This window comes from Grus americana, chromosome 2, assembly GCF_028858705.1.
Source record: "Grus americana isolate bGruAme1 chromosome 2, bGruAme1.mat, whole genome shotgun sequence".
NCBI classification, from domain to species: domain Eukaryota; kingdom Metazoa; phylum Chordata; class Aves; order Gruiformes; family Gruidae; genus Grus; species Grus americana.
In genome coordinates, this window is record NC_072853.1 from 153,099,499 (window position 1) to 153,243,677 (window position 144,179).

A 144,179-nucleotide genomic window follows, 5' to 3' on the forward strand; every position below is an offset into this window, starting at 1 on the left:
ACTCACCCCAACCCGGGCGGGCGGCGGCGGGGCCGCCCGGTCCCCTTCGAGCGCGGCGCCCGGTGTGGGGGGCTCCGACTGCGGGGCGGCTGGCGGGCCGCCCTGGGAGGGGGAAGCGCTCGTCGCCTCAGGGCCTGGTCCGAGCTCCGCGGCGGGGGACAGCGGACCCTGTCCTGGGCGTCCTGCGGCGCCCCCCCCACCCCCCGCCAGCACCTGCCTGCCGGCCCCCCTCCCTCCCGGAACCAAGTTCGCATTCGCGCTAAATGAAGGAGAAACAGGCACCTCCCTGAAAACATGAAGAACTGAGGCTTTCAGAAACTTGGTCCAGAAGCTAAGTGCAGACACGTGAACTAGTTTAACCCTTGCTTGGATTTAAGTTACCGGTTTAAGTGAGCTCACTGCAGGCAAAGGTTAGAACTAATTTAAGCATGTCTCATTAGGTAAGCTCGTTTGCGTCTCAATGATTTGATGCAGTATTCTGCTATAAGCAAGCGATAGGAAATTTAAGAGTCTCACTTGTCTCAGTAATGTCTCCAAATGCCCCCAGGTCCGCGCAGCGCAGCGCAGCCATATAAATGTCAAAACCCGTTTCTCCCAGGCCATGGCAAGAGCTGTCTAGTTAAGGAACACTTCACGTGCTTTTGTATGTTACGTTCTTGCATTAGATCATAATGTAATTCTAGTTCTATATTTAAATCATAAATAAATCCTCCTCGATGTTTATTTTAATTTAAAAGAAAATTGTGGGGTTTCTCAATTTAAGTATCCCTCCACTTTTAAAGCAAAATATTGTAGTTTTGTGCTGTTAAGTAAGAATCAGTAACCAGAACTTGTTCTTTATCACATATTACTCCTGGGAAATAGAGCTTTCAGAAGTAGAACATAAATGTAAGCATTTGAAAAGCTTATTTTGCTTAGTAATATTAAAAATCTGATGTCTGTAATAGAAACAAAAGTGGTTTTTTTAACCCCATCACCTCTTTAATAATAATACCACCATCCTCAACCTTAAACAGGTCCTAGCCACTGGATGAAATATTGCTAGATGCAGTTGTTAACATCAGTTTCAAGCCAACTCTTTGCATGTCTGACTTCCCCATATGTCTCCCAAACTGTTTCACCTGCAAGTCATCCAGCTTCACAACCTCTCTGGGACAGGAAATTCTCTCTTTATTGCAAATGGGTAATGCAGTGGAAGACAGCTGCAAGGGAGAATGAGACTTTTTTTAAGGGAGGGTTGTTTTTTGGTGGATTGTTTTTGTTGTTTTTTTTTTTAAAGGATAGTGGCATGAACTAAGGAATATCATTGTATTAATTTTCATTGTATTTCAGTAGTTACATCAGAAACAAGTGTTAAAAACTGCATATTGCTTTTTATGCTAAATTTAAAGCTTAATGTACACACTAGCTAGAAATAGTAATCCTAAAATAAATTGCTCATAAAACGTCTACAAAGTTTTCCACAAATACTGAATAATTTAGTTTATCCAACTAGCAGACAGACAAGGTGATGACAAAAAAAAAAAAGTAGCAATATGCTATCATAGATTGGCTTTGACCTAAAACATTAAATGAAAATGAAATACCTGGCAGCTAAGCAAAAAATAAGGCCATTAAATATAACTCTTCACTCCCACTGATGAAAGAAAAACAATACATAATGAAAAGCAAAGTATAGAAAATATCCTGAATTATAAAGAAAGAATATTCAAGTTTAAACTTATCCTTAGGTGACCTTTGCATTTCTAACCTCACCAGAGGCTTGAGAAAAGCACAGAACAAGCAGAATGGACAATAACATTTGGATACAAACAGGACGGTATGCATTAAGAAATCTTGAGTTTTGGCCTGAAACTCTTGGACTCATCAGCTTTTAGTATTTTGCCAATAAAATAGATTACATTTAACTATTTTGTAGCAGAAGTTGGTTAGTCCTCAAAATTACCTAAATTTATTTGCTAGTAAGATGAAAAGTGTTATTTGAAAACAATGTGACATCAGCCCTAATTTCTGTTCTGTAAAGGTGATAACAGGAAAAAGTATAGAACAAAACAGAAACATCAGTCTGTTTATATCTTCCTTTCAGTTAAGAGATGCAGATATATTTTAAGTTTTGACATTTTGTAACATTTAGCAGAATGCACATTACATTTGTAGACATCAGAGCTGCACTATGACAGTAATGTAAAATTAGTATGTTTTGCATAATGACCAAAATACTCTTTGCTAGCTCTCAGTAAACAACAATCAGTAAATATAAATTCATTTGTTGTACCAAAGTACTATGTGTCCATTTTAAAACCTGAAATTTAGTGAACTGTAAGGTAACTGAAATATAACGAACATGGCATTTTGAACTGTTCTTTTTTTTGTACAAATGACTGAAATTAGTTCTTTAATGTTGGAGGCATTTCTTTAAGGCTCCATCTTTTATGATCTCAAAATACTTAAAAGAACTTTGTACATCAGCTGTGTAGGTGGTAAATATAACCATTTCAATATACATTTAAAAGTACTAAATTCAGGCTAAGCTTTAAGGGCAAAGATCCAACAACTTGATCCATACAGCTACAGAAAGGAGTCTCTTGTGAGATCATCTAACTCAGGTTTGTGAAGCCCAAAAACTTAACTTGCTATTTTAGTTTGCAAGTTCTACGCACTATTTGACAAGTTTTTACAAATGTTAGTATTTATTTAGTTTTGTGGCTTAAAACCTCTCTGAGTCAAAGACAGACTTTCAGTAGTTTCTTTAAGCATGAACTGTTGTCTTCTGAACATGGGTTTAATATTGTCTCCCATTCTAGCAACAATCATTGGTTCTAGTCACAAAATAGCTATGCAAAAAGGTCATATAGGTTAAACTGTGTGTCATTTTTGGTCCTTTCTGGAATCAAGCAGATACACTGAAATCCAGAGTCAAACTGGGATTAGAAACAAAGAACATTTGACTCCTTACGTACATTCATTTTCTCTAGCCATACTTTTCTTGTACCTACTTAAAACTGTAGCAGACTACAATTAAAAGTAGAACATGTTAAAGGTAAAACATGTTTCTCATTTACCAACCATTTAAAAATAGTTGTTGCATACAGAAGATAATACAGTATTTTCATAAACTGAGGAATATGCTGAGTACACTAAGCTTGCATATCCTTAAATATTTGCAGTTCATTTTTCTCACTCTGGGACTACTTTACACCTTGCTTTTACTGTTGTAGAGCTCACTAACTCATTATTTATTTATATAGCAATTTTGTTGTCCTGGTTTTTGCCTTTTATCTCCATAAATGCTGACTACTCTGACTTGATAAAAGTTATCACTGCTCTGTTTTTTCCCTTCACTTTCAATAATCAAGTATTAAGAAATGGCACATTATGAAGTTACCGTACTTGGGTTTCTTTCCAGAATGACTTACTCTTAGGGGTATTTGGAAAGATATAGGTGTCTCTTTTGCTCTATAGTAAGCTATTATGGATTCTGTATTTATATTCTTTTTTTACATTTGTTAGTGATGTTTCTGCTCAAATTTGCTTCTCAGCTCTTTTTTGTTTATGTTTTATAACATTACAGATAGCTATGTTCTTTTAAGTCATCTCAGTGAGCTACCTGAAGTTTTAATGAGATAAATGTAGGCAAATATGGCAGTAGAGCTTCTTCGTTATTTTATAAAATGCCACATTACAGTAGTAAGTAGATGCATACAGAAATTATCTTAACAGCATGAAGATTTCAACCATAAATGAACTGATGTAATTCACTATGAGATTTTCACCTTATTTGCTGGTGTCAACTGCCTGTTTTAAAAGAGATAATGAAGCTGTCAAATGTATTTAAAGGATTCACACACCATACTACAAAACTGGTCTAGAATGTCTTTGTGATAACTTCTGCCATTTTTTGGAAAGATAATTTAATGTTTCAGAGCTTTGGCATCTCAAAGAATGGTATGATACATTCACTTAGTTATTTTAGATGTTCATGGTTGAGATGCAATAGGTACAAAGTTTGAAGTTCTTTCTGAATCATGATTTGAAGCAGTGACCAAGTAAATCTCTTCCTCAATTCTTGTCTTAATGAAGGGAAAGTTCATATATATATATATATATGAATTTTTGTTTCTGTAGTGAACAGGTAGGTACATGTACAGCATGGCCAAGTCTTTTAGTTACCGTTTAGTTTTTCTAAGTGCTTCCAATTTACATTGCAGAATACCAAATAGAGATGAGAAGGGATAATACTGGCTGTTGAACGGTAACAGAAATAGGAGATTAAATGCAGTAAGCAAACAATCTTTTAGATTCCAAAGCTGCCTTTAAAAAAAATAAATTTGGAGATATAACAGACTGGTAAAAAGAGCAGCTCAGAAACGTTAAACACAAGCATGTGATTTTCTTCCACTATACAGCCAATGATTGCTGTTCTAATGAGCACTATGTTACTAGAAATTACCAGTAAAGCAGCATTACAAAAGTAGTTGTGTCCTTAACATTCAGAACAGAAACACAGAAGTTGGCTTTCTTGCAACAAAATCTGAAGTTTTAACACTTTGTTGCAAGTAGCAATACTTAAAACTAGATAAGGAATTACCATGCGATCAATGATTTTCACATTTTAAAATGACACACAGGAAATCACAAGGCAGCATTATTTTGCATTAGATAATGCTAACAACAAGAAGATAGCCCGAAACAAACAACAGTTCTGTAATTTCTCAGGCTCTCCGAATGAGACTGTCACTTTGTAATGTGTTGCTTTTGTTAACGATATTGGTTTAAGATTCTGCAGTCCTACTTTTTGCTCTACCATTCGTTCCTCCTCCTGTATAGCTGCACTGCTCCTTCCTTTGTATCAGCACAGTTGGCTATGAAGCTGCACTGAGTACCAAGTGGGAATCTGGTCAGATAAGTTAACAACTCGGCAAGAAAACCCCAACTACAGAAATCAGAAGAAAAGCCACTTGAAAAGATCTGCATTAGAAGTTATGTTCCCCCAGTAGCTACAGCTTACTGCCATTGCCCTTTTCCTTCACATGATCCAGTTTGTGAAGACTACAGAATACAGTAGTCTGGAATGATAAAACATATGCAAAAAGTATTTGAAAATTCTACAACTGTATATGCAATTTCATATGCACCCAGAACAGTAATATGGTCACATGCAATATTTGAAAACCTTTGCCTACAAGACCAGTGTCTGAACTAGTCTATAAATGAAGGATTTCTTATTTTCCTTTCAGACTGACTACATACCACTGCATACAGGTGGGGTTTTACAGTTTCAAGTACATACGTAACAGGCAACATTTTTCCACGAGTGAAAGACATTAGATGCCAATTTAATGGTGTAATCTTATTTGGGGAATGTGTTGTCAGCCACACATATTCAAAAGTCAAGTCCAGCATCCTCAGAGAAACTGTCTGAACCTGACAGGTGTTCTGCCACCAAGCTATATCCAAAGGAGGAGGAAAGGACGCTAGCCAGCAATTCTTTTACTGAGAAGAAACAAAGCTTAAGAGGAGCAGCAAAAGCTATTGCCACATTTCTACTTCTGCAACTACAGCTTAGCTCTTAAAGATGGTGGAGGCAGTTACCTCTGTAGGAGGAGCAGAAAGACTGCAAGAGGAACTAATGACTCCCAATTATTATTTTACAGACTAAGCATCTGTCCCAACATCACCTGTACAGATAGAGCCTGTTTTACTATTCTCTTGCCTAAAACGTATCTGAAAACACAAAAGGGTTTGTGGGACTTTTTTGTACTGTCAGAAAGGAATTATCTTCCTTTATATGGCTTCTTCAGGAGACTTAAGTTTTTATGCATGTAGGGAAAACACTTAATAGCAGAAGCAGTTATTCTGTTAGATATAGCAGCAGTAAAGAGACAAAATTTATGCTGAGACTTTTCTGTATTGAAAGATATCTTTTCCTGTTTAAGTTTTACTGGATACAGAATAGTTATCTTAAGAATTGTAACAGTTAAGAGATACACAATTTTGGAGTTTCTCCTTTACTCTTCCATTCCATAATATATATTCCCTCCAAAATACTATGCTAGACACACCTTGAATTCTTGCTTTAGTCATATTTTCCAGAAACTCAATCCTAAAAGATTATTTTGTGGAACAAGGACTACGATAGACAAAGTTTTAAACTGTAACCTTTTTGCAAAGTTAAAAAAAAAAAGAGGGAGACAAAAAAATCCAGAAATGTCTGACTTTATGCTCTAGGGTTTTTTAAAACTTTTATCAAAACATTTTGTATTCTGAAATATGAAACAATAATAATATTTAAATCACAATTTATTCTTCTTTCATGCTAATTACTCTAAAACATTATGGTAAATAAAATCCAGGCTGGGCAGACAGGCTAGCCACCTTTTACTTAGCCATGGACTTCTGCAAACATTGGTTTATAATACATGAATAATTTCTGAGTCAAGTGAAGTTAATCATATGATTACATATTTCCAGCAGAAGGACCAGCGGAAGGGCAAAAATCTCATTGTTTTCTTGCTGGAAATGAAAAGGATTAGGCTTGCAAAAAAACCAAACAAAAAAAAAGCAAACAAAAATCCAACCAACCAAACAAAACACCCCAAACCAAAATAAAAAAGCCCCACCTGCTCTTGCCAACACAACTGCTAATTCATAAATCAAAGAGCTAAGTATAGCTTGCTTTGATATTCTGCATAGGGTAAGGTGACAGGCTAAAAGTGTAGAACAGAAGTAGAGAAATCATGGTTGTACATAGGTGTGCTGGTAGGCACAGTGATGCACACTGTCCTGAATCCTTCAGCTGACCATTAAGACAAAAAAAACCCCAAACAACCCCACCACAAACACACACCCCACACCACCACGTAAACCTCAGGCTGCCACACGCTAACCTGGGATAAAGGAGTAGCATACTGGGGACAAGCTACATGCCTTTGCATCACTAGAACATTTACTACTATACTGTTAATTGCATGGCTCTATGTATGTGTGAATATATAGCAAATTCAATCCAGGTAAGCTCATATGCTCTAACTTTTTAAATTTTATTTTTGAAGTAATTTCCTGTATTACCTTACACTCCCAAGATAAGATTTCTGTCTTCCAAGTCAGTCTATGAAAATTGTTTCAAGCGCTTCAGAGCTTCTGTATAGTATGATCAAGTATTTGCAGAACTTCAGAATTCTATTGCTGATGTTAAATAATGTGAATTTCTAGTCTGATATCCTCTCTATAATATCAAATGCTTTAAATCGCAGTTTCTGAATCAGAATGAAAGTAGTATATCTGCTTGCTTCAGGCAATTCAGGAAAACATTGATTTATACCTAGATAGGAATAAACTAGGCTTCAGAAGTCTTTTAGTGCAGAAAAATACACTTTCATCTTGGAATGAAGAGGCATGCTTAGATTGGGAGTGGCAGGGGTCAAGCTTTTTTTTTTTTTAATGTTAGTGGGATCTACCTACTCAGCTCATGAATTCCAGACCAAATTAACAGGATTGTGTTAAGTACTTCATATGGGCTTCATACATACTTCATACATACTGTCTTTATTTGAGATAAATACATTTCCCCAATGAAAGGAAAAAAGCCACAAGTAACTCAGCTTTTGGATTTCAAGAGTCTGATGTTACAAGTTCCCAAGAATACAAAAAAATCTTTCAGATGTGGATTCCTTTACACTACACACTGTATGTTTTATTTAGAAGTATAAATCAAACTAAGAGTATTATAGAGATATTATTTGTCTTCTGGGATACAAATTAATCATTATCATATTTATAACCAACACTTATATACACACTTCAAAAAGCTCTAATTAATAACACTTTTTTAGTGAAGAGAGCTAATTAAGTTTGAATATATATATATCCAGCAGAGGAGGCTAGATCTGAATACAAAACTGATCTGAGTGGTTTGATTTTTTTTTTTTAAAATACTAACATCAGAGGCATAAAAATGGAAAACTCCCATAGGACTGACTTGAAGAAAATACATTTTCAGGGGTCTTTCAAGATTTAGAGAATGCACAAAACTTGTGAGTGTTGGGCAGATGAGAGATTTTCCCTCAGGGAAAATGTTTTGGTTCAGATGGAAACATGAAGTTGCCTGGAAAAGACAGACAGAGAAATCATATTAGGTTATTTTCTCTGTTTATCTAACATAGATGGGCTCAGAAGACCCAAGCTGTGATATCATTGGCATTTTCTTCTCCTCCCCCAGTGAAATCCCCACATCTGGTATAAAGGCATCCTGAGAAACACAACCAAGAGAAAAGTAGTTTTCTCAAATCATTTAGAGTATGAGCAGTTAAGGCTTTCACCCCCTCACCGATACAGACACTCCATTCTCATTCTCTTATTTAATAATGTGTTCATTTTACTGTTGTCTGGCACTCTGGTGATCTGTCCCAGAGAAGACAACAGACACGGGCCTGCGGACAAGCCAGGTACTGGCCACAAGTGCCAACTCTGCTGAACTTCATCTGATTTGTAAGCAACTCAAGAAGGGTGTTAGCACAAAAGGACAAGACCTAATTAAAAAAAAAATAATAAAATCAAGGCAGAACACAGTTCACAGGAAAGAAAACAGTTTCTCACATTAAAGTAGCTCGTCTGAAAGTCTGCTTGACTAGAGCTTCCAAGTGCCACAGATTCCTGCGATACCCAATTTTTAGCTTTGAAATTGATTCAGAGGACAAAGAAGTCAGAATGCTTTCTTATGGAATCTTCATTTGGTGTGTGATTATAAATGGATATGGGCCAACCAGAACATGTATGTGGAGTCATCAGATGTAAGGTTTTTCCCCTCTGTTATCCAGCATGGCTTCTCCTTAAAAGATACTGATTGTGGCACTTTTCTTGAATTGCGAATACACAATCACATTGTCTAAAGGCATCAACGTATTCTGTCTTGTATGGATACCTTTAAGACCATCAGAAATAATGTAGCTGCTGTGCATTGTAGCATTTGAAATTAAATTTTAAATTTTCTTAAGAAAAAAAACTCTGAACCAATTCATCCAGGTAACATGCCCTGTCTGTACCTGGCATTACAGATGAAAATCTGTCAGGTAAAAGGACTCTTTGAAGAAATTGTCCTTTTAGTCATCAGGTTATGGCAGCACCAAGATTCCTAGTAAACTGATAAAGGACCTAAGGGATGCCTATAATACTGAAAGGCCCAGATCCAAGTCACCTGTTTTTTTTAGCCTGTTTGAACAAACGAGGAAAACTCTCTCTTATTTGTGTCAATGAATATTCAAGATTCACACATCTGTGAGGCCAGGGAGGTCTTGCTTCCATTTAGCAAGTTTCTTAAAGCTCTGAAGGGGAGAGAAGATTAAGAGCTAACTTTTCATTACGTAAATCATGCACAAATCAGTACAAGCAAACACAGGGGCACAGGATTTATTTGATTAAGTGAGGACATTCACATCTGTGCTAGTCATGCTAGGCAGATGGAGATCTGATCAGGATAATTAGTGAAGTTTAAAATATGGTTCATATCGCAGCAGAAAACCAAGATGTGGAGGGGTTTTTGTTGGGGTCTTCTTGTTGTTTGTTTTTTGAAAGATGTAATTTACTTGACCTATTTCTTTTCAATGACTAGGATTACAGATTTAACACTACCCATCTAAAATCAGGTGAAGCAAGTTCTACATTAAGTGTTTACGATGCAGTGATTCCAATTTACTCAGAAGCATAGCTTACTGTTAATCCATTGAAGCATGAGTTCCTTACACTTACCGCCTTACAAGCTCGTTACCTAGATATCTAACCATCCACTTGTGAGCACAGGTCCCAGGGAAAAAACAGAATGGAACCTAACAAAAAGAGGACTGCTCTGGGAGAAACAAGTCCTTGGTACTGCTTGCTGTTTCTGGGGCTTCCTACGCTTTACATTTAAACATTGAGAAAAATCCATGAAGTAGCCCTGGGAGCAGGGATGAGATCCAGCCCACCTCTTTCTTTCTTCCTCTGGGAATCCCAGTGGTCAACACCTTGTAAAAATCTGACTACTCCTTTTCCCTTTCCCTAGCATTTTTTGCTCCAAAGTGGTTCAGAACAACAGAAGATGGAGAGTCAGCATCCCACCATTTGAAACCATTTCCTCAGGTTTGGATTCCCACAGACTGCAGAAGCCCTAGCTTTTAGAGCTCTTGTTATTTTTATTGGTGCTCAAACCAATAGACATTGGTGTCTGCAACTATTGTTTTCTATTATATGGTATTGTATGCCTCTGAGCGACTTCCCATTTACCAGCTGGGACCTCCCTAACAGCATCTCAACCCCCTGCACAATTACTGAAGACTAGCACTCATGTTATTTGGCAGTTCCCATCTCTCTGTTGTTTATACAGACACGTAAGCAAAAAGAATAATTTTTAGCAAATGTATTTTCTTTTTAAGCACTGCAATACCTACTTTAAGGGTCCAATTCTGACCACCAATTTTAGGCTCTAGCTACTATCAGTAGGGAATTTATATGAACAAAACATACTATTAAGGAAATTTGTAGTATTGGTGTTCTCTTGCTCTGGGGGCCAAAGGACAGTCCAGTGGTAACACAATATACTGCAAACATGACTTAGCTAAGATCTAAAGAAGCCTGTCGGAGATGAAGCCACCAGTAGGTGGTCATATGTGTCCAAGGCATACTTCATTGCTCAGAACAGCAAGCCAGAGAAATTGTTTCAAAGTACTCATATGTTGCCCTCCCCCCATATTTACTAAAGCATTTAAAATCTAGAATTGTCTCAAGGATTTTGACCTCTTCACTACAACATGAATTAACTTCTTGAGCTATTTGATAAAAGAGGAAAAATATGAAGAATGCTAAAATGTGGAAGGATATGCTAGCCATAGCGGTTTTATCTGGCATACAGGAGGTGGAACAGATTATTTCTTAACTCTGAAAAGCCATGCAAATACTACTCTGGAAGAGGTGTGGAAGAACCTAATATTCTAGACTATAAGAATCTGAAACAAGCAAGAAGATATATCATCTTTTGTTCACAGCTGGGAAACAGTGACCCCTGAAGCAAGTTTTTTAAAAATTAGTCATTGCTATAACTTGATGCCGACATGTATGATGGGAGTACTACAGATAAAAATCATGAAATAAAAACAGTGAGAAACAAGACTCTATGTCACAAGGTTTAGAACATAAAGACACCTTTTCCCTCCAGTCCTGAAACCTTGTTGAGTGTTGAATCAAGGAAAAAATGAATAGTTTAGAACCCTCAAAAGGGAAGAGCCAGGAGTCCCAGCCGCTGAGGTATGTTATCACCCATAGGAAAACAGAACACTGATATCAGAGTGAATGAAGCAGGAGTTATAGCTTTTATTTGAACAGAGTCCCAAACAACGTTCTTTAAGATCAGCAGCACACATCTGGGGAACTGTATTCACAGTATTATTGGCTAACTTTGGATCTGGTTAAATCTGCCTGGGATCTACACATCTGCACTTTTGTGACAATTTTAGACAGCCAGCCATCTTCACCCTGTGTCTCTTACTTGAGTATGTAAGAACAGCAGTATTGGTAGGAGGAAGATCATGAAGGCACACAGAACATTTTGGTCACTCAGGATGAGTTAAGATCTTGGAAAGGATTATTTGGTTTACAGTAGGATGCTTCAAATAGTTTTAAGCCAGGAAAGCCAAATATCTTTGAAAGGTGTATGTAGTCCATATAGAGTTTCTAGGCAAAATGGAAACTGTATTGGGAGAAAAAGATAATAATTTTGCCATCTTAGAAAGGGAGGGACATATAGGGGACAAAATGAAGAAACCCACAAAGAAAAAAAAAAGACAAAATAAGCTCTTATGTTTTAAGTCCTGGTATTCCACAGACAGGCATTTCAGAAGGAGCGGGGTTGAGAAAACACACAAGACAGAGCCACCACTCAGTAATAACTCTTCCAGGCATTTCTGCAGAAGATGCAGGAGATAAATTTGTTGCTATTTAGCTTTGAGAGGATGCTACATCTGAATCAATTCTTATTCTTTATTGGCAACATCTGCAGGGAACTATTTCATCTTCAACAATGTCTCAAAAAGGAAGTAGGAGAAGGAGGAAACCACCAGATTGCAAACCATCAGCACTTCACTCCTCTCACCTTACAACTTCTTGGTAGGGGTGAGAACAGACACTTTCATCAGATGCAGCAAAGTTGCAAAACCATAACCCATGTTAAAGAGTAACCCCAAGTGAATGGGAGAAAGAAGAGTAAGCACGGAGAAAGTTTCTCTTCAGCATTCGTGGTCTTGCTGACTTCACTGAGCAGCGAGATCACTGGCAATCAATTCCTTCGTGGCCTGCATGCACAGGCTGCAGTCACAAGAAATTACTTTCATAGCCCAGGATAACAAGAGGAGCAGAAGCATGAAATTACCTTCAGTAGTTTATCATTTGCTCAGTACTGTTGTCCATGGATGAGCAAACTGAACATTGGTCTACATGATGTAAAGAAGAAAGTGAAAGTCATATCAGCATTACTCAGATGTAAGTAACCCAGTGATTCTAACATTTATAATCACTGTAATAGATTCAACAACAGTTGGCTGTACTTCCATTGACATAACCCAAAAGGCCAACCTTGTGACCTGGTGACCAAGTCTCAGAGATGGAAGATGCTCAAAATCCACACTGTCTCAGAGATCCCGTATCATGACACTTGTCGTTAAGACCTAAGAGTTGTACCAGGACACTGAAGATGTCATGGTCATATTGCACTGTCATAGGCCAGCAGGACTCCATAAAAGCAGATCTTGTCTGACAGAGGAGAGATAATGAAAGCTGACTGCTCTCTCTTAGATATAGATATCTCTAACTGGAAAAAGGTTACAAGATATATTTACCTAAAATAGAAGTAAATTTTACCTTCCTTAAAAAAAAAAAAATTAGAGAGCTACTTGCAATCGTGTATCAGTTTCCATAAAACTACATAACTTAATGAGCAAACTTGCTTTAAAAACAAAATCTAAATGTATTTTTTAAGATTAAAATGCTCATGAGAAGTGTAGAGAATGTTTCAAACAGTCCAGTATTTGTCAAATTTGTTCTCTGAAAATAATGAAGACATTGAAATGCAAAATAGATGCAGAGATCTCAAAAAACTGTCAGCTTCATATAACTCCAAAATAATAGACACATTGATTCTTTAAAAATGTGTTAAATATATTCCTGAACCTGTTGAGTTTTCCAATATATGCTCTGATCATAGGCTTGACTGTCTTCCCACCCACCTTCTTAGAACATTAATCACCTCTGTTTTCTTAAACATCTAATATGGATATTAGCAGAAAGCCTTCTAAAACACATGCACAGTGATCTGTAGGTTGTAACAAAAGAAAACCAACACACATTAATATATATCTATTTATAAATACATGTAAAACGCAGGCTCCAGTTAGCAACAGGAAAGAAAAAACCCACCCACCTTAGGTGAATCTTCCTACAACCTGAAGGACTACGGTAGGTTTTCCCTTCTTTACAATCTCACCTTCATACACAATCCAAACTCAACAAGAAATCTGCATAGGCAAACACACGAGCAAGAGGGACCTTAGGGTTTAATAACCAGCGGCGAATATAACCTTTAACTTCCCAACAAGCAAACAATGGACTAGTTGCACAATAAATGTGTACCAAAGCCTTCCATATTGTATATAAAAATCATTTAAAAACCTTTCGTTTGCAGCCACTGTAAAATCGTTTTGGGGGTGGGGCCGCAAAAAATCTCATTACTGAAGAAAACCGGTCTCTAGGTACAGGATTGAAAAATAATAATAAAATAAAAATCTGCTTCATTACACAAACCAGGGAAAGGGTGAGGTCATGCCTGCTCCGGGCCATAGTTCATACAACGCTTCAGTTTTTCAGAGATACCATTTAATCGTCTTTTTAAGTAATCTGCGGTCACTTTTGATAGAGAGAAAAGGAAAAAGATACAATAGCTCACAGCGTGCCCCACCTTTCCCCCTCCCCCGGCCCCCTCCCCCGCTACAGCCAGGGACACGAATTGTTTCGGAGCTCCACAGCGCCACCAGCACAGAGCAACGCAAAACAAAAAAGGTCTCCCACCGTGTGAAAAAAAAAATGCGCCTAGAAAAATGCCAAAAATTACAAAATGTCTCCCAAATGTACCTTCTTGGAAGAAAAAGAACAAATAAACCACTTCCCCCCCCCCCGCCCCCCCAAAAAAAAAAACAGCCAACACACCAAACCCCCGCGACATCTAAATGAAGTGTGGTGAAATAAGAACCTTTATATAACTAATGCTTTAAGCTAATTGCCACAAGAGCGCTAATTTGCAAATAAAAAGGTCACTGTTTAGTAAGAGACATAACTTAACAGAAGCCCTCTTATGTCAATCTCCATCTTCACCACACCAAGGGCAGTTTCCCCCCGTAGTTTAGACCAAAGTAATCCATCAAGAGCCATCACAAATGGCATTGTAAACTCTTTTAGCCACGACCAGACCATATAGCAGCAACATAATATGCTTCTTCATATATTAGAGCTGCATTATATTTACAAAGACAGTCACATATTTGGCCCTGGATCCGTTTATTACTCGGTAAAGAAACCCCCCAAACAAAAAGCCAGAACCAAAAAAAACCCCCACCACCCAACCCCCAAAAAATAAACCCAAAAAACCCCACCAAAACCAAGTCCATCTGGAAAATATCTGAGTACTTATACTCTTAAATTGAACCTAAGTTGCTGTTAAGCTTCGTGTATATAAAATTTTAAAGAGGAAACCAAACTGACTTCAGTAATTGTCGATATTAAGGAGACATCGCTGGGTGGGATACACATGAGATCAAAGCTAAGAAAAATACAAGGCTACGTTTTGTTCAGCAACACAACGAAAACCCTTCACAGCACTAACACACACACACACAAAAAAGAAAAAACCCGCAGCAACGAATATTTTTGGTTAAAATCACAAACTTACCTTCGGAGAAGACAGTCCTTGCAAGACGGCTGTAACAATATGGACTGCATACTCGCTCTCCTACAACCAGCCACCTCCATGCTGCAAAGGACTCCCCGAACATCCTTAAAATATTTCGCAAATGCAAAAAGTGAGACTTTTTTTTTTTTTCCTTCCAGCCCCCCCTCCACACCCCCACCACGATCACCGGGTGAGGACGGAGGCGGTTTCCCCGAGGGTCTGCGGGCGATGCCGGCAGGCGGCCGGGAGCCGGGGAGGGGGAGCCCGGCGCTGCCGGGGTCACAACTTTGCCAGGGCCGGCGGCGGCTCGATGGGCTCCGCGGGCAGCGGCCCCGCTGCCCCCCCGCTCCCCCCGCTCCCTCTACCGCTACCGCCGCCTGGAAAAATGCAGTGTGCCATTTTACACCCGCCTTTGAAACACACAGGACCAAAGTCTAGCGCTGGTTTTCAGTGACACTGCAAAACTACGGCTCGCTTCACGCAACCCCCCCTCCATCCCTCCCTTCAATGAGAGCAGCCGCCTCTTGAGAATTAATAAAGCAAGACAGCTGGAGAAAATAATTCGGAGACTTTGGCGTTTTCCCTCCCTCCCCCCGCCCCAGCCCCCACTCCTCACCCTGAAGCAAGTTTCTGCCGATAAGCGCATCCCTTCGCCTTCCCCCCGGCATCGGGCGAGCCCGCAGGCTGCACCCCAGCCCTGCCGCACTTCTGCAACCTCGCAGCATCTAAAAAAGCCAGTCATGCCTGAAACAAAATCCCTGATTCCTGGAAAGTGGGGAGGCTTGAATCCCAACAAATACTCCATTTACTAACAAATATAAATACCTACCTTACGAAAGAACTAAATTAACACTAAATTCAACAGATACATCCGCTATGGCAGGAATAGTTTTTCCATAAATACTGTTTTAAAAACCCCTCCTCATACTGACTGACAGAATTCTACCATGCTGCCCACAAACAAAATGGCTGTGGCACCGAGTTTTTTGGTTCCTCCCACTGTGCCTCCCCCTGGCCTCCAGGAAGTGGTAGAAATCCAAAATAAAATCCGCACGAAAAGTACAATACATCATCTAAACTCCGTACGGCCCCACCAGACATCACGGGTAGTAAAGCAGATTTACCAACGTTGTATTTTCTCGAGGATTTTTATTGTTTTTTAAAAGGGCATCAATCACTGGGAATTTACATCACTCTGTAATTTGAACTTCCTGCTTTACATATTTATAAGGGATTTCACCTATCTTGGCAGGCTTTCAGATTAAGTGGGTTGGGAAATTTGATGCTGTGGCTCTAGTTTGTGAGCTGAGTCAGGTAGTCCCTGCTGTAAACGCGCTCTGAAAAGATGGGCACATTCTAACACTTCCAGCGTTCGGTGCGAGATAAAATTACCCCCCTAAGATAATACAGTCTCCTAAGTGAGCGTGTAGGCGCAGAGAGGACGCTGGAATGAGCATTCTCAGCGGTAACTGAAATTTAGGCCTCTCGCATGTAAACACACGGTTTGTAATATTTATGTTTTTGCATTTGTGGTTCACAGGAGTCCATCTGAATTATGGTTTCTGTGGAAATAATCTTGGATTTTCTCTTACTATGACCTTGTATAGTGTTGCAGCCCTTTAACTTTTTTTGACATTCACCTTCAAAAGAAAATAAATAGCGAAATATGGCATATTTAAATTAGAGTTGATCATTAAAATGTCAATATGTGGTCCTCTAGCTGAGCCACAAGGCAACAGCAGAGCTCCTCTCGCACGCTGCCTCATGGGCTCCGTAGGGCCTGATTCATTTCCCACGAGAGTCCTTTTACTGCCTTTAGTAGGAGTTACAATGGAGCTGGGCTGTCAGACCTGCTGAGCCTGATCCAGCGCTATATTAGAAGACTTGCATTAATATTCCCATCCACTGCTATTCTAAACCTTTTTCAGAGGCACTGAAAAAACAGTGAAATTGGTGATTTTTTTTCCTGAACCACCTCATATTTCTAGCTCTTAGATTTAAAAAAATCTGCTAAGAACTTAGAGTGAATTTTGACATTATTATAATTTGTTTGTATTATTGTGCTGTCTAGTGGCCTTAATCCTGGACTATGATGATGATATACCCTATAGAAATATAGGGCAAAAAGATAATTCCTGCCCTGAAGAGCTCAAAAGTATAAGACAAAAGACAGCAGATGGCTACAGACAGATGAGGGAAACAATGAGGCTGTATTGATCAGCTGGGAAGGCACAGTTTGCATCACACCATCAGCCTAACTCTTGTTTCTGTGTATACATCATAGTGAAGAGGACATAAGGTGGGATTTGATGAAGAAAATTAATTGGTTTTGTGGCTGTTGAAAGAAAACTTCTTCAACAGGAAGGACAGCATGGAAGAAAGCACAAAGGTGTTTGTTTGAAAAAGCAGCAGGTGAACTACAGAAGTCTAATCAAATTGGCATAATTTTTTTTGTAATGATAGAAAATATCTAGGTAAGGGGGGAAGTAGGCCGTGAGAGCATTGAAAATGCAGATACAAAGCTTATGTTTTATACCGGAGAGGCAATGAAAGGATCCAAAAGGCAGGGTGACATGGAAAAGTCATAAACCAGGCCTGCTAGTAGTTAACAAGCCCTAGGAAAAAAGATATACAGTAGTTCAAATTACATGGGCCTGAAGAGATGTAGCTGCTGAGATTAATTAATTTCTTAAAATACTCAACATGTTTTTTATAGGAATAAAAGTGTTGTTCCTAACCATTACTTTGAAGACTATGTGTTGGTTGTCTGAACTTCCCTCCTAACTTGTATTTAGTGAATTCATAAGCACTGCTCCTGGTGGTAGTGCTTAATATATGAATACCTACTTACTAAAGGGTCACCTCAAACTTGGTAATACAAGTAGATAAGCACACAGGAGGGTTGGGACCAAAATGACCACACACACTGGGAAGGTTCCTTCTTCTCTCACCTGTTTTTTGAGAAGACTTCATCTCCCTCAGTGTCCCAGAGAGTAATGTTCATCACTCCATGCCCTGACACAGCCCTCACCGGAATGGTGGAAGGGGCAGGAAGGGCCATGCAGCTCTTTTAAGTCATAGCTACATCCAGGAGAGCAAACCATGAGCTCATACACCCCTCGGTACAGTCTTTGTTACCTTATGTTGCTGTAGGTTTTTAAACTTTCTCTCTCTTTCTCTTTCTCTTTCTCTTCCTCTTCCTCTCTCTTTCTCCTTCCTTCCTTCCTTCCTTCCTTCTGTCTTTCTTTCCTTCTTTCCCTCTTTCTTTCTTCTCTCTCTTCTCTTTCTTTCTCTTTCTTTCTCTCTCTTTCTCTCTCTCTCTTTCTCTCTCTTTCTTTCTCTTTCTTTCTTTCTTTCTTTCTTTCTTTCTTTCTTTCTTTCTATCTTTCAGTAGTGGCATTGCAGTAGTAGCAGGTGCATATTTGCAAATTCTTTGTAATTCTTTTGCATGAAATACCTTCGATAAGATTGTATTTATTACAGCAAGAATGTGGCAAGCTCTGAAGTATGTTGGCTAGCCATGCTATAACATGGGGCTAAACACCACAAAGTCAATAACCTCAAATGAGCTAGGCCTTGGTGAATGTCTGCAGAAATATCATGGTGTGGCAAATGCCAAAGAATTTGACTGGATTCTTCTGTTACGGGCTAAACTAAACTATCCCAGATTTCCTTCTGATTTAAAGCTTAGTAGTTCTGCAGAAGAGCTGATGCATGGTAGCTGTTTAAGCCAGGATCATTTGCTCTCATGTTTGATCTTATCATCAGTTTTAACTGAAAATGGTGTACATCAAGGGCTAAATGTTGAGAATCGAGATAGTGACTGAAATGCACGTTGTGGCTTTTTTTATCTGAGTAAGTGTTCCAAGAAAAGCTGAACAATATGTTCTCCTGCTTTAAGAACAACCCTCACTTGACTTGATGTCAAATTTTCCCAAATTTCTTATTGTTCAGAGTAACTCCAAAGCGCACCACCATCCATTCTGCACTCTTTTTTTAAAGTTTTGTCTGGTGCTTGGTGTGAGTGTTCATTTCCAGATTTTACTCAAAACCAGGGAAATAGAATATCTGTATGGGAGCAAAGAAACAAACTAGCTGTATTTTAAGATTTAGACTAACACAAAAAAGCAGCTAAAAACTGATAGCATTCAATTAACATCTTCTTACTCAAATTCGTGAAAACACTTTTTACATTCTGCTTGCAGCATAATTGCTTTTATTATTCTTTTTCTTTCATTTTCATTAATCTTTATCTTGCCCATAAAGATTTAATTTTATTGCTATATTTTCCAAGTAGGTATCTGTCTCTACACTTGTAATAAACAAATTACACTGATCTTCTTTTGACAATCTTTTATTGACGTCTTTAGGAAGTGAATTATTAGTCCCGTTTAGTCAGTAAATCAGTAGGTAGATAGCAATAGCTGAAGAATATCAAAGGGCTTTTGCAACTGGTATGTAAATGATAATTTGTTTCCTTTTCATAAAAATGGCATCAAATGATTTTCAGTTGAAAGATCACCAAATGCATAAATATTTTGCATTTTTATTCAAGACACAATGTTCACATAATTGCTCTTGAAGCACTTAAAAAACCTGATTTGCTGTAATTTGGAAAATTCATAAATTGTAGCATAAGAATGGATCATTGATGCCTGACTGTATTATAAAGGAGGACATAGACTTCCCTAACTTAATTCTTGTTTGACCCAGGTCAGATATTTTTAAAAAGCATCCAGTCTTGACTGAAAATGTATAGTGATAAAAAAATCCACCACAATCTTCACTAAATTGTTACAGTGATTACTTGACTCACTTGAAATTTAACTTCAAATTACAGGCTTTGTAACTTATTAAACCTCTTCTTTCAATCTCTCTGTCTAACTTCTGGTTTTGTTTGAGTATGTAAGACTCAGAAAATGTTACTGTTTGTTATGGGTGTAATGTGATTGTCATGCTTCTACAGTTCATCAGCAATCTTCACGCTTCACAAGTCATGGACATCAGAAACAGGTGCAATATGCCAACAACAGTCACACTACTTGCCACATACTAAAGTAAGGTAACTCCTGATATTTTTTCTGTATACCCCCAAATTTCATTAATTCCATCCCATTAATTTCTGTGTCCTTTGCGGTAACCCCTTTTCGGTCATACCTTCTCCCTTCTTCTGTCAATAAGCCTTAACATTGCTCTCAGAATTTTGTTTCGCCTGTACACAGATACAGATACTGCTGTACTTGTGCTCACCTTAATAAACTGGTCCAAGTCGCCTTTTATCAATAACCCATTCACCACTATTTTCCTCTCATCTAAACCCTGCAGTACTGTGAGCATCAGTAAGGACTTCTTTTCTCATTAATCTTACTTCAAGCTGTGTTTTTCTTTGTTTCAGACACTGAAGTTCCACTGCTGAATTTCTTTCCTTGTGCTGGGATCTCATCTTCAAATACTTTATGATTAGACCAAGTAGATTTAAATTACAGTATTGTCACAGGTCGATATGTCATTCATCCTTTTCACATCAGAAGTCCTACCACTGACAGTTCAGATGGTTTTAGGATGATGTTCAACGGCAAAAGCTGTGGAAAAAGAGCAAAGTCAATACAGGTGGAAAAGTGATTTGTTACAAAAATGTATGGGAGTCTTCTGAAAATACAAACCAGAAATAAACCTCCAAAACATCTGTTGCAGTTGGTTGCCAAGGTATGCCACACATCTCTGAGGATAGCTTTCCCCCTCTGTTATTTCTGTTGTATCCTTTTATGATGGTCCGAAAGTATCTACTCAGATCCACTGTACAGACTGGTCAGCTCATAACCTACATCTTTCTATGCTTTAACAATCTTCATGAGTTTTGGAAAGTATCTTCTGTTGAATTGTTGTAGGAATTAAAATGTGCCGTCCTTTCAGAATTAAATCTATGTCCATATGATGGTAGTACACTTATTAAAAGAGTACTTTAGCCACACCATGTTGTCACAGATGTATTTTGTAAAATTCTGGCCTTTTAGTTGTCTGTATTTCATTGGTTGAAACTGGTGGGGAAATACTGGGGGTAATTTCAGAAAAAAGTCATTAAAAAAATCTGAAGAAAAAAAGCTTACTGTGAAACCTCTCTTTTAACTTTGGCAACTGCTTGATTGGGATTGTTTTGCATACTTTCCCTGTTATGTGCTGATGTTTGAAAGAGAATCATATCAGCTTTGGTCCAGGTCTTGGTATTTCAGGTGGAAGGTTATTTAGTGCTTTTGAATCCAAGCACTGGATCGTTATCATTGTATTAAAATTGATGCTGAATAAATATTCACTGAGATGAGTAAGCAGAAGTAACTGCTAAAGCATCTTTTTCACTTGCTTGCTTTCCTTTTTATGTCTGCAATGGTTCTTGTGTGAGCATTGTTCCCAGACTGGAAGATACAGCCGTTGCTACCGCTGTTGGATTGTTTACAGCATGTTGTGCCAAAACAACGGAACATGCAATTGATGCTTCTGCTTTATTAAATACGTTCTGTTGTTTTCTCAGATTTTCATCTTCTGACGGTTAAGGGGATCCCATATGGATTTTGTTAGATGAGCTACTATTGGAGACCATTTTCCCATATGATTTATTATACCAAGGAAATTTCAGCAGAAATGCCATGGATTCAGATAAGGTGAATAATGGCTGCAGTCCATCTGTGTTCCACTTGCCTGTTGACTGGTTTATGTGTTCAGCAGATTTTACCTGTTCTTTTCTGAATTCATGTTTGTCATTCAGAATAAAGGGCCACTGTTGAAAACATCTCAGAACTGCTCAGAGTCACTCATGGTGTTCACTTTTACTGCTGCTGCTAACAAAATGCACCATCTGTATGGCAAAGACAATGCTGTCACAATTCAGTTTTCTCTTTTGAAATGTTCTGATGCAGGTGACACACTGAATGGAAGCCAGTTTAGTCAGCAAAAGCTTGACGAGCATAGGAAAAATATGTTAAGGGAATTTAAGAAAAGCCTATAGTTGCATACAAGTTGGAGGATATGTATAAGGTCTGAGGTGACTGAACCAATGTCCTTTACAATTCCAAATTCAGCAAGACTATGAAGTGCAGTCATAACATTTCTTCTCCTTGTTTCTTATTAAGTTTAGCCTTTTTATGGATAATACTATTTCAATTTGCGTACCTTTCACTGAGTAACTAGAATCAGGCAGCATAAACTCTGGTCAGCAAGTTCAATGCGTTCATTGGTCAGCTCATCTGAAATTCCAGGATGCAAATAATAAGGCATTAATTATTTTAAGATATCAGAATGCAGTGTCTGATCTTTCCTACCATTATTAATTGCTGTTTGAAAATAAAGTAGTTCATATACATCCTCTTGGTTTATTACATCATCCATCATATTCTCAAATATGAAATTGCCTATTTGACATATCTGCTCTTCTGCATTATTATTACCAGCTGTAACATTTCAAACCACTCAGGCACAAATACAATACTTATAACCTATTTTTTACTTAAATTTTCTTAAATTCCTTCTTGTATCCCTAATTTTGCTGATCAAATATTCTTTGCTTTTTCACATCCTTGTTGATTTCCTAGAGATTCTGACTTATAGTATACATTTATTGGCAGTTTCCCTATTTTTGAGTTTAAACAATGTAGGTTTTATTAGCATTTTTATTAATGTTAGAAAAAGCTCTGAAGACTAAGCTGACCAAAGTTAATTAGCTTGTTGATTATAAATGTAATCAATCAGCAAGAGAAATTCTATATTAGTAGACATACCATGTTGCAGGGATGAAGCCTTTTCATGTAAAGTCTTGTATGTCTTATGTCACACTCGACCCAATTTTGCCCTCCCTACGTGTGCTGCAGAGACAATAATAACATTCGTTCCTGTGCTGCTCATGTAGGGTAAGAAATGTGCTACTTGTGCTGCTACTTCCACTTATATGGACCTAATGGTAGCAGTATCTCTTAGCAAGGGGCAAGAAGAGTCTTTCTCCTCTGTAAAAAAGATGCTCCATAGTTTCCACAAAGAAAAAATATCAGACCAAAAGGAAATATTCTACAGGCTAGATCTAGTACATGGATTGCCAGCTGGATCACAATGCCTTATTTGCACAGGAAATTTCCAAGAAGCGTTGCTAGAGCCCTTTTGGTCTTAGCAATGAGACAATATGCACAGCATCCAAGGCTACACAAAAATTTTCATGTAAATGTTTCTGAGTGGTTTGTAAATGGCAGACCTGCAAGGGATGAGCTACACTTGTAACATTGATCATAAAACTTTATAGAGATGTGCTTCATAGTCTGGTATAAGGCAGAAAAAAGCCTTCAGTTTTGCCTTACTCACGTAGACCAGCTTAAAATAGGCATGTTATCAGTCCACAAATGGAAGAAAGGGGAATTTAACTGTTTATGAATATATTCGTTATTTTCATAGCTGCTTATTTCATCTCAGGTTCCTCTTAATTTTTAAAACTAGTGTGGAATTTCTTTTGTGATAATAGAACTTTAGCTTTACCTTATAAATAACCATTAACATTTCTCCTGATGCAATTGTCCCTAAAATTATTTAGCTTACAATTGATTAACTTTTGAGAATCAAAATGTGTATTTTTAAGAATACATATTTTCTGAAAAAAGAGGCTAATTATTTGCAATTGAATGCTATCGAAACCTGGAAGACCTAGTAGTTTGGTTTGAAAAATTCCATATTAGTCTTAATCATTTATAGTTTAAAATTTATTTTCAGCTGTATTTGCTGCTTTATGACTAGAATTTTTAAGGGGAGCAAATGACAACATATTGACTGTCAGCAAAGGTGTCTATTCTAGTACATGTTCATCAGGAACTGAAGCTCCTTGTATCAAAAACATTCCTATTTTTGTCATTCATCCCTTAAACTACAATATTGAAATGTAAAATGTAAGTAGGTCCCCACTGCAACTAAATCTTTTACAGATTAAGCCCTGAGCATACACTGAAATATATACCATGAGAAGGTCATTCTACCCCAGCCAGCAGCTAAGAACCACACAGCTGCTCACTCACTCCTCCCCCCGCAAAGGGAATGGGGAGGAGAATGGAAAAAAAACTCATAAGTTGAGATAAAGACAGTTTAATAGGATAACAAAGGAAGAGAATAATAATAATAATAGTAATAATAATAACAACAATAATAATAAAAGTGATGCACAAATGCAATTGCTCACCACATGCAGAAAAAAACAAACCCAATGCCATCTGTTTCCAAGCAGAGATCCCACCTCCCGCCTCGCTTCCCTAGTTCTATCCGGAGCTTGACGTCCTACGGCAGAGAATATCCCTTTGGCCAGTCTGGATCAGCTGTCCTGGCTGTGCTCTCCCAGCTTCGTGTGCACCTGGCAGGGTGTGAGAACCTGAAAAGTCCTTGACTTCGTGTAGACACTACAACTACCCAGCAACAACTAAACCATCAGTGTGTTATCAACATTATTCTCATCCTACATCCAAACCACAGCACTATACTGGCTACTAGAAAGAAAATTAGCTCTAGCTCAGCCGAAAGCAGGACAGTCATGCAGCTGGCTACTTTTGCTTTGGGCAGGCAATTTTGTAAGAGTCTACCTGCAGTCTGTCTCTGCAGTGACTAAGGGCCAAGCAAGCCCCATTAACTAGGAACTGGGCAGTGATTTAACATCTTCCCCAATTTAGTGCTAGGCAATAGCTGTCCTTCACTGTTCAATGTACTTCTGGGCTACCATGTACTCCTAAGGTTTTATTTCTGCTCCTTGACAGGTCTGTCTATCCTGACCTGACCTGAGTCAGCAGTGTACCACCACAGCAAGAAAGGTAAATCAGATCCTGGGCTGCATCTGCAGGGACATTAGTGGCAGAGATAGAGACATAATTATCCAACTCCCCACTTGTCAGGCTGCACTTAGAGTACGCCATCCAGTTCTGGTTCCCACAATTCAAGAAGGATGCAGACAGACTGGAGAGGTTCCAAAGGACAGCCACAAAGATGATCAAAGAGCTGGAGATCCTGTCCTATGAGGAAAGAGGAGTTAGGTATTTTCTCCCTGGAGAATAGGAGGCTCAGGGGGACCTCATCACAGTATTCCTGTATTTAAAAGGTGGCTACAAAGAGGACGGAGGCTTTCTCTTCATAAGGAGCCACATGGAGAAGACAAGGAGCAATGGATACAAATTGCACCAGGAGAGGTTTCATCTTGATATAAAAAAGAAATTTTTTACAGTGAGAACCAATCACTGGAACAACCTCCTCAGGGACATGGTAGAGTTCACTGGAGGTTTCCGAGACATGATTGGACAGGGTGCTAGATAATCTCATCTAGGCTCCCTTTCCCACAAAAGGCTGGACCAGATGATCTTTCGAGGTCCCTACCAACTTGGGCTATTCTATGATTGTATGACATGTTCCACTGCTGTACTTTATACTAGGGACTCCTTTTCTTCCTGACTTTTGGTCTTGCCATAGACCACATTCTTATCTTGCTCTTCAGACTAGTTCCTCCAGTGGTTTTTAATTCTGGATTACCTTTACTGTGATCCTGCCTCCATTCCTGACTCTAGTCTGACAAAATTGCTTTAAGGTGGCCTGCCGCAGTGTGCTCGGTGCACATGCAGAGGACTGGTTACATCTCTTCAGTCCTCACTCAGGTGAGTTCCATATTTATTTATCTCAGGAATCTTCCAGAGCTTTTCCCATGTCAAAGGTACCTAGGGTCTTTGGTACTTATTCCTCCATTTGTTATCCATCAGATGATGCAGATGTCCCTTATCTCTCCAACAGTGCCTAACATCCTTCTGCGGCGGGTCAGATTGTCTTTGTGTTCTCAGTCCTTCTAAGGGCTGCTGTGTGCCCTGCATGTATGAAGCTCTGCCATTCTTTTCATCTTATGCATGACTCTTTATTTTACTTTTCCTGTCATGACCTTCATTCCTCTTTTTCTCCCCATTCCACAGGCACCGTGTGCCTCCTCTTCTTTCCCTGTAAGAGTTTTCTCTTTCTTACCATTTGCAACACTATGCCTGTACCTTTTCTTCTGTCAAAAAGATGTGTCTTGCAGCCTACTAGAATTTTAAAACTCTATTGGGCAGATCAGCAGGCCTAAAGTATAGGCTAATGTTATGTTCAGAGCTTCAAGTTATGGGAGGGACACCTGGAAGTGTTTAAGGCCAGGTTGGATGAGGCTTTGGGCAACCTGGTCTAGTGGAGGGTGTCCCTGCCCATGGCAGGGGGGTTGGAACTAGATGATCTTTGAGGTCCCTTCCAACCCAAACCATTCTAGGATTCTATGATCCTATGGAAATAGTACTGTGCTATTTCAGTGTAACTGAGGGATTCTTACTTGTTCTTGAGTACGGAGATTAAAGCTCTCAAACAGTAACTAATGATGTCCGCTAAATTAACAACATATTTTCGGGCCAGTCTTGGTTCTATCTCCTTCTTTGTGTTACGCAAGAATAGGAGGAAGAAAAGCAGATGTGTCTGCTGGCTAGAATTATCCTTTAAATAAAAGTAGTTGAGGCTCAGATATAGAACTATAGTTTTCCAGGCTCTGCATTTGATAGAGCATGCCCCTGGGTATTGCACTCGTGATCCCTAGATGGCACAACAGCATAATCGCAACCGTTATCAAACAGCTAGAGCAGCACTGAGTCTGCTTTAACTTACTCTGTCCGAATTGGGCTGTAACAGTCAAATTCCCCCTTTACCTTGAACCTTGCTCTGAGAGCAGCTCAGATAGAACTTCATGTTAATGTCTTTAGTCTGGAACTTCTATTATTTTACATGTTGTAGGTTTCCTCTGAGTTCATTGTTTAAGAGGCCAAGTCTTACAAGTCCTTTAAGTGCTGTTTTTTCCTAGCTGCACCAAAACTTGAAGGAAAATGAGTTTATCTGAGAGACAAATTTTTCCTTTGTGACTACAATTTTTAATGGAGATGAAAAATAAATACCAAAATAAGCCTTATAAAGCTTTTTGTGCAACTTAAATCGAAGAGGTGAGGAATAGCACTGGCAATCTAAGAAAGGCCCAAGGACAGCAGCTTCTAAAATATTAAGACAAAAATCAAAACAAAAGGTATTTTGCAGCAATAGCCTTTGTTGTTTATTTTGTTTTAAAAAATCTACATCTAAGTCTTGGTCATCTGACCACAGGAGATTAAAAAATAGCCCTGAAAATGGATTCCACACTATATGGATTATCTGTTCATTCTGCTACAGACTCTTTAAATCAATAACCCTGGGAAAAATAAGCTAAAAATTCTCCCCATGTCTGGAGGCATGCAGAAATGTACAAAATTTTCCATTTTTTTTCTGACTCAGACTGTAATGAAATCACATACCAGACCTTTTAATTCCACCATTGATTGGTGAAATACTCTCTTCTGAGCTAATTTCTATACTCTTTTGACATACATCATAATAACTGCAGATTTATTAAACATGCTAAGAGTGCTGCAGCCCATCTCCTGTGCAAATATCGCCTGGCGCAACGTGTATGAACCACACATCTTGATGATGGGTAACAGCTGTGAAACTTCCACTCTCCATCCCTTTTTCCACAGTGGTTACTTTAATGCCTGCACCAAAGTATTGACTGTTGAGTTATAACTGGACTGGAGTTTTTTCATGTTCTCCAATTCTAATGTGAGCCCTGATATCCACTCTCCTGTATTTAGCAGTACATAGTAGTGTTATTTCAAATGTGAATGACACAGAAAACTTTCATGTGAGAGCCCTGCAGCTGTGTGGAAGTGGACGATGGTACCCAGAAGCATACCATAGTTACCTGATTTGAAAACAAAATGTTAAATAACAGTGAAGTACCTTCTGTGTATTTGCCACATGGGATATCTAGGACTAACTAATGCCACAACACTTATGTACGGAGTGATAACTTCTGTGTGGTTAGGAGAAGCACTGTGAGAATCAGCAGTAAGGCTTTAGCATCTACTGTTAGCCAACAAGTTCCAGGAATTGATGCAAGTAGAGAGGCAGCAGCTTTTGTTTAGACATGAAGAAATAATGATGATGAAGCTGTGCACAAAAATATTAAGTAGTTTCACCATCATTTATATCTCTTCATACTTGTAAAGTATTAAAAAGTGAACTATGAACTAAGACAGTTCATATTGCTTGGAAGTACTTTCGAAGACTGGTAATACTTTTATGCAAAGTACTTCACAAGCACAATGAACTTGCAACTGAGTTGAACTCAATTATTTTACAAAAGATAGAGCTGAGCTCCTACGTGCAGAGATTCCACCTGCAGCCCGTGGAGGACCCCACACCGGAGCAGGCGGAGGCACCTGAAGGAGGCTGTGACCCCGTGGGAAGCCCACGCTGGAGCAAGTTCCTGGCAGGACCTGTGGTCCCATGGAGAGAGGAGCCCACGCCAGAGCAGGTTTGCTGGCAGGACTTGTGACCCTGTGGGGGACCCATGCTGGAGCAGTCTGTTCCTGAAGGTCTGCACCCCGTGGAAGAGACCATGCTGGAGCAGTTTGTGAAGGACTGTCTCCCACGAGAGGGACTCCATGCTGGAGCAGGGGAACGATGAGAGGAGTCCTCCCCCTGAGGATGAAGAAGCGGCAGAAACACCGTGCGATGAACTGACCGTAACCCCCATTCCCCGTCCCCCTTGTGCCGCTGAGGGGGGGAGGAGGTTGAAGCCGGGAGTGAAGTTGAGCCCGGGAAGATGGGAGGGGTGGGGGGAGGTGTTTTAAGATTTTGATTTTATTTCTCATTCCACTACTCTGTTTTGCTTAGTAATAAATTAGATGAATTTCCTCTCTAAGTTCAGTCTGTTTTGCTCATGACGATAATTAGTGAGTGATCTCTCCCTGCCCTTATCTCGACCCATAAGCTTTTTGTTATACCTTTTCTCCCCTGTCTAGTGAATGAGGGGAGTGATAGAGTGGCTCTGGTGGGCACCTGGCTCCCACCCAGGGTCAACCCACCACACATAGAATAATAAACTAGAATTTAAACACATGTTGGAGAATAAGGCACCTCCATAAATGGGTAGTTCTGGGTGATTGGGAAAAGGAGAGTTTTCATGGTACCAGTGAAATATTTTCTTTGGTGCGAAAACAGAGCAAACAGACAATTAGAAGAAACTGAAAAAAGCACGGGAACCTGGGCCACATGCAGATTGGTGAATGCTTTTGCTTGTTTATCTGGCATAGGCTTGCTGTGCTAATATCACTTAGTAATGTAAGAAAGTGAGAACAGCCAGAGAGTGAAATGAAATGTCAGGCTGCTGCTGCTAGTGACAGCAGATACCTAGGGAGGATTATAGGAAACAGGTCAAGTATGGAGTGATCCTTGCATTGGTATACACGCTGAGCTTCTGACAGGTGGTGAGTTAGGCATTTCTGAAGCTTGTTTGTGCATCTGGTTCACAATGCTCATTAGCTACCAAGGGACATACACTCCATTATTTTTAAAAAATTTTAAAGCCATTAACATTTTTAGTTTCTGTAATATCCAATGATTTCCAGTTTGACTTAATTTGTAAATGGCTGTTTTTCTAACATAGTGCCCCATTTCTTTCATTTTAGAAACAACAAATAATAATTTCCAACTCACATTCTCCAATCACTCCTAATTCTATACTTGTATTGTATCTGTTGGATAACAAGGATTCTGTTCTATTTTTGGGGAAACTACAAGCAAGTTCTTGACTTGAAGTGAAGCAGTTCAATGCCTCTTGTTATCTTTGACACCTTTCTCTGCACCTTTTCTACTTTTTTATTCTTTCTGAGGTAGGACTGCTAGAGGTAGATAAAGTAGTCAAGGTGCGGGCATACCATCCACGCATACAGCAGGACAATGATGTTTTCTTCTGAATTTTAGTTTTCTTTGCTTATTATCCTCTGCTTATTTTTATTTTCACATTCCAATAGTTTTTAATATTATTTACTTAGTACTAACTAAGAGTTAGTTCTCTTTGGAGAACTAACCACAATAACCTCAATTTTTTCAGGAGAGGGAGGAGGAATTGACAGCAACTTAGAATCCATTTTTATATAAAAGTAATTGCATTTTATTTTCCCAACGTGCATTATTTTATACTTTCAGAAGTGATGGTGGCTCCTCCCCAGGTATACGTATTTATCCATCTGTCCTTCAGTATTATATCTATAATAGTTTCTACCAGTTTTCCCAATATGGAGGTAAGTCTTAATGGTTTAGAGTTCCCAGGATCATCCTGGGAGCCCTTATGAAAGGATCATGTTTCTCACTTTTTATTTCCCTGGTAGTGAGATTTTAGAACTATCAGGTCTAGTATTGCCACATTTTGGAGCAGGGACTTGGAATTTGGCAGCAGAATGCCTCTGATACTAGTGATGTGAATTTGCTATTTTTATGACTGCCATCAAATTTTGGCCAAATAAGCCTCAGAAAAACAATTCCCATCTGTTTAGTAAATACTAATAGATTTCCCTTAACTATAAACTACCCAATTTTACTGGATTTGCTTCTACATGCAAATCTTGTATGGCTTATAATTTTTAGAAAGATTGTATCTATATGTACAGTTCTCCATTGCCACATAGCTCCTATATATAAATTAAACTCTTACTCTGCTGCATCTTGTAGGTAGTGCGATCATCGGATCCGTACAGCTGTTGCTATAGCTCTGCCTCCCTGCTGGCTAACAAAGAGGTAGCTTCGTCTGAGGACTCCATAGCTCAGCAAAACATCTAACATTTCTGTTATGGTACTGAGTTACTGTGGTGCTAAAACTAAGACTGTGAGTAATGTCTGAGATTTTCCTTGTTCATGCACTAATGTGTGGAGAGCTTGCAGATGCAGTCTGACTGGAATACAAGTCTACTGGGCAGCTGCATATTAAAGAAGACAAAGAGAACTTGATTAGGAGGAGAAAACAAAAGCAGAATTGATAAATTCCTCTGAGAGCCTGGAATTAATCCATAATTCTTGGAGTCAACGTGTGCATCTGCCATCATCGAATAGCTTTGAAAACAATGAAAAGGTATGTGACCTCTCATCTGATTTCTCTGTGTAGAAGAAAGCAACAAGTTACTGGGCTGCTGTCTGTACTGCCAATCTGAATGATCCAGTGTTGTATCTCCCCCCCCCTTTTTTTTTTTAATGTTTGAGAAGTTATATTCATATTACAGCAAAAGAAAAAAGCAACAAACAAGGCCCAATTTTAAAGGCGTGCCACAGTTGCAAGTAAATTACGCTGTCACCTCATCTGCCACACAAAGTGTCTTTGAAAATGCATGAATTAATGTTTGTAAAGTACTCGCAGTGGTGACCTGCATTGTAAAGAAAGAGGAAAAAGCCATAAGGAAATAATAATGCATTTTCAAAGCATGATTTGAAATTTGTGTAATATATATCAATAATTTGAAAAGAATTAAATTAGCTATACTACTGGTTTAGGGATTCCCATCTTGTAAAATGAAGATGTTTCAGGTACCCGATAACATATTAATTTTTCCATGAGACAGAGAGACAGCAATTAAAGTTATATGTGCAAACTTAGTTCTGGCATTTCCTAACATGCAACAATAAATATTTAAATACAGTTTATATGCAAGTTCAATACTTATAGTCTAGTCTAGTAATCTGCTCAGGATTACACTTCTCATTGTATTAATTATGAAATACGAATACATAGTTCATATGTTTTTACAAGCTGTTCAGCAACTACCTTTTTTAAAGTGAATCATCACATTCATCTATGTCTGGTTGCATGACTTGTGTCTTAGAAAAGATAGGATAGAATGAAGAGAGAATGGATAAAATAAACATACAGTTGCAGTGTTTGCATATTTTTGTATTTTAAAATCATTAGCTACTCTAATTTATTCTTATTTTACCCAATTTATTGTGTAAATATTACTCTTTTATTATGGGCTTTATGACAGGGGATGGGGTTTCTTATTCAGAGATGATTTCTGTCTCACTGGAGCTGCAAATTCTCAATGAAAATGACATGCACATGCCAGGAGTGCTATTTATATTTTCAGTTAATAAATTTATTGCACTATATTGTTGTGTCTTAAGCCTTGCCTTGAATTTATATTTGATCTACATAGGTTGGTTGTAATTGGAGAATTTTCTGTTAAACAAGTTTCATTGTGCACTTAGCACCCTCCCTCTCTCCCACATTTTAAAATCAAATTCTCTTTGGGGCTTCAGGTATTTATTAAGTCCGATGTATAGAAAAAAAACCCTTTTTCCCTCAGGGTGAGGAGCTTCCCCTTTCCCCTGCCTGAGAGGTCCACTTCTGCTTCTTGTTTGCATGCAATGTTTGAAAACTGATAGTATTGACATTAGAAGCAATATACAGTTGCGCTTTGAACATGGATTATTTTAATTAAAGCCTGAAGCTCCAGTAATAATAAGAACTTTAAATTACTTATTAACTGTTTGACATCCTACATTATTCCTTTCTTAATTGCGTGGCCCCAGCAAGGGTTGTCCTCCGGAAAGGACACGTCTTTTTCAGGTTCACTTGCCTGTACTGTGGTTACTGTAGGTATTTTTTCAGCGACCCTTTCCCTTTAGCGCTGACAGACGACGACCGCAGCGGGCCGAGGGGCAGGGCAGCCTGAGGAGCGATCCGGCCTCCCGCCCTGCCTCCCTCGCCCGGTTGGAACCGCCTGCGGGCTGTGAGGGGCGGCCGCGAGCTTCCCGCCCACAGCCGGGCGCAGCGGCGGGGGCACGGCCCTCTCCCCGCCCCCCCCTCGGCTCAGCCGCTGGCAGCGCCGCTCCGACACCCCAGTCAGGGCTGCCGCTCCGCTCGGAGTCTTGGGGTGCTGGCTGCGGCTGCTGGTAGTGCACCCCTCCGCCGCCTCCCTTCCTTTCCTCGCCTTCTTCTGGCGGTCCTGCACAGCCAGAATTGTTCTGCTGGCCTACCTGGAGGTATCTTCAGACCTGGAAGAGCTTTCTCAACAATAATCATTAACTATTATGCAGATAATATAATAATTAGACTCCCTCATACTCATGATGGAGGGCTTTGGGGCTCTTGGTGCTGTACAGACATTGGGACAATATGGTCCCTGCCACCGGCATATTACAAAAATAGATGTGGGATTCTTGAAGCAGGAGAACTGGGAAGGAAATTGCTAAAGGGCTGGTGGCTGCACCTGTGGCCCTCGTATCCATGCCCAGAACCTGTCCCCTAGCAGGTGTCACAAACAAAAAGCATTCTGCAGATCTGCACTTCTTGACTTTCTGGGTCTGGGTCAGATACTGCCTGAGAAGCCACTGAAATGCTCCAGAAACCTCCGAGATGCAGGTGCTGCTGTGAGAGGGAGCGGCACCTCTCTGGTCCTGACCTGTTCCTTGAAATGGGTAAGCCAGAGCAGTTAGGAGGCGTGTTGTTAATTACTCAAGGAATATAATTCCCTGAATAGGTAGGCGTTGGGTGTCATGTCTGGAACCTGCTTTGTGAAAGATCAGAAAATAGCTGCGTTTTATTTTGTCCACCCCTAAAAACAGCAAAAGAGGCCTTTTCAAGTGAGGAAGGCATCAACATTGCTTTTACTGATGTATAGTTGTATTACTAACACCTCTTAAAACAACCAGTTTTTGTGGTGTAACCCCAGCCAGCGACTAAGCCTCCCACAGCTGCTTGCTCACTCACCCTCAGCAAGATGGGGGAGAGAATCGGAAGAGTAAAAGAGAAAGCTTGTGGGTTGAGATAAAGACAGTTTAATAGTTAAAGCAAAAGCCACACACACAAGCAAAGCAAAACCAGGAATTCATTCACCACCTCCCATGGGCAGGCAGGTGTTCAGCCATCTCCAGGAAAGCAGGGCTCCATCATGCGTAACGGTGACTTGGGAAGACAAACGCCATCACTCTGAATATCCCCCCGCGCTTCTTTCCCCCCCAGCCTCTTATATGCATATATTCTATATGCCATATGGTATGGAATATCCCTCTGGTCAGTTGGGGTCAGCTGTCCCGGCTGTGTCCCCTCCCAACTCCTTGTGCACCCCCAGCCTGCTCGCTGGTGGGGTGGGGTGAGGTGAGAAGAAGACAAGGCCTTGGCTCTGTGTAAGCACTGCTCAGCAGTAATGAAAACACCTCAGTGTTATCAATGCTGTTGCCAGCACAAATCCAAACCACAGCTCAGTACTAGCTGCTATGAAGAAAATTAACTATCCCACAGCACGGAAGTGAAGGGGGATCATTTTTATAGTGGTGTAGTTGTCACAAAAAGGACAGTTAAATTAGATAAGATGAGGGAGTTCAGGCAGGATGCAAATAGTTAGATACTGATTTACTTAATTTGACCACTATCTTTACTTACTTAAAACTCAAATGTACTTATTGCTTGGATATTTAGGTTTTATTTTTCTGAAGTAGGAAAGAGTTTCCATCTGCTGAGAAACAGGAAAGTCTTAGAATATTTGTTGTGTTTTTTTACTAGGTATTTGTTGTATTGTAATATCAAGGCATCTCTAACTTTCCATTAATAGAATCATATTTTGAAATTCATGAATGCTTGCAACTTTAGGGAGGTTTTCTGCAAGTACAGAAATTGTGAATGCAATAGTGGCAATTATATTGATACTAAAGATCTTGATTCATGCTGATAAAATATAAAAGGATTAGGACTGACTTCTTTGTTCCTATTGTATTCCTCTGGTTTCTTTAAGCTAAACTGTGATTTTTAGTTTAAAAATAAATATATACATAAAATTAGAAAACAAAATGTGCATAAAATTTAAGTAGAAAATAAACCAAGTATGATCTAAGAAGAAAAATAATAGGAATAAGAAAGAAATGGTCTCTGATTTGCATGCTGAACACAAGAGACAGAAGCCCAAAGGTGGTTTTATGCCGTGTTTTTTATGGTGCTCAGAGGCAGCTGAAGTCAGCGTTGTCCAACTGAATTAGCAAAGCCTGAGAGCTCATTCAGTTTTACCACTTTAGGAAATGCGATCATCCTGCAGCATTTTGTCTCTGATCATTGTGGAACTGTGCATTGGCTTATAATTTTTGACTCGGCTATGAAGATTTGTATGTATATTGAAATGTAGCAAACACTTTTTATTATTCTTGTAGCATTACTCTTTTACGTAGTGCTGTAGATTTTGCTTTTAAATGTACTAAAAGTTATTTTGAACCTACATAAAAGTACATAATATTCTATGTTCTGTGCTTTTTTAATTTATATATAAATGTTTATGCTTTATTTTGTCTTTTGTATTCAATTATTGCAGAGATATTGTTACTACAAAGACAATAATACATATTCTTAAAAGTAAACACTACATTTTCTTGCTTGTTTTCTTTGTATTTTTGTGTGGTTTAAAAATAATACCACAATGTCCCATTGCTCACAGTGATTTGATTAATACTGTATTAGAGAGCTGGGTTTAGAATCACAGAATCCTAGAATGGTTTGCCTTGGAAGGGACCTTAAATCCCATCTAGTTCCAACGCCCCTGCCATGGGCAGGGACACCCTCCACTAGACCACGTTGCCCAAAGCCCCATCCAATCTGGCCTTGAACACTTCCAGGGAGGGGGCATCCACAGCTTCTCTGGGCAATCTATGATGCTATGATTCAATGTGCCGGCTAACTGAGGATATGTACCGAACATGTCTCTTTTCATTAATTTTATAGAGAGCCTTGAAAGTTAATTCATATGACTACATATAGGTGTCTTTTCTGGTGGAGGCTGTCTGAATTTCTGTTTCCTGGAAAGGAAGTCCAGCGTCACGAGCTCAGACGTAGGCACTTGCCATGTGGACACCCACAGACAGCCTTGTTTAGTTGTTTATAAGGGGTATCAGTAATTAGATGGGGTTGCACATGTTGGAGGACAGGTCTATGAGTTGCTGTTGACCATGGTGGTCTTGGTATAACTTTTGTTTAGATTTGCTAGGAGGTGGAGATATGAGTCAGAATAAATTCTGTATGTACCAATTTTGTACTCTTCCTCAGTTGTTTGTTGCTAGCCATTATTGAAGACCTAGCATAGCAGTGATTACATACAGTATAGCAGTTACAATCTCATTTTGGCCAGCTCATTCGATTTGAAATCTTGTATTTAGGTTGGTTCTAACCTCTTCAATTCCTATTCCCATCTGAATTCCCACCCCATTTTCACTGATATTTACTGTATTGGCCATTTGTTGTCTGAGTAAATTTTAAGTAAGGAGCAGTTTTAATGGTAATGGCCTATGGGTTTTCACAGGTGTTTTATGTTAGTGAGAAACTACACAGTTGGGGTAATGTTATCCTCTGTCTTAGCCAGCCAGGAAAAGCTTTGGAAAATGGAGTAAGTTATTTTGCCCATCTTCCTCATACTGGAAGTGACCCAGTGCTGTGTAGGTGTAAGGTTTTGTTTGTTTGTTTGTTTTAAACATCTGTTTTGGACAATTCTTGACAGCACAGAATGAAAATCTTACTGTGTGAGTCTGGTTTACCAAAGCACTTTTGGCTTCTGGTACTCTTCCAGGAACTGCTTATACATATATTAAGAAAATTATTGTCCTTAGCTTTCCTCAGATCTTTCTGTCTTCTCACAAATCAATACTACTATATCATAATTTCATTGTAATCTCATTTGTTTACAGAAACATGTAATCCTGTCTCCCTAAACATAACAGAAACAACGACGAGACAACTTCTTTGTTCACTTACACTAGTGAGCTTTGTCTTTTGCTTGCTATCAGGCTTTCTGCTTTCAACACAGACTCTAAAATAGCCACCCTTGCATTTTCAGTGAAGAAAAAAGAAACCTTCTCCAGGTAGGTTGATTAACTTGTCTGAATCCTGACCATGTGTTTTTAATGCCTCAGGTGGTATCTGAGAACTGTCTAAAGTTGTTTCAGGATATAGAGGCCTCATTATTTCATGCCTTGAACCTGAAAGAGTGTAGTTGGCACATCTGTAAATGAAACTAGATCTGTGGTAATTGTCTTTTGGATCAAAGGCAGCTGACAATAGATATTGGCTACTTTCAGGGTAATACTTCACTTGCCAATAGTGAAAAATGCCACCTTTACAATTCACAGTCAAATTTTTGCTGTGGTTTTTCTTTCTCCATTGAAAAACTTAGTATCCTTTTATTGCCAGATCAACAAAAATTGCTTTCCCATTTATATTCTTTACTTTGAGCTAAAAGTAAAAGGCTCCTTTCATTTTGATTGTGCAAATCCAAGGAGCTAGGAAAGGCTTTTTTGTTAATGGCAGCACACTGGGTAATCATACCATAGTAAAATAGATTAAAGAAAATATGTGTCTTTAAATTATATCGGAAAACAAAAAATGAATTTGATTCAACTATAATAATTTTATACTTGGGAAAATTTCCTGAAGTTCAGAAGAATTTCAGGAGTCTGTTGACCCAATTAAATTATCATGACCCAGGTTACGCAAGCCTTTGATTAATAATCGGCTTTGATCAGTGTTTTGTCAGAAGAGTTTATCATAATTGCTCTGAAAGCAATTATTGTATGTTGTTCAATGTACTGCTTTTAGAATTCTTCACTAACAGCTTCAGGTTCTTGTCCTTGTAGCTTTTGGCTAGAACATCAAATGATATAGTAGAGCATAATTATATGCTTATTGCTGGATCAACAATCAGATATGTTGAATGTCATCTGCAAATTATTTTTTACTGTAAATTAACTATTTGCCCTTAAGGAAAAGAAAACATTTTAGACATAACTACTAATCAGTTGACTCTTGATTAGCAATGATATATATTTTCTGTAATGAGTCTAGTTTTTAACTTGTAGGGCCACATTAGGCTTCTGTCATCTTGTTTTCAGAGGTGCCACAAACTTCTTTGATTTGGTTCAGCTTTGGCCTGTGGTGGGTCCATTGCGGAGCTGGCTGGAACCAGCGGTGTCCAGCACAGAGCATCCTTTGATCTTCCACAGAGAGCAGCCCTGCAGCCTCCCTGTGCCCCCTCTGCCCCTACCAAAACCTTGCAATTTACGCATAATACAAAGAAATTTTCCCTTAATATAGTTACTAATAACATTAATTTTCTTGCAGATCATAAACACAGTGGAAAATATTTATAAGTTGAAGTGAAGCGAGGCACATGAAGACTCAAGTATATGTGTCGTGACTTTTTGATAAACTAGAGATTTAAAAATGTATATTACTTAGAACTTTAATATTGCTTTAAATGACAGTTCTGATAGTGTACTTAGCTCATAAGGCTATTCAATTTTTACTAATATAAATATTTTTTGATAAAATTACAAACATGAGTGTAAGTGATCTGGATCCTAAGTCATAGGGCTATAAACTGCAAATTAGAAACAACAAATTACTGTCTACTATTTTTCTGTGAATGCATTTTTCATTATCATCATCAGCTTACGAACATCACAATGTTAAACTAGAATATAGTGTATTTTATTTATGGCTTATGTAGTATTTGAGTACCTTACAAATATTAATTGAATGTTGCCACATCTCTGTGAAGTAGGAGACTGTTATATTCATTTTACAGATAGGGAAACTGAGGCACGGAGAGCTTATGTGAATTACCTATGGTCACTTAACAGATCTGAGACAGCACAGGTCTTTAATATAGGATCACTTTTAATCTCTGCAACAGCATAGCTGTTATTTTTACGTGAGGACAGGTATAGATTAGTGTCAGTTTATGTTCAGATATTAATTTCTACTGATCCATTTACCTACAAAACTGTTTCAAGCCAAATTAAAATATGTCTCTACTTCAGGCAAAGCTGTCTGTTGTTTGCATTGCTGTAAAACCTAATCTAGATGTTTCAAAATAAATTTGTTTGTTAAGGCCTTGCTGTAATTGGTACATCTACACTACAATTTTCACTTACCAAAGGAGCACCATGTCACATTGAAATGATTTTTTTTTTTAACTTGCATTTGCCAACTCTGAAAGAATTACAAGGCAGGTGGCTTAGATTCAAAAGATAAACATGAAAGAATCACAGTGTCTGATAGAATGTCTTCATATATCAAATTAATGTTTGCAAGCAAGAGAGAAAGAAAATCCTTGAGGAAAAGTTGCAAAAGCAGTGCAAGTATTGATTTAGGAAATGTATTTTTGTGGCTGTATGTATTTTTTACTTTCCTATTATGTTGGGAAAATAATTGGTTTGTAATGTTCGGTTTTAGAAGAAAAAAATAGTTATACACTTCTATCTAAAAAGCTTGTTTCTGTGGACTTCATTATCCTCAGTAGTATGAACTACAATTTATTTATTTAATTTTAAGAGCATATGCTAGTAGGTTCTAAATGAAATTTAACAACTGCCATTTTAGTTTAGATCACTCCTGTGTTAGTTTGGTATCCTTAAGAAATTATAATAATACCAGATGTTTTCAGGAAAGAAAACAGAATTTTTCCAAAATATCTTGCAGTTGGATATGAGTGTGTCTGGGATAAGGCAATGGAAGAAATATCTGGGTTTTGGGAAGAAGTACTTGAGGAAGGGTGATTAGCCGCCTTTATTTCCCTCTAATTTGTCCTATTTTTGGTTTGAGTTTCTTTTTAAATGCCTTTCTTACAAGGAATAACATTTCTTAAAATTGGGAAATGAAAAGGAGAAATTCCTAGAGGGTGGCAAAATCACTGTAGTGGACTTTTTTACTACTTTTTAAAGAAAAGGGAAACTTAGCATGAGATTAATTTCACTTAACATTCGAGGTCTGTTACAGACATTTGTATCAGAGCTTGTCTACTAAATTGTTTTTATAGTTAACAGAGATAACCAGGCATTTCTAATGAACAATTTATCTGAACTGCTTTAAGCATTTATTTTGGGATAAGATTAATTGTGTTCTAGAAATATCCATTTCTTTCCACTCACTAGGAGGACAAACAAGTTTAATTAGAGACTAATTCAAATACAGACATGGAAGCTAGATGAGATGAATCTTGCAGTTTCTCTGTAATATTGTAGAAGATTACAACTTGTCTGTATTTTTAATTGGAACACTGAAAAATACCTCCTACATACTGAAAACACTGGTGGAATTCTAAAATACAGCAGCTTAAAAAAAAGTAGGAAATGGAAGTTTGATCAGTCTGTGCCCTCTGTACTAAGTGCTGTAAATTTAACAATATACAAAATTAAAAGAATGGCAAAATTATGTATCTACTGGAATGTTTATTTGTCTTTCCTAGCTTTTATTTTAAACTTCCATTTTGTCACTTGTATAATTCTTTTTTAGGGAAGGTGTTACATTTTACTGTATTAAACAAATTTTAACTTAAAACTAGGGGAACTTTAAACTCTTGGGAAAATTTTCAGTAATTTCTTACAAAAGCTTAATTCAACTTTTCTATTTTCAGTTCATTGCTATTTGAACAGCTTTAAATAATGGTTTAACCACTTGTTATATAATACTTTTATATTTAAAGGTGCTTTGCTGTAGCTGTGCTACAAATATTTAAGTGTATATTTGACGTGAAGCTTAAGGAAGCATTTAAATGCATTGAAGTGAACCCAAACAGCAACATAATTTTAATGCAAATATGTTTACAATGTATACTTTAATGGGAAGCTGAAAATGCTAACAAGCAACTCACAAACTTAGCAATATCTATTAATATTCAAGACACAAGTTGTTCAAGGTAGGCACATCAGTTATAAAAATGCAGAAGAGAATAATATTGATGTTTCTGACACTGCTATGAAAAAAATGCTGAAGATACACCTAACAAAGGCTAAAACATAACTTAAAGTGAAGGTAACGGAGAAGACCATACAGTGTTACCATCCAAGTCCATTACAGAAGCTGATGAATTAGTACAGAAATTGGCAGTAGTGAATCAAGGGAAACAAGCAATAAACAAAAGTCCTGCAGAAATGGAAGAAACTGAAGAAGTTGCAGCACCATCTCAAGAAAAAGATGTTAAACTATGAAAAAAAGGATTAGCAGAGAGAAAGAAGCGTAACAATCCTGGGGTTTCAGCAAGCAATTTAAAAGAAAAAGATGACGTTCAGGAGTAAGGAGAATTGGATAAACATAAGGAATTAGTTCTTATCATTGAAAAGACTCCAAGACTTGCAACTTATCTATCTGAACATGAAAACATGCAGTATTCTTCTAAACATACTGATGAGAAGCCAGCATCATTGTTATCTGGTAACACCCAGCAAGATTTGTTTGCAAGAGCAGACAGAAACTCAGAGTTATTGTGTGTTCCTTTTTGTTTACATTTATGTTTATTTTTTTTTAAAGGCAGGATGAATTGATGGAAAAATCCAACTCCATTTACAGTTAAGATTTCTTTTTCAAGAACGATCATTATAAATTGCAGTATCGATATTAAGCATATTCATTAACCTTGGAGACCTGTCTGTTATTTGTTGGGCAGAACTAGTCCTGAGCTGGAGGAGGAGCAGCACAGGAGACATTGTGTTCTTATCTGCTTGCACAGAAGCCCGGGGTGCTTGTAATAGCAGCAGTACTGGACTGCACATAGAGATCTTATTCTGAAAGTGTTGGCTTATGTTCTCCTTTATGATGTGAGGCAGACTGAAGTGTTCCATACTTGCATCCTGTTTACCTCTGTTTATCCTCAATGACCTTTCTACTTGCCTGTCAGTTAATGAAATTCCAGCTCAGTCTTGACCCTGAGGAAATTTGGGAGCCAAATGAAGAGTGAGCATGCTTCTCAGTGGGAGGCGTGACTCAGACTTTAGGGAGGACTGAATCTGACTGTCTTTCTGCCTTTGACCCAAGTCTCACTGAGAAGTGGCCCATGCAGCCTAACTGGTGTTGGTAATAAATGCAGATTGGGACATTCTGATGGTTTGGGAAATCACCAGCTAGCCCACAGTGGCCTTGCCACATTAGGCTGCCTGCTGATCAAGGACTGCCGAAGCTCCATGGGATTTTCTTTCTCTGTGTGCAAGTGTTCTCTCTATCCAAATTACGCTTGCTGCTGAGTCATTTGAGACAGAGCATGCTATAATGTTGGCAAGGAGGTACGATTCTTCTGGGACTCAAAACCTTCTCTGAACAGAAGGAAGCATGCATGACTCAGCCTGATGCCAGAAACTCAGGGTGCCGGAACATGTCACTGACAAGTAAGTATCTCATCTTATTCCTGCAGTTTTAGTAGCACTAGTTCTTCCAGGGATGCCCTTCTTCCAGGGTGTCCCTAACTGTCCACGTAGTAATGGCTTAGGTGGCCCTTTCTGGAGGGTTAATGTGGCCCATATAGATAGGGGGTGATGAACTAGGATGTAATCACAGGTGAGCAACAGTCACCGAGGACATGTCAAGCACAAACCCCTGTATTCAGACTACGGGCCCATTCATATGTTGTGTGGGAGGCAAATGAATGGTGAATGTGGTGTATATTTACGTGTCATACCTCCTTTCCTTAGAGGTATCAGCACAGTCAGTGCACTCTGAAGGATTCTAGGCTTAAACGGACTTGTCTCAGTTGGCCCATAGTTTGTTCCTCACTGTGAATGATAAAGATAGTATCAAAATACTCTAAATGACTATGGCCATGGTCTTAGTGACTTTCATTAGCAGTGTAGCTTCATTTTGGGTAATAATCTAGTTTAAAAGTATTATTTCTTTCCAAGTGTTCAGTAATGCTAAAAACAGTTATACCAAAGGTAGACTTGATTTTTTTTCTCACCTTTATCACATTTCTCCTTAAAACCATCAAGAACAATTATTACCCAAGTCTTTAAATATACAAGAAGATTCACCCTAACTGATCTCAGAAAGACAAAACTGCTGCATCTGCACTCCAGTTCTTTGGCTTTTACAGGACTGATTCATACAATATTTTTAAACTCAAGTTATTAAAATTATTATTTATAAAGATGGATAAACATTATTATCCACTTGCTGCAGATGAAATCCATGATACAAGGAGGTAATGATTTTGCCAGGATCTCACAGGTAGTACTTTAGGTTCTGCCACAAAAGTACATTATGTCAGTATAATTTACAGCATCTCTAATGATTGTTCTGAGCTATGTCAGCATTTAGCGGTTGTTTTATTTCTTTCCTCTCCATCCGAATAGAAAGCCTTGTATTTCAGTCATGTAAATTCTAAATCCATCCAGTTTTCAGGCAGGTTTTCTTGCATATTCTTGAAAAAAATAGTGCTTCCAAAGGAGGAGGGAATGGGATGGGATACTTGTGCTTGTCATTTTCCAAAGGAGAGTCATACATTTCTAAGACTCTTTTTTTTTTTTTTTTTTTTGCTAATACAGTATCAGGAATCAAACATGACAAATCCCTTTGTTTTACAGGAAATAGATAGAAACTCAATATAGGAAAAAATTATCAAATTACTTAGTTCAGTCCAGCTACTGCAAGAAGGATGTATTTTTCTGGTGTTTTTTAGTCTGAAGGAGCTAGATGCTAGTGTTTTTCAGTGTGCCTTGGAGATTAGTCAGAGTTCAGTGTAGTAGTAAAAAGCAGAATGAGCAAACTTTTTTTTTTTAAATATAGGTCATTTCAGACTGCAGCCTTACAAATCATTGCAGTAGTACAACTGAGAAGGCAGTGAACTATAGTGTGCTGGAGGGAATACTGGCTGGGAGTCTGGTATGGTAGAAACTTTTAAAATCAGTTTTGATGCCAAATAAAATATAGCAGTGAACCTCAGTCCAAATAACAATAGATGATAGAAGAAATAACTAAAAACTCTGAAGTATTTATTTTCCAAGCTGTTGGTCACCATAGTACCTGCAAATTTACGTTGCATTTTGTCTGTTCCAATCTTCAAGTCTGTTTTGCGAACTTAATACAGTAGTAAAATATTTCAGAAGAAGAAATAGAGACAAATGAGGACAGAGTTTATTCAATTCCCATATACGCTGGACAGGTGAATTTATAATTTTTTATTACTACAGTATTGCTGTGTTAGTGCTGTCTACATGTTAGCAATTGACACTTAGGATAGCTTCATTCAGTAAGAAAATGGTCATTTGTAACCTGAACTGCAGCTGTTAAAACTTGGAGAAATTGATTGCAGGAGAAGAGATTCTGTTGTTTTCTTCCCTGTCCTATTCTTTTTTCGGTTTTGTGAAATTACCAGCATTATAAAATGTTTCACTTCAATATTTCTCATTGTTTTGGGGGATGAAAATACAAACATAAAGGAACTGAATCAAGATTAAAAGGTGAAAGAAAGTGTTTCCCGTATTTCCAAAATAATCCAGTGGCTCTTGGGTACTCCTAGTTCCCCTATTTGAATGTATTCATGAGTTTTGCTTCCTTAAATGCTAATGAAGTTGATAACCCTTTCATAAATTAACAGTCAGCAGTTGAACACAGCAGGTTTGGCTTTTGTGGACTTTTACATGAAAAGATTTTCTGTCTGGGATTTCATCAGTTCTACATGACAGAAGTAGCACAGAGACTGTAGTGGAATGTATTCGAGTGTTATATTATGCTTAGAATACATCACCGTATTCTAATTTGAGAGCAGTCTACAAGAATCTCATGAGATAAGGAGGTAAAAACCTAACACAGAAATTGGAATATATAAGATTATCCTGTGAAAGTGTTAAAATATAATCAATAACATGTTATGGTTGCTAGCCATATGGAAATGATGAATATGATTCTAAAGGGTTTTCTGGCAGCAGCGGTAATCTACGGCAAACCTCTAGCACGTCTGCTTTTCTTTGTACAGCGGCATAGGACACAGTCTCTCCAGCACTACTGCATGAGAAGTCACTTCTTCGTCCAGCACTGTTCCTATAGTTCAGCAGTTCAAAATACATACCTTCTAAGGCTCCTCACAAAGATAATATATATTCAGTAATTTTCCAAATATTGAAGAATTTCTTTTAAATTATCAGCTGCCAGCATTTCATTGGTTTGATATCAGACTTTTTCAGTCTTGAAAAAGTTGATGTAAAAAAGTGAAGATGGAACTCCCTTTCTGTTTAAGGTTCTGTTAATTTGATGAGAAAATCAAAATGAGAAAAAAGGGGGGAAAATTATTCCATTCATCTGTTAAGAAATTAGTTTTAGTAAATTAACTAGTTACTCCTGAGTTCTTAAAGATAACTCATTGATTTATAGTTTGAGTTTATTCAGGACTTGGATATGTTAAAATAAGAACATTTATAAGTTGACTACTGTTGTAATAATAGCAAACAATGTAACATAATGCTATTATTTTTCATTATAGAATGCAACTTTGGAAACCGTCTTACCTGAAGAAGCAAATCTTTCACGGACTCTATAAAGAAGTGTTAGATGTTAAAGATAAATCTTATCTTTTCTTTTGAAAGAAGAGAAAAGCATCTGATTGTAACTAGTGCCATCGTGCCAAAGATTGCCAGAGACCTTGGAACATGCTTCCCAAATCCAGTATTTTAACGGTACTGAGAAGCTTTTCTCTCTGATACACTGGGAATTTGTTCTACCAATGAACATATTTCTGACTGAGTTGATGATATATAAAACACAGTCAGTCATGCTGACATGCAGAAAGTACAGATTTTAAATAATTCGAAAACATAATATATGATGAAAAATTTATGAAAATTTATGTGCATTAATGCGTTCTGCTATTAAAAATATTTTTGCTGCATGGGGAATATTTACACAAGTAAAGCTTTTATTTTTGTAATAGTTTTCAAATGAGGAGCGTATGCCACAAGTAGAAAATAACCATAATTACATTAGATCCAGACAAAGAATAATGTAGGATCCCTATAATGACAATGATTATTTTCAAAGTGACTCCACAAATTATTATGGGTTATTTTCTGTGGCAGTCAGTCTTCCTTGAATGACTAGATCATGTCATCTTAATTGATAAATACCAGAACTTGCAGGTTGCGAGGAGAAATAAGACACATCTGGCCTTGCTGAGGTTTCTGATGCCATTCCTGGAATGACTCTCAGCCTTACAAGCTCATTATTTATGTGTTAAAAAGTATGACAACATAAGCGCATTTTTTAAATTCTACAAATGAATGAAATAATCTTGTTTGATATTTAGCCAAGAGAAACGGAGTTTGTGCATGTATGTTTACTGTCTTTTTAGGCAGAAAAGGACATTGTTCAGATGCTGCACTGGTATTTCCATATTGGCAATTCATGTACTTCTTAACCTTTTGCAAACCTGTTCATCCCTGTCCCCTGAGCCTTCAGTTTTTGCTTCTGTAAAAAGAGTAATGATTTTTATGTCTTCGGATACCTTTGCATCGTTGGGTACATATTCTCATCTTGCTAATAAGTTTGTTACAAAGTAATAACACTTATTACTTATATTTAGGTAAATACATAACAACAGAAATACGATGTGTATTAATCCTTTTTTGATCTTTAGATTACAGTAAACATAATCCTGAATGTGTTTTACAGTAGTGGTGCTATTTTAAAGCTTCATTACATTAACAGGAGAGAATGCAGTGGCTTTAATATAATAATCAAGGCTGTAATGTATTATGCATTTATATATAAAATACTGTAGTCCAAAAAGATCACAGTATTAAATATAGAACATAGTTTTAAAGTAAAATATGTTACTCTGTTTCTGTGTCCTAGATTAAGACCTATGTGTTCTCCTAAAGTAACTTTTTGCTTGCGTCAGATTCCCAATGAGATAGAACTTCTATTAAATGGCGAAAGATGTCCATTAATAAATTGAGTAAAATGCAACAAGCGTCAACACTTTCACCAGCAGAAGCTGGCCTGAAAACTGCTAAGTGGAAAGATAATCGTGTAGGGACCTGGTAAGAGAACATTAAAGATTTCCTGAAGATGTTAACAGTCTGCCCTTAGTGAAGTGGGTTTTTTTCCCCAACTGTTACTAAAACTTGACCAACTCCATAAAATCTTAAGTTTGTGCCAGTTCCTCATCTATCTGTATAAAATAGCTAATGAAGATGAGATAATAAAGGATGAGGTAAAGATATTCTACAGCAAAATCTAAAGTCTTTGTGTGGGGACAAAACTACCTACATCTGTGCTATGCATGTGCTTTTCCAAATGGGCCAAAATTTTGCTGTGTGGACTGGTACATACATTGTCTTCATCGCCGAATGAAACCGCGTGGCATGCACATACCTGCAGCAAGAAATGCAATAAAGTCTAATTCTTAGAGTTCTAGAAAGTTTGCTTCACTTTTTTTTAGAAGATACCGTGTGCCAGTTTCTAGAGGAAAACTCTTTCCGAGTAGCTTTTATCCTTACGTAGCGAAGAAAACAGTTGAGCTTTTGCACAGCGTGCTTGCTAAGCTGTCATCAGGTATAGGAGATCTGAAAGACAAAGAAGCTTTTGAAGATAGTGAAATGGACAGAAATCTAGTAAATGCAGAATAAATGTGGAGACCTGTATTCTATTATTTAGGTCCCTGTCTAATTTACTCTAACACCTCATATGCACTTATTCAGGAAGTGTTGCTGCTCTTGTAACTCCTAGTCTCAAGATGAAGAAACAGACATTGAGTGAAAGTTACTGGAGACACCATGAAAAGTAGAACCATTTTAAAAGGAACTTAAATGCAAATAGGCTAAAAGACTTTACGTTATTTGATATCTAGATGACAGACTGCCAAAGAAATTAAACGAGACTGGGAATACTGGCAGAATGTACAAAATGTAAGTAAGCATGAAGCTTAATGAGAGAATATGAGGGAACTGTAGAGCTATACAGAGGAACAGGAAGAATATTTATCCACAAATGCATGAAGCTGTGAGCTAATACATCCTGCCAAGAAGCTCGGTACCACTGTTGCTGGTGTTATTTCACTAGTGCTAATTGACTTCTGTCAATACCTGGCTAATTTAAAACTAGCTCAGATACTTCTTCAACTTGGGAACTAGGTATAGTTTACCTAATACAGGATTTAATTTATTATTTTTTTAAAGATGTATACGTTACATGGACACTTAAAAGCAATACTGAAAAATGTAAATTTGATGTTTGTGTTGGGTTTTGTGTGGCAAGGTTTTGGTAGCGGGAGGGGCTACAGGGGTGGCTTCTGTGAGAAGCTGCTAGAAGCTTCCCCTGTGTCTGATGGAGCCAATGCCAGCCGGCTCCAAGATGGGCCCGCCCCTGGCCAGGGCCAAGCCAATCAGCGCCTCTGTGATAACATATTTAAGAAGGAAAACAAAAGAGTTAAAAAAAAAGCTTTTGCAGCGGGAGAGAGAAGTGAGAAGATGTAAGAAACTCTGCAGACACCAAGGTCAGTGCAGAAGGAGGGGGAGGAGGAGCTCCAGGCGCCGGAGCAGAGATCCCCCTGCAGCCCGTGGTGAAGACCATGGTGAAGCAGGCTGTCCCCCTGCAGCCCATGGAGGAGGGATGAGGGGGTGTAGAGATTCCACCTGCAGCCCGTGGAGGACCCCACGCCGGAGCAGGTGGAGACACCTGAAGGAGGCTGCGGCCCGTGGGAAGCCCACGCTGGAGCAAGTCCGGGCCGGACCGGTGGACCCGTGAAGAGGGGAGCCCATGCCAGAGCAGGTTTGCTGGCAGGACTTGTGACCCCGTGGGGGACCCCACGCTGGAGCAGTTTGCTCCTGAAGGTCTGCACCCTGTGGGAGAGACTATGCTGGAGCAGTTTGTGAAGGACTGTCTCCCACGAGAGGGACTCCATGCTGGAGCAGGGGAACGATGAGAGGAGTCCTCCCCCTGAGGACAAAGGAGCGGCAGAGACAATGTGTGCTGAACTGACCGCAACCCCCATTCCCTGCCCCCTTGTTCCGCTGAGGGGGGGGAAGGTTGAAGCCGGGAGTGAAGTTGAGCCCGAGAAGATGGGAGGGGTGGGGGGAGGTGTTTTAAGACTTGATTGTATTTTCTCATTGCTCTACTCTGTTTTGCCTAGTAATAAATTAGATGAATCTCCTCTCTACATTCAGTCTGTTTTGCCCGTGACGGTAATTAGTGAGTGATCTCTCCCTGTCCTTATCTCGACCCAAGCCTTTTGTTATACTTCTCCTCTCCCATCCCGCTGGGGGAGGGGTGAGTGAGCGGCCGCGTGGCACCCAGCTACCGGCTGGGCCTAAACCACGACAATGTTGAAGAGAACTGGGAGCTGGTGGAAGAATTTAGATGGGATAGTGTTGAGGCAAGGGTATCACATGAACGAATTGAAAGGGTTTATATAAGGGTTTTATAACGTTTTATAAGGACTGAAAGGAGGCCAATTCTGTTTGGACAAACATGGAAAGCAGATGTTGAGTAGAGCTGGATCCCCAAACGGCACATGTGGATTTTTTTTATTAAAGCAAAGTGAGGGAAATCTTAGAAAGTCTCCTGAAATTATGCACCTAAGTATCCAGAAAGTTTGTTTTGAACAGTAAAGATACAGCAAGTTTTTGGAAAGAAAGATACTAGCTCTTTTTCACAAGTTTAGTTAAAACTGCTAAAACCTTGAAATTACATAATTTCAGAGAAGGACAGATGGAGAATATTACTAGAAGAACAATTAATGATGCTGAGCTTGATTTGTTAGTCATCAGCATGGAGAGGATAACCGAAGATGTGTCAGCTGATGAATTGCTTGGAAAGAGAACATAATGTAAGATGAGGAAAAGGGTACAGACACTGCCCTGGGGAATAACGAGAGAGCGGGGAAAGAGTGAAAAGGCTCATCAAAAGATGAAACAAAAGAACAGTCTTGAAGAGAACTGGAGCAAAAGAAATGATCTTCAAGCCCAGTGTGTGTAAAATGCCAGGAAGGCAAGAATGATCAATGGCATCAAAAATAGGAAGAAGGCAAAAGAGAAAGAAGAGATGGGAGATGAAGGACAGTGAGATTACGTACGTCAGGGAACAGCAAGAGTAGGCTGCTCCACAAGGGAAGGCCACCTGGGAGATGCCGATGACAGCAAAACGGTCAGGGTCAGCATCTTCACTGACAAGGACAGAGTCCCACCGTAGCTGGGCAAGGCAAGCAGCGTTGGTCTGCATATGGAAATTAGGATCACCTAACAGTCCAGATCACAAGACAAGTCCAAAATAATGAGATATAACGTGAAGTCAAGTCAGCATGTCAGGGTCAGAATCAGGGCTGAGGACAGCAACCAGGTTCAGCCAACAGTCCAGTGACTGTCAGGCAAATCCATCATGACAACGCAAATCCAAAGTGAAGCCAGGAAATCAAGTCAGCAGGTCAAGATCAGTGAGGTTCATGGCCAGGCAAGGGCAGGCCTACAACACAGCTCAGGCAAGGGCCTGAAAGCTCACAGAGCTCCCAAGCCAAGGAGAAGAGACTCTCCTGTCACAACTTCTTCTCACAGCAGTCTTCTCCCTGGGTTGCCAAGCTGCATCATACCAGCGTTCTCCTCGACCACAGGCAGCTGAGCCCTAGCGGGGGAACAGGTTGCACTCAGGGCCCAGGTGACTCATACTATTCAATCACTTATGGTGCAGTTAATGAGAATTTTGTGATTGGTTTAATTAGGGTCAGGAACTCATCCCCAGTCCTATGTCTGACCATAATTCCTTCTTGCTACTGTAATGTGTTACATGGGAAGATAAGATATTGTGATCCAGAGGCTAGAATGAGAATCACAGTTATATTGTGATACAAAGAGATAATCTTTGTTTTGCAGGGCTGAAATCTAAAATGTTACACATTCAGGAGGGCAGGGCTAACTAGATCATAAAAATGCCCTTGTTTTTCATTCCTTATGCACTTTTTAATTTTGGTATTACTTAAATATGAGCAAATGACAATGCTTTCTTTTCAAGGCTTAGAAATTTCTTTTAAACATTACTTCAGTGTAGGCTAATTATTATATCATGGATGTTATTTCCAATATAAAGTAAATTTGAAGTTCAAATCCATCCGATAGGATTACATTTTTAAAAGAAATATATGAATGTATTTTTCCAACTAATGACTGGTATTTTGCACCTACCGTAGATAATAGACTAAACGAGCTACCAAACCAGAGAAGGCTTCTTGCAATTTTGGAATCCAATCTGTGAGACCTGCAGGAAATGCTGGCTCTGGCAGCTAGCCGAACAGGCAGGAGGAACGGTAGGAACACCGCTGAAGTCTGATACCGCATTAGTTATTCACTAACAGTTTTGTGTGGCCACAGAGTAGAATCACTGAGACAATCATATCTCCCAGGAGTAAGAGCACAGGATTGGCTTTCTATAAACATGGAAATGATTGTAGCAAATTTTAATGTTTAGAATTCTTTTGCTTGAGACTTATGTAAAAAAAGTAAGAAGTTGAAGGGAATATCTATGTTCACATAGGTGAAAATGGTCATTGACCAAAGTTCTGACCCCGGGGAGTGATATTTTAGGTGGACTGACTGCTACAATTGTTAAATACATTTTAAATAACTGATAACTTAGGAGCATAATAGTTGAATATGCATAAAAATATACTTCCGATCCATGTCTGCAATACTAGATTGTCACTATAATTGGAAAGTGTTATCAAAGGTATAAGTTTCAGCAGGCAGGAATTACTTGCTTTTATTCTTTAAGCTGTCCAGAGTGTTACATACCTGCATTATATGTTGTGTGAGATTCCACAACAGTTTATAAAATGATTTCATTCTTCAATTTAAATATTTAAAACCCCCCCAAACTTTGAGTAATTACTGTGTCTCATACTTAGTATACTGTATTTACTATGAGAATACAAAGGCAACTTCTCAACAATAAACACTGTAGCTTCACATCTTCTATTACAAGAGCTTGTAAAACTTTAAATTGACTAATGTATCTGTCATTTTCTATAGACAGGAGAGGATATGAGCTAAAAAAAGATTTTAGCTGCAAGTTTGGAAGCAAAACTGAAAGACCTACAGGAAGTGGAAACTTCCGTAGCAGATCACCTGGGTCAATGTGGGTCTGCAGGTGAGACCCTTTATCACGTTCATCTGTATGCACGATCAGTAAAAATTATGACTTTGGTAGACAGTCCTAGGACAGATGCCTAAATATGTCATTTTGTACTGAAAATATATGTTATTATCATTTGTGTCTGGTTTGGAATATGTTAGATGATTATATTTCTTAGTCATAGAAGAAAAGTGAACAAATATTCTGAACAGATCTGTACACTATAAAAGATAATTAGCCTTAAGTGTCTTCTGCCCTATTGAGCTCCGTGAGTCGATGGTGTACTCCAACCACTGCAGCGTATTGTACTTGCCCGCACCCAGGGGAGGGCTCAGTGCCGTGGATCCTGAATGGATGAAGATGCCACTGAAGTGCCAATGAAAGGCAGTAATTGAGACAAAATTTTATATTTAATATTTCTTATTTGCTGCCGGCAGATAGCGCTTCAAACAGGAGCACAGAATCATCACATTTTAGTTTGGGAATTACACTGGTTGGCACTTGGTTCGTTAAGGAGAACAGGTGGATTTCCCTTTCTTTCACACGTGCTCTGGCTCCTCCTTCCCCTGTGCGCTGCTTCCCCACCTCCGGCATGCTCCTGGCCGCTCTGTTCATTCCTTCCTCTGAAACTGCACACCTGCCTCGTTACAAATACGCCTCCTTACAAATACAGCCCAACACGCCTTGGGGCCAGCAGTGCCACCTACTTGCTCCTGCCTCTCCTGTGGTACATCATGCCCTTGGGAAGCAGAGAGCGCAGGAAAAAGCAGGCTGTGGTCAACAGATGGGCTACAGCCTGATCCGCGATACCTGGGGTATATGAAGAATAATCTACGCTTTCACCTGCAGCATTGGCTCATTCTTCACAGTGAGGTATCTTTAGCTGGTAATGAATATCTGGATAAGATGATGAAGTTTGGAACTTTGAAATAGCAAGAAAAAGTATCACTTATGTAAAAGAATATTCCATAGTTTTCAGTACAAGGCACCAATAACGAGTCTTGCTCTTTAAATTTTAAGTATGTATTAATGGCTGCTTTGGCAGTCCTCATCTTATATGTAAAACTGGGCATGGAACCAAGAGTTTGAAATTTTACATAGCAGAGAATCTACAATATAGTACTTTTAAATCTCTTGTGGATATACATACTTGTTTGATGTTTTGTGTAATGCAGTGTTAAAAGCAAGGTGAGACAGTTCATGTAACTATATACACTATTTCTGATCATCTTCCATTGACAAGAGTATTTGAGACTTATTTTTTGATTTCTCTGTATTTTAGAAGCTATTTCTTATATCAATGTGTATGAAACTCCTCAGTTTACTGTTAATATGTTCTTTATAAAAAACCCGCCTTCAAAGTTCATTTAAAATTAATATTTAACCCAAATAGTCTCAAGTTATTTAAAATTATGCCCTACAGTATCTTTTTCTAGCTGCAATTTATCCATTTTAATGAGATGGGGGTTAATGCATTTATTATCATTAATGAACATTCACTTGAATTACTTTGCAGCACTCTGGGTTCTAGTACTTGCATTCACAGTTGCTCATAAATATTTTCTTTCTGCTAGATAACTGCTTTGACAGCAATTCTGATTTTTCAGAAGGAAAAAGAGAAGTGCTTGGACTTCTCAATACTAGAGCCCTCTAAACAGCAGAACGGTGTAGCTAGAACATACTCTTTTACTGTTTCTACTTGATCAATACCAAAGCTTTAGTAAATAAGTTTTACTTAAAGAAAAGTGGGGTTTTTTTCCTATTCACATTCTGTGCTTCTCTGAGAACGAATTTGTATTTGTTATGGAAAAGAAAAACTGGTCATATTGTAGAGCAGAGCAGTTGTGCAGAAAAGGAAAGAAACCCAGCAGAATCTCAAAGGGAGTACATATTTATCAGTACAGATTTCCTCCTATATGGGTGCTCAAGACCGTGCTAAGAGCTGTTCCAGTTTGTGCTGGAACTCTTCAATCCACCTAGAGGCAGGGTAAGGCAAGGGGCTCAATATACTGTGGCAAAGTTAGTTCATGGAAGTTACTTAATAAACAATGTGATTACAGAGGATTGTTTTCTTTAGCTGACTTGTATTTTTGCTGTTATCGTTTCAATCCAGGATAAGAAACTTGGTTTTATTAACAAGTGCCATAAACAATGCTAGCTTAGCTCTTTTATTACTGCTCAGGAGTGGAGGAAATTGATGGCTTGATAGCGAGACTGTGGTTATATTAACTGTCAGTCTTTTAAAGCAGATGTGCTGCTGGGATCTTACAGCTGGCTTGTGTGGGGTCTGAGCCTTTTCTTCTATGCATCTGTTGGTATGTTAGTAAGAGCTCACTGCTTCACCAACTTGCAGAATCAAGGGTAAATAGCTGAGGTCAGTGTATTTACAACCTGGGAGATTCACAACTGCTTGTTTTCCAACACTTTAAATTTATCATATCTGAACTACACCATCTCCCCTAGCTCGAACATCCAATCCTGCTTTAGATCAAATCATACCTCTGTGGCACTGACAGTATCTTGGTACTGTAGGATGGCAGCTGTTCTCCCTCATTTAAGCAGCTGTTCACTTGGAGATACTAAGCAGCTTCCATCTGGCTGGAAGCAGCTACTAGAAACCCAGTTTAAACAAGGATTTAAAAAAGCTCTCCTTAACAGGCCACTTGAATTCAAAGCCTTCAGGAGCATCTCCATGAAAAAGTCATCTACCAATCTACAGAAGTATTTGAAACCAGACTCGTTAAGGAAACTGCAGAAGAGGTAACACAGATGAGAGGACAGAACCAGGTTAATGCGACATCATTAAGATCAGAGTTACTGCAGGTCAGCATCCCGCTCTCCGTGTGATGTGAATTCTGCTTGGTTCAGGATTCCAGAGAGGTAAGAGAGAACTGAAGGGAACTTTGATACAGTCTGACACAGAAATTTGGGATTAATCTTTCTAGGACACTGAAAAGCCAACAGCCATAAAGGTCAGAAGTTACCCTTTCTGTTTAAGCCACCTTGTCTCCAGTGAAGACTGTTTTCACAGACAAGTAATACAGATTGTGTGTAGAAGAAATTTCTGCATCTTTTCTTACGCGGCTATTGAAAATCCTCAGTTTTGTTGGGGAAATGACCAAAGCAGTAGGAAGGGAGGCAAGTATTCAACCATCCAAATAGCATCTCATCTACTCCTGGCCAGAGCCAAGTCGCAGTTCCATAAAGCTGGTATCAAGAGGAACACGTAGCAGAAACTGTACGCACAGGGGCAGCTCCCACTGCTTTATGTTGCATCAGGTTGGATGGCATTGGCAGGCTGGCTTGGTTCACTCAGTCAGAAAGGTAATATGAGAAAGAGCATTCCCAACATAAGAACTAATCCAGAGCAGCACTGTGGACTTTGCTATGAAGGACAGCAGGCGAAATCATTGCACAGCTTCCTCCCATCGGTGAGTTTGCTCTTGTTTGCACCAACCAGCAGAAAAGGTACATGTTGGCAAATCCAGTAGCCCGAGAGGCAATGCTGCAGCAGCTCCGCATCCCCAGGTCCAACCCGTACTGAGCCCAAGCATGTGTTCCCAGTAAGCACATACGTACACGCACAACATCGCAGGCAGGAAACACAAACAGGACCAAGGGCCCCCTCCTCTTTGCCTTTCCAGCAGACCCAAACAGAGCCCCATTAGTGGGATGTGCAGATGGTCCATAGTGCCCAGCGCTCCCTCGGCAGGGTGCGTACACTCAGTCTATCCAGCAGCTGCCCCTGATCCACGCTCTCCCCCTGTGCGGTGGCTGCTGCAAACCTCCCCCTCACGCACCCACCCCCACGTCCACCTGCCTGCCCCACCACACTGTGGATCCCTCCAGTAACTGGCCTTGGACAACCACGTCCACCTTGCAACTGGCCCCTGGATCCTTGTCGCCAGTTGCTTCCCTCATAGGGATGGAGACTGACAGACACACACACAGCGCCCATGCTCTCTGTCCATGCTCCCTCCCTTCATGGGCTCCTTCAGTCCTCAGATGGAGGTTAAAAGGGACTTTCAGAACAGATCCCCATAGCTCCTGAGGAAAGCCTGAAGTACCAACAGCTAAAAAATAAAAAAAGAATCATACAGATTCCATGAATATACTTTAGGAAGGTATTTAGTCAAAGTGGTTTTAATAATCTATCTAGAACATTATACCCTTAACAAAATTTGGAAGACTTTCTTTTCCTAAAAACAGAGTCATTTTTCTTGTTTGTCTTGTGAAACAACATTAACCACATAACCGTCTGCTGGAACAGTTACTGAATCACAGAACTACTCCAGCACACATGTCAAGAGAAGCCTGGGACTTTACACCAGCAGCCGCTGCAGGAACACGGGGTGCTGTGCTGCACCCTGGCCTTTGTGCACTTTACAGCCCAGCTAACGTGTGTCACCGAGATGACCTCTGCTTAAATTGCCTCAGATTTGATCTACAGGACATATTTGGTGTTATTACAATCTCTATTACCTCTTGCCCAAATAGACACAATTCCCAGGTTTTTTGAATAGTATCAACTTCTGCAAGATAAAGAGACAAGATTTAAGTATTTTAAGGTACTTTTATTTAATAAATAACTTCAGGAATAGCACTGTAAAAAGTGAACATCTGTTAAAATAAAAAGGCACTTAAAACAAGAATGACTATGATGCAGTTTGAATGGTCAGAGGCAAATATACATGGCACATGTCAAGAATGATGCGTGACTCATGTCACACGACAAACTACGCAATCTTAGCTACAGGGTAAAGGCAAATTTACAGCTAAGACCGCCCGAGAAAAAAGGAAAAAAAAAGCTTGTGTTGATACAAAAATATTACAAAATGAATTGCAACCAAATACATTAAACAGATTAGAAGGGTGACAAAGCACCAGGCTTTAAACCAAGGAAACACTACAGAATAAAGACACAGTATGATGTAAGGCCCTTATGTGTTTTGAGGATGTCTTGGTAAGGTACTTCATGATACTGCCACCCAGGGCTTGAATTTACAAAGAAAAACTAAGCAAGTTACCAGTTAGCAACTTTTTCAGTAATGGCACATGTTTTAAAGCTATTTTTTCCTTCTTAACATTCTTCTCAAGCCCTTTCATTTTAACCATAACCTGGCAATAAGCAACTTAAAAATTAAAATTAAGTATGCGCACACTTTTCAGTCTTTTACACTGCTCACTTCCAACATACTCAACTTACCATATACTTAATCATACCTCTAGCGAGTCGAAGACCATTAACCACCAGCTCCATGCTACATGAATTTAATTATATCTGCAAACTCAAGCCCTGATTTCCCTGTAAAGCTAAAAAAGTTTAATACTAAATGGCTAGGCAGAGCCCTCATGCTGATTGCTGTAACCATCTCCCAGTCACGCCGTGGCGGTATCACGCCCTGCAGAAGACCGGGATTCACAGCACAGGAGTGGGAAAGGTCAAAAAGGCACCACGTGACCTTAGCTGACTAAGCGACAGTCTCAAGTTTGTTTTTTTTTTTTCCGTCAGATCCCTGGCACTGATTACTTTCATTTGCAAAAATAATAATAAAAAAAATTACATATGGTACATTTTCAAAACCTGCACAGGAAAACAAAACTATATGTAATGAATTAGTAAAATCACTGCAGTTTGCCCTAAATCTATCTTACTGTGACTACAAAAATTGCTATGCTGCATACAGTGTTGTGAAGTTATACAAGCAGTGTTCATTTTCCCTCATATTTAGGATTGACCACAGTTGTCACTGCACTCTTGTAAATAGGATTTTCACCCTAGAAAAAGAAAATATATTTATATTAACATTTATAGAGATGAAAAAAAGCACTGCATTTGCAAGAAGTATAAAAATTAGCCTAAGAAATTAGCTTAAGAAAAGACCCATTAATGTTTTGTTTGTACACACAAACAGCTGAAGACAAACTAGTTTTCCGTCTAGCAACTGGAACAAAGGCATGCTCAGCTAATAAAGCAAAGGGTTAGCACACAGTCCTGTTCCGTTTACACCACAGATTTCCTTTAAAGCTGCTGTACCCCGTACGGCCATCTCAGGGCTGAGCCACCAGCTCAGGGGTCTGCAGCCCATGATCATTTTTTGAAGAAGAATAGAATTGTAAACAACGTTATTTGAAACCATGACAGACCATATTCTGCTATAATAACATTTAAATAGCTTATCTTGTATTATAATTTAATTCTAGAAACAAAGAAGAAAGGCTTGTACTATTTTGATAATACACATTCAATATATATATTTTGAACATTTAGTACTTGTCATTCTCATTTTATTCCTGCAGGTCCCCCCAACTCCCATATGTGCAAGATGTACAGTTAAAACTAAGAAACTTCTGTACTGGTGCAAACGCTGTAATTATTACAAAACATTATTTCTACTGCTAGGAGAAATGCCTACAGATCAACCACTTACATCTCTGTTGCTGAGATTTGCAAACCTCTAAATTAAGCTTATTTTAAGCTTCCTTTGTTCCCAGGTTTCCTTTTATCTCAGTAAACCTTACTCCATTTGTGGTATCCTTGCACACCTATGATGAACAGCTTGAACTCAATATTAATAGATAAATGTTAATAGAAGAAAGGGCTACTGCTGGGACTCTACTGATACAGCCTGGATCTGCAGTACAGTGCTCTTATCACAACCTGAACTTCAACTGAAATAAATGTTGTTTACCAGCGTGAAGCTCTTTCTGTGCTTACACAAATAATTCCCGAGGAAATTCAGCACAGTGCAGACGTGAGCCCGAGTGCAGTTCTGGCCAGAACTGTGCCTGGCCTTCACCAGCAGTGAGGGAATCTCTCTCCCTTTGCGGTTCCCCTCAATCTGAGATGGCCTATATAACCATATTAATTCAATTCTGCTCTATTAAATTACACAGCGTTTAAAATATTTCAGGTTAAAACAATTTTTCCTACAGTCAATTAAAGGAAATCCTCCCCCTAGACACACAAAACACCAGGTGTGTCTGTTTTTTCAGGGTCATAAACCTGGAAAATCAACCGGGAATACCATAGGATGTGCCAAAAGGTGACGATGCAAGCAGGAAACCAGCTTGGCATGAAATTTTCATATCACAATTCCTAGGAAGTTTGTTGCCTTCTATCTGCAAGACGTGGTATGGGCCAAGTATCTGCTGCTAAGGAAGACCACTTAGCTGGTGTACCGCCCTTCTGCCATGGTTCCTTTCACAGAGAAAGGGTGTTTCTCCTTAGAGCCAGCTTCTCTACACACAAAGAGGAATGAGACACATCCAATCCCACCTAGACCTGAGAGACTCCAGCCTAGTCTCACAAGTCCAGCCAGAACCTGGATTGCTGGACAGCGGAAATCGAGGTTCTCTGTTCACTCACGATCTGAGTTAACGTCACCTGGCTTGGGCTGAAGAAGGAACCAGGTGTCCAGTGCTGGCTATGCTTCACAAATGCTCAGTAACAGCAAAAGACCCTTCTATCAGTTCCCAGGCCAACTCTAGCTTGATTACAAGTGTATCAGCTACTGATTTGGAAAGGGATGGGCAGATTTGTTTTATTTTTTTTTTTTTTTACATCATGGAAATACAGTGTTGTGGCTAGCTCTCAGCCAGACAAATTAATCAATGCCAAATTACTCCCCCTCCAAATATTTTTAATAAAAAGCTTTGCAATAGTAAGATATAAGTGGAGAAAGCATCCGGATGAGGGATTTAAGCTCTAACTGAAGTATCTCATTATGCCTCAAAGTTCTTGGCAATGTACGTTGTTTGTTTCCTCGACAAGTTTTAATGGAGAATTCTTAAAAATATAAATATAAATCGGTAAAGTTGATGATGCAGAGAAAGTCTGTAAGCTTAATAGGCTGTGGCATAGGCAGACTAGAAGATATTGCACAGCTTTTCAGTGGCAAGGCATTATGTAATACTTGTTATACTGTGCTTTTAACCTTCAGCATTTTACAAAACAGACTCCCCCCAGCACATACAGGGAGGTATGTGTTTACATTATCTCATCTGTAAAAGAGATAACTTCTGTCAGATAGTGCAGAAATTAGTCTAAAGGTTAGGAGTAAAACTCGGAAATTTGCAGGGTGCTGCTCATACAATTAATTTGAATTTGGGATCAGGTTTAAAGTGCAATTTGTGTAATAAGACTAAGTTTTTTACTATAATGCTTTTTTAAGAGAAATCAGAATTTTAAATTTACATGCTCATTATTTTGCATAAGCCCTATTTACAAAGAAATGGAAACACTGTACTGCCTTCCCTTGTACTTTACATTCCCAAGAACTCTCAGAAGCACACGGTGGGATTTAGGTCACTGAACAAGGCACTTAACTAGGTGTTTCCCCACGTCAGTCCAGTGTCAGTTCCCACGACAAAGAATGGACATTCAGTCAACACAGAGAACTATTTAGTTTAACCCAACCTTGCATTTATCACCTAAATGGCTCTTGCGGCTCCACTGCCTATAACTGCCCCACAGGCACCCAATGGATTTGCCATTCCTCCCCTGCCATCTTCTGTCAGACAGGCAGCCACGGCCCTGGCCTTTCCAGCCACACTCGATCACTGTGCCTCAGCCTTGGCTTGGCGAGGTCTTTCACAGATAGCTTGTTACTAAAACTGACGTGGAAGTAGTAAATAAATGTCCACTAGTCCAACAGGAGTCTCGCCTTGCTTAGAGCCCCTCACAGCTGGCACATGGTACGAACTTTCAGAGATCAGCAGCATTCCAGATTTTTAACTGGACACTGAAAAATGGTGTTCCAAACTTGCTGTCTTAGACAAATACTACTGTTTTTAAATAAACACTTTTTCTTTAGGCCACTGCAGAGAATACACTGGTTTAAGCATGCAAAGTTAGGGAAAACACGTTTGTCGCATGCCCCTATAAATGAAAACACCGTGCACACTTAAACCAATATAAAAATCAGCAAACAATACTACATAAAAGATCGGGTGAAATACATTAAAATAAAGATGGAGATATTTTTAAAAATAAGTACTTTCAGCAGAGAATAAAGACCTATGTTCTTGCAACAGCATTCATTTTCAAGTAGACCGGGCTGTTCAGAGGGTAACAGTTCAGTCTAGTGTTGCATGAATATGAACCTATTATATATAGGATGTTTGAATAACCTTCTTACTCCTTTTTTCTCCATGGACTCGCTGTTTCAACAGTTCCTTAAGTTATCTTTATAGTGAGTTTAAGTCTTAAGTCACTGCAAGAAACTGCACTCTAGAATATTTAAACTCCCCCACATATATTGTTCAAGAGCTGGTTCCTACTATTTTCAGCTCTCATCAATATCCATCATTATTTTACAGTAATATCAGCAGAGTCATCTGTCAACCCATAATTACAGCAGTTGCATCACAGAATGAACCAAAGGCGGAGGTTAAGGGCAACACAGACGACAGAGGGCATCATCTACCATGACTGGAAGACCAGAGGAAAGCGGTGAGCCTGCCAGCCAGTAAATACTTTTCTTAATGGCACAAATCCAAACCAGGCAGGCAGGCAAAGACAGTGTCCTTTCACTGCCGCCAGGCCTTTCTAAGACAGTAGCTGTGCTGCAGGCTGAGGACAAATTGAATTCGGTTCAACCTAGCTGGCTTGATCATCAACTGGAAGGATGCTGTGGTGACACGTCATTCACCACATCACGGACCACGACCGTGAAGTATTTGGGCGCCTGGTCCGTGACAAGCTTTGTGGTGCTGCAGTAACCAAGCCACATGTGCGTATGGCTGCTGTGAAAGAGGGGGAAGGGTGACACAAACTGCACGCAGTTTATTTTATTGCATAGGTATACACCCAGAGGGAACCTACGGCAGCGTAATTTTCTTGTAATGGGATTTCGGATTACTTTCTTGCCTTGGCAACACAAGACAACTCTTTCTTCACCTAAATGAAGGGTTACTTCAACAATCTAAAAACCCCAGGAAAATCTTAGTCATAGGGGAAAGGAGGATTTTCTTCTTTTACTTCTTGTGGGTCACTTATTCTGCCAATACTGATCACCTTTTCAGCGGCTAATAAAGCTAAACCCACCTCCCTCTCTTCCCAAAGTTCTGATATTTCTAGGAATACCAAAGAGGATGAAGTCATGTTTAAAAAAACCCACACTCTTAGTCTTCATAGTGAGTGAAACAAAAGGGCAGAAGTCAATCCCTCCATTTACACAAGAGGAAAGCATTCTGCAAGAAGTACATTTTAAAGGAGAAATGACAGCACTGAGGACATTAGATCCTGAGAGTCATGGGGTAGAGAACGAGAGCACAGAATGGAAGTTACACACTGTATGGTTTGTTAGATGCTTGTCCTGCATGCAACAGAAAGTATACAATTCAGTGAATAGCAGAAGAGAAGGTAACGGAGACTTAACCAGATGGATTATTTGAAATGTTAGAAAGTAACAAGAACCCCTTTTCCTCCCCAGAATAATTGATTCTGAGAAGAAAAATGGAAAGGAAGTGAATGTGGTTGGTGTGGCAAGCAAAATGAACATTTGTACAATCAGTTTTGGACACACTGGAAAGCCAAATGATTGCAAAGAGAAAAGGAAAGTATATTTCATCAAGGAAGGGCTCAGAACACTACACGAAGTATTAGAAAATGTTGTCCCAGTGAGGACAGATAAGAGCTTAAATACTCTTAATTCCTGCTTTCTCCCCTCATTTTTCCTTTACAAAAATCTTTTGTGTACAACACTGAAAAGGGAGGCAGCAGCCAGAATAAAATTAGAGATACAGATCCTCTCCTTCCATTGGCTCCTGAAAAAAGCTCTTGGATATTTAAAGGGATGTGGCTGCCTTCCCAACTTCTTCAATCCCCTCCCTCTAATCTGATCTCTGTACTTCTTATCTCTCAACGCTCTTCTGACATCCATTCCCCATCTTGCCTTCCCTTTTTCACTCCTCCCCCAGCAGCTGGGGATCCCAGGGAAGGAGGAAAACACCTAAAGCTTCAAAAAAGTGCAACCTCAAAGTCTACAGAATACATCCATCACTTCTGGTTTGCTGACTTGCTCTTCTGGATACTGCTGTTTCTGAAATCAGCATTTCCAAACAGAAATGAGGTGTGCAGGCTGATTTTAGGAGGGACTGAGAAACTGGGGGAAAAATGCATCTGGAGGGGACAAGAACATTTCCTCCTCTCATTAATTTCCCTGCTCCGCCCCCCCCCCCCCCCCCCAATGGAGACCCTCAGGCTGGCTGGGCTGTATACAAGGACTGTGACATTGCCAGTTTCAATAGAAATAGGGATGGAAAAATTAAGATGCATATTTATCAGATCAGTAGAGTATATGCATTTCACACTTTAAATACAAGCTAGTTCTATACTAGGTTAAGAAGCCAAAGCAGTTAAAAAAAAATCTGGAAGGCTACTCTGAATGTTCCCAGAGTTATTCTAATAAAAACAGTGATATTTATAGGCTGGGATATCTGAGGAATATCTAAACTAGCTTTGCAAACATATCAACTTTAAACAAACTGACTGCTGATTTGAGGAAGCAGAAGACAAACCCTCCCCTGAATGCTGTGTCTCTCCACAATCCAAAGCACTTCTTCAATCCTAACAGCTGTTCTATTATATAGCCACACATTTATCTCCCCTGCCCAGGAAAAAAAAAATAAAAATCATTTGTAGAACAGTTTAAGTCAGTACTGGTGGTATTAGTAAGCAAGCAATCTTGCTGTCAAAACAAGTTAAAAATTTTCAAGCTGCATTCTTTAAAACCCCAGAATCAAAGCAGCAGTAGATAAACTGAGCAAGATTCAAACTATGATTAACTGACTGTGACACACAGTGAGTTTGAAGTGACATGCAAAGGGAAAAAAAGGAAGAAAATGAAAGAAGATACAAACTGAGACTTAGAGACCAGCTTTACGTCCATAGTTTGGATTCTTGAAATTGTTAATAGGGCTCTTGTATATTGGATTTTCTTGCTGAAGTAAAAGAAATGGTCAATGGCGAATAATTCAACAGGAAAAAAAAGTAACATTCTCAACTATCACTGAAAAAACCATGCTATACATAAAGAAAAGTGTTAGTAATATTTTTTTCCAGCATAGAATTCATTAATTTTCTTAAATAAAACCAAAAGACTTCCTAAGATATTTAAAAAAGTTATTCTCTCATCAAGCATACGTGGGTGTTGACTTCTACAGAACTGTAGCAAAGGGTTTTTGATTAGCAGACTCCCTGAATTTCCCCAAGGCAGTGACCCTAGAGCCTATGTAAGCCTATATACCACAGGCTTGTTTTTCTTGCATGCTTTTCCATTGACAAGGGGTTGGGAAGATTTCAACAAACCAGTACCTGCCATGATTTTTGTGACCAGGTATTGAAATCTCCCAGCTAAACCTGTAGTATTTACAAGATCTCTTTCCTAAGTGTAAAATTTTCTTCTTCACTTCATACAAAAGTGACCCTCATCTTCTAATAAGCATTTTAATAACACGTTGTAAAGTGTGGTAGAACTGCAAAGCTGAACTATTCTGTCACCATCGCCTTTTCTATCTGAAATTTTATTTCAACTGAAGTTACTACTCGCTTTTTGAACCCATGAGGTACTTCTCAAAGAAGAGTGGGGGTTTGTTTTTTTGTATTTTGGTTCCCTCCCCCCAGCCAGATGTAACACATAATGAGTTTTAAGTTGGCTGAAAATAAGGACGTTTCTGTTCCTCCATAGGCCAAAAGACAAGAATACAATCTGAAATATTTAAGGCACGTGAACAAAAATCTTCTATTCTTCCTCAACTATCTGTATTTAGACAGTATTTATTCCTCAACTATCTGTATTTAGACAGATAAAAGCCTCTTGACTTACCGTATCCCACTTGGCATTCATCTTCTCCTTCTCAAATTTAGCAAATTCTCTTCTGTCGTGAATGATCATTAGTAGTTTCCAAATCAATAATAACGCAAGTCCAATAAGAACAATTCCAGCAACCACACCAGCTACAATGGGAATGATGTCAGGGCCGCTGGGGCATTCTAGGGAACAAAGCAAGGGAAGCAGGATTTTACGAAATGCTGAAGGTAATGCATATCCAGATGCTTTTAAAATTTTATTTTGTACTGAAGCCAGTATTTTGAATATCAGAGATATGCCAACATTATTTTCCCTTGAAATAATGGAAGTTTTGGAATGCATACATCCTGTAACATTCCAGCTTATTTTTATCCTTCTAATTTGTGTTTGATCTTAGCAATAGCACAATTCATGTTCTGATGATAAAGTCTACACACTGGTAACCCCTTAAGCTATTAATCTAGAGTGTTGGAGTAAAATAACTAGCAGCTGTATTTTAAACATGCAAGAGCTCCAAGTCAAAGGTGGTGCTGGAGGGATAAAACAGCTACAGTACAAATACTGATTAGAAAAACAGTCCCCACATACTCTATCAACAGTGTTACAGAAAAAGGGTGTTCCTCATTTTACATCAGATGGCTGTTATTGTTAGTAGCTAATACAGAGGTACAAGTAATGACTTTCTTCTGAGACTGGTTTTGTTGGGTTTTGGTTTTGTTTTTTTTTTAGGGTATTTCCTCATCTTGGGAATTGGTCTCTGCTGGAATAAAATATTTTTATCCAAAGAAGATGTGTCTTTTTTAAATATGTACTTTCAAAATAAGTGAAATATGTTTGAAAAGGTGCAAAATTATTTAAGGTGACTGACATAGAAATAATAATCCTGCAAAATAAACCCCAACTCCTCTATTAATAAAAAATTCTCAATAATCACAAACTGAACAAAGGCTTTTCCAGAGCTCAATGCATAGACTGAAGGAGTCAGAAGCAAATAAATGCAACTCCTGTGCTGTCAACAGGAACACTGCTTCCCTCCCCAAAACTGCAGACTCCTCATCTTGGTAGCTGCCTCCACAGGAGTGAGGGAAGATGGAAGGGGCACCACAGGAATTCCTTGCAAACCAGTAAGGAACAAGTGTCTGCTCCACTGAATACAGCTCTATGGAACAGAACTTGTTCCTTCACCACTTGCATGGCACAAAATTTAAGGTGCTTCCTGGTGCATCAAAGCTTGATTCAGCTCTTAACTAGGGCAACAGAAGTTTATCCACTGAGAAAAGGTCAGATCCCAAAGTGTAGGACATGTGTTGAGGTGTCCTAAAAGAAGATGGGGCTCAAGGTCCTCCTCTATACTTCGGACTACATTTTTAGAAAATTTAAAACATTCTGAATGGAAGTGGTATTTATTTAAGAGTCACTAACCACTGATCTATATTAAGTGATCACCCAAATGATCAATTCTGAAAGTACCTTGAGTAGAATACAGCACTAAACAAGCAAGGTGTGTATTTTGTGTCAGGCTTATAAAAATCGGGGGACCAGACACTGCTAATGTACAAAACCAGAATTTTTGTGCTGTTAGATGCAACATCCAGTGATTCAAACTCACAATAGTTACTGTAAATAAATGGTAAATTACTGATGGAGCTATAGAATTGTTCCCTTTTTTGTATCAGAAGATTAAACAAAAATTAAGAATGGTTTACTATTAAGGATTAACTAAGCAAAAGGCTTTCAGACCTATTCTTGAAGGTACCTCAGTTAAGTAAAAGCAAAGGCTCCCAGCATGAAATAATTTAAGCAGTTTGCAGGAGAGCATTCATTTTTGTGTTGTTTTTTTGTGTAAGACTCGTCCTATATTATTAAAAAAGGAAAAGAAAAAAGCAACAAAATCCCAGAGACACCATTGTTTCTAACCTGTAGCACAAGCCCAGTAAAAAAAAAAATTAAAAAAATGTAGGTATGTAGGACTTAACTACAGGACAGGTAAAACAAGCTGGCAAAGTATGTCAAGTGGGAACATGAAATGCTTTAACAAATATACGTATCCGATTGACTTTTTGGTTTTAAAAAACAAACCCTGTTTCTGTCAACCTGAAAGTTTGAAAAAACTACATCTAGAGAGACTTATGTTTTTCTAAAGCCACTCAAGTTCCAGACATCCACAACTCTCACTCAGGGAATAGGCACCTATTTCCAAATGCATCTACCTCATGCAAATCAGCCAGAGCTACTTCGCAGTACACAAAAGCTGCATGAATTAACAGGAAAGATGAAGGGAGAGTACACAACATCCTGTTCATACCTGGAGTCTCTACCACGTGAACACTGGCTTCGCCATTTGAGTTGACAGAATATGTGAAGTAGAACCAGCAGTCATCAACATCCTTCTCTTTGCAATGAGACAACGGATCAGGCTGTCCAGGCTGTGGCAACTTGTCTCGACTTTCTACCCGTGTCATGTTGAAATGCATACATTCCTGAGAACATGTTTCCTTCTTTTCTCCCTTATCGAAAGCTCTGCATTGAACGCAGTCCCTGCAGAAGAACAAATCAGAAGCAATACTTTTTAATATAATCATGAAAGATTTCTAGCATTTAATCTAAAGAAACGCAAAGAAGAAAATGTGGGAAAACCCCCCAACAAAACCAACCCTTTTTGACATAAAGGCCAGGAAAAAGTAAAGCAAGACACAGCTTTTTACTAGCCAGAATGTTTATGTACCTTGTGATTAACAAAAGATTAATACATTCCTCTTTCCCTGAAGGACTCACAAGCTTCAAGAACAGCAAAGAAAAAAGGGAAAAAAAAAAAAGAAAAAATTACCTAAATCTTTAAAAGGAAATAAGGCTAAAACTTTTTCAACACCTCCACCTGGAAAACAAATACTCTCAGAGAAGGCAGTGTAGGAACAGAACATTTACAGTGAAACAGTATCTGAGAGACAGGTTAAAAAGAACAAACTGAATGACAGGCTTTACAGTAGGATATCGCTCTGAGTAACTCACTGAAAAAAGCAGGCTGAACAGGATTTTTATACTAAAAAGACTGTGCTGAGAGAAAACCTTCAACTCAGCTGCACAAAGCCAGGAATCAGCCCAGCCACTAATCATAAACTTATTTCAACGTTTCCATGCAGAAAACGCTTGTTTTCCAAAAACCTGGATTTCCAAAGGCAGGGATAAAAATTTCATTGGACCACACAAATCTAGGTTTAGTTTTTGACTGTCAGGATAGTTTGACTTTTTAATAGTGTTCCAGATAGAAATTTTAAGCAAAAAGCTTAGCTGAAGTTTTAACTATTCCAGAAATTGCACAGTATACATGTACTTTTGTTACATTAATTTCAAAAGGTCAAGATGATGGGACTTTATAGCTTGTCACATTACAGACCTATGTTCCCTCCAGCTCTGCACAAGGTTGGCTGTCAATAATCATACATGAAATAGGGGAAATCTGTAACCTGCCCAAGTCAATCTGAACGGTCAAAACTGATTTAACATAATGTACACATTTCTATGCCTAACAAAAAACATCAGGGAAAGCATTTAAGAAATAATTGGCCTACTTGAAGTAATCAAAATACTGTATTAATAATGTCTTGTTTGTAATTATTGATTCTCACCCAACAACTTTTACTGTCTAAAGGGATGATATAACACGATGTCCCTACATTTCAGGGTAGAATAAAGCACAGTATCAAAAGCCTCATTTTAAAAATTCAGCACATATACTACAAACTCAAATACACAGAAGCTGGGACTTGGTTTTCTAGGTACTCACTTGTGCTCTGCACAGACACCAAGGCAAGTCTGACATGTTTCACACGTGGGGCCTTGGAATTTGGGATCTGTACAATTACAGGTCCCACACTCGCAGGTTCCTCTTCCATTGCAAATCTGCCCATTAGATGCCATACACGGAGAAGTATCCAAAGAACAATCGCACGCACTGCCGGTGAAATTGGGGAAACACTCGCACACTCTGCATTTGCAGATACCGTTTCCTGTGCATTGAAGAGATACTACAGTGAAATGAAGTCTAATATAAAACTAATATAAATTGTGAGAGTAAGAAATAAATATTCACTATCTCAGGATAGATACAGGGTAAAGAAAACCCCGGTGGTGAGATAATGAAGACACTAATGAATTAAGAACTACAAAATAAATTTTAGCTCCTTTAAAACCTACTTACAGGCGTTTCTCCCCTTTTCCCATTCTCCTACATTTGGACTTCCTTTCATAAACAAAATAACAAGACTAGGGAAAGCTGATCAGGAACAATATAATGTGATGGTGATATCTCCTGGGTGGAGAGCATTACAGCACTGCTTCAGTTCACAATTTGAAATGTATATAGATGCAGTGATCACTACCATCTTTGTACCTATCACTACATAAATTTTTAAAGCAAGACCTAAAAAAGATAAGGAATACACTAAGACTTCACAACACAGAAAAATGAAACCCCTCTGGCTTCCTAAAACACCACCATTCAGCTGCTGTACGTCTGACCTCATCCACCCAACCAAACTTTACGCTCCTTACACTCCCTACACAGGACACAAGATACCCATATCTCCAGAAGGGTGATTGGGATGAAATGGAAAGATCTCTGGCCACACCCCTCCTCCATTGAGAATAAAATATTTCAGTCAATATTTATCTGTCACCATATATTTTGTACACAACCACCATTGCTCCTATCCTTTGTGGAGCTGGTGAGCAATAGTGTATTCTGAGCAAATCACACAGATAAGGCATTCTCACAATTTAGTTAAAGCTTAGTGGCTTCTCTGTTTTATTTTTGTATCACAGTCAAAACTGAGGCAGTAGTTACACTCCCACCAAGTATTTCCACATGCAAAGCAGCCTAGGGAAGTTATAGGGCAAAAATACATGCAGCAAAATAGACACTGGCTGCTGGAGGACTTTCTAAATTGCTTTTGATTTCAGAGTGAACTGCCATCAGAGTTATGTTTCAAGCACTTAAGGTGTTTTTCTGGATCTTGCATGTTCTAATCTTCACTTACCTTTCAGAATAGTCTCAAGATAGCATCTCACTGGTATCTTGTCAAATACAGAGTCAAGCACTCACTATTACAAGTAAGCTGAGGTCATTATCTCTTTTTATTGACACAGTGGTTACACTGAGCCAGTATAACATTAGAATCTCAGGCCAGTTGTCTCAGCATTCTTTACTATAATACCTGAGGGTAATTCTGTAATAAACAGAAGTCAAGTTCACCTCACATCCTTCTTGGAGCTGTGATTCAAGGAAGGTGAAATGTGTATTAACACACTATTATGTTCATGATCAGAGTGTGCTGTTTTATTAACAGATATTTTCAATCACTAAATCTGTGGATATTCTCCTCTCTGTTACCAAGTTGCTATGATCTAGAAGCCAAGTATCACTGCTCTACAGGGTAGAGTTGATAGGCTTGCAAACTGCTGGCCAGTTTTGCCTGCAGAAAACTCTGAAGTAGTTTCTCACCTCCACAAATCAAACCATTTGATCGATCACAGTTGAAGTTATCACATTCACAGTATTTGCCAGAATACACTTCATTGGTGTTTTCTCTTTTCTTGCATACGCATTGTCCACAAATGCATTCTCCATTGTTACTGCATATCTCTGTACTGTTCTCCCTCCTGCAGTAAGCATCCATATCCTCACTATTTACTTCATCTGTACTACATTCACATAGTCTTCCAATACGTCCTTCGTTACATCTGCAAGGTAAAAAACACAAGTGACATTATAAACTTGAAAGTCATACAATAAAAAGACTACAAAAATAGCACAAAGAACAAGAGTAAAAGTGACTATTTTCTCAAGGAATATTCCAAGTTAAAGTTTCAAGAGATTTCCAGCTGACATCTACGTAGCCATTCTGGAAGCTGCTGGAGCAAACTGGACTAAGTTGCTCCTATGTTGATTACTCATTCTAGGTGAGAAACTGTGTCACCACCTCTAACTAAATTACCACATAACCACTATTAACCCCTCTCTCATGTGACAGAACAATAATTCTTTTTAAGCAACAGTGACTGTTCATTGTAGCTGCTGTCATGTTTCAATGAAAAGATTGAACAGCAATCCCATGAACAGCAATCATGCAGGAGAGTAGATGATCTTCAGAGCTGCTGAGCCGAGATCTTTGGAGATCAGCACTCTTCCCATTATCAAGGTTAAAATATCGATAAACAAATGGAGGTTGCTCTTGTTCCCAGCAGTGATTGACAAACTGTTGCGGGGCAAAGACAAGGATTCCATCAGGAAACTGCTACTGTTGCAAAAGCAAAAGGCTGTTCTTACCCACAGGTCTGTTCTCCCTCGGGGAATCATGGGGACAGCAGTGTCAGTGATATCAACTTTAAGAAGTCTTTCTACACAAAAATGGGAAAATTTGTTCTCCTTAAAGGGAACATCAAAACTGACAGCAAAACGGAGCCATGGACTATAAATACTGGATACAAAGTGACTTATTCCTCAAACTTACAGAATACTAAGCAGTTAGGGGGCCATACCTCAGTCTTTCAAACACCCCTTTAACTACCACCACCACCTTCACCAGTCAGATGTTAGTCCATCCTACACCAAAAGTCCTCCAAGAGTAAAGTCAGTATCTTTTGCTTTGTTTTTAATATGTCACATATTAAACCATCAGTAATGAGAATTCTACATTTTATTTCAGTTATAGTTCACTGAGCAGGAACCAATACTGTTTTCCAAAGTCCTGAATCTTGTTTTCCTAGAGAAGATCTCAATTCCATTCTGCTTTGACCATTCTTTTCTCAAGGCTCTCCAAGAAGAAACAGTTTTCATTACTGCTGTAGGCTTCTTAAGGGGGAAAAAAAGGCTTAAACCGTGACTGACTAGGTTGATCTTCAACCAGACTCCACTGAAACCATTCTGTGACAGGTCAAGGGCACTCTTTCTACCTGACCCTCAAGGCAGAATGGCGGGCACTCGTCTGAGAGCAAAGGCTGCAGCTCTGGCTGGGGGGTGTACACCAGCTACCCCAGCAGTGGCCAATGCCTCCACCCAGACAAGAGGCTGCAGTGCAGACCGCAGGCTGCAGGACATGCCCAGACCTTTCTCCCCGGGCAGGGACAGGCAGCAGACCTGCCTGCACAAGGTGTGCCCAGGTGGAGGAGCTCCTGCAGCAGGAGGCTGAGCTGCAGGCAGTGATGAGAAGACTGCGTAACATCAGGGAGGCCGAGTAGGAGTTAGATAGCTGGTTCCAAGCATGGTCTGTGGTGGATCCACAGCCCATGGCCAAACAGCCAAAAACTCCCCCACTGGCACACACAGAAGGGATGAGGGCAAATAATGCAGAAGAATGGAAGCTTGCAATGGCAAGGACCAGTAGGAGGAACATACTTCCCCCAAAGCCTGAGGTGCCCTTGCAGAACCGCTACACCACTCCGTAGTCTGAAGAGGAAAGACCCACCACATCAGGAGAGATGCTGGAGCGATCTCCTCCCTGTGTAACAACCAGCACAACTAAGAAAAGGTGACAGGTGATAGTAGTAGATGACTCTCTTCTGAGAGGTACCGAGGCACCTGTCTGCTGACCTGATGCAATCTCTAGAGAGGTGTGCTGCTTACCAGGGGCTTGGATCAGGGACGTTACCAAGAGACTACCAAGCCTCATGCAGTCCACTGATTATTATCCACTGCTGTTGTTTCACGTGGCACCAGTGACACAGCCTGGAGCAGTCTGAGAAGCATCAAGAAGGATTACAGAGCCCTGGGAGCAGTGGTAAGGGACTCTGGAGCGCAGGTAGTTTTTTCATCAATCCTTCCAGTCAAAGGGAAGATATATGAAAGGGCCACTCAAATCTGGCGAGCCAACAAATGGTTACAGGACTGCTGCCACAGCCAGGGGTTCAGCTACTTAGAGCATGGGATTTGCTTTGAGAAACCTGGTCTACTGGGGGCTGATGGGGTCCACCTGTCAGAGAAGGGGAAGAGCATCTTTGGTCACAGGCTTGCCAAGCTGATGAAGAGGGTTTTAACCTGAAGTTGCCAGGGGAGGGGAACCTCAATCCATCCCACTCCTACTGGTTTGATGCCAGTGCCAGCAATAGATGCCTAGAGCCTAGAGAATGATCACAGGTTAGCAGGAGAGCACCTGCAGTGCAGCACAAAGGAATTCCAGCCAGTAAGCCAGCTTCATCTGGGGCCCAACTGAAATGCCTCTATGCAAACGCACGTAGCATGGGGAACAAACAAGAGGAGTTAGAGATGTGCACACACCTGCAGGGCTATGATCTCATCGGCATCAATGAGACGAGGTGGAATGGCTCCTAGAACTGGAACATTGGGATAGAAGGATACAGACTCTTTAGGAAGGACAGGCAGGACAGACGAGGAGGGGGTGTCACCCTCTGTCAATGACGAGCTGGAGTGTATGGAGCTCTGCCTGGGGATGGATGAGGAGCTGACCAAGAGCTTATGGGTCAGGATTAAAGGGAGGGCAGGGAACCATGAGGTTCAACAAGGCTAAGTGCTGGGTCCTGCACTTGATGGATGGACCACTCGGTGGATAAGGCACTGGAACAGGTTGCTCAGAGAAGCTGTGGATGCTCCCTCCCCGGAAGTGTTCACGGCCAGGTTGGATGGGGCTTTGGGCAACCTGGTCTAGTGGAGGGTGTCTCTGCCCATGGCAGGGGGGTTGGGACTAGATGGTCCTTGAGGTCCCTTCCAACCCAAACCATTCTAGGATTCTGTAATTCTATGATTTTGCTCTGCTTTCATTATGTGTAATTCCAGAAAATCCAGTATCATTTTACTTAATTTTCCAATGTATAGTATGGAATACCTGTGTAATCTAATTCCTGTGATGGGCAATAATGGACATTTCAAAGGCATAAGTATAAAAAAATTTATATATATTCTGAGCCTTCGAATTTCTCTACATCAACAGACCTCACATTAGAAGGATATAATTGAATCAGTATGAATACTTGCAAAAACATCACAAAGTAAATCCCATTCATTTTGTCCCATAAATCCATAATTTTGCCCTATTACATGGACCTTTAAATTAAATAATAAATAAATAATAATAATTAAATAAAAAAATAAATAACAGAAAAGGCAGTAAGACCTATATCCTTTTGAAGGACTGACTCAAGGCCGAATTTGAATTCTGACTTGTAGAACAGTGCCAATCTAATGATCAATACCATGAAAACCAGCATTGGGATTTTTTGCAGAGATAGGGCTGTATGTTAAAATATCCTAAAAGGGATAGGTCTGTAACAGTAATTCTTGTCCTTTCACTAAAAAAATTAGTAAAACCAACCTTTTCATATTTATCTTTTGCAAAATTAAAGAAAATGTCTGTTTGTTTACCTGCATGCACCACATTCAAATGTTCCATTTCCTTCGTGGCAGGCTGGACTATTAGGTTCTCCTTCACTTTGACACTGACATTCACAGATGAACTGGAGATTAATTTCCACTTCTTCAGTGAATCCCAGTGGTTTAATTTTAATTGTCTCATTTTGTCCTTTCTTTGGACATTCATTAGCTGTTACATTAATCTCAAATTTAACCTGCAAAGAAAAATAAATGGAGTGCCAAGTTACTAAAAGGACCTTTGTCTGTACTATTAAAAAAAAATACCGAGTGTTGGACATTTTAAATGAATTTTATATTTGTGTATCAGCACATACACTGTAACTTACCTCATCTCCGATTGAAATGTTAGAACATTTCCTTCCATCTTCTTGTGTGTCATTCACTCCATTCTTGCAGAAAGACTTATAACTGATTGTCACTCCTTTTGGTAGCTTACTGTTTTCCAGGATAACCTCTGAAGAAAGGGACTAGAACAATAGTTATTAGCTAACTTCAAACTGAGTGCATAAGCATTTTGCTGAAGACATTACACAACTATGGACAGTCCAAGCGCAAATCGCACAGGCACACTGGAATTAGCTAAGTTCCAACCTGCCAAGAAACACCAGCCCAGGGCTGCCCATAGTCACCCCGTGGTGACCCCTTCTCATGGCTGAACCCTGTTACACAGGGTCAGGGCAGGTCTCCACAGACGCTGAAGGAACTTGTTTGCCCCATGTACTCCAAAGGAGAAGTGTGACTCATCTACACCACACAGCTAGGAAGAAAATATTTTGGGGCCAAACCCAGGAGTCCCCAAGTCTGATGTAGACATTTTCTTTGGGGTCAATAGGTTGCAAAATGGCCCTTTTCTCTTCCACGTGGAAAGAAGGCAAGAACTGAAGGTGCTGAAGAAACACTGGGGGTTTTGGTTGTGGGTTTTACTTTTTTTTTTAAAAAAGAAAACATGGATGATAACATTTTCTTTGTAGTTTTATTTTAAGTGGCTTTAAGAGTACGTCTTTCTAGTCATCTAACCTCTTATTGCCATAGTATCTATATGTCTAATGTGGTTTTACTGCAATGGCAGTAAATTTATAGTTTTAGTGTACTAGCTTCCTATTTTGTAGGGAAAAAAAAACCACCTTGGAGTATCTGCCTGAAAAACTCGTAACTTAGAAGTAAGAAAAATAAATACAATCCAAATAAAATCTGAACTTACATTGTATGCATCAATGATCAGCTGAATCACATTGCTGGAGTTGGAAGACAGTGTTCCCACTGCTGATTTTGGTATCAGATTTTTTAATTCCTTTCAATATTTACAAAGTAAAAGGAAAATTAGTGTCTTGCTAACAAACAAAGTATAATTTAATGCTTTAGTGGATTAACTAGGCAAGATCAAGTACTTCAAAAAAACAAGGCTAAAGTGTTGCCAGTGATCTCCATGATTTTTTGAGCTTATACACAGCACTACTAGTATAAACAAATATGCAGCCTTTTCTTTTCCTCTGCATTTTCATGTTAAATTTGGTAATACAATACTAAGACCTTCTCTCATACAAGTTGACCCTATACAATATATCTTCAAGATCTTAAAGAAGCACCAACACACTTCCAGTGCATTAAAGATAGGCAGATAAAAGATGATTTCCAGTGAAAAAGAAAAAGCTTACAATATAGCTAAAAAAAGAAAAATACCTTGTTAGGTTAAAATGAGGAAAAATATGCATCTCCTTCACACAGTCATTTCCTATTTCACAATCACATCCAGCAGTTTAGTTAATTTTAAACATCAGAAATATAAATAGACCACAAAGGACAAAATATACTCTTTCATAAGTGTGTCTCTTGATTCAGTGTCCACACACCCCTCAGCTATTTGGCTGTAAAAATGTTCATAAAAAGTAGCACTGCAAGTATGTTCTCCATTCCCTCCTACCTATGAACTATAAAGAGAAGCAAGGGGGAGGGGCACTTTCTCTTTGGAAGTTATACACATTTGGCATCAATTTGAACAAGTAAAAAAAAAAAAAGGCTTAATAATAAAAATGTGAATAGCAAAATATTACTTCCATGATCACTTACTTCCATACTTATTTTAATTTCAAATCAAGCAATTTTAATGATTTCAGAGCATATCTGAGTCAGTCTGTGTTTGAGGGGAAAATGTACAGAGACCAGAAATATACGGTGTTTATCTTTACCTTATAAACTGCCTGAAACTCTTCAGTAACAGCAAAGATTGTCTGAATATTGTTCTCACTAAGCTTCTGAACCAGATGAGCAATAGAGGGATAATCCTATAAAAATCAAGCACAAAATGCAATTCAAATTTGGGACACATCCTAGAAACTAATCAGAAGGACTTTGACATCATAAATACAAAACACCTCTAGAAACATATGTAAGACTTCTAACTAGCCAGTTTATGTCACAGTTCTAAACCAAAACCACCTCTCAAAACAAACATGCATTGAAAAGATTCCATATATGCTCCATGAAGGTAGGTTTTCCCCACAATATTATTATATTGCCTGCCATTTAAAGTCTCCATGTTAAATCTCTAATCTCAATGTTCTCCGAAAATTACCTTTGGTAGTTTTCCATGACTTATCTCAGTGAAAACCACTACCTTTTGCACTTTCATAAAGAAAAGATGAAATAAAACTGAATTAATTTTACGTTTTTATTGAGTGATACTCACTTAACTTTAGGAATATATGAACACACGCAGTTTGTAAAGCTTATTGTGTTTACCCCATCCAGTAAATGTGTTTTGTGGGGGGTTTTTTTCCTCCCAACTTTTGTCTGATCTACCTATCAATAAACCATAAAGTCAATGTTGTTAAATATACTTTTATCATAAATCCTGCATCATAAGATTTCAAGTAGTCTTAAAAAAAAAACTAACAAGAAGCTCTCTATTTTAAATTTTTTACAGTAGTAAAATACTTCTGACACAAAGACTAGCAAAATGATAAAATAATGGGACAGAGCTACCACAGTTTGCCAGTGGACATGGAAAATTATTAATTATTACAAAGGATAAAACCCAACAACATAAATCATAGTGTGAAAGTTGCCATTTCTTGAAGTTTTCCAAACAAGACTGGATTAATTCTTGCACATTTGCTTTATTTAAGCTAAAGTCACTCAATACAGAAGTCACTTTTACAGAAGTAAACGGGTAAAGTTCAAAAGATGTAGTGGTCTGAAACTATTACCAGATGACCTAATGAGTTTTTTTGAGCCTAAGCATCGCAAAATATTAATTTCCCTAGAAGATGATGTAAAGACTTACGTAATAGTGGCTCATTGTGTACACATTATTTTCCAGATGACATTTCCCATCATTTGGTAAAACAATTCCACCAAGTTTACCATCTCCTGCAAAGTGAAATCCAGCGTCCGTGGAAAACACTAGTAGTCTTGTAACATTCCTCCAGCCAATTTGTTCCTTGGGAAAAAAACAAATGGATTTTTGGTATTTTGGACCAATACATTTCATAGCAATAAGGACCAACACTTGAGAGATAAATGCATGAAAAAGTAGACAGATTTAGGAGAAGCCATACCCAAGAGTGTCTGTCACCCTGGAAATCATATAATTCACTCAAACCTTAAAAGCACTTGCATTTAATTAAATGTCTGCTCTAAAACATCTGCTGTAGGACTTTCAAAGGCAAGAATCTTTTTTTTTTTTTTTTTTAAATGTACTTTGGTCTGTTCAGTTCTCATTAGAGTATCTGAAGAGTAACAGGATTTTAGAAATCGGGCACATCAGTCCAGCTCTTTAATGCTCCCAAGTCCGCTTCTATGTCACTGCCATGCAGCCCGAGCAGAGGACAATGCATATAGAGCACTGCTGCAATCCTGAATTGGAAGATTATGGCTAGCCCGGTGTTAAGCTCTGAAGAATGAAGCTTTGCCAATCTAGTTCAGATTTGTACTCAACACAGAGCTTGCCAGAGGACTGCCCTTTTTCACTGTACCATGAGCATCCCGACCCACAACTGCAGGGCCTATTTCTTTAACCTGCCCTTTCCTATTTTTTTTTTTTTAATTCTTCCGGAGTTAAAGCCCCAGTTAATTTAAGAGGAGAAGGCCATATAAAAACATTCATACACTTGTGAGCAGAATTTGACTCTTTTACAGCAACCCTTAAAGCACTGTCTTCGGAACGCATCTAGCTGCTGTGAACATGACCTCTAATCAGCACTTTCACGTTTCCCAGTTTCATTTGCTCACTAGAGGTCTCTACATGAGAGAAATGCATGTATCCACACAGTCTGCCTAGTCTACCTTGTCTTGCTAGCATGAGATGATGTGTTCAAATGTCAGCCATTGTAAAACACTAAGGCCGTATTCAAACAATTTCATCTAATAGTAAAGAAAACCAATACACACTTACCCCACAAACCGCAACCTGCATTATTGCATCAAATCCACCTTCAGGAGAATCTAAATTCCCAGAAATGTGCTGTTTACCTACAAGTTCATTGAATTTATTTCCTTCACTGGTAAGGCTGAGCACATTTTTATAGCTAAATGGACTTGTACAGTTCTGGTCACCTGTACAAGGATTTCTGAGTTTGGCTGGTGTTGTACTTATATATGGCATCACAGTTTTCTCCACAAAAGAGCCAAAGCCTAAGACAGAACAATAATAACCCTGTAAGTTGTAAAATGGAATTCTCTTATTTATATCACAATACAATAGAATGCAAATGCAGTATAGCTGAACTGACGTATCAGAAATAGTTCTCATACTTGTTCATGTTCCACTTTCTCCATCAACACTAAGTACTTTTATGTTCTTCAATAGGTTCTATGTATTAAAATAATTGTCATAATACTAATTTAAAAAAATTACTCTTCATACGTAATCATGCAAAAAACATCAAGAAGGAACCCTTTTTTTTTTTTAGAATAGGTGAATCTTTCTTACCAATTCGAAAGTCTGAAGTTATTTTTCCCATTTCTAACATCAGAGCTGTTCCGAGACTTTTCACATTCTCTAAATCATCTTTCATAGAATAGGAGAGGTCCATAAGATAATAAAGGTCAATGGGGTAGTCTTCAGCTCTCTTAAATTTTAACGAAATTGTTTGGGGTTCCCCTGTTTCAGACATTAAACAAACAGAAGCCATTAAAAATTCCACAACTGCACTGACAAGAAAAATGCATTTTTAAGGAAAGTCTTTGAAATACTGATGGAGGTTTTGAACTCAAGGAAAGTGGGGTTTTTTCTCCTGTTAATTGAAATGCTTAACAGCAAATTATGATGCAAAAAAAATTTCCGTAAGTATTTATTTCAGATGTCCAACTTCATACTTCCAAGGTATTTTTCTCCCTGTAGAAAATACTAGCCTGCCACTAGTAGGCCACTAGCCTTAGTTGCTGCAATTTCAAATACTGATACTTGCAATAATTTTAACAAGGTTCCTATAAGATCTAATAGCACAAATTTTCCATATCTATTTGCATCCAAGAAGACTTAAAATTTTTTAAGTGTTTAGTTTAAAAAAATCCCATTGTTTAAATAGGTTTATAAAAGAAACATCAGTTCTGGATAGAATATTTCAAGATACTTCGCATGAAATACAGGCTGAGAGCACAGAAATGGCAGTAAGATCACAGCAAGTTACTATTTGTTGCAATTGTAAGCCCAAACCGAGTTTTGCCAACAGAAGCATATAGTCTCACTCTGATGTTGAAGGACACTGCAGAACAACTACCCACCCCATAAAGTGGAAAAGTACTCTTGCCCATTATATATGAAATAAGGAATAGAATTCGGTGTTTCTTCCCCCACCACCCTCAGCCATTGAAGTTAAATGGTGATATTACTGCCGCTTAAGTCTGCTTAAAAATTAGCAAACATTTGCTTAATATGAGAAAAACTGGGTAAATCATTAGCTAGGCAAAATTAATAGCACATGGATCACACAGCTGTGCAGCATGGTTTTCACAAAAATAAAATAAATTTTTAAAAAAGCCAAAAGCTTTAGATTTTCCTTACCTATTATTTAAAAGAGCCTGCACAGAAAGCAAATATCCCCCTCTGCAAGCACACAGACCCTGATCAGAGAACTTGTGACCAAAAGAAGCACTTATAAACAAAGCAATAATCTTTTGGGTAGTTTGGTTCTGGTTGCCCAGGTCCATCATACGTTCTGATGAACAAACTTCTGTGTCAACAGAGGGGACAATAATTTGGTTTGAAGCTGACAGGGTCACATTAGAAATAAATAGGGCCAATACCAAAATTACAAAACAACTTTCATTATTTTAACTTTCCTTCCCTCTCCTTATCGTGCTAAGCTTCTTCAGATCATCTTGTATGTATTATGGCAATCACCACCAAGCTGCTAACCCCAAGTACAGGCTCTTGTTCCAGGTAAATAGAAGGTAGCTCTTGAATCCATCTGTAGTACCTAGGAACTCTCCTTAAGGACAATCTCCACTATGCTCAAGTACTGTATGAGCTACTAGCCCTGTTTTTTTCCCTTCATTTGAATGAAATAAAATTCTCTTTAGGGGCTGGAAATGTTACACAACTACTTTGTTCTCATTACTGTAGTCCTGTGTCCACATCTTTAGCCTCTGGAAACTCAATATTTTACATAAAAATCCCCAAATCTTGCTGCTTAAAACTACAAACCCATTCAGTTCAGACATGCAGGCTTTAGGTGACAGCAGTACTTCAGGGAAAAGGAAATGCTCTCATCACTTCTTTTGCACGCCTCTTTACTTTCATTCTAAGAAGCCACACTAAAAAATCAACTACAAAACACTGAAAATGAAACAATTTTGCTTTTCCACTATATCTATCAATCCATGCTTTATCTATTTTTCTCAGAAGTTATATTAGGAACAAGTGATAAAAATATTGTATCTAACCTTCCATAAAAATCAAACAGTATTTGGAGTATCTAAACACCTGGGGCTGACCTTGAAAGGCTCTGCTATCATTCAGGTTATCTGAACAACAGTAGTTTCTACAACAAAATGGTTACACATTCAAAACAAAAAATGCAGATGTGGTGGTGACAGAAAAAAATTGTCTGAAGACTAGAATGAAATCGTCCTTACCAACTCTCAGTTTTAGTATTAGTTTTTGCGGCTGAATCTGTGTAATAGCCTCTGGTTTCAGCTTCTCTGCAGCGCCTATCTTACGATTTGTTACTTCTCTATCTTCCAGCACCTGTTTGCTACCTCTGGGATTTTCTATATCTTCCATAGGACAGCCTTTACTCTTTAATGCTGCCAAGTCATCACATCGGGCGGATGTTGGTTCTCCTTCTTGCAAAAAGTCCTAGAAAACACAGACAAAAGAGTATCAAGTTTACAGCTATCTGCAACATGTTATAGTCTACCCACAATAACACTTTTTATGACTCCATTTTTATTTTTTAAGTTCAGTAATACAACACACAGTCCTGAAATATGTTAAATTTTACTAAATACATCAGTGACTACTGTTTAGTCCAGGAATTTCCATCTACTTATGCTTATCTGTGTATAAGATGGAAGTAAGAAAGAAAAAAAAAAAGCCCAATGTCACCTCTGACAAAAGCAGGACATCCTTTTAAATCGGCTACTCTAAAAGTGACAGCAGGTGGAAAAAGCTCTCATCTTTATGTAGTCATCAATAACATGAACCTATTTGTACAGCCTACTTGGCAACTACCCTCCCTTTCAACTTTTTTTTTTTTTTAAGGCTTTAATTAAAGATTATATAAGCATACCTTGGTACTACACAACAAAATAATGGCAATATGCTGACTGAGGAGGGGAAAGACAGATGACAACTTTTTTGGGGGGGAAATTCAACATGAAAGTAAGATCCATAAGCAAAAATCAATGCGTAACTTTGTTCTGAACAACAATTTACCATTACCTCAAACCTAAAAAAAAGCTCCAATCTCAAATACGTATAAATAAGGCTTCTAATTGAGAAACTTGGCAATTCTGATTTCTCCCCCCCAAATAAGCATATGCATATCTTAAAGCCTGTCCGTTCTTGATGACTAGGACCTACAATCAATCAGACAGCTCAAGGCCAAATTTTAGTCAGTTTAATTAAATGTTTAAAGTTTATAAGCTGGTTTGGGGGATAGCAAGTAGGTACTATATGGAAATAAATATACATTATCACCTTCTAGCAAGAAACAGGACAAATTCCCAGTTTTCATTAACAAACCAAAAAAGAGCTGTAGAAAGCATTTTCTTCTGGTTTTAACCTGAAGAAGACACCTCAGCACATACTGGTTAAGTCACACAATTTAAGATAATCTTACATTTTGTATTTTCTGAATTTAGTTTTTAATTACATAAGAAAGCATTCTTTTTATGTTTCATACTGAAATAATCAGCCCATCCACACCAACCAATCTCCTATCCCCCAAGTCTACCCACAACAGAAAACTAGAATTTGAACATCTTTTATAAAAGAAAACCTTCAATCTCTTCCGCTACTCCACCTATGTCTAAGATTACCTCTTACTCTAATGTCACTGGAAGAATATAATTAAGCATACCCAGACAGATTCCATGCTGGAATGATTTTAAATAACTATGTATATACTTAAGATTTAGAAAAGGAGAAATAAACACATTGTGAAAAGCAATTCTACTCAAATCAGGACAGTAGGAAAATTATAGTATCTGAATTTTTAAGTACGAATAAGTATCAAATTGAAAAGCTACAGGAAACTATTACTAATGAAAATAGACATTTCTATACCCTTACTCACTAAAATTTGAAACTAAGGGGGAAAAACCCAAACTATTTTGCAATACTTACTGTTTTTTTACACCAACCACAGTTTGGTCCTGCTTGTATACATTCACCACATGATTTTGCATTAGCTTTTATGCAGTCACTTCCACCTAGCAAAGAACACAGATCCATCACTTCATTTATAAAAAAGGTGCTAACAACAATAGAATTTTAGTTTGTTTCATTCTGGCTTGGTAAACTAAGTTCTAACTACAAACAGGTTATTAACATGAGATATGATTGACATATTGCCATTAGCACTCCTCTAACAATGATATATTTATCTACATAAATAACTGCTAAACATATACATAGTTTTAAAACAACATTAAAACTACTGAAATGGAATCAACTGACTTACCTTGCTGCGCAAATCCATTCCATATCAAGCAACACAGGACACCAGCCCATATGAGCAATTTTAAATTAGTCTGAAATACATAAACAGAAGACCAAATTGTATGATTTATTGTAATGAGTAAGCAAAAAGAAAAAAAATTGCATGAAATGGCAGACACGTAACTGTGTTTTGGAGGAGACAAGGAACATGGAGCAGATACAAATCAAATGATCTTAGTTGTACCAGCCGGACAGTTTTGCTCTAATATGACCATATTTGTGGACTAAACTTAGAAGGCAAACAGGGTTGCTTCTTCTTAAATTATTTTCCCTGGAAGTGTTTAAGGCCAGGTTGGATGAGGCTTTGGGCAACGTGGTCTAGTGGAGGGTGTCCCTGCCCGCAGCAGGGGGGTTGGAACTAGATGATCTTTGAGGTCCCTTCCAACCCAAACCATTCTGTGATTTTGAAATATTCTTATGTTAGGTAAACCAGCAAAGTATGAGAAATTGGGAAATGCTGTTCAGGTGGGGGCTGGGTGGAAGAGAACCCAAACCAATCTATTAACATCTTATAAAGAATATTTATGTTCTGAATATTATCAGACAAAGACTTCTAAAGATACCACAGAAATACAAGACAGAAATGGAACTTCTCTATTCAAGTCTCTGTTTTAAGATAAACTTCAAGGCCCTTTCCAAAATATTTTCCCCAGAATCTTCAACGGGCATTTTACAGCCTAACTTTGTACCTTGTACTCCAAACTAGAAATTTCTTCTCACAATATGTAACAAAGCATCCTTGATATAAACTCAGCCCCTTTTTTTATTCTTTAGACAATAGAGAATTAATGAGTACCATCCTTATTAAAGAAAAAGGCTGTACCCTTTTTTCAGTGCCATAAATCTTAATGAAAGCCTGGCAGAAAAAAATAAATACATACAAACTATACAATCTATATGTTTTATGAGACAAGATTTGAATGCCTATAAACCACAATTTAGGGTTATTGACTTGTCATTTTCCCTAATTAGTGGTGAGACTTCACTTAGTACTCCAGAATTAGGACTACATTCTAAAAACAGGTTTCAAATAGACCATTTTTTTCTAAATTTTCTTCTACTCTAATAGCAGGCGGTCAGCCAGGGTCAGTTGTCACATCTTTGAAATTTTGGTACTATTTTAAATTCCATTTCTCTTTTATTCATTATAAGAATTCTGAGAACTTGGACCCTGGCTGCCAATTTCCTTGGTCATCCTAAAATGTTATTGCTAATTAAAGCCTTTCCAGTCATCCTCGAAACATCAATATTCTTAATATCCTTTTGTTCTAAAAAATATCTTGCAATATAGCCAAGGAAAAGTGAATTTGGCAGAGTCTTTTAAAAAGAACCTGTCATTTTCTAGAAGATGTACTATTATTCATATAAATTAGCAGCAGCAAAGTGAGCAATGCTTAACTAAGCACAGCAGTTGAACTTTGGTTCTCCCCTACTGGTTTAGGGTCATTCATAACTGTTATTTTGCACATCCAGCTAGACCTAATGAAGAAGGGATAGCTGCTCTAAAATCTGGTGGAGAAGGTTTCAAACAGAAGCCAACCTTTGGCTAACAAATTGTATCCAACAACAGTATTAGACGGTTCACATTTTTCCTGATAAATCATTTTGGCCCACTCTTCTCTTCAGTGGATGCTGTAGCCAGAGGGCTGAGGAGGGAGTTTAGACATAGGAGAATTAAGAGAATATGTTATGGAATGACTTTGCTAGATGTTATGCATCTGCATATAAGAAATTACTGATTAAAAAAAAAAGAAAAATTGAACTGTGAATTATACCTTATTTAACTTTTCAGCATTACTTATTGCACATATCTAACTCAGATTTTTCCCTCTGCCCATTGCTGCAGAGATGATCAGTCCTTCATTATCAAAAACTCTTTCATGAACACTCTTTAAGTCCCCTCTGTAAGCAACCACCTTAATCAAACCCGCGCAACCATGAACCTTGATCAGAGGGCAACTGTGACCCAACAAATGTGAGCAGGTGGAAGACAGATGAAGGGATGAAATAAGGTTAGAGAAAGCGAGTGGTTACAAGGTGTACGAGTGTACCTATTGGACTAGGAGTCTAGATGGCAAAGCCTTGCCAGGTTGCTCAACTTTTAGGTTCCTTCTTTTCTGGTTTTATAGTAGGTATGTTCTGTGTATAACAAACCTTACTTCTCAGAAATGAAAGGATATTTTGTTATTCTAGAAGAAGTTTTGCTGTAAGTACAGGCCAGAAAGGGGTGGGCTTTTCAGTAAGAAAAAAACCTAAGCTGCTGGCATCAGTTTAGTACTGTCTTTTCTGTTAGCCAAAATGAGAAGATTATAAACAGTTCACCTTTTTAGGGCAGACTAGCAGCAGATGCACAGCAAGCCCATGCAGACTATATAAATAAGTCAGCAAAGATGTGACACAGTGCTAAAACTATGACTAAGACCATTTGGAAGAGAAACGTTCCTGTGGAAATGCATCCGCATGATGAATGTAGTTCTGGGCACAGATTCCCCGTAAAGTTAACAAGGAAAACGTCCTCTTCCATATATGGCTGAGGCAATGCCTCTCCTAAAGCAAGCTGTCTGCCCTCCAACACACACTAGCTCGCTTCCTTTACCTCCACTGCTTAATAGCTTTTCCATCTGCTGAGGCTTGGAAAAATTTGAGTGAAGATTTGCTAATCTGGATTCAATTCTGATTGTTCTTTAACGCAAGCAAAGCGATGCACATCCTCAGCCTCCAAACCTCCTCCTAACCACTGCAGCAGCCTGGTCACAACAGCGTCAAGTACATTCTCCTGCAAGTCACTGGTTAGCGCTGTGGATTGTCCTGTTGCAGATTTTTCTGTTAAGGGACTAAACCAAAACAAGTAACACCTAAGTACAGAGGACAGCCAAAGGAAGCCTTTGGAAACCGTTGGTGGAACTGTGTTGGTATTCAACCACAGATGACGGGAACAGAAAAGAACCCATTGTTACAAGAAATAAATCATTTTTTTTTTTGCACAACATTTACATTTTTTCTATTATACTTGTTCTCCTCTTTTTAATTAAATCCTTGAAAAATATCCCAGAATCCTTGAAAACATAATTCCCCCCCCCAAAAAAGGCAGCTCAAAGCTTACAAAGGGTAAGCTTACCAAGAACTGAAATCTCTAAAAGCTGTATCACCAGCTGGATCCTTTTTAAAAGGCTGCAAATGGTGTGCTGTTGAAAAACTGATTTTAAAATTATTTCTGTGCATTTGTGAACTGTAGTCTATTTTTGTTAAATATTTTAGGAAGACAAACATGGATATAACCTTGAACGTTTGAATCCATTGCTTTCCAAGTTTTCTTTGCTAACTCTACAAAAAGTAATGCTTGAAGAGAATTTTTTTTTTATAAAACCAGCTTTGACAGAAATCTCTGGAGCTTCTAATTTGAAATGAGAGGCTCATTAAGTGACAACAGGAAAAAGGAAGGATTAATTCTCCATAGTGAGACTAATTTTGAATTTGCAAATTAAGTATGTAGCACCTTTGCATTCTGCTAATCTTCAAGATATTTAGAAATCAAGTTTACTACTCCACAGCCCTAAAACCTTGTGCAGCTTTTAAAATTTATTTATTAGAACAGCAATAGCATCTGTGCAGAATATTAACTGGGCAAATGGGATCAAGAAAAAAACCGTAAGAGTTACAGAAATATTAATTCCTTTGAAAACAAATATTGATGGCTATGCTGCTCTCCTCTCGCCACTCTTCAGCTCAGCACTCACCCCACCTGACACAGGCAACAGTTTATATTAAGGCAATGCTAACAACAAGGCGTACTGTTCCACTCAGCTGAGCAACTCCTCATCTGACCCAGTACGCCGGCATCCACCAAGCCAATGCCAAGCAAAAGAAAACACTACAAGGCATCTGCCTCTGTTGCATACTGAAGCGTGCCTCACTGCAAAGCATTCTATTGAAATACATAACCACGCTTCGGACCACAAGGGAAACATTTAAATATACGGTAAAAGTGGAATTAGTTGTGCAGAAGCCACCTTTTTGAGGCAATAACCAGACAGTCTACTTATTCATATCCACACACGCCACTAATTACACTTATAAACCTAGAAATGAATAAACAACTCACACTTCTGGACTAATGTTCACGCTTCCTGCAGACTGACGCCTCTTTGCATCAGCTGCATTTTCACGGGTTTAAAGCTTGATTCAGAAATGCTGTGTGGAATTGATTCCTCCTAGAGCTTCGATTATGTTTACAGCCAGTTCATCTAGTGTAAGGATGGAAAGTCACTTAAGAGAGCTGCCCCATCCTCCTTGTTGATTATTCACCCTTGTTCATCAACCTCCTGGTTGATTCGTCTTACTGCTTTCCTTTCTGACCAGTGCTAGCATTAGTGCAGCCACTGACAAGTGCTGGAGCAAGGAAAACATCTGGCTGAAACACTAATTCAACAAAGAAAGTGGCTAGTTTCAGTCATCTGGGTACAAAAATGCTTGTCCTAGCATGGCAGAGGTGGCGAGATGGAGAAGAGCAGAACTGGGGGGAAAAAAGCAAAGCATGCTGTTTCTTAGCCACAGCGCGTGGCTGTATGCTGGACTACAGTGGTCACACAGTCAGCCCCCACCCCCAGTCATCAAGGCTCTGGTTATAAAAAGAGCAGGAAGAGACATGTTTCTAAAATAAGCAGAATTAAATAGTCTCTGGAGACGCCTGTTTCAGGACTTGATGGCTACTCTGCTAAAAAAGTTCCTTCCTCCCTCACTCCAAAAGGTTTGCTGGCTTTAGTGAGGGCCATGCTTTTCAGCATGAATTTTATGGACTGGCAAGAAGAATCCCATTCACATTTCTGAAAAAAACAGGGGAAAAAAAAGACAAAGTGATTTTCTTAACTGGAGAAACCAAACACAGGACAGCAATTACACAGGCACCTCTAGCAGTGACCCACACCTCTGTCAGCATTCCTAATGGCCAGAACTCCCATGACAGACATGGTTAATTACAACCCCAAATTTGGCTTGACACGCCACATCACTGAGATCTCTGAGCATGCCTGCTTGTACAACAATTCACTGCAAAGCAGCAATTCACTATAAAAGACAGTGGTAAAATGGCATCCTGCTGCTCTGTCTTGAGAGAGGTATATTGCTCAGAAAGGCACAAGTACAGAAATTAAAATGTTTCACGCCAAGGAGTTATTTTTGATTAAAACTTCCAAGTCTGTGGTGTAGATTTTCCCATGACTCTTAAATAGGTAATTCTTCATTTGTGACCTTAACAGCTATCTTATTTACTTAAACACTGTAAATGTTACTGTAATACTGAATTTTAGCTGGTATACTCTGCTTGCACAGTAAATTCCAGGACCACCAGATCAAGAAACTACATGATGCAGTCTTCTTCATGAAGTGGAGATTTGGGGTAAACACTGATGGTTGAAAAGCAGGAAATTTTAATCAAAGAACCAGAATCTTAACTCACCCTGCAAAACTATGTGTTCCCTGGATGTGGTCCAGCCCTGTGATGGCTGCCATTCACAGAGAGGCCCAGTTCCCGATCTTGCACCATCAGAGATGAGCTAGCGGAGTATCCCCATGCTGGGGAAGTGAGTTCGATGGAAACAGTCAAGACTGACAATGAAACTGCAGTCCTAAGAGCAGGACTTTGCAGCACCTCAATCCAAATTGAAATGCTAGAAGTAGGCCTGCCTTCAACAGCCTATCTATCTACCAGCCTACCGACAGCATGGCTTATCAAGACCATGATGTTCTGTCTCCCCCAGCAACTTCACAGACATTAACAGAGCAGGTTTGGAACTGCTTGCAGTAATATGGAAAGAATGGGACATTAACCCAGATTAATGTGCAAAACAAGAAATTCTTTAGCACTGAAATAGCTTTTACACTAAAAATTTATCACATCAAGACTGCTTACTCAAATTGTGTCCTGAAAAAACTTTAAGGCATAACCACTTCAGCTACTGACACGCTACAGGATAAAACGATCATCAGTATTTCACATTGGACTTCACTCCTCTCTGTCAGTTATTATCTCTAAGTTAATGGAATAAAACCACCATAGTCACCAAATACTCATGATAAGCACTTCCATAACCACTCTGTTTTAGTGGTGCAGCGTATGTTAAAATAATATATAATAAACCAGTTAGGACTTACAATTTTAATTACAAAGGGTTAAAATCTACAGGAAACTAATTTTCTGCTTAGGTTAGGGAGACCAGCTCCTCTGGTATGCCACAATTAGTGTATGTCACTGGTTAGTTCAGAAGATCCCCCTGCAGGGTTGGGAGTCCAAAAAAAAAAAAAAAAAAAAAAAAAAAAAAAAAAAGAGAGAATCTGCATGGAGCATGGAAACTACTATGCCCCACTCCTATGCTTAGTAAGGCGAACAAACATCTATGGTAACACAATTGGTTTGCTAAGACTCTCAAGTTATAGTGCATTGCTACCCATAGTTTATTCATACTTACAGCTCTAAAAAAATTCTCAAGAGATCAAGTCACTTAAAATTCACCAAAAAGGATTTAATTAAATGGGAAAAAATCAGTAAGTGTTAGGTTCTAAAATAGACCAGTGGGCCCGAAACCACTACTGAAAACCCAGCATGGGCACCTGCATCACATTACATCTTCAGCTGAATAGATGAAAACGTTCATGTACAAGTACCAGCAGGCTGAGCCCACAGCTCATGAGAACAGATCTCAAAGGCTGTTCATGGTATTGGCTTGTGTCCCCAGAGTACAGGGTGTTTGTTAGTTTATACAGGGCACAGCTGCTTCAAGACATAACAGGTAACGTCACAAGCACTCTCACGGTTTGACCATACTATTCCTTTTATATAGAATTTATTGATATTTGTCCTAGATTTCACAGGAGCCCTCAACTTACTGACAGTTCTAAATAGTGGAACAAAAAACAATTAGGTATTTTTCTGAAACGTGTTTTTTTGGTCTTGATTTGAATTACTGAGTGGAAACAAATCCGCCCAAGTTAGGTGCCTGGCTGCAGGGAGGGGGGTGAGGATGGAGATTTTTCTTGACAGAACACAGACATTTCCTCTATAATCAGAAAAGAGAGGTACTGATTTCAGAACAACTGCAGATGATAAAGTTTTCTGACATTTGACATCTCTCCACCTTAAGATAAAATGTGGTAGATCCAGTTGTGATACAGTTCACATGACAGAGGGTGATAATGGTTCCTAGCTATTTTACAGCACTGGGGCATACCCAAGAAGTAAGATAACTGGGCTCCCCTCTCTCCTTGGCCCCAAAGAGTTTGAGCTTACGTTTCCTGGGAATGCTCTATCAGCCTACAGGATATACTAGCAAGAGCATTCTCTACCGCTCTTATTATACCAAAGCTGCTACGCAACCAAGAACGAAAGGCATGGAGACAGAAAAGGAAATGGCAGAGTTTTGACTCTTGTTTATCTCCTGAAGCACTCAGATGGTAGGAGGTAGAAGAAAGACGTGAGGTTCCAGATCCCATTCCCTGTAATATACATATACAGATTTTACAGCACATTGTCAATGGATAAGAGCAAAGAGTCTTGGGACCATGATTTGGAGTATGAGCTTTACTTCTTTCTCACCAAATGCCCTAACCCATAGGAAAGTGAAAGGAAACCGATATATGTTCACACTCAGACACAGAAGAGAGCCTCGACTGCAAACCTCCTGTATCATGCTTGACTACTCTGACTAGTGCACAGAGAGCTGAAATCCCTCTCTAACTGCAGACCTCACCAATATGAACTATATGGACTTCTCTATGGACTTGAAGTTAAAGTCAATACTTATCCTCCAATTAGCAACTAAAGGCAGCCAGGGAGCTTCTGGTAAGCAAGGAGAGACCTACTCAATTTAGACTTCTATGGAACATAGCAAACCTATTTAGGCAGGATAGATTGCATACCATGTTTTATTTCATAGCACTGCATTTCTATACATGTTTTCATTAGCAAAATCCATTGATAATTTCACTTAATGACAAACTCCTGCAAACGGCTGCAAATCAAAATAGTACTCATCACAAGCAAAAACAAGTTGCGTAGTAAATTGTAAAGAATACTGGTGCTTACTACTTACTCAATTTGTCTTTCCGTAACATATTTCTATTTAAGAAGTCATACAAGTCCAGATTTCATGCTGATGACAGTGACAGTAAAAGAATGAGAAAAGATGCTCAGGGACAACGTGAAGATGCTGCAACTGACAGCCTTCACCTGTAAGTCAGTAAACTCCAAGTGCAACCTTGATCTCTTCCCTTTGTTCTAATGCCTTTTGGAGAACACTACGGTGTGGGCAGGACTAACATTGGTTAGTCAGCACCGCTTCTGAAGTAAGGACCTTTTTTCAAATAGTATATGTACATACCATCATGCAAAGGAGGTTTGTAATTCGTGACTAGACCTCCTTAGTACTACCACACCACCAATAATTCTTAATTTAAGAAGAACACTTTGCTCTATTAACCATACTTGTCCCTAGCTTGGTCCTAATGCAGACAAAGAGACTATTTGTATAATGTTTTCTTGACCTGTTCAATTATAATTTGAAGCCAAGATTCCACAGTTTAGGAATTGCTTTGTAAAGCATCTTGATGCTTGAAGTACTACTTGCCTTTCTACACAGCCCATGTGAAGAACCTGTGTATGATCACCACATATAGGAAACCGTTTAAGAGCCAAGTGAGGTGCTCTTTCTCATGCGAATATTTTTTTTTCCACATAAGTTTATTTAGATATTTTTATCAGGCAATTATCCACAGACTGCAATTTATATGGTAAACTCTGACAACTGTAGTTTGGAAAACCAGAATAACAAACAGGTGTATTGTGTTTAATGTTCAACATTAAATTAGGAGAAAAATACAACTACATATTCTCAAGCAAAGCAGGCAAAGGCCTGCAGTTACATCTAATTAAAACACCAGCAATATGCTTTTACTGTTTATTACCTATGGCTTATACCTAGTTTCAACTAAAACATTTGCATCTTTTCCCAAAAAGCCAGTTTGTAACTACTTCTTGCTGCTCTACACCTCTCAAACTACTGTGCTTACTAAAGTACGGAATAAGAAGAACGCCCCACCACCACACACCTGCACTCCTCTTTCACTGAGAAATCCCATGTCGGTGCATCCTGCCCACAAAAAGCTGAGATTCCAACAAGGGCATTATGAACCGCCTTGAATTTTAAGCAAGAACAAAATGATAAAACCTATTCACACGCTGCTTATGCTAGCATGCAAGCACAACACAAAGACAGCACCTCTCTACGGCTAAACAGCTAACACAGCAACGCCAGAGATACCGATACTGTGGTTGAAACTACTACGTGCTGTACCTACAGCAGCTTCCATACATGCAAACCTTGAAAGCTTCCTCTCTAAGGATAAATATATGGGGCAACCTGGTCTAGTGGAGGGTGTCCCTGCCTGTAGCAGGGGGGTTGGAACTAGATGATCTTTAAGGTCCCTTCCAACCCAAACCATTCTATGATTCTATATAATGAGGACATGTAAGTGTTAAGAACCAAAACACCAATTTTCCCCCCCCCCTCAAAACCATCACTTTCAAAAATATTTGTTTTCCATAGTCTTGCCAACAGAAGTTTCCAGTAGTTCAAGTCCATCACAGCCTTAATGACTCAAAGCACACTGTCTCCACGAATTTGTAAGAATTCTCACTGCACCCAATCTCGCTGTTATCAGCAGGCATTTTTCAATAACAAATATTTCGGGGTTTTCATTATTACAAGCTCCCCTTTACACAACTGTGATTAAAACAGAGAAAAAAAAAATCTGTTTCATCACTTCTCAAATGCTTTTAGACCCATCAGCCATTTTTGACATAATAATTTAATTTCTCCTCTTGCTTTAAATGTGACATACTTTTTTGGTGTGGAAGAGTGTGAATTGATTATTTAGCTTGTTTACATAGGTCTTACTAGTCTACAGGACTTCTTGGCTAAGTTTAGCATTTCCATCTGAGACAGACTACAATTAGGAATGCTGCATAATGATTTAAGCCATTCTAGTAGAAAACATGGGTGTCTGTTCCTTGTGGTAGTATTAAATTCCCACACACTCTGCACCACTTACTACTCCCATAAAGAGACTATTCAATTTTGCGCAACTTAAACCTCACATTCATCTGCACAGGGGGAAATGAAAAGTTTAGTTGAACATATAAATATAGCTCTTGCACAGCTGACTGTAACTCATGCTTCCGAGGCTGCACTGCCTTAGTAATATCCAATCAGTCACAATGTCTGACTAAACTGACTTTAATCCAAGCTTTTCTTTTAAAGAAAAAAGCAGAACAGAGGCATGTACATTCTTAAATAAAAAACTAGAGAATTTCAGTTAGTACAACGTGTCACTCATCTATTTCTTTAAGAGAAAACGGTTGCAAATGTCTTGCTGGCTATTGCTGCAGGTACTGCAGGAAGCCAGAAGCTGGCACACCGCAAAGGGCAAAGTCAGCGGAAACTCTGTCGTTACATGGCAATGTTCACCCACCAGTAGCTATCATTAACATTCAGGGTACCATTTCAGCAACCAAAACCAAGATGAAAGCTAACTGCTGCTGAAAGGAACATCCGTGCTACAGCATCCCCACCTCCAAAAAAGCAAACTCTGTCCCTGCGGTCCCACTCGTGGACTCCACCACCACCATCCCAAGCCAGCTCCGCTTGCTGGGCTGGCAGAGCAATAACTTGACTCACCTCTTTCCCCTCTGCATCAAAACCTGCTTTATGTAAGCTTCAGCGAACCGAACCAGATCTCCAGATGGACAGAGGAGTGCTGAGGGAACAACTTCTATAAAGTGGCAGGTGGCCGTCAGACTGACTAACCCCAGAAATTACACCAAGCTCTGAGTGCTGCTAAACCACCGTAAATCCAGGCTGTCACAGGTCCACCTTCCTTCTCTGCTGGCCTTGGGTGAATTCCTTATGAATGCTCTGTAACACAGCCAGACAGTTTAGGGAACTATTCTGATTTTATTTTTTCCAATAGGTTATGAAAATAAATTAGTTGGCCAAAAAAAAATTAAGACAAGCAAAGAATATAACACTGAAGTTTTTTCTTTCTTCTTGGTGGTGGTGTGTTTTGTTGTTTGGTTTTTGGGGTGTTTTTTGGTTTGTTAATTCAGGATTTGAATGGTAAGTACATAGAATAACGGTCATATATAGTATTAAAATATTTAATTGCAAATTTTTTTGTGTTTTAGGGTTTTTGGTGGGTTTTTTTTAAAGATTCACTATTCTAACACAATTTTGAATGAGACTTGTACTGAAACAATTCTCATTCTCAGCATACTTTCAACATTGGGTAAGTGGTCAGAAAAAAGAACGTGCAGAAATAATAAAAACCTGGTCATCCCACAGAACTACATACAGCCTTATAAATCTGTATCTATCTATCAGATTTTTCAAATATATATTTAATTCTATATTTATTTATATGTAACATATATATGTAAAATTATTTTTATATTTATATAACTAATGATGATTATTAATTCAATGATGGTGATAACTGGCTAGGTATAAGCACGCAATGAAACAAACACAGGACTTCATCCAGATTTTAGTCTAGAAGTTTGAACACTTGCAAAAAGCTCACCAATCTCAGGAAAAAAATTACCTTAATGTTAAAAGATTTTTTTTCCCTCCTTTTCTTTAAAACAGTAAAGTACTTTTTAAAAAGCAATACTTGCCTGAACAACCTGCCTATTAATATACTTCTCCTGCTTTTCAGAGCAGGATTTTAAGCCTGGAGTTCACAGGCTGCTTCCAAGAGGACTGCAAAAGATAATAAAAGATGAGGTTTCTCAAAGTAGCCAAGCAGATCTATCAGTTTGCCATTACTGAACGGAGACAGCTCAACTTCTCTGGGCCCTAAAATTCCCCACTTTGCACCTTCACCTATCTGGTGCCAACTGTGGATGATACCTCTTAACTGAGGTAGTGGAACAAGCTAAACACTAACTCTTTGCTGAGTTAGTTCTCACCTGATCTAGTAAGCTCAGATGGACTACTCATGTCAGAAGAGCACTGAAGCATGCACGAACAGATTCTATGAAGTTGGCATAACCTGCTGTGGAACCTATCTCTGGACTACCACAGTCCCACACTCCTCTTGCTACGAGCTGCACATTTTCCTGTTCCTCCTCTTGGTCTGAAGCATGTCACTAGTAACTCATGCGGTCAATCAGTTAAAACAGCTGATCTAGCTGAAAATTAATTTTTTGCCAAGCTATTTTTCAACCAGATCAGCTACTTCAATGACTTACTGTACAGACTTATGACTTCCACTGCTGATGCAAGGAAGATGGCAAGACTGTACAGCTACAGGCAGGAGGGATGGTTAACCCCTACATTGGCATAAATCGCTGCAGAGCCACCTTCCTATGAAAATAAAACACATTTTTAGTTGAACTCATGGTTCAAGGGCCACTGCAACATTTTTTACGAAATATGAAATTCAGGTAAATTTGAAAAACACTTGTCTACTGCAGAGTTTTGAGTTATGGCTAATGCGTGAGCTTTTTTCTTTAAAAAACTCTGCAGAGACGGTATTAAAATTGCTTCCAGCTACAAGCAAATGTTAATCATATTCAATACAGACATTATTCATTTAGAAAGTGAAACTACATTGTGAATTATGAACCAAAAAGAGCCAGTATCTGTGCAAGCTTTTTTATTACTATTGAAACACTGTCAAAATTGGTCAGCTGGCAGTGATAAAAATGCTGGCAGCAATCTTACAGACTATAGTTACCCTTTAATGCTAAAGTTGAATTTTTCACTGAAACTGGTGATATCAGCAACATGGCTATGTAACATTTTACCTTTGAAAAGTTATGTAAAATACATCTGTAGTGGAGCGACGTAACATACAAAGAAAAAAGTGTTTACTAGTGTTTATCAATTTATGATGCATTTTAAACAGCCTATAGCCGATACGTATAGTATGTTCTTCTGAAAAAGGAAATTTGCTGTTTCTTTTTTTATGCTCAAGTCCACACCCAGGAAAAATTACACTGAAATTCTTGAACACTAATTTCTCACACAAATTTGCATTGGCATCAAAATGACAAAAACAGCACCAAAAAAAAAATTCCCTATTTTTGATCTGTACAGTAAAAGCAAAGAACAGATGTTGTCTCCTAAAAACGTTACACTTACCTATGTTTTGGAAATGCATATAGGTTACATTCATGCACAACTGAAAGACATAATTTTAATCTATCATGACACAAAATTAGCAGATTGATAGTTCAAAAAACAGTCAAGCCTTGTATTTTATGCAGATGGGCTACAGTACTCCTTTCAGCATTGGGACAATCTTTGGCTAGCACCAGAAATCGAGCACATTAACACGTACAAAATATGACCTTGCAAAAACACTAAAGAACCTCAAGAGAAGGTAATTCCTGACTTTATCCTATGCCCACCAAAACTAATTTCCTAATACACAAGAAAATAAAACATCACTCTAATGAGAAAAAAACCCAGCCAGGACACACCAGCAGCACATTATCAACCTTGCTTACCCTAGTCAATCTTGTGGGTGATGCTAGCAAAGATTTCCTCATTCCTCCTTTCTATTATCAGAAGAGGGAGTATTTCACTCACTGACTGTATAAGCACAAAGTCTTCAGCCACTCCACTATCAAAGACATGGTAATAATATGAGAAGTCATCCTGGTGCAAAATTTAATCCCAATTTAATGATAACCAACTACTAAAATGTGTCATCTTTTGATTCCTGGGAGAGTACTTTTTATATAACATCAAAAAGATTACATTCTTTTGTATTTATCTCCACTTCAGAAATAGGCTTTCCTTTTAGCTGTACTCATCTTCACGTGAAACCCTTTTACCTAGGATTTGGAAAACCAGACTGCTGTGGGTCTAGGCAGAGCTCACATGTTGCCCAATTTAATACTTGAGCAATTGAATCTGCAGAGGATGCTGGCCAAGCTATTAGAATGCCAGGTCCTTCAAATAACCTCCTACAGTCCCCGATACGCTCCTGACACTCGGCTTACTCCACAACTCACTGGCAGAGCAACCTGTGATCTTCTGCTTTATGGCAGCACAAGGCCACAGATCACTCCCCGTGGGTCCTGCCAGCCTACACAGGCACAGAGCTGCCGAGAACAGATCAAACAGCTTTGTAGAGTAGCTAGCTGCACAAGAGACAGACACGACTCTCGGTGCCAATGCCCGAGGTTAGCACGGCATTAAGACACGCTAAACTACAATTCCACCAAAGAAAATTAACAAATCCTAGACAGCTTATCCTCCTTTCCCTTTGCAAAAGCGAACAGCCCTCGCATCCTTATCTCAATACATACTTCAAGGTCAAGGTTATGCTAAACCAGACATCCCAGTCTTGGGTTTGCTTTTCAAAACCACGACCACAGGGATGAAGTACACATTAATATGCAAGATATTACTTTTGACTCACGCTATCACCATTTCCTAAGTGAAATACTGACTCTTTCTAAATTAATCTAATACAATTATTTTTCTTCTAAGTAACCACAAATCAGTTGTCTTCACATGAGGGTAGGTTCAGTGTTTCAGTTCAGCCCAATATATAATTATTGTTTTTCATTCTACCACAAAGGACAAAAAAAGAAGAAAGCTTTCGCTTTTTCCGTTCAGCTTCCACATCAAAAGTGCCTTTACTTGCACAGCTCTAAAGGTAAAAAATTTATTTGTTAATAACCATCACAGAAGATTAACTACATATGAGTACTTGTATATAGTACGTATACTACACAGAAATTTATAGTTTAATACAGTAAAAATTCATACAAACAATGGCTCTCCTACCTGCTTATAAACTAGAACATACCAAAAGCAGAAGTTAAAACTAAGCTAAGGCAACTCTAGGACTAAGTTAAACGTAAGTGATCTTGTATAGAACACAAATAAGAAGTAAATGAGCTGCAAATATTATGTTGATTCTTTTAGGAGAAAATACTGGCACTAGATATTGTATATGTTATCATTTATGAGCATTTTAAGAAGAATCTGTACTTAAACATGGTCTTACAAATTAGAAGTTTAGTGGAAACAACTATAAACAGAAAAATAATGATTTGTTGGTAGAACGTGAGAACTGCATTAATTTATCAAAAATACAGAAGATGTTTCTCTGTGGGAGAAAGAAAAGAATGAAAAGGATGGTGAGAAACCACCAGTATCTTTTTAGCTCTTACTAGCAATAACAAAGTTAAGATTCCAGCCTCAATTTTGTTACTCAAAATCTTCCTCCTCTAGCAAAACCCACAAGAATACTAATGATATTTTGCTGCTGCTGTTGGAAAAGAAAGGAAGCACATGAAACTGTTTTTAAGACAGAAAGTATATTTCACAACCCTTTTTGCATCTGACTGTAGCGAGAAATTGAGAAAGATATAGACAAAAGTATCAGTCTAATATATTAAAGAACCTTTATTCAGTAACACCCAGGAGAGGATTACAGGTGAGGGAGGAATCCTATTACCTTTCTCAAAAGAAAACATTAATATTATAGTTGTCAGGCCACTTTCCCTACCATGTGCTTGGTTATGTGCAAATTTTGTACCAGTGACTTTACCATCTCCATGAACATCTTCAATCTGTTAATTGGAGAATATGATAGCCTAGGAAGCCCACTAACCACTCTGATAAGTCTAAGAATAGAAAAGAAGATGGTTATTACAAAAATAGAGGATGTTTAACAACATTATGCTAAAGAGAGCACCCTTAGTACTGAAAAAGACAACGGTACTATTTAGTGCTCAGTGTCTCTTTTTTCATTCACAGAAGTCAGAATATTCATTTTCTCTGCATGACATTCTCAATACAAGCTATTCGGCAAGCCTACACACGTCTTAAATTGGGCTAGAAACTCATACAGCCTGTTATTAACACAGCTAAAGCACACAACAGTTTCTTACAATGAAGCTGTATATACTTTTTACTGGTCCTTATACTACCAATTCACATGGTAGGAGAGATGAAAGTTTAGAGAAAAGTCTCATCATAAATTTATCCTGACTTACAATTTTAACAGTTTAGGTTACTGGGCCACACCTATGAAGGACAAAATAAAACAAATTAAAAAAAAAAAGAAAAAAGAAAAAAAGTAGAATTTGTATTCCCATTTGTGGGTAAACACAAAAATGACTTTGTAGGCCACCCAAGAAACTCCATAACCACGACAGCTGACAGATACTGGTCAGTATTGTGGTCCACTGTGGTTACTGCATGGCAAGTAACATCACCCTTCTCAGAAAGTTGGCAACAGAATGCACAACGGAACAGAGCAACACAGAGCAAGGAAAAACTACACAGAGAAAAGGAGATGGTATCGGCCACCATAAATGACAACATTATTCAGCATTAGAACTAACTGCAAAATTTCAGTTTTTCGACACAAAAAGCCTTAAATCAGACTGAGGTACTGCCAGTGTCTGTTCAGGAGACAGAGCCACAGAATTTGTTCATCCCTTCATTTATTTATGATTCTGTGATACTCCCTATTGAAAAACAAACAAACATCCTCTTCAGAAGCAACAGCTAACTCTCCCCTACACCAAAATCTCATTTTCCTGTAAAGACTTGAGATGCGCCCGTTTGTATAAAAAAAACACCCATACACACACACACACCAGAACAAAAGCCTGAAAAATCTCGAGTCATCTAACCAGCAATGTTAAAACTTCTAATGAGAACGCAACTACTATTAAAAGCCTTCAAAGCAAGGTGAGTAGAGCAAGTGGGAAAGTATGTAGAATGAACAATATAAAGACAGATGCAACATAAAGACAGACGGACAGATGAGAGGTAGGAAAACACAGATTAAACTAGTTTTCTGCTGCTGGGAGACAGGAAATTTTCTACAGGGCACAGAATGTAGAGATGACTTAAAAATCTAGTCATAGGGGAATAGTACACATACCGGCAAGTACTTTTTAATGACACTTCCAAAATAAATCTAACTACATATTGCCTTAATCACATTTTTAAGAATTATTTAATTTATGTAATTGCTTTATAAGCTCTACCAATAGATGCCGAGAAGCTTAAAAAAAAAGAAAAAGAAAAGAAGATAAAATAAAGGAAAAAAAAATAAGGCACTCCCAACAAGGATTCCCTCTCAGAGGGCTGACTGCAGCTCCCAAGAATAAAAAAAGATGCCAAGGGGATTGGCCACCGTAAATAAAAGTTGGAATAAATAAATCACTTGAAGTTCTAGAAAAGCAAATGAGGGCAGAATAGGCTCCATTACTGCCAAGCCTGGACTCCCTCTTTTCTGGATCTAACCAATCTCTCTTCCAAGTGCCAAGTGCGGAGGCACGAGCAATCTTAAAGCTAGCTAGCTTGCCACAGTTAATACTGATTAGGAAAATCACTGCCTCTTTTGTAATCAGTGAGACATCACAAAACTGAAGTTAATTCTCTCACACAGAAGGGGTACAAAATGTATTTGGAAGGGGGCAGGGAGGAAGAGGAGGTCGAGTATACCAATAGCCAGCAAACCTCCATCCAGCCTCTATGTGTTCCCCCAAAAAACCCTCTCCCCATGCCACACAGTGGGTGCAGCTAACAGGGAACAGAAGGTAGTGCAGCTCATGCATCCACTCTCTACATGCAATGGTGACCTGAGCAAAGGCTGCACCAGGCATCACAGGCAGGTCTGCACTGAAGAATCCCAGGCCCCCTGGCCCAAAGGCAGGAGAGGGACAGCAGGGACTCTGTGTGTCTGTCCACTAGATGGAAAGCGAGCAGGGATGGAGCCTGTTCAAGAACTACAGCTTTTGATGATGGCTTACAAAAAGGGTCCCAATCAAGAGAAGGTACTTCAACAGCCTGTTTAACAGCAGTCCTGCCACAATCACAATCAGAACCGTTTCTGAAGGCCATGTTACCAAGAGCCACAGACAGCCAGGAAGCCTGTAGCAGCCTGATCAGAGGGCTGGGAGAACCCAGTGTGCATCACATCACTCAACTAAATCAAGACTGGGTGGAAAGGTAGGCATGACAACTATTTACAGACAACTGAAGAGCATTTCATACCAGTGGCAGCGAGGGAATTATATTCAGGGCAACAGAGAACATAGCACATGTCCACCCCGTGTTTGCATCTCTCTCCCCAAGCTTGCCTTTCTGCTGAGTTACCTACTTCCTGAGGGGATTGCTTTAGCAAACAAGCTCTTTTCAAAACTGCACCATAGTAGAGCTACCCCAAGAGAGGTATAGGGAGGATGGTTATGAGGAATGAAATAATGTATCAGGAAGAAAGAACAGCAGGAAAAGTTTCCTGACAGTTTGTTTTCAGCTGTGGGAATCACTTCCCAAAGGAAGTGGTAGAAGATTAACCACTTGAGTCACTTGAAACTCAACAAGACAAAACAATAAAATTCTGCACTCACATCAGAAATTCATGCATGTTCCAGAGAAACTCGCGTCCCTCTGAATCAGTCCTTCTCAAGGGTAAGCATAACTAGGAACATGATGCCAATCGGATGACCGAATGTACAGAGTTGAACAAGCTCCCTGGCTGCACACATGAACACCAGATTTTTAACTGCTGACATTTCATTTTGAAGTAAGTCTGGTTCATTTATCATGTGGCTGGCAAACAGATACAGAACCTACCAACTTGAGCTTCACTTGAGGCAAGATTTCATTCTGCATGCCTGTCAGGTTTGCACCTTTCAGCTGAAACATCTTTGAAGAGGACAAAAGTTGAAGGTGTTCACATCCTAAACTTGCCTTGTCTTGCCTACCTATTGCCAACGGCTCACTGTTTTTGCAACCCTTATAAATATAGCCTTAGGCAGGCTTGCAAAATGCTACTTAATCATTTGCCAGAGGCAAGTAATATTTTTTGTGACAGGAGAATGAATCATCAGTTTCATCACTGGGATGGACGTGGACAATGAATGTCTTCACTACTTTTAAAGTCTGGTTTAATTTAGTCTAATTTACATCTTTCTAGTAATACAATACTTCTTAAAACAAAAAAAGCTGCTACCAAGTCACCTCATTTCATAATAGAAAACTGATTTTTCTCACCCTACCAGCATCACCTATGGAATGATTTAATGTGCCAGGAGTAAAGACTATCTGTTTTAAGGTACATAAAAGTCCTGCTCCATTTCAATGCTTAAGCACACAGACAGCACTAGCCATGAGTGGTTCCACAAATATGAATGGAGACAATCCTTACTCCTAAAGGTTTGTGTGCCTTGGCATGAACAGGACTATAGCACCAATGGTAAACCCACCAGAAAAATCAACATTTTCACCCAACAGGTATGTGCACATGTGTTGACATGAATGGACTGTTGTATTATACCAAGGACAAATGCAGAAGGAACCGAGAATACTGTTCAACTTTTTTTCATATAGAAAAATAGTCACAAAGGCTACCTGATGAGTCTAACAGGCAGTCAGACACTTATTCCATAAGATAAAGACATCTGACATGGGCTAAACAGTGACTCAAAGAATTTCCTATCACTTCATGTTTCCTTCCAACCATTGGTATAGGAAGGTAATAATATGATACAAAACATCGCGCTCCTATTGCTGTAAGTTATTTTAGAAATCTCCACGTGAAACAGATCACATACAGTGGGCTCACATTCTCAGTTCTACCCTGACACAAGCTTACAGCAAGCTATAAAGGCTCAGAGCCAGTTTAGAGCAGAAACTGCAGAAATTTGAACGCATCAAGCAGTCAAAACACTGCACTACGATCATGCCGTCATTCAAACAGCGCACATACCCTGCTCTTAATAGTTACTTTTAGCAGACGTGTGCAGATCAAAAATCCAAGTTCCTACACTGCCTCGCTCCTTACGATCTCATTCCTGTAACTCTCATCTCCCCGGCGCCCGCTTCCCACGGAAGGCAAGCCTTCCCCCTCCGCCTCAGCCTCCGCCGGACCGGGCGCTGAGGGGTCGCCCACCCTCCCACGCCCTCCGGGGAAGCTGCCCGAAACTTTACCAAGCCCAGTGCCGCCCCTTCCCCGGGCACCTCCGGGCGGGAGGCCGCGGACGGCACAGGGCAGCTCTAAGCGGGGCACCGGGACAGGCTCCCACCCTCGTGGAGACGGTCGGGTCGGGGCGGCCTGGCTACGGGCGCTGCCCGGGCAGGGCCGGGCCTCGGGCGGACAAAGGCCTGGCTGGCCCCCACCGGCACGGGAGGCCCGAGGGCGCCGTCCCGCCGTCACAGGAAGCCGCAGGCTAGGCCCGACACCTTCCCGCCCGCAGAGCCGGCCCAGGACGAGCACATCACCTCAGCGACGGGGCAGGCGCGACGGGAGGCGACGCGCCCCGTCCTCCGCCCGGGACGGACGCTGAGGGACCCGCGGCCCGGGGCGACGGCGGCTCCCGAGTGCTGCCGGCGGCTCCCCGCGCGGTCGGGCGGCGGGAAGCCGCGCTCGCCGTCCTCTGCCCCGCACCACCCACCGCAGCCCGCCCGGATAACGGCGGACGCGCCGAGACAAGGCGCCGCGGACCGGGCGGGCACCGCTCGGTCCGCTCCCGGCCGGCTCCAACCCCCGCCCCGTCTTCCCGCTACCTCGGCCATGGCCGCGACGCGGCTGGCTCCTGGCAGGGGGCGCGCTCCGGCCTGCCTGCCTGCCTGAAGCTCCCCCTCTGCCCCGGCGTCCCGGGAGCGGGCTGGGCGCGGCGCGGCACGGCGCGGCGGGACGCCCGGCCTCGCTCCTCGCTCCCCGTCCGCCTGTCCGTCGCCGCCTCGCCTCCAAGCTGCTGAGGGGGAGCCCGGCGCGGCGGGGGAGGGGAAGGTCCGTGCTCGGCTACGCTTTCCCCGCCCCGGAAACACATTCTTTCCCATTGCCGTCAAGCCCGGACAGGGGGGGCGGTCTCTGCCGCGGCGGGGTAGGGAAGGAGGGAATGGTTCTCCCTGCCCGAGGTGGAGCTCGTCTCCTGCTTGTCACCCACTTCCCTTCCTGGCGACTGCCAGCGCCTTATTTGGTGGGGTTTTATTAGCGCCCCCACTGCCCGTCCCCCGGCTCCACAGCCTCCGTGGGACGGGCAGCGGGGTCGGGGCTGCCCCGCGACCGGCGGCGTTTCCCTCGGCGCTCCGGGGTCGAAAGGCTGCTCCTGCCCCTGCTCCCCTCGCTGCCTCGTTCCTCCCGCCTCTGCTGCCCGTGCCCGGGACACGCGGGGCCGGGACAGGCGTGGAGGCAGAGGGGTGGCTGGGGGAAGGGGGCCCGCCCGTCCCTCGGGCACGTTACTGTTTCCAAAAGCGGTGGAGGTCAGTAAGTGATCGATGAGCTTGGCATAGCGCTGATACGCTATCCGAGCTAAAAAGTGGAACTCCCCAAGTCCCTTGGTCAGAGCCTGCTGCTATTCGGCCTTTAGCGCTTTTAAGTGCTCCTTAAAGTAGGTTCCTGGAGGATATAGAATTATAAATGTGGCATTCGACACTTTTTTGGGAGGTAAGGAGTAATGGGAAATGCAAGCTATGGACTCAGCTCACCGTCATAAAAGCTGTACCTTGATTCGTGGCCACTGGAGCTGGTGTCAGCTCTTATTTTGGTATGATTAACTAAATGACTGGTGCTGCAAATTGATAATTTTTATCGCTTTTCCCCTGCATTGTTGCTAGCTGCATTTAAAAAAATTAACGATGTTTCTGCCTTACTCAAGCACAGCCTGTGATTCAACCCTATGTTCCGTTTGGGCAGTGCAGTTGTTTAGGATGTAGTCTATTAACACAGCTGCATTAGCAGAAGCTTTTAATGCTGGTACAACTAGAATTTAGTGGTGTTAAAAAAATGAGATTGAAATGATAAACGGCTGCTCCAAGCAGCTTCATTGAAAGCAAGCACTGGCCAAATGAAGTAGAAGAGAAATAACTTTGACAATCAAAGATAAGGAAGCCAGAGACCCTATGTTGCAACAGGTAAATTAGTATATATTATTAATACTGCCAGGAACAGGGAAAGAAGCTGGTGTAAAACCAAAGTTTGAAAACGGTAGAAATGTATGCCATGCAAAATAAAAGCAAATGCTGGAGGGATAGTGATCTGCCAAAAATGTAAGAAATTTAAGTACTGGGGGAGAAAAATGACTTTTAGCGAAGGTATTCTTCTTTGCTTCCTTGTTGCAGGGGAAAAAGCTCATTTTGCCATTATATGCAAATGGTGAGCAGAAGTCCGCTATGGTGTACTGCAAACAAGCAGTGACAAAAATGTGCCGCAGATTGCTGGGGCTATGAGAGTAAATTAAAATGCTTAACAAACCGGTGCTTCAAGTACTACCCAATGCTCAGCTCAGACATTTGTGTGTCAAGTTGCCAGTGGCTGACTGTGCCCTGCAATAGGAAATTGGCAGGAAAACATCTCCCAAATGACTAAAAAAAAAAAAAAGAATTAATTATTTGGCTGCTTTCTGGACTCCTGTTGAGAGTACAGATGCGTATGAACAGTGTTTGTTATTTTCCAACACTTCTGAAGTACTAAAGATGTCAGAAAAAAGTGCTGGAGGTGTCTGAGACAGCAGATGCAATTACAGATGATGTCAAAATGTTTAATGTAGCATCTCCATACTGTGGTGTGTGTGACATCTGGAGAGTGAGTGAACATTTTGGCTTGGAAGGGCTCAAGAAAAGACAGGTTTTCATGGCTTGAGCAGGGAGCTAGAAACTGTTAGGCTTGGGTACCATTTCTGGGAGTCCACATCTTTGCATCTTACAGAAAATACGTGACACTGGGAACAGGATATGAATTATGCGTATTCACTTAGTATGATTTGTTTGACTGCTGTATTTGCCTTTGTGTTAGCTATTGTTTTATCCATGATTTTGAGATATTGTCATTCTTTCTGATAAGATTTGGGTATAAGTTTTCAACTCTTCTTTCTCCAAGTACTTGCATGTGTCAAACTCATATAGTAATTGGAAAATATCAGAATTATAATACTTCAGTTAGTTTAACTTAATTTTAATTGGCTGAATTAAATTAAAATAACAACCATTTTCCCTGTTTTTTTATGTGTATTTAATACTTGGGTTATATTTAGAAGACAGTAAGGACTGTCATTTGGTAATGATGCCTTTTGTTTTATATGTAACCTATGTTCATTTTCTGTGAACAACATAAGAAATAAATTTCTGTGCTGTAAAATATACCGTCCCAGGACAGCTGGCAAAGTGATGTTTGCAGAGATATTAGCAGAAATAGTAAAATACTTTGTTTTATGATTATCTGCATATCATATTATTGAAAAAATCACATTTAAGTAATCGGAAAAATAAATATTTTAGTATATTAGTTACTGCTTTTTAAGTATTTACAGTATATTTGGCAAATTATATTACTTAGTAGATGCAGCTGATTTAGTTACATGGTGTTACCTACTAGGGTTTTGCTTTAACAACCCATTAAAAAAGATATTTTCATTTTGTCCAACTGTCTTTTAATCTAAGCCATTGGCAAAAAAAGGGCCCCAGTATCAGAGAAGTAAGTGGTTGGTGGAGCACCAGAGGTGTGTGGGTCACAGTCTGAGAACCTTTGGCCTATTGTCAGTGAGCCATTTTATATATATAATATAAATATATATTATCAGCATGAGCACGTTGTGTGGTGGAGGAATCAATCTGTAGCTACAGCTTGCCTTGCAGATACAGGTTTTATTATGACTTTTACAGAAACACCCAGGGATCCCAAACCAGGATTTGGTGTGCCCAGTGTTGCACATGTAAAGAGGCCAGCTGTGTAAGGGAGGGGTGCCCAGCTGCAGCTCGAGGACTGGCGATGAGCATCCCCGTGCCAGGCAGCTGTGCTGCGATCCCTCCCAGTGCCTGGCTGGTATCTCAGGGGAGAGTGGCCATTCGCGTGCCTTGGGGACCGCTGGCTCCTGGGAAGCAGGAGCTGGTTGGTAGGAGAAGCTGCAGCAGCTCCTGCCCGGTTATCAGGGTATTTCCTTGGCTGCGGTTTCCCAGAGGCTGCATGTACTGCCCAGGCACTGAGCTCTGAGTTACTAAAGCCCACACACCCAGGGGGCTGTCACCCTGTTCCCCACCATCTCCTCCTCCACTCCTGAAGCTTGTAAAGGGTTTAGAGGGAGAGACTTTGCAACTGGGGCCACAGTGAGGAGTGCCATGGTTTGCACATTAGCCCCCGAGTGCCTCCTGTCAGAGCACCCCACTGGGCAGTTTTGTAATCTCACCACCCGGTAACACAGGTCTTTTCCCCTTTACTTTTTCATACTGTATGAGATATCTCACCCACCTCTGCCTCAGGGAGTGTTAATTTATCTGTACTGCTTCTCGTTCCCAACACACTTTATTACTGATAGCACAGTACGTACTTTCTCCTCCTCTTCTTTTCTTCCCCCCCCTCTTCAGAATGCTCTTACCCTACCTAAGATTTTTTCTTTCCAAACAAAAGTAAACCAAATCATAAACCTGAGATGAAATATCAGTCTAAATAAAAAAGACAGGTAAAGGGTGGGAGAGAAAACAGCAAGCCAAAGCCATTTTCCCAAGGTCAGCAATGGAGCCAGAAACAGCAGGCAGGTCTCCTGGGACCGCACCAGGCTGCGGCCACCTGGGCTGCGCCGGCTGCGGGAGCACCGGGTTCTCCTGGCGTGGCCTTGGAGCAGAGCAGCAGCAGCTGCCGCCGCTGTTTTATTTCAGCAGCGGCTGTGCAGTCGTGGAGGGGCACAGCGACTGCTGAGGACTCGCTGGCAGCCTGTCAACACTGGGCTGTGCCTTCCAGTGTAGAGGATGAAGGAGATGGTAGACATGGATGGGAGATTAATACAGAAAGTATTATTAGAAGATAGGGTCACTCAGTACAGGAAATGGTAGTGCTAAATGGTTGTGGTAATTGCTTTCCATAACAGCCTCTATTTGTCTCTTCTGCTCATGAACAATGAGGAACACTTCTCTGGAGGCAGGCAGTGAGCAAACCTGGCAGCTAGTCAGCCACGTACAATATGCCCATTATATCGAGTGGTACGTTTACACTGGAGTGAAGTTTTCCTGCCCCACACAAGGGCTGGAGTGAAGTGAGTCACAGATACATCCAGCTGGAAGACTGTGGTTGATTCTAGTCTGTGGGCAAAGGTTTGTTCTTCAAGATCATCTACCTGCAAGACACTGAATGACCTGCTGAACTTGCCTCCTGTTCATGGGAACAATGTTCAGCACTTATCTGCAATCAGTCTGATACATTAACACCTGGTTTACGATCAATGCTTAGATGTCTACTTTGTTCAGTCAACAGTCCTGTGCCTAGCATGAGCCTAAAAAGGTCAGAGTCCACCAAGCCATTCCTTCAGTTCACCAGTGTTTGAAAAGCAACTTGTCCTCTTTTGGCTGTCAGGCAAGGAGAAAGGAGAGCTCAGCCAGAGCACATGGTCCTTCTGGTGGGACCAGCCCTTGCCATCCATTGCACGGGCATGGAGCAGGCTGTTAGGGTGCAGGGGCTAAAGAGCAGCTGTCATTACAGCTGCACTGTGCCTTGTGGTCCTTCTGTCTTCCTCTGACTCTTTTTTGGCATTTGCTTCACCTGCGAAGCTGCTCTCTCCTCTTTTTGCGCATATTCTTGGATAAGCTAAGCTGTTGCTGACACAGTCCCATGTTTTCCCTGCCGCCACTAGCGTATGCATTCCTTCTTGTTCGTCACATGGATGTATTTCTTCCAAAGCTGTATTTTGGGACTCCTATGTGATTGTGAAGATCTTTTTTTTTTTAATGCAGAAATTCTGTAAGATATTTTTACTCTCCGTAAGCAAGGCAGGAATCCTTTTACATCCTTAGGCATGAAGCACAGGTTCCTCATGTGTTCCAAAGTAAGGAAGTGAACAGGAGTTAAGTGAGGAGAATAAAGTCTTTGAGATTTATCTTCAAAGGAAACACTTATGGTGGTGATAACACAGGGCAGAGAACTTCTGCACCAGCTCCTTATGTTGCTTGAACTAAAGCATGTTTTCTAGAAAACTTGATTTAAAAGCTTCAGGGTTGAAGATATTTTAGTGTTTAATTACCCAAGAAAAGATGCCTTTGGGAGATTAGAAATATCCCCAAAGGATGATAATTCTGAATGTACAATAACTTTCTGAGATTCAGCAGTTAGTTAATTCTTACCATGTGCTGCTTTTATTCTGTGAGGCTCTGCGATCACATGCCTACATATTCCATTCCTTCCTTCTCAGGGGATTCCCACTGCTGAGACAAGCAGCTCATGCTCATTTGGGGAAAAAATGAATTCCACTGCCCCCAAAGAAGTGTGCAAGGAGGGTTGTGAGAGCTTTCCTTTGCAGAATTCTTCTGCCTCAATTTTGCTGTGAGGGACATTCTGCAACATTTTAAGCTCAATGCAGTAGTTATTGCTGCATGAAATTACTGAAGTTTAGACTTTTGTAGAAGAGAGGAGGAATAGGAATGAGAGAGGAGGATGTTGATATCTGCTGCAGAAAAAGTAGAAGAGGGGAACAACTACTAGCAGTGAGTGCCTTTGCATTGTGAGAGCAGGTGTAAGGACAGATTTTATGTTCATTGGTATATAGGGGAAAGAGGAGCTAGGTAGAAAACATAAGATTTTAAGCAAGACTAGAAGGCAAGAAATAGGACAAATAAAATCTGAAGGAAATAAATAGAAATGGTACCCCTGGGAAAGGACATTTGGGCAAATAGAATCACTATTGTATAAGGTGATTGGCTGTTCTAACAAAATAATGGCAAAAAAAAGGCAGAACATAATATTTTTATAATTATTTCTGTCACGTAGAAGACAGTCCTATAATGAGATGGTTCTGAAATGCCCAATTTATCCTCCCCATTCCTACATATCTGGACTTATGATTGTGTTTCTTCAAATAATTCGTTTCACTGACTCATTTTTTTTTTTTTTATTTCCTAGACTCATATCTATAACGCTTTGGCAGTACTGATGTTTGAACGAAGATGACAGAGATTTACAGCCAAAATCTCTTGCTTGTGTCCTCTCAATGATCTCCATATATTGTCCTCTTTTTAACACTGGTGTCCTAAGTGTTCTTAAGATGTTACATCTGGACATTAATTGCAGTTTTGCTTGAATATTGATTTATCCCACTACCTTGTCATCTAAGCAGAGGCTAATACAAAGCAATTCTGACTTTCTGTTGTTCTATTCACCCAGCTTTTCTTCCCTCCTTTATGACTCTGCCAGAAGGTGCAGTATTTTGCAACAGTAAACTGTAGAAACTCACCGGACTCATGAAGAGAAGAATTCAGTTTCTCAGTCTGCAAGTGCAGGATTTTAAATTAAGTACATCATTAATTAAATCCTAGGTGTGAAACTACAGTAAGAAGAATTGTAGTTCACTAGTATCCTTAGCAGTTAGATATTCTGGCCACAGCTGACATTCTAACTGTTACAAACACAAAGTTCCATTTTGATTTCAACTGGGTGTAATGAACCAGCAAAGAATGAAAGTGAAGAGATAGTTATTGGTGAACTAATATATAATGGAAGGATTCACAAGCAATTCTTAGAAAACCTCAAAAAGAACGAGATGGAACATCACAAGGAAGTGAATTTATCAGTCTAGTTCATGTTAAAAAAGTATTTAAAAGTTACTATGAGGATAACGTACACATAGACCATGCTGGATGTCCCATTGCTTAGGTGGTAGAAAGGCATTTGGCTTTCAGCCTTTTGCTTCACAGCTTACTCAGGATCTGTGATATTTTCTGTCGCCACATACTTGAACATGTGGCATTGCCTTTCTGCTGTAGCTGAGGTTTAGCTAAAATTAAACTGTCTTCAAACTTGTAAATGTGAATCTTAATTCTCTTTGCTCAGCTAGTTCTTGTATCACAGAAAAATGTGTTCCCTATATGTTCCATCTTACCCCATGCTTCATTTTCCTCCTCCCTGTTTTCATCTGTGACCCTCCAGATTTCCTCATCTGCTTTGAACAGTCTCCTCGTTCTGCTCCGTTGTCTGGACTCTGACCTGTCCCTTTCACCAGTGGCACCTATGTCTTTATGCTTACGTGTTGTAGCTGCACTGATCTGGTCCTGATTCCCTTTCAGGAAAGATGAATTTCAAGGGCAGCTGCGTCACGCATGTCCTCTGAAGATGGATCAACAGGTTCCAAGAAAACCCTGCCCATCTGCTGTCTTTCCAGACTGCAATGTGCTTGCCGTAGACAAAGCTTTGGAAAATGTCAAATGCTAATAAGTTTCTATTAAATACATGTGGACTGAGGTAGTCCAGTCTCAGAAAGTAGCCAGATTTACTAAACTGCTATAAGAAAGGCCATGGATACCTCTAATGGCTCAAAGGCCAGCTGAGTGCTGAACATCTAAACTTTGCCCCAAGGATGGGAGGCTGCAGGAGTTATTTTGCCTTAAGGTAGGTTTTCTATCCCACATCCTCATGTCCTCTTCATGGTCAAGCAGGTAAAACCACAGGGTGCCCTGTGGTGTGTACCCTCTATATCGTCTCACTTGGGAAGAGGAACGCTTACTCCTAATAGCTGAGATACCGGTCTGTTCAGGTGGGGAATAGGACATATTCTCTTTGAGTTGCTGGACCTTCTGGGACAGTTTCTCCACAGCCAAGAAGAGAGGGGAAGAAAGACTTTCTTTGTATTGCCAGAGTCGGCCGGCTACTTCATCCACCGTTGGTGCCTCTTTGTCTTTCTAGTCCATTACTGCCAGTGAGTTGGTGTGCAATGATGGTGCGCTCCAAACGAGCTTCCATCACATGGGTCAGGTACTTTGGACTTCATCTGGATCTGTGGGTAACTGCATATTGTCTGGGTCATAATAAACCATCTCCCCATGGCTAATTCCCTCCGGTACTGGATACCTCTCTCCATGGTGGTCTGCTTACCTGGACAACTTATAACATCTTCACCAAAGGGATACCTTTCCCTCACGCCTGATAGAAGTCACCTCCAGAGGCTGAGGGCTTGTGTCCCTTTTCCAATCGCCTTGTCAATGTCCCCTTTCCTAGACAGGGATCACAGCTGCTTGACCTCCCCACCCTCTAATTCCAGGCTACTGGCCCTGTTATCCCAGCACTGGAGCAGCCAGGTAATGATGTGCTCACCTGCATGGCAGCTGAAATATTTTTGCATATCTCACAGCTCACTCAGGGACAGGGATCAGGTGATACCTCTGTTTCTGCCTCTTCCTCCTGTTCTCATGATGGTCCTGGTTCAACATCATCCCTTACTAAGTGAACTGATTTGTGTATTTCTTTTTCTGTGTACGGGCAACTGATACTGGCATGGGTTGGGTTTTGGTTCAGCTGCGGCGCCTGTCACCGAGGCTGGAGTAGCCACAGTGCCTGTTGGTCTGTTTTCCCTCTCTTCCCCCCAAAGGTGCTGCCTACTATGGAGCAGTGTTTGGTAGATAGTGGCCAGGGCCTAGCACAATGCAATGCAGTTAAGTTGTGCTTCTTGGGAATAGCCACAGCATTTTCCTCTCAAACATTCTATCACTTTATCAGGGTCCTGTAGTTGTTTGGGAGTGAGGTTCCAAACCACCGGAGGTGAGAAGTTCTCTAGAGACCTGTCCATATTCTCCCACGTGCCATGCCACCCATGATCATCCAGCCTCAGGGCAGATCTCTGGGTGGTATTCTTAAAACATTTTTTTGTAACCCTAAACAAGACCTGAAACACACTGAGGAAACATAGCACTCAGAGCATGCTGGCTTGAACATCCCAAGGGTATTCAGAATTCTCGAAAGCTGCTGAAACCAGCCTGAAGGAAAAAAGAGGAGGTGAAAGAGCGGGAGAAAGTATCCCTCCCATCTTCCCCATAGATTGGGTGTGATTATTAATCAATTCTGAGAGATGTCATCTGAGGTACAGGCATGACAGCAAGGCCACGTACAAATACCAGTTTAACCTCATGTTATCATATCATAAGTCAATATTATACAGTACAGCAAAATGACAATCCTGACCCCTCTCCCAGAGGTGACAAACAGCGCCGCAGGAAATACATACAGCAAGTAAGGGTTTACAAAACCCTTTATGTGAATAAACAAAACACCATTGTGACAAGTGACTTGGTTAACTAATATAATAAATGCGTACAACAACTTTAACACGCTCTGGTCAGATCTGTTATCTCAACCCTTCCGGCCTCACACTAGGCACCAAAAAAAGACTGCCATGGTTTAGCCCCAGCCAGCAGCTGAGCACCACGTGGCCGCTCACTCACCCCTTGCCCCCGGCTGGATGCGGAGGAGAACTGGAAGAAAAAAAGGTAAAACTTGTGAGCTGGGATAAGGACAGTTCAATAGGACAGCAAAGGAAGAGGAAAATAACGCCAGCACCATCACTAATAAAAGACTATACAAAGCAGGTGGTAGACAATGCAATTTGCTCACCCCCCGAGACCGATGCCCAGCCAGTCCCCCAGCAGTGACCCCTTGTCCCCCACCAGCTCTTCCCCTTGTATACTGGGTGTGACGTCATGGTATGGAATATCTCTTGGGCTAGTTTGGGTCAGCTGTCCTGGCTGTGTCCCCTCCCAGCTTCTTGTGAAAATTAACTGTATTCTAGCCAAAAATGAGGACACAGATCCAACATGGTAAGTTTAAAAAACATGATTAATAGTAAATATTAAACTAGCTTTGAAACATATCCAGTTTGGTAATTTAACATCTTCTGACATTACTGGCAACACAGGTCTTTTGAAAAATCATGTAGCCTTTTTGTCAACCCCCCCCCCCCCTTTTAACCTTTTCTTTATGGAAACATCCTAAAAGACTAACCCCTTATTTTAAATTCAATCACTCTCTTTTATTATTTTTTCAAATATCAAAGGAGAAATGTTTTACTGGTGTAAATATTGATTTGTGCATTACAAAACTATTCTGCAAGGAGTCTTCAAGAGCAGATCTGTTGTACTCAGGCCACTGGATTGCAAGCTTGGCAACGACCTAGGAGCAGATCTTTGCCTCTGCTGGTTTCCCTAGCTCCACTGGACCCACAGGTACTGACATTTTGACAAAGAACATCAGCCGATGATCCATCCTGCAAGCAGACAGCACCAAACTTTCAGTGAGATCTATCTCAGCCCAGAGGCAGCTAATTAGTTTCTAGGCTGATACCACAGTCTGTGGACAGAGTGATTCATGCTGACTGAAGATAAGTGCCTGAAAAGTCTCATAACTCTCTCCGTTGACTGCAATAATCAGTTTGAACTTGGCAGCTAACTTTTCATTGGCAAAGTTAAGTGCGACAAACCCTCCCTACCTTTTACGTTCCATAGTTACGAATACTGGGACTCTCCTGAGGACTGGAAGAAATGTGTGTGTGCCCAGTGTAAGCAGTTACAGGAAGTTGCATGCTGTCTGCTAAGGAGATTAGAGACTGTTGGCCACGTCCTGAAGTCTTATAAACTTCTTACTCAGTTTTTGTTCAGCAGTACTCTCTGTGAAGCATTTCCACTTAGTCACTGGCTATTCAGCACGAATGATTGATCAGAAACATTCCTCTAATATAAATAAGTCTTATCATGTTTAAACACAAATATAACTTCGACCAGCCAGGATGTTATGCATACTGGGAGTGGGAGGGATGCAAACAGCTGGAAGCATTCTCTGTTTACTGAATCCATATCGCCATAGTGCTTCTTTGCACAGTCGGAGCATTGCTGTGCAGAAGGAACGGTTTGCAAAGAGTTTCAAATTGTTTGGCCTTAAGAGCATGTGATTTGCCTTTCATTTTATGCCTTGATTTCAGTCCTCTGTTTGGGCTAAAAATAAAGAGACAGAAATGTTAAGTATGCTGGCATTTTATTTATTCCACTAATTTCATTGCCAGCTTACAGTAGAGAATGCCTTCCCACCAAATACGTGTTCCATATTTCAAAAACTTCTTTTGTGCTGCCGAGAGTTGTATTTTCTGACTGTGATAGTACCATAAAAGTACACCGAACTGACTCAAGCTGACTCATGGTTGGGGCAGACGGTGCCTACAGCTCAGCTGATTCTGGATAACATCACAGGTTATTTATACAAAATGCTTAGGGCTTTCAAGTGACTTGTTTATCCTTACTTACAATTTAATTTTATACCACGCAGCCCTTGGGTGTTTCTGCAACTATTCTGTTATACCTTGTCCTTTTTAGTGGAGGTAAACGCAATACAAGCGGTGTATTGTTTGTGTGCAGGCTTTTTAATTTTCTCTTGGGAAAGGACAGGATTGAAGTGGAAATGAAGGTTGTCATTCTTGTTATCCAGACACTTGCATTTCAGTCATACTCTTAGGAACAGCCTTGACTTCCAAGTGCAATCAGGAACTTGATTCAACTGTGGGAAAAGGTCCAGACTTGCTTGTGACACTTTACCTGCAACAGAAGGTTTGTCCTTTGCTCTGATTCAGTTATTGGACTAAAACCAAATGACACAGCACTGATAAATCCATATACTGAACTTGTTGTATCACCTTACTCTCTTTTTCTTACTGGACTTATTACCTTAAGAGCACTGTGGTATTTCTGGAAATAATTTTTTTCCTGGAATACAGAAAAATGAGCTAATTTAATGGATTTCTTTCACTAGGTCATTTTTATAATTATATCTTTTTGCAGAAATTATTGAATGATCTAGTAAAATAAATACTCAATTATGAGATAATTGCATATTTTTGGCACTCACAAATAGTTTTTTATTACAATTTGATTCTGTGGTACTCTGAAGTTTGATTTAGTCTTTTGATCACTGGAGGAGGAAGTATGACGGATAGACTGGTGCAAGAAGCAAAATAGCGCTTAGGCACCTATTTAGACATAATTTATGTCTAAAAGGAAATCCCAGGACAGTTGTATTGTATGATCTGCTATATGACAGAGGAGGTCTCGTCCACCGTGCTACACAATATGCAGTTAATTTCAGGTAGGAGTCCACTGACTGGCTTCTTACCAGTGGTATTTAAATTTTAATATCCCAACCTTATATCCCGTGATAGAGCGTGCCCCCAATGGCACAGAGCACTTTGCTGGCTGAGGAAGGAATGCGAATTCTTGCGCCTGGCTCCTCAAATTTTAATGTCACCCCCCTGTCAGCTTCCTTTCTTTCCAGTACTGGTAAATAAAAGACAACATTTTCTTGTTTTACATTTCGTGATGTGAGGGAAAAGAGGTAGATTAATTATCATGTGAATGGAATCTAAATCTTGATCTGTTTATGTCTGTACATATACATACATGAATATAGAAATATATATGTGTATGTATATGATTTCTCAAGATTTTCAAGTTTTCTGCTCTCATCCTTTTCTAGGAAACAACCAGTTTCTCTTTTGTGTTAAAAATGCTTCTTTTTAAAACTATATCAAAGTGGTAACTGTCTATACTACCTGGTTTTAGTATTGATTCAGAACATTTAAATAACTCATCTAAACGAGATAGCTATTTAATGATTTCTTAAAACTGTATAGGCTAAACCTTATGGGCTAAATTCAGGACAAAAATAGTTCTTTTGATTTCTTCGGCAGTGTTGTTGCAGAATTCTCTGTGAAGAGTGACATGTCTCTCATCAGCATTTAAGTTCCCATGTTTCATACCCCTCTAGCGTTCCTATTAGTTCTAGAAATAAGTGAGATTTGTTACACTGGATTTTGGATGCATAATTGCTCTAACTTATGCTACCATATGCTACCATACGGCCCTCGGATACGACCACTACTCATGATTTTTCTAGTGAAAACACGAACATTAGTAAGCACGTGAGTTCATGAGAAACTAGTGAAGCCTATTTTGCCGAGCGTTTGTATCCTTATGGTGTCCTTGCTTTTTAAATGAGCTATGGTAACATTTCAATTGAATGTCAACATATATTGTGCAACTAAATTGTTCTTCCCTTCTCCCATGGGGAATTTGGGCAGCAGCATGCCCACTGCTGTATTTATGGTTGCAGCACCCTATTTCTGACAGCATGAAGGATGATGCTGTGCTGCTGGCCTAGCGCAACAGTCCTGTGCTTATGCCGTGTTCCTCATATTAGCCCCCTGGTTTGAGTTATCTCAGTGAGGAAGTGTTCCATTGTGACTGCCAAAGCTTTTTGTTCCACAACCCTTTTTCTACTCCTAGTGCCCCATATCCCCATGCCCAAACCTCTCCCCTCCCCAGGTCAGCCTCCACGTAAACCCTCGTCCCAGGCTGCCAGCTGTCAGCCTCGCTCCATCTCTGGCTGCCCAAAGCATCGTGCCTCTGCTTGAGCACTTTCCCAGCCGCTCAGTTACCACCATCTTTTTGGCTACTGGTGCTGCTGGCCAAATCTCGTGTCTCCTGGATGTCTCCTCTTGTGCTGTCCCTTTCCGTGTTCAACCTCTGGCTTTGAACAAGGCTTTCAGAGCACCAGACAGAAGCGGTTGTAACTATAAATCCATCTGAGTAGATCTGAGGGCAGAGAAGAAAGGCATCCCTTAAAAAGCAAAAAAAACCCAACAAAAAACCAAACAAAACCCCCCATTTGGTAGTTCAAGATACGTTATTCTGTGAAAAGTATTCCTCAGGCAACCAAAAATACTCATGTCTCATCTCTTTCTGCGTTTGCTGGAAATCCACTAAAGGCTCCAAACACAATGGGACACACATATGTACACACGCCTGTTTCTAGGGATGGGATAAAAAAACTTTCACGTTTCCATATTAAACTGGGCTAAAAATTGAGCAAATAGTGTAGAAATATATTTTGGCCATACGAAGTAGAAATATTGCACATATACTGCTTTTTAATGGATTATCACCAGCTTGAAATTATTCAAACATGCAAATTGGGTAACCCTTACCACCTGATAGCTGTGGACTGCTTATTCTGTTCTTCCGCCATCCTTTGAAAATTATTTTCTTGAAAGCACTTTCGCAGGCTGGCTGGCTGGCTGTTTTCCTGGAAAATAGCTTCTGAATAAATAATAGGGCTTGGTGGAAACTCCATGGAAACTGGGGTGTGTGTGTGAGTGTGTGTGTGTGTGTGTGAGCTCTGTGTCCAGCTGTTGTCCTCATCCACGTCTCTGTTGTAACCACTGGATCTATTAAAGTGTAAATCCAGTGGTTTCCTCCCTGACAGACTTCCAAGTCTTTCGCTTCACATTTTTACTGTGCAGAGGATTTTTGTTAGGTCCTTTACAAGTCCGTGAACTTTACCCAGAAGGGATGACTATCAGAAATTACTAGTTTGGTTGTAATAGTTGGGTAAGCCTATTTAGTCTGGAGTCCTTTGGCCTCATACACTGACTTAGATTGTAATACTGAAAAGGGAAATTTGTTGAAATCAAGCGTGGTTTTGGTCTTGCAAGATATCCTGAGCAGCTGTTTCTGCAAATGCTGGGCTCATTTTCTTCTGAGCTCCTAAATCTAGAGTTCACTGTGAGGTTTAGTGTATTAGCCAGAGTATATTTTTAATGTAATAGCGGTATAAAGAACAAAAATGGAAAATGCAGAGACTATAGAACAATTCTGTTTCACATGACAAAACTTTTTTTAAAATACCTTAAATAACTATTTTGTGTTACATTTTTTTTAATTTTCTATTTTAATAATACAGAACGAGTGTCTTATTTTTTATGTTACTCACTTGTATAGACAGTGAAAGAAAACAGCACCCTAAAGGTCCTGGCAAAGGCTTCTGAAGATAGAAACTGTACAATAGGTGTGGTGTGCTTTTCCTCTGGGTAATAATTCTGCAAGGCAGGGCAGCAGTGCTTCATGTGGGATTGTCTCATTTTAACACTGTTAAGTGAGTGGTTATGCTATGATTTTTTTTTCCACTAAATGTTGCCAAAATAGTTATAAAATTGGATTTCATTAAAACAAGTCAGAATTCCTCACACACAAATAATCAGAAAAAAGAAGTAGCAACTTTTAAAAGAGTATTTAAAATACCTACATTTAGTATACAAAGACACTAATCCTCTACTGGAGGGTGGGGAAAAGGCACGGCTGGCAGTAGCCTCTCCTCCTGTCTCTTGTTTTCTTGGGCAGGAGGAAAGGAAAAATGTTCATCCCATAGTTTTATGAAAATTGAAATAGCGCCAGCAGACCTGAAACTCTAGTATTCTTCTTCATCACTGCACTAAATTGAGTCCAGTAGTGGAGAGATGTACATCAGTACTGAGATAGTGTCAACTGAGTTTACTGTAACTGATTAAAAATAAGACTTTCCATTTGCAGCACATTTAAAACAAACAAACAAACAAACAAACAAACAAACAAACAAACAAACACGTTTTTTCCAGCTTAGTGTGAAAACACTTTGATTAGCCAGAAGTTGCTGGACCTGCCTGTCTCCCAGCTCAGAGCCGTACCTGATGACAGGGCTCTAAAGCTCTGCTGCCACTGGTGTTGTCCAGTCGACATCCGCCTGGCGTTGGCAAAGGCCTGCCAGGTAAAAGCTATTCCAGGTAGACCATTTCACATTCTACCATGCAGATTTTTTTTTTTTTTTGACCAAACTTGGTTGCAGCAGTAATCTTCTGATTAGCTTAAATTCCTTTGCTTTTGCTATGGCACCAAACACAGAGATAGGAAATACTACTTTTTAGTGTGACCTTGGGCTAATTTTAGCTTAAATATCGATTTTAATAGAGCTTGTAAGCAGAGTTTTGCTTTTCTGTCCCTTCATAAAAATTATGATGCAAGTATTGGCTCGCTGGAGCTTGCCAGCATCCTTTCCCTGGCGGGAGTAGGAACAGGAACTGTGACCCTGGGTTACGTGGCTCCGGAGAGAGACTTCTGGGGAAGTGGCAGTGTCTGCTTGCTCTGGTTCTTCCCCAGGCTATTGATCATTGCTGGAGACACAGCAATAGATTAAGTGGCTGTGGTGTAATCATTCTTACATTTTTTGGTGTGTGAGGACAAACCCTCATTGAAGCCTCTTCTGCTGTCGAGCAATAATATATTCCCCTCCTCCTGTAGATTTGCTTCCAAACACATTTTCTGCTGCCTACCAGGACATCAGCTGATCTTGCAGCCTTTGCCTCTATGAGGAGAATCGACAGATTTCTCTCCTCTGCCTGTTTTTGTAAAATTTTTCTGCAGAGATTTCTGTCCCTCTGCTGAGTTTTTGTTACGATCTAGGTAAGAAAATTAAACAATCTAAATATGTATAATTTGGCTAGATAATGGAAGGAGAAGGATTAATGCCTACAAGTATTCAAAGGGCACTGACATCAAAGAGGGAGAGGAATTTTCTAGGAGTATCCAAGAGCTTATACTAGAATAAAGAATAACTAAAATAGAGCAAAAACATATTTTGGGACAAGTACAAGGAAAAACTTTCCCAGGTTTACTACTTTGTAGATGAGACTCCAGAAATAAATCCTTTATGTCTCATCATTTACAGAGTGCTCTGGAATACTCCGCATGGAAACATGCAGTAGAAGGATGGAAAAGATGACCCAAGAGTCACGATCGGAATTCTCTAGGAAGAAACAAATTTGTTATTGGTGTCATTTATGTGATGGCAGTTTACAGACAGAGAATAAGACTAAAAGGCAGGCACCATCCATACCCTGAGAGAATTACCTCCTAAGGCCCTGATCCTGCAGCTCTATCTGTAGGGATGCACCCTGGAGGCACAATGGGATGGAAATCCAGAGCCTGGAGGGCTCTGCAGAGCTGCAGATCTGGCTGCAGAATGAGGGCTGCGTGAAGAGAGCCAGCTTCAGCTTGTATCCGCTGAGTAAGCGTGTAGATAGCACAGCCCTGGCTGTTCAGACAGTTTATCTGGAGCTCTGGGAGACTTAACTGCTGATGGAAAACACCCGTCAGCTTCAACTGTCCGAGTTGATGCCTTTGTCCTCTTCTAAAAAGTGGCAGAGATATTACCTTGCACTTTTTTTAAAATACTGGTGAAAAAGAGGCACGGCGCAGTTTCGAAGAGTTCTTACCAGCCCAGGATTCAGTACACAGGTTGCTAGTGCATGTTCAGACATCCGTACGTGCTACTAGAATGGACTTGTCTGCCTGACTAACCTGATCTGTGAGTAGAGGAGAAAACTGCCCTTCCATTTATTTTTTTTGAGTAACTTGCCTGAAAAGGGTTGGCTCTTGAAAATGTTTGTGGCTTGGCCTCCTAGCCCCTTTCTAGGAAAATGAGAAGCCTTCTCAAACCAGATGATTACAGGACAGAGCAAAATAAGCCCCAAACTCATGTTTGCTGTCTTGTTTTGGTAGTTACGTACAGAAGCTGTACAGTTTTGGACATTTACTTTCTCATGTACAGAAGGTCTGGGTTTTCTATTTTTAAAAAATGTAACTGGAGTATCTCAACCCCATAACTTATTCAGGGAACATATTTGAAGTGATATGAAGTCTACATTGCTGAGATGAAGATGGGAGATCAGTAGCGATCTCTGTCCTGCTTTCTAAGACAGTCTTACATGAATTGTGGTACAGGTAACCATTCAATTTTTTCATTGAGGGATCAGAAATGCACACAGTGTTGGCAATGTAGCCACACTATAAAGTTATCTATTTTTAAGACATGAAATTGTATAGTACGAGGCTTTCTTAAGACCTGTGCTCACAGCTGTATTCCTTAGTTACTCCTTAAATCCACCTTAGAACCTCTGCATGCAGAGGGATGTTTTTTCTTCTGTTTAGCTGCCAAGGTAGCATCAGGGTTTGGAGGACTTGTCTGCATCATATTACACTACCAGCTCAGCTACTTTTTGGAGAAGTTACCTGTTTTAGTTTTCTTACTAATAATGGATATAAGAGTGCTTTATTTTTTTCATTCCATGGACCAGTATTCAGAAATGATGGGAAGAATTAGAGTCTCCCTTTTGTTTCTACTTTGCTGTTCACCACTCCGCTCATTCTTTGGTTTATCCATGTCCTTTCTTCCCATTTTCTTAATTTCATTTATACCTGCCCTTTCTGTTTCCATACCTTCTCATCTCTTTCTCTCTTACTTCCTTTTCTATTTCTTCTTCCACATCACCTCCTCCACCCACCGTTCAGTTCAATGCATTCTCCCAGCCTGAGTGGAAAAATACTTTGAGACTCCTGAAGGAGGCTTACAGGGTGGAAGCAGCAGGAAATGAGGGTGCAGAAACAAAGAGGAAGCTCTTACTCATGAAATGGTGTGGCACTGTTAGCAAGGGCGGGGGGGGGGGGAAAGTGGTGAAGAGAGAAAGAATGTGCATGCTTAAAATCCATCCTGAACTGGGACCATTCGTCTTCTGCTTCTCCCTAGGTTTTGCCTCACCAAACTGAGGACTTTGGCCTTTATCCCTAATATTAATGAACAGGAGAAACATAAACACTCATAAAGCTAAGCTACACCAAGAAGGACATATCTAATATGCTTATTTTTGAAGGACACCAAGGAGTAACCTTTGAACTGAAGCTTACTCCAGTAAACAAGGCAAGAATTTGGGTTTTGAGAATGGATTGTGAGAGCAAATATTTCTGCTTGAGCTGTTTTTTACATTCCAGAAATAACTGGTGATTTATGTGAGCTGTAGATATGCAACTTGTTCTAGATTAGTATAACTTTCATTTCAAAATGTACTGTTTATCCCTCTTTTAAATCTTCAATAAATATTTTAAATAAGACTTATAACAGTTTTCCTGTGGGACATGTCCTCTTTTCTCTTCCAGCTCAGAATTATTTTGTTCAGAGTTATTTTGTGTTTCATCACCAGCTACTCTGAGTATGCCTGTGTTTCAGTGACTAGTGTAACTAGTGTTAAATGCAAAAATGATCTGACCTGGCTTCAGATGGAAATCAGCTTGGTTATTGACAGCACTATGGATACGGCCAAGTGAAACTTAATGGTTTGCAGTACATACCTAGGAAGGCTCTGTGGTTAACTGGAGCTGAGGTCTGTGGAGTCATGGTCATGTTTCTTGTAATACTTAAAGTAGATGGGGAAAAGCTAGTTTACACATATCTGTGCATTAGTCAAAACTACTACAGAAACTATAGTCAAGACATACCTGGGATTTCTCGAATCAACTTACATTCACTGTGTCATTTGCATAACATCATAGTTACCGTTACAAGAGCTTGTTACAGTCAAGTTGTTGCAGATCAAGTCTATGAAATGGTTTTCATTTTTATAACAAGAAACAAAGTGTCTGGTTTTGTCAGTTATGACGGTTTTTTTACAACTGTGTTGGGTTTGCGTGGCAAGGTTTTGGTAGCAGGAGGGGCTACAGGGGTGGCTTCTGTGAGAAGCCGCCAGAAGCTCCCCATGTGTCTGACAGAGCCAATGCCAGCCGGCTCCAAGACGGACCCGCCGCTGGCCAAGGCCAAGCCAGTCAGCACCTCTGATAACATATTTAAGAAGGAAAAAAATCAGTTAGAGAGAGCTTTTGCAGCTGGAGAGAGGAGTGAGAAGATGTAAGAAACTCTGCAGACACCAAGGTCAGTGCAGATGGAGGGGGAGGAGGTGCTCCAGGCGCCGGAGCAGAGATCCCCCTGCAGCCCGTGGTGAAGAAGACCATGGTGAAGCAGGCTGTCCCCCTGCAGCCCATGGAGGAAGGATGAGGGGGTGTAGAGATTCCACCTGCAGCCCATGGAGGACCCCACGCCGGAGCAGGTGGAGGCACCTGAAGGAGGCTGTGGCCCCATGGGAGGCCTGCGCTGGAGCAAGCTCCTGGCAGGACCTGTGGACCCATGGAGAGAGGAGCCCACACCAGAGCAGGTTTGCTGGCAGGACTTGTGACCCCGTGGGGGACCCATGCTGGAGCAGTCTGTTCCTGAAGGTCTGCACCCCATGGGAGAGACCCATGCTGGAGCATGTGAAGGACTGTCTCCCACGAGAGGGACTCCATGCTGGAGCAGGGGAACGATGAGAGGAGTCCTCCCCCTGAGGATGAAGAAGCGGCAGAAACACCGTGTGATGAACTGACTGTAACCCCCACTCCCCGTCCCCCTGTGCCGCTGAGGGGGGCGGAGGTTGAAGCCGGGAGTGAAGTTGAGCCCAGGAAGATGGGAGGAGTGGGGGGAGGTGTTTTAAGATTTTGATTTTATTTCTCATTGCTTTACTCTGTTTTGCTTGGTAGTAAATGAATTCCCTCTCTAAGTTCAGTCTGTTTTGCTCATGACGATAATTAGTGAATGATCTCTCCCTGCCCTTATCTCGGCCCACAAGTGTTTCGTTACACCTTTTCTCCCCTGTCTAGTTAAGGAGCAGCTCTGGTGGGCACCTGGCCTCCAGTCAGGGTCAACCCACCACAATAACCCAGCTCTTCTATGCGCCTAGTCTAGACACTAATATCTCTTTTCTTGTATTAGTGGAGCAATTTTTCTCTAATTTGGAATTCAGAGCAGACAACCTGTCAGTATTTCTCTTTTACCCTTTATAAAAAAGTCACTTTTGTGCTCAACTTAAATCTGTAAGATTTTCTGGTAAACCAAGTTCAGCTTTGTTCTGAATTCCCCCCTTTCCCCCAAACAGTAATGATTACATGAAATGGCAAAAGAGAAGCCCTAAATACCTCTCACCAATCTGGGAAGACTTCATGTTTGTGCAGCCATAATATCGCATTTAATGGGTCCCCGGGTATGTCAATGAAAGGGATTCACAACGTGAGGACAGAACAAAGATACTGTAATTCTTTGCTCAGCACTGCTTTGTGCTCAAACAACTGACCTGATGGGGCACTGAAAGAACTTCTTTCACACACTTGTCCCCCATTGTGTTCTGCAGGGGCCTTCCAGCATTAGAAGTATCTGACACAATTCCTGCTTTGTGGCGGTCCCTAACACCACATTGGGTCTGAAGTAGCTGAAATACTGAGTTTGTTACAGTGAAAGAGGCTCTTTATTCATAGACTGTAAAGCCATAAGGGATCCTTGAGATCATCTAGTTTATCTCCTGCATAACGCAAGCCTTGCATAAATGCCTGTTTGAATAAAGCCTATCTTTCACAGAGCTTTTCACTCTTCCTTGAAAGCCCCAACTGCTGGGGAACGCACCACAGCCCTCGCACGTTCTTGTAGTGCTTGCGATTTACTGCCTGAAGCCTGTTGCCAGTTTACAGCCTAGATCACACTCCTTCTGTTTCCAGTCTGCTCTTGTTTCCTCTGGACTGTGACCAAGTCATGTTTTTGGTTTTTGGTTTTTTTTTTACTTGTACAGTAGATCAAAATATAGAGTAGAATAATAGGATATGTTTAGAGAAAATGTTAGTGAAAATATTAACGTTAAATTTCTGTGTGTTTTTTTTAAATATGTGTTAGTAAGTTCCTAAGACCAATTTTCAAGAATTACTCAAGAACGTTAGTGAAAAGTATTTAGGTACATATATGTTAAAGATGCAGGTAGACCCAAGGGCATTTTCAGGCAGGTTGGTAGGCATCTGACTCTGAGACCTCAGTGCCTTTTTGCAGGATTGGCTTTTTGTTATTTCCCTTATTTCCTGTCAGTCCAGTACAATTGCATGGAACAGGTCAACATCACGTGGAGGTGCTTACTAGTGGTACGTACTACTGCAGGTCTGAAAGTGGTAGAGCTGTATCAGCACACAACTGGTCCCAAGCACAGGATCCTGGCCCCTGAGGTTGCTTCTCGCTCTGTCCTTATGTTTGGGAGAGGTGTGTTCAATCATTCTCATACTGTTAGGAAACTTGAAATCACTCTTCATTAATTTGCTGATATTATGTTCCAATGTGATGCCATTAAAAATCTGTCTCTGAAGAACCGAGGATTTTATGAGATTAATTTGTAGCATGGTATGGAGGTGGAAGAAATACAGAAGAAGTGGATATGTAGATGGCTTAACTTTAGCTAATATCTTGCATGAAATCTTTTGGATACGTAACAAATCCAATAAAAATGCCATTCATTTCAAGCGACAACTATGGAACTAGCAACTATAGGTCCAAGTAACATAAAAATTTATGACTCTTTACAAAAGATGGGAGAACAGTTTACATATACTTAGCTCCTTTCCATCCCCTAATTATATGCAGCTGTTACAGCAAATTGTCAACACACACTCACAACTTTGTGATAGTATTTTTGGAAGTATATTTCCTGTAAGCCAGAATACGGATTTACATCATACTAAAAGTTTTTCATCAGTTTTCTTACTACGGCATCCTTGAAACAGATACTACTTAACTTAGGGAAAGGTTTAAAACTGAAAAATAAGATATCAGTAATTACTATTACATGTTCCTTAAAAATTCCATGAATTTATCTGTGCTCCCTCCCTCTCTTTTTTACCTAATGCCAGAGAACTTTCTAGGTTAATGGCACTTGCAGGCATAAATTCTTCTCCTAAGGCATCTACTTTTCCATCTCAGAGTGGTCCCTGCAGCTATGTGGAAACATGCCTCATTGTATGAGGCAAGGAGAAGCAGGGGGGAGATCCCCAGGACCCTATTTTTTTAGGATTGCTATCCTGGAGGACTGGAATACTGTAAGGTTCAGCCAGTTACTCAGAAGTTATTCTTGACATAAACCAGAGTAAGTTAAAATGAAATAAAACAACTTAAAAACACAGTTGAAAACAGGTTGCATGAAATGCAAAACATGCAAAAATACATGAATGGAAATGAAAGTTAAAAAAAAAAACCCCACCACTCATGTCTGCCAGGGATTCTGGTTAGCACTGAAGGTCCTTTCTCCCTGGATGAGTCATCTCTCAGCCTGGCAGGTGCTTTGTGCTGGTCTTGACTTTACAGCTTGAGGTTGCTTTCGTGGAACATTCCCCTCCTTGAGGGTCTCTTTCCAGCCCACTTCTGAGAAGGAGAAATGGAAATCAGAGTCAAGTCTCCCTTCCCCACCCCTACATCAGCTAGTTTGCATTAATACAAGCAAGGAAGGATTTACACCCTTCTCCCAGTAAATTGGCATTTACAGCTTCCTGCTTAGGTGAGTTTAGAATTAGGCCTGTATCAGGTAATCATGGACATGGTTCTGTTTTCCAAAGAAGCCATACCAACTGCTAGCAGTTTGCAGGAAGTTGAAAGTTCACATCTTTTCAGTTAAATCATAACCTGACCCATGCACAGAAGTGGCACCACTTTATGCCGTGGTGATTAATCTGTAAAGTGGCACCAGGAACTGATTGCTTCAACGTTTTGGAAATGAAGTGTGAAGAGTAAATGCTTTTCCTTGTTATATGCTGTGTTTTTTATGAACAACAGAATGTAAGGGATTCTTTTGACCAAAAAAATTTATTGGGTGATTTTCACCCCAGAATTAAAACAGAACTATGCTAAGCACTGATACAATAAAGCTTAAGAAGTTGGAATAACAAAATGTTTCTGTTTCCCTGGGCTTTTAGATCTCTTAGATCAAGGAAAAAATATTTATTGGTATATAAAGAGTGGAAGTGAGTACTTGATTTTACTTACAAACTGAAACACAGATCCTTTAACAGAATCAATGTGATAGGTTGTTGTAACACTTGAATCTTGTCCCAGCAGTTGCCTTTTGAATTGTAGATGTTGCTGAGCCAAGTGGGCTTTACTTTGCATGCCACGCTATTATTTTATATTGTACTGAAATGACAGTATTCCCTTGCTTCTCAACAAGCCACTAAATAAAATTTGTGTTTACTTTCTGAAGCTGCCACGTTAGGCAGAATTATAAATAGAAAAATAATAATTCTGATGGAGGAAGCGGGGTGAGGTTTTATTGGAAAGGTTATCTTCCCGGTGGGTTTTTATAGCGTACTTAGACTCATGTTTTGCACTCAATCCTTTAGTCATATTCCAGACTGATGCTTTGAAACCAATTTTGGTTTCTGAACCAAAAAAGAAGTAATACAGCGGTGGTTGTGTGCCATCTAGTGTTCCTCATCTGAAGCAAACTTTCTGAGGAGGATTGCCGAAGGTCCCACGGGACGGACGTCCCACATCCTGAGCTTTGAGACCGTCGCAGGTCTTGCCCCGTGTGCCCAAGGCTTGCCAGGCGTGAGGGCATGGAGCCTCCGTGCCCTCCCTGTGCTGCTGGCTCCAGGGCTGCGAAGGGGAAGGAGCAAAGGGAGCGGTGGGAGGGGAGAGCTCTAAAACCGTTCTTTCAGATTATAGACAGACACCAGCATAGGTTTAAATATCACCTGCGAGTTGCACTAGAATATAACAAGGATCACATCAATGCCGTGACAGTCCCTGAACTTGAACAGAAATTTGGCTGAAAGCAAATGAACTGAATGTCCCTGTGCTGCAGCTGGATATAGTCTAAGTCTGAATATAGATTCAGAGTAGCTCAGATCCTGTTTCGGTACTGCGTGGGCCTCGTGTCCAGGGGCCCTGCAGGAGATACCATCCTCACAACGAGCAGAGTGGTCTACATACTTCATCTTTATAAACCATTCTGGTTTAGCATGTCTCACTTCCAGTATGTCTGTTTTTATTGATCCAAAAATAACCAAACTGAATACCTTGAGATGGGTGTCACAGTTAGTAAGAGACTAATTTTAAATGGTGTAAACAAAATACAGCTGGAGAGCTGAGAAACTTGCAGGGAATGCAGTAACACCAAGCTGGTTTGAACTTTGCCAAGGTTATAAAGAAAAGCCTGTGAAAATTCAGAAAATTGAATCTGCATAGCCCAAGCCTCAGACAACTAAGCCTTGCGGATCGTCATGTAGCTCTGGCATTGCTTCTGTGAGTTTTGCGGATGACCACAGGGCAAACATTTGAAACCATACATTGTTCTGTGCATTAATGAGGAAGTGAGGTGTTGCAAAAGGGAACAGTAAATGGAACTGAAAATATTTGAATTAGAGAAAGAAAATACTACTGGGTGTGGGGAGGGAAGGAAGCAGACCTGAGCAGTGCGTCTAAGTTAAGCTGGATTTTGACAGACCATATTTTTATCAGGCCCCTTTGTTCAATTTAAGTAAATGTAAGTTATTTTGGAGAGATAGTTCTTTCCAAAGGAAGGTCAGCAGAAGCAAATGTAGATAAACAATGTAGAAAGAAAGACTGAACTGGTAACTCATTTTCTATGGTTGTAGGTAAAGTGCAGAATGAAAGTGCTTGTTATTAGAATGCTTATTATTATTACAATGCTTATTATTATTAAAAGAGAAGTCATTCAAGAACAGCAGTTGATAAAATCACTAAGAAATAATTGAACTGCCTGACATTAAGAGGGTATGATAACCTTATTTATGAGATCCTTCAGAAATCCAGGGCAATCCACTGTGTGCATGCAATGAATCCATTATACTTGATAAAAGCAGTAACGGAAAATAATTGTGGTGACTACCACATGTGAGAATGTTTCAGATTTAGGAGCTATCCTCATGGGTAACACACAGCCCAAACCAGGCAATTTTACACCTTCACAGCAATGACATCTTTTAATTCAGTTGCTTTTGACCCCTACAACCTCTGCTGATTCTCTTTCTAATATTGTAGTACCTTTTTCTCCCAGTACTTATTTCTTCCAGTAGTTAAAGCAAAAAGTTAAACAGGCTTTGCAAAAATTGATTAGAAAAAATCAATGCACTTGAACTAGCCCAAAAGATCTGTCTCGTAGACAAAAGAATAAGTATCTGCCTCCTTTTCCTAACCACTTGTGCATTCTTTGGATTTAAATCAAAATCCTATCGGAAATTCAGGATTCTTTTTCTCTTAAAAATAGCTTCTCTAAATCATAGACTATATCTCTGACTTTTCCAATTAGTTTGTTATTGACCAGAATAGCTAGTCAAAGATTCATGTGTAACCCCTGGTCTCCTTTCCTGCCTTCATGATCCATCGGGTGAGTCACTGCTTAGTAATTTCTCCACTGGAATTCAAACAGACGAAGACCCGGAGAGGAGTTATTTCTTTCCAAGAGGACTTCAGAAAAATAGGTGATCATCATTAAGTCTGTGCAAAGGGCAGGAGTTTTCCTGGTCACATCCTGTGGATTTTCATTGAAAAATGGAAGTAAAAGCCAAGAATACCAGCAAACTCCACAGTCATTATAGTGTGTGAAGGACATAGCTATACATTGATGCTGTTACCCAGAGGCTGTCCCCAATATCAGAAGGAATTTGTGAACTGTGAATATAGATTTCCCCAAACTATTACGCTGTGTGTTCCTTTTTTTCCTTTTTTTTCTTTTTTTTTTTTTCTTTTTTCTGTATGTGTGTATGGTATGCATAATACAACTAACAGCTGATGGGGCTGGGCACATCCTCCTATACAATGTTAATAATGGGGAAAAATAAACATTGCACACAGCAGCATAAAATGATAAAGCAGTCAGTTTCCTAAATGAAAGATGAGATAAAGCTTGGGTCTGTAACTCAGGAAACACATCAGCATTTTCATCACACACAGCCTGGAATGCTGGCTATAAACAATAGGCTGGCAACACAAGGGGAGGAAAGGAGAGAATTACTAGTCTAAACAATTTATCTAAGAAAACTTTAATGAGCTACTTCTGTGTTTCAGCACAAACACAGAATTTTAGCTCAAATGAGCAGGTTCTTTAAGGCAGCATCTAGAGGAATGTTAGTGGTGGAAGGGAGAACGCGGAGAGTGTTGTGCAGAGGAGTTTTGTCATCAGTTTGAAGAGAGGGGCTGCTCCATCCTGGGACAGGAGGGGAAGGCTAAATGTCTGCGAGGTTATTTACCCCTTCCTCTGACCTTCCACATTGTTCGGTCTCAGCGATCCTTCATTTCCTATTTTATTCTGCCCAGCTCTGAAGATGCTTCCACAGAAAAGAATGCATGATGTTAAAATGGAGCACATTTCCAAGGAAAAGAGCACTAAAGCTCTCAGGATGAATTATCATGGGCACTCACATTTGTGTGAGAAGTAAGTTTCTCTCTTGGACAAACATACATAGAAGGAACCATATGATCTTCTGGGCTCTGTAATGTGAAGCAGGACAAAGGCTGCCCAGAGTCTCATTTATTTATTTTTATTATGTTAGAGCTTAGCAGCCTCCGTCTTGGAGCAGGACCCCATCATAGCAGTGGCAGTATGAAATGACAGGTTCTGCCCCAAAGTCTGCAGAAGCAGTGGTGGGACACAGCAGAGGGATATACAACCAACCAGCGAGTAGAGCACATCAGCTGAGATGGCAGCTGGTGCCCTTTGCCCATCAGCAGGATTTAATTTGGAGAGAGGTAACAGGCCTGGAGCAGGCAGGTAGATCTATGAAGTGATGGTGAAAAAGATGAATTTGGGCTCGCAGGTGAATCCTTCAAGGATTACCACAGCTTCCTGGACTTCCATCTTCCCGGACTTCCATCTTCCCTGAGACCAACCCTTCACAGTGAGGACCAGGAGGCAGAAATCCACAGTAAACACAGCATAATCACTATGGCAATCATGCGGGCATATCAGAGACATCCTGACAAATCTCTGTGCTACAAAAAGCTGGGTCCGTAAGGCTCCTGTCCATCTGATGCAATGGAACCTGCCTCCTCCAGGCAGCAGAGAGTGGAGGGAAGGCACTTATTCCCTGGTGTGACGTGAGGGCACCCACATGCCCAAACCGAAGCCAGGTACAGCTCTTTGCTTTGAAAGTTTTCAAGTTATATAAATGGAGATGTCTTGATTCCAGCTGTCTTTTCTCCTTGGAAGGTTGGTCTCATTTCTGAGTCCCTATCAGGGGAGCTGGAGAAAAATCAGAACTATGACAATATTTGAATAGCTGGCAATCTTCCCATGCTTTTAAATGGGTCTTAAAACATAATGCTTTCGATGTGCATATTGCTAGGTAACACTGAGGCTGAAACTTTAATTTCAAGGTAATTAAGTTATCTGTTCCTCACCATCAGGATTTCATTGACAAGGGCTAAGGGCCCCTGAGAACCAGAGATCACAGTAGAACAACTAAATTGCAGTTTTGGAAATTTCTGGAGTTCTGTGCATATTTATGCACTATACACCAACTACTCGTTTTAAGGAAGTGGAGTCTGGACTGGAAACAACGGGTCTGAAGTCCTCTCTAAATTGACAGAAAGTCAATGGTGTCATGCCAATTCACAAGACCTAGCTGGCTATTCTGAAAAATGTGAAATTTTGAGGAAGCTGAAGGAGTAAAGAGCTTTCCACCTGGCCTTTCACAGACCCCTGCCTGCAAAGCTGCCCTGTGCCTCCATGGGCAGCAGCCTCTAGGACAACTGAATGCGGCTGTCCTCGTCCCACCTGGACACTTCATGCAGACTCTGCTGGCTTCTCTGGGGGCGTGTACACAGGTTGCACGTATGCCCTTAAACTGACTTACTGGAGGATTCAAGCCTCTTCTTTAAGTATGTTTAGGGGTGATTGGAGAAAAAAAATACAGTTCTTCAGAGATGAAGTTATGGCAAATGTTTTGGAGATGGAAAAGGGAGGCCAAGATTTAGACCTCAGCAAGCTTGCCAGTGGAATAAACTCTACTATGTAGGGTATGAATAAAGATCCTCTCAGTGCATAATACTATTTTATGATTCCTTGAAAGAGGAAAACCATCTTGCCAGCACAAGAATTCTCGTATCAACAATATTGAATGTTTCAACAGAAAAGCCTTGATGAAGTGAAAGCCAAGACCATTTAGGATATTGAGGCCAGTTTTTCCCTGCTTTTAGAAATAGCATGAGTTGGTAAGAAGAGACACTTTGTACTAAAGTTTTTCCGGCTCTAAAAATCTTAGGAATTATTTTCTAGCTTGTAAGGAGAATTCATATTTTGGGACAAAAGCTTTGCCAAGGAAACAAAAAGTATAGAATTATGTTCTAATTTGGAAGGTTGTGATTTGTTCTGCCAGATGGCAGGACTTTTTACTCTGCCATAAGACAGGCTAAACAGCAAATACAGGAAGAGCAGAATATGGCTTACAAATTAAGTGTTATGGAAATCTCTCAGGTCAAAACTGCCTAAAAGTTTTAATAAAAGTATGATTATAATCTCAAGAAGTAACTGATGACCTGATTTAGATTTTAATGCGTTCTGAATGTATAAGTCTGACCAGATGACATTAAAGATGGAAGTGCTTTTAGCATATGTGGCATACAGAAATATTTCACCAAGATTCTTCTCCTTAAAAAAAACCCCAAAGAATGGTTCTGCCTTCTCCTGGCTCTCCATCAGCCCTCCCCAGGCCCCGTTTCCCACCGCACACACTCTCACGTAAGAATTTGTAGCAAGATGTCACAACCACTCTGTTACTCTGCTCTAGTGTGATAGTTTTCTATGAAAAAATAATTAAAACCATATATTGTCAGTGTGGTCTAACGGAGCTTGCGATTGTTCTCAGTTGAACTTAATGAGATAGTAAACAATATTTTTGCCTTAATGCAAAGGGGAAAAAAGCAATAGAAAGACTTAAAAAAATTAAGACAAAACATATTAGAGAAGAAACAAGTAAAATGTATAGCTTTCATCAACTTCACTCCACAAAGGGTCAACATCATGAGTGAAGTTGTTTTTTCCTATGAGATAATTAAGTTGAATACATATTTGGGGATGATTCCACTACAGGGACTTTTATGTGGTATTAGGCCAGAATCTGATCCCCTGCCGTCTTTATTCAGGCAATGCAAAACCTTGTGAGTGAGTGTTTAGTTTTCACAGGGGGAATTCAGGCTGCTGAAATTAGGTGCATAGGCTTCTGTAGTCACTGCAGAGAGAAAGTACCCCCGAAGACCTATGTAGAGCATGTGAATGAAATGCTTTTCCCACTGTTCAAACAGGAAGCTTAGTATCTTACGTAGGTTGATGCAGGGCTCCTGCATGTGGAACAAAGTGCTCTGAGACTAGCCAACATGAAACACTACGTCTTAGGATGTGTCTGATGGTGAAAAGGTGCCTCACACTTGGGTCCATTTGGAGTTGGTGTCTTGATCAATTGGAATCAAGTACATTGGGTTTTTTGAGGGTAGGTGCCCAATTGCTGAAGATGAGATGGCATTTGCTTACCTTGGAGCTGCTCAGGACACTGCGCAGAAGAAGCATTTGCCGAGAAACATTTACCACTTCCCAGGCTAGTGCTTTTACCATAAGCCTCCAGGACAGTCCCTCGCTCCTACCTATGCAGAGCCACTGTACAGCAGGAAACACGACACAGGGGGGAAGGAGCAAAAGAAAGGCTTTGGTCCTGCATGTTGTGCCCAGTGACTCTTGGAAGGAAACACAAGTGGTCTCTGGCTCTGAACACAACATGGTCCAAAGAAGTCGTTTTCCCCCAGGTGTGTTTTGAGTGGAGGGAACTTCTGGGCTGGGCAATTCCAACCTGCCAAGAAACACCAGCCCAGGGCTGCCCACAGTCACCCCGTGGTGACCCCTTCTCATGGCTGAACCCTGTTACGCAGGGTTAGGGCAGGTCTCCATGGATGTTGGAGGCACTTGTTTGCCCCATGTACTCCAAAAGAGAAATGGGGTTCATTTACACAACACAGCTGTGAAGAAAATATTTTGGGACCAAACCCAGGAGTCCCTGAGGTTGATGTAGATATTTTCTTTGGGGTGAACAGGTTGCAAAATGGCCCTTTTCTCTTCCACGTGGAAGGGAGGCAAAAAGGAATTGAAGGTGCTGAAGAAACAGTGCATTGTGTTGTTTTTTTTAAAAAAAGGGAAAACACAGCTGATAGCATTTCCTTTGTAATTGTATTTTAAGTGGCTTTAAGAGTGTCTTTCTACTCATCTAACCAGTTATTGCCATAGTGTCTGAATGTCTAATGTGAATTTATTGCAATGGTTGTATATTTGTGGTTGAGTTTATTATTTAACAGCTCATTTTAAAAGGCTTTAGACTGTCATTAAGAAGGGATGTGTGTGAATAAAGCCTGCAGGATTTGTCTAGTAATGGTGTGTGGTACTAAAGGGCTGAGAAAAAGAATAATAACTGTAATGATTTATTTTCTGTTTGCCAACTTTACCAGAGAAAAGTTGGAATGATTTGAGAGAAAGGACAAAGGAAATGACAATAAGTTAAAGTCAGTTTTCAACAGATTAAATTTACATTGACTGTTTTAGAGATTTTTGTAATTTGTGTTGTGAGGAGGAGTCTCCTTCTGTGGCAGAGTCCTCCTACATCTCCACAATCTCTGCTCTTGTCTGCCTGTCGATACTTAATTGTATCTGAATATTTCAACAGGAAAACACAGTGTATGGATAAACCAGGTCAAAGAAGATTTATGCAGCTCTTCCATATAATATACAGGAAGAGTCTGTGAAAAGAAATCCTTTCTTGCTTTTCCTGCTTCTAAGTGGCTGAAATGCATGTCTGTCTTGCCCCGTTTTATTCAGAATATTTATGGATATGTTTACTTATTAATGAAATTTCTTAGAAGCAGACATAAGACCTACTTCCATTCTCCAAACCACTTACAGTAACTATATCAACTTTCTGGATCTGTTGCTTACTTGGAGAACATGAGTTCCAGGAAAAGATGTGTGGGTGTTAGCGGGGAGTGGGCAGGGAGAAGTATTTCTTTAATCTGCACAAACAAATGCATTTTCCAAAAAGTTTTGGGCTAGAAAGATGGATATTGCAGCTCTCTGTATACTCCTGGGCCTCTCCAGGACCTCTTTCTGCAGTATGGGAGGTAGCGGTGTGTCAGACCGTGTGACACAGGACGTGTGTGGCACACGGAGCGTCAGCCAGCAGGGATCCTTGCAGCGCGAGGCCCTCCTGATCAGCCCGTCACGTTCTACACAGATCCACAGCCAGCCACACGTGGCATGTGCGGTCACGGGGCTGGGGCAGGAATATGAGATTGTCCTGAATGAACTGTTTTTTCACAGTTTTCAATGTCTAAATGTAGCGTTTCTGCTTTGCTATGGCACAAGATGTGTGCTGTGAAACTCAGGGTGTCAAGAGTGCTGGTTCACAAGCTACTGCATATGTGATGCAGTGCAATCATACAGACTTTGGTATTTCTGAATTAATGCTGAAATTCTCAAAAAATTACAGGGAATCTGAATAACTAGCCCCAAAGCACTCATGAGAGAGTTTTCTATGCTTTTCCTCCCAGAACGAATAGAAAATGTTCTTCTTTTCTATGTTGTTGTTATACACAGAAGTAAACGTCTTTAGAGCTGGTGAGTGTGGTGATGAGCTTTCCTTCCAGGGAAGCATAAACTACAGATGAGGTCCTCTGGGGCACTAGGTAACTGAAACATAGAAACAGTACGCAGGCACACGCCGAGTAAAAACTGAACTTTGTGGCTCAAATAACTTATACAGGAACGAGCATGGGGGCTAGGGCTTTAGTGGGAGAGAAAACATCATGGAAATGTGGAGAGTGGAAAAAGCCACAGAGGAAAAAGAGATTATGGTGTAGGAAAAAAAGTTGATGGAGAGCTTTCCAAGCAAAGAGTTGGCTGAGAAGAGGTTTGGAGCCGTGACAGAAGAACGTAATTCCTCTGTGACTCTTGTTCTGTTCGGGAAGACAGGCAGTTATATATATTATTTCTAAGTGAGGAGGTTTACGTCATAGGAATACTTTATTTTCTCCTCAGAAAACAAACAAATAAAAAATCCACATAAGACTTCAGTTTGGCTCAAATAGTTTAGGTCAAACAGATAAAAAATATTTATCAAGACTTTGCTACTTGTGCCTTTACAGCGTGCCCTTGCTGGGGTTTATCAATGCCAGGAGCACGTTATAATTCTAGAAGGAAGGAGGCAAGGGAGCCCTAATAAATAAGTTACGGGGAAATTTATGCTTCCAGCCACCTGCTACCCAGTCAACTGTGTTAATGCCTGGCAAAATCGAAGTCCCTGTGAGATTTCCTGTCTCCTGAATATTAGTTTCCCCTGTAGTAGGTAGATACCTCTCTAATGGGTTTCTGGCCACCTGCAGACCTGTCCAGCTGGGTAAATTGCATTGCATTGTAATGAACCTGCTTAAGCAACCAGGAGGAAAGTTGCTTCAAAATTATTTCCATAATGGGGGAAAAAAACCCCTTAATTAAAATATTATGCTCTTAAGTAGCAAATAGAACAGTTAGAAAACTGAAAACACTTAATAGTAGCTTGCCTTTTTGTCCTGTCTTAAATGGTAATGAATGTAGCTGATGATACCTATTGCAGGTCGTATTACCAGGACACACTAAGTTGTGTGACTGCGTAGTGAGACATATGGGGACATTGCAGGCATTATCTGGACATGCTGTTTGGATATTTTATTAAAATACGTTTTCTAGACACTTTGTTATGCACCTGGAGCCTAATGTATTCATAGTTAATAAATTCTAATGGATATATAAACGTGCAAAGGAGGCAAGGTCAGTGAGAAGGTAGATGTGTCCCATAAATAGCACACTCCAGAGAGTTTTGTCTATGAGATGACAAATTTCACCCTCCCTTCCTTTTCACCTGCCCCCTAGAAATGCCCCTCGTGGGAAAAGTAGCAGAGGGATCCAATGGGTATGTGGCTCATGAAAACATCAAGGAAGAACGGAAAGGATAACAACCTAGTTTCTCACACTGCCCTGTGAATTGTCACAGAAAATGAAGTGGCAAACCCTGATAGAAAACAAGGAGATTTTCCAGCATGGCAAAGATGACAGGCAGGAACAGCCATCTCTAACCATGATAGCCGAGAAGGTGTTGTCCTTCTTGGAAAACCTCTGCCCTCAGGGTGAGGAGGTGAATAGCCCAGTCTCACAAGCTAGCTCCTGCACTCAAGGAACTGGGGAAATCTTGATTGATAGGTATAACTTAGAAGGATATATTGCAGCCTTGTATTTTTCTATTGCAATTTTATTATTGCAGATCTGTTTAAATCTGTGTATTACAAAATGAAAAGATCTTTATCTTTTATCGCTACCTTGTATAGAAATAAACGGATTTGCTATTACCAGGTAGACACAGGGTACTGTAATTTCGATTATTACAATTGCTGGATTTCTCCCAGAGCACCGCACAATGTAGACATGGTTACAAGTCCCCCCAGAGTCTGTAAGGTAGAGTCCATTTGTCTGCAAATGCATGCTGTAAACTGGTAGGTTTGAGTGTCTAAACTGGAGAGGAGGAGAGTTTTCCAGGATCTGGATTTGGACATCACTTCATTTGCGTTGTGATGCCTCAGCAGGGCTGGGATGCTCGCCTGCTCCAGTGGCTCTCCTAGCAGCCAAGATTATGGGGTGACTCTGGATAGTGGAGGTGCCCTGCAAGATAGAAAAGATGCTATGTTTGCAAAGAGGAAGCAATTTTGCTCCTTTTTTCATAATCATAAGAAAGCGAGAAGAAAGGTTGGAACTCTGAGCTCTCCTGACCCTTTGGTGTGGCAAAATCGCCTTATGACCATGGTAAATACCTGCCTCTTCTGTGTGTATGTCATTGCATTGGAGATTTAGCTTTTGAATTTGGCTCTGGTTGAGTAAATATTGTGATTCTGTCTGGGCTTGCCATCCTTCTAGCTTCTCTTCAGTTTTTAAATGAACCTCTCTGTTGAGGCATTCCTTACTGGGCACACACTCCTGAACACCAGAATGAAACAGTCAGTAGTTAGTGATAGCAATTACAAACAAAATCTATGCCATTCCTGCTTTGAGAGTTAAAATATAGCAGATTTTACTACCATTTCTGAGTCTCTGCTCCTTTTGTGATCTTTCTACAGCTACCTGAAATGTGGTTAATTAACCTGCCATCACCTTCTTTTCTGTGAATCAGTAGTTGCACTGCCTACTCGGTATGCTGAAGTTTTTCAGTGATGTATGTTCCTCCCTGTGCTGACATTTTATTTAACCTCTTCATAATCTATGAAGTTAATTCAGTTTTGCATGTTTTTTTTTTTTTTTTTCCTTGTATGCTGATATTTCTAGAGCTCCTGGTCTTTCTATTAATTTTGAAGTAGATAACCCACATTATTGTAAGGTGACCCAGATGGTCATTCTTTCAGTTTGATTCTTAGCCCTAGTCCGGGTTTGGCCATACTTTTGTGGAGCGTAAGGCTTCTCTGTCTTTGTAGAATATACCTTACAATGGGACCTCACTAACTAGCTTTTTTTTTTTTTTTTAAAGATAGTTTATTTGTCTCTTATCCTAAGTTTTCAATGAAAAGGAAAACTACAAAAGGAGAAAATTTGCATTTAATCAAGAAGCTATGAAAAACTGAAGCTTGAAAATGTCCTCCAGTTTGAGACAGCCTTAGGAAAGTGGAATTAATAAGTAAAATTTAGATAAAATGGAGAAAGATAGCTACCACTGCAATGCAGTGAAATGGAATTAAGGAGTCTGAGTGATTCTTTCTTGTAAAGGTCAACATCATCGACTGAATTTTTGTGAACCTAATAAATTCTAAGATATGCTATAAATAGGAGCATCTCAAGGGCAATACTTAAGTCATTCAATTGAAAAATGGGACAAAATAAATAGTAAAATGATAATGAGAAATGGCAAATCAAGTTAAAATGGTACGTTTAGACCTGGCTTTCTTGATAATACAATTTTAAAATGTTACCAAATCAATTCTTATTTATAATGCGTTTTGGAAAGAGATTAACTGACTTTGGATACAAACCAGGTTTCTACACAGGTTTTCAATAATCCCAACACTGTATGTATTTGGCTATTTTTAAAGGCTGTCCAAACAATGAAAATCTCTATTTACATATTCACAATTTGATATTAATTTTAACCTGCAATTTCAATGTTTTATGAGAAAAGGAACCAATGTTTTACTGTGTTACATTCAATATAGAACTGCAATATTTTATTTCAATTTTCACTGATAAAAGTACAGTTTATTAGTAAGGAGGACAATTAGTCACAGGCTTGTAATAAATTTTGTCAAAATATTTTTTTAAAACAAGAATTCAGGGAATTCTAATAGTTAATGCCCTGTAGGAGATCAAAATAGATGATCACAGTGGTCCATTCCAGCTTTAAACTACATTCATAGCTTTACAGCAAATACCCCCCAACTGTATATTTGGGTATAATTTTTATTTTTATACAATGAATCAGACTTCCAACTGGTCTTTTCTTGTCTGTAGCCAATGCTCAGCATCCAAAAGTGTTCTGTTCCCAGCTCTGTCCTGACTGTAAAAGCTCCTGTTGTGTGCTTCATCCTAACTGTAAAGATTTCACTGTCCCAAGATCACGTCATGGTTCAGAGAGTTTGTCTTTGATGTAGTTGGAGCTTGATCAAGTAATTATATCATCAGGAGATAAGCAGGAGCTGGAGAAGGGATCTGAGCTGATGACTGGTGTCTGAATCATTGTAGAGGAGACAGATGCCTCCTGGCCTGGCTGGCTCCTCTCCATGTTCTGCGTCCCATCGAGGATGCTCTAGTTTCACCAGCCATCCAGACAGACACTACCCTCCAGCAAAACAAAAGCTTTGAGCTGGTGAGATGGAGAGTGAAAATTCAAACAAATGGTGGCAGCCCTAGTTCTGTAGATGAATATTTTCCAAAGTTGTCTCTAATGAGTTTAGGTAATATTTAACCACTTTCCTGAGCTAATGCTCACTGAACAGAGTGGTGAAGGACAGCACAGAGATCTTCTCTGTAAGCTGAACTACACCAGAAGAAAAATGGGAACCTGTGGACATGGTCTTTTATATCTTGTACGCTTTTTCAGTTTTGAGGTCTTTTTCATTCCCCTGTCCCTCAGATAGATATACTATTCTTCCAAATTAATGCATTTTGACTACAGCTTCAGCTTTCTCCCACTTGTTTTTTTTTGTCTGCTGGGAACACACGCAGCAGATCAAGGTAAAGCAATAACAGGAAAGCATCTGAGCATAGATGCACAATAACCAGAGGCACTCACACAGAGCAAGTGGTAAGGTCATCAAGAAGTCACAGGGAGGGCAGAACCTAAAAGAAAAGGGACCAAAACAGGATACATATACACAGAAATAATGCTGATAGCATCTCCATCTTGTGTTCAAGGCACTCTGCCCCCTAACAAACAAGAGCAGTGTGACTCGATGGGTAGGAACTAAAGGACAAAAGAATAGCACGTAACCCAGAACTGTGGCCCTGGGCTTCTGTAATTCCTGCCTAGCAGAAGTCAGGGTGGTGATGGATAGCTGCCTACCCAGGCCAAAAGGATGAAGGACTGCAGCAGGCTTGCAAGGTGTAGCACAACACCTGCGAGCGCTGTGGGGAACAGCCAGAACATCTATGGGTATTGCAGGGGCAGAGGACCAGGACAAGCAACTTGGGAAGCAGCAAGCCATGTGAGGAGCAGTCCCTGCAGCAAATTATGCCAGTTAAACTGGCCCTCGTTCCTCACACTGGAAACCTTTAGTCAAACAAGTATCTTTGACCTAAGGCCGTGAGTGAATTCACTTTCTTTCTGTGTACTGAAGGTCATACAAGGTCAACCATTGATCCTTTGGGATCTTAAACTCAGTGAAATAAAGTCATGGCTGATTGGGACAGGAAAAAAAATAAAAAAGTTATAGGTTAACCCTGGAGACATGGTAGGCAGCCCAGCCCCACACAAGCACTCACTCACTCCCCTGCAGCAGCATGGGGGAGAGCATCAGAAGGGCAAAAGTGAGAAAACTCGTGGGTCAAGGTAAAGACATTTTAATAGGTAAAGCAAATCTGTGCACACAAGTAAAGCAAAATAAGGAATTAATTCACTACTGCCCACTGGCAGGCAGGTGTTCAGCCATTTCCAGGAAAGCAGGGCTCCGTCACACGTAACAGTTACCAGGGAAGATTCACACCGTATCTGCAAATGTTCCCTGCTTCCTCCATCAGCTTTTATTGCTGAGCATGATGTCATATGGTAGGGAATATCCCTTTGGTCACTTGGGGTCAGCTGTCCCAGCTGTGTCCCCTCCCAACCTTTTGTGCACCCCCAGCCTGCTCGCTGGTGGGGCAGGGTGAGAAACAGAGAAAGCCTTGATGCTGTGTAAGCACTGCTCAGCAACAGCTAAAACATCAGTCTGTTATCAATATTGTTTTGGTCAGAGATCCAAAACATAGCACCCTACAGGCTGCTATGAAGAAAATTAACTCATTCCAGCTCAAACCAGTACATAAGTGCATCCTGCTCTTTCTATTGTATTCATTGTGGTTTTGTTTTAGTTGTAGACATTTTCTTTTGAGAGATGATGCAGCAGAAGTGAATTTCCTGCTACTCTAATAACTCTAACAAAGCAGCCCAGGTTTGCTGCAGAAATGAGCACATAGGCAGTTGTTGTATCTGTGTTATCCCAAGTTTGGGAGCCATCGGCAGCACCTTCTGTACCTCCTTTCACTGTTTCACCATAGCACTTCCCAAGTGATTGCTACATCAGTACAGCAGACACCAGGTACCTCCAGACCCCAATGGAGCTTGCCTGTTAGATACATCTTGCAGAACAGAAAAACCCCCCCTAAGAAATGGACTTTTTCACTGTTGTAAACCATTAGGAAAACTTGTGGATGTCTCTCAACATCTTTAGGGCAATTTGCAATGAGATAGTCCGAAGGAGAAAATAAATACTCAAACTACTAGTTTTCAGCATGTATCAAGGAATCTAAGAGCCAGAGCTGTGCTCTATAATTATGGTATCCAAGATAGATGAACCTAAATAGTTTTTGTATAGATTTCTGAAAGATCAATATTGCTGCTTCTTTTTTAAGCCTGTCCTGTGACATAGATAGATACATTGCTAGAAAAGCTGTGTATTTGGCTGCTGCAGATGTGGGGGAATTTCTGACAGGTTCCCTGAAGATACTGAAAGAAACAATTAGAGGTTTCATTATATCCTCTGACATGTAGGAGTTTAAGATGTTACCTATAAATGTAGCATACTGGTTCCTTTTATAAAAGTGGTCTGGTTTTTGGAGGAAAAATAATCCTTTAAGTGTTAAGTCTTTGGATACCTAAACTTGTAATAAATAATTTGAAGGGGTATTGGTAATGGTGAGTGATTTCCTTTCTCTCTCACAGACCCCAGGAGCAACAGAAGTGAAGGTCATCATGGCTACAATCAAGACCTGCTCTTATTTCTGACTCCTGCTATTACTTACATATTTTCTTGGGTTCTGAATTTAACCAAATGCAGTTTGAATCCCACTGTTCTTTTTCCCTCATAAGGGGAATATAGAAGACCAGAAAACAATGTCAGGAAGCCCTTACATTTATTTTTAGACCTATTCGTTAACGGTTTTCCCTCCCTGGCTCCAGACAAACTCCTGTCGAAGTTGATGACTAAGGATTGCAAGACCTGTCCGTTTCTTGTAGTGAGTTTTGCTGTTGGCTGAACTGAAGGCCTGGCAAGGTTCAACAGTTCAGTGAAGAAAACAGCAACCCCTTCCCCAAAAGGGTAATGCACTGCCCTGCATGAAACTGTGATTGTGATTAGACCATTAAAGTGGTAGCTGGAAAGAATCTAAATGCACATTTCTCCCTGTCACTGTGCAGTTTTTGCACTTACCAGGCAGCAGTTTCATGCATGCTGTAAATCCACCCATGTGCCCTGAGGCCAACAGAGGCTGTCCTGCCTTTCTCTCGCTGCTTGTAGCCCTGCTGACTCCCTTGAGCAGGCATTAACTGACACGCCAGAAAAATCTACCCTGCCAAAAAACCCCACAAAGAACTGAAAGAACAGTTGCGGTTTGGTTGACTGTGTGGTTGCACAAGTGGTAACGCCAGCGGCAGCAGTGGGGTGGGAACGTGAACCTGGGGACGTTGTGATGGCAGGATAACTCTTTCTCGGTGGCCACGTAGTTTTCAGGTGGCTTACACCATTTGTGAAAGCACATCCTGAAATACAATCAGGTAGGGAGACCCAGGAGTCGGTGATGCGAATTACTGGGGAGGTGAGTAGTGACAGAGCATAGCCCCACAGGAATTCAACAGGAGATGCCAATTAAAGGATCAAAGAGCAAAGATTCAAGTGCCAAAATTAGGTGATGATATTCGCAACAGAGAATGATTAGAATAGTGAGGTGTTAATATATGCAGCGGGAAGAGAACTTTGGAGAACTAATGGGTAAGGGTGAAGTAAAAATAATTAAAATTATATTTAATGAGGGAAGCAAGAAAGCAGGTTAGCACTGTTTGCTCTCTGAGGAAATGAGAAGGAAGATAAATGAGAGAGAATAGAGAAGATAAAAAAGCAAAAAATAGTTAATGGAGGAAAAATGAAAATCGCTAATTTGTTTCCTTTGTCTAATGGTATTATAAAAAGAAATAAGAAAAATATAATTGTGACATTAGGCGACTTTCATATTCCTTGATGATACATCAGTCTCAGTTCCAGGA

General features: G+C 40.0%; 3 protein-coding genes across 18 annotated transcripts in view; 1 reads left to right on the forward strand and 2 right to left on the reverse strand.

Annotated features, from left to right (window-relative positions):
* Nucleotides 1-15,973, reverse strand: part of EPC1 (enhancer of polycomb homolog 1) — a 66,910-nt gene extending 50,937 nt beyond the window's left edge. Inside the window, exons 1-3 of one of the 3 annotated variants that reach the window (XM_054814090.1) lie at nucleotides 15,792-15,973; nucleotides 15,579-15,687; nucleotides 14,963-15,066 (exon numbers count right to left, since the gene is read on the reverse strand). The gene's annotated coding sequence lies outside the window, so the exon portion shown is untranslated. Of the gene's footprint in view, nucleotides 1-14,962; nucleotides 15,067-15,149; nucleotides 15,414-15,578; nucleotides 15,688-15,791 lie in introns of those variants that run through there. The other 2 variants (XM_054814089.1, XM_054814091.1) reach the window with 2 other exon arrangements.
* Nucleotides 1-28,581, forward strand: part of LOC129202064 (translation initiation factor IF-2-like) — a 29,287-nt gene extending 706 nt beyond the window's left edge. Inside the window, exons 2-6 of one of the 12 annotated variants that reach the window (XR_008575610.1) lie at nucleotides 10,037-10,113; nucleotides 12,026-12,504; nucleotides 19,929-20,024; nucleotides 20,358-20,668; nucleotides 21,489-21,728. Coding sequence is in view for 3 of the 12 variants with exons in the window: in XM_054814092.1 (XP_054670067.1) it covers nucleotides 28,197-28,388 (192 nt within the window). In the remaining 9 variants the exon portion in view is untranslated. Of the gene's footprint in view, nucleotides 1,820-10,036; nucleotides 13,177-19,928; nucleotides 20,331-20,357; nucleotides 20,669-21,488; nucleotides 21,729-28,196 lie in introns of those variants that run through there. The other 11 variants (XR_008575604.1, XR_008575606.1, XR_008575609.1 and 8 more) reach the window with 11 other exon arrangements.
* Nucleotides 28,582-56,284: 27,703 nt separating this feature from the next.
* Nucleotides 56,285-103,997, reverse strand: ITGB1 (integrin subunit beta 1). 3 transcript variants are annotated; one of them, XM_054815324.1, is made up of 17 exons: nucleotides 103,695-103,997; nucleotides 83,057-83,126; nucleotides 82,720-82,805; nucleotides 81,006-81,228; nucleotides 78,859-79,029; nucleotides 78,322-78,560; nucleotides 77,212-77,367; nucleotides 76,115-76,210; nucleotides 75,130-75,219; nucleotides 74,255-74,395; nucleotides 73,920-74,122; nucleotides 70,047-70,285; nucleotides 68,331-68,553; nucleotides 66,852-67,084; nucleotides 64,562-64,728; nucleotides 63,597-63,677; nucleotides 56,285-57,509 (listed from the first exon to the last, which is right to left on the reverse strand). In XM_054815324.1, the coding sequence occupies exons 1-16, from the start codon at nucleotides 103,968-103,970 to the stop codon at nucleotides 63,603-63,605; spliced, it is 2,688 nt and encodes an 895-aa protein (XP_054671299.1). In that variant the 5' UTR covers nucleotides 103,971-103,997; the 3' UTR covers nucleotides 56,285-57,509; nucleotides 63,597-63,602. The 3 variants fall into 3 exon arrangements, with proteins under 3 accessions (XP_054671299.1, XP_054671301.1, XP_054671302.1); XM_054815326.1 differs by lacking the exon at nucleotides 63,597-63,677; XM_054815327.1 differs by lacking the exons at nucleotides 83,057-83,126; nucleotides 103,695-103,997 and having other exon boundaries at nucleotides 81,006-81,212; nucleotides 82,703-82,804.
* Nucleotides 103,998-144,179: the final 40,182 nt, after the last annotated feature.

What these genes read in the sequence shown, in the direction of transcription:
- ITGB1 (XM_054815324.1), bottom strand. Translation starts at nt 103,970, where the DNA reads ATGGGAAAGAATGTGTTTCCGGGGCGGGGAAAGCGTAGCCGAGCACGG. An exon ending in ACACAATGAGCCACTATTAC is followed by an intron (nt 76,211 to 77,211) that starts GTAAGTCTTTAC and finishes TGATTTTTATAG; the next exon opens with GATTATCCCTCTATTGCTCA. An exon ending in TCACGTGGTAGAGACTCCAG is followed by an intron (nt 64,729 to 66,851) that starts GTATGAACAGGA and finishes TTTGTTCCCTAG; the next exon opens with AATGCCCCAGCGGCCCTGAC.